The sequence below is a fragment of the Mastigoproctus giganteus genome, chromosome 14, assembly GCF_048544385.1.
Source record: "Mastigoproctus giganteus isolate SK-2022 chromosome 14, ASM4854438v1, whole genome shotgun sequence".
NCBI classification, from domain to species: domain Eukaryota; kingdom Metazoa; phylum Arthropoda; class Arachnida; order Uropygi; family Thelyphonidae; genus Mastigoproctus; species Mastigoproctus giganteus.
The window spans coordinates 99,101,684-99,227,618 of record NC_143588.1 but is presented as its reverse complement, the minus strand read 5'-3'; the positions used below and the strand labels follow the sequence as shown (position 1 = coordinate 99,227,618).

Here is a 125,935-nt window from a genome sequence, read left to right as displayed (position 1 = left end):
GTCATTAAATTTTTTTCAAATGCTTTATTATTTAGAGACCAGAATAAATCTAGCAAATAGTACTGAACTTTAATTTCTCCTAATTATTATAGCCTTGTAATTAAAAATAAAAACAATGCAAAATATTTTGCTGTTAGAAACCATCCTGGAAAAACTAGGTAATAAATGTTTTTGTTTGTTTCATCAATGTATATTCTTTAACAGATGTATATTCTTTAACAGATTTGAGGAGAAAAAATTGCAATTTTATATTACTCTGTAAATACTCAAAAATTGGAATTTGTCAGAACGGAGCTAATTTAATGATGGTTTTAGAATTATGATGTTGGTGGTGTTTCACTTCATTAATAGATTGCAATGGCTTCTTAGAAGTATTAGTTAAGTGCCTTTGGGTGATATTTTGGCAGTGCCAAAATATTGCTGAAACAGGGGTGGGTTGGGGGGAATGATGCCCAGGATAGCCTGCCCCTGTGCTGAAATGCTATATTGCCAGAATGCAGTTTTTGTTTTGATTTTTCCTGTTAAGTTCCAATTAATGTAATAATAATTTTACATATGGGGAGGGTTTTTGTTGTCTTATTATTTATACTTCATAGAATAGCATTAAGTGCAAGTTCTTGATAATGGAATTAAATGTTGCTGTTTCTTTCAATGTAAACGTTGAATTTTTATGTTGTCATTTTTTATGCAGGATTTACTTTAGTTAATTGGTTGTTACTTAATGTATAGCATATCGTGGATTGTTTTTCATTTTAAAAGTGGCATGAATTTCCAGTGGGTTTTTTTTTTTTTTTTTTTTTTTCATTCTGAATTCTCAGCAATTTTTCCAAGTTATGCTGAATACGTGAAACTGCCACATAAATCTTGGTATATAACTCATAATGGCACTGAACAATCAAAGCTTCTCTCATGCAGAGAATATTTTAAAAGATAAGAGGAAATTACTTAGGATCATTAAAAAATTGGAATGGAGGACTGGCATTCAGATAATGTCCTTAGTAGTTAGTGTTGGTCTGATCAAACTGCGACTTTCTGACTTGGTCTCTAAGATTTCTCCCCCCCCCCCTTCTTTGCACAAATAATAGGCTTCAAAAAAACTGCTGACCCAGGCTTTGAATAAACAATACAAATTTAATGAATTGGAAATTGACTCTAATAGCATGCAATCAAATTATGGTAATAAATTTGTTATTGAAAGTGGCAAAAAAACTGAAGGTTAGCAGTGAATTTTAGAATTTAAAATGATTTATTCTCTACACCCCTACAAAGGATGTAGAGAATAAGTGATTAAGTAACCTTAAATGTTTCAAGAGTTACTTAATCATTTAAGTAACTCTTGAAACACTTAAGGTGGTCTGTGAAACCTGAACTACTGGGAGAGGAGAAATGTCTATATATGTAAGTGAAGTATGTATATATATCTTGGAAATAAGGAAGTGAAAAATGTTTTTTTTTTTTTTTTTTAAAGGCAAGATGTGTTTGTCTTAAGAAAACAATTCATGCTGTTATTTATGCAAAAACCCTATATTTTTTCATGCAAGAAAGGTGTGTACAAAGACTGATTTCAGTTCAATATTAAACTACTATTCTATCAGATTTAAATAAAGCTGCTGTGAGGAGCAATCCAGGTGTTACTCTATAGTACTAATGGCATTTTTTCTTAATTTTAATTATTATTTATAGATTTTTATAAAATTTGAGTAGCTTTATTTGGCAACTAATCCGAGTTTTTCTTAGCCTATTTATCCCCCCCCCCATAAGAAATGTACTATCTTACTAGGAAAAAATTGAAATGGTTTTTCTGGAATGTCTTATATTTAAACAGATGAAAAACAAAAATATAGTTTAAACAAATGCAAAAGCTAAAAGAAGAGTCATCATAGGTATCCAGTTATCTTTATAAGATTTGATTAAGTTTACAATGGTGATGGCTTGCGTGCATAAAAATTTCATATTCCTCCAAGACACTGACATCCCATAGTCAAATATTCCATATTTGAGTTTTAGAACTGATTATGGTAAATGTATAGGTTTTAACACTTTTTTTTTTTATTGTATGATTTACTGCATAGCCAAATGGGGCAATATAAGCAACAGTACAGGTTGATATATGTTTAGTGTGTCTTGTAAGCCAGTTCGCATGTTTAGTGGGATGAAAAATCTAGGATACCTCGTGGGAGGAAAGCCTTAAACCTCTGTGTGAGAGTGGCTAATTACAATCCCAAATGAAAAGGCCTTTAAGAATTTCTCCATTGATTGATTGATGGAATTTGAACTCAAATCATTCTCAGTGATAAGTAAACTACTATACTGCCATTGAGGCCAATCTTGCTTTTAACTCATTTTTGGTTTTTATATTTTTAATCACAATGTAATATTTCTTCACATTGTAATTGGGACATGATGGTCCTATTTATATAAATAACATTCAATAAATAAGTGTTGAATAACTGATTTTGTATCTCTTCATAACCTGCAGAATAGCAAGTTTATCATATGAGATAAGTGCCATCATCAGTTTAAAGTAATTTATTTTGAAAGCCTCAATTGTGTAAGGAAAGTAACTGAAATGCCACATATTCAGCTGCTTGGAGTTAGAATGGCATGCTATTTGCTCCTTAATCAATACTCTTGCATACTAGTGATTTCTCTGATGGCAGTCATTTACTTCCAGTTCAAGCACTGGATATACCTATAGGTTTGAAAGTAAAATTTGAGGCTTTTGCTTAGAGCAGTGATTACTGAACTTTCAGGTTCACAGACCAGTAAAATTCAAATGAAAATTAGCATCCTACAAACAGTTAAAACCTATTTTGAAATCTAACAGTATATATTTATTAAAATTTTTGTAGGTTGACAAAAATTGTGGACCAGCAAACAGTCTGTAAACTACTGGTCTAGAATGCAAGCCTGAAACAATCCCTCTAATTGTCAAAATAATTATATATCCACAGATGCTGTTTATTCAGCAGTATACTATAGGTATACAATTACCAGTAAAATATGTACACAGAGTGCCAAAATATTAGGTATTATTTCAACATCAGTTTTTAAACATTTGAAATGATCTCACTTATAAGGAATGTCTATGTAATTTTCAGAATAAAAAATACAGTAACCAGTAATATATTTTTTTTTCTATCCACCATTTATAGTAAATGTAAAATTTATATTCATGCCCAACTGCGGAAGTGAAACATCCCTTCCAGTACATTGAAACTCTACTACTACTGTGTAGTTCTGTAAAAGCTGTTATACCTAAAGTATATTCTAAATGGTTATTACAGAGTGGCTTGTAAAAGATAAGTGGATAGCAAATAATAGTGATAACTTATAAAGTAATTTTGATTACCTGCCATTTTCTGAATTAGATTTAATAAACGAAACTCCTTTCTGTACGTTTGTCTGTGTGTGTATGTGTTTATATTAGCTGTGTGGTTGTCTTTTAGTGTAAATTTTCATTCCTGTCCAAAACTGCAAAAGAAAATAAAAAAAAAACAACTTTTTTTTAAAATTTCAAATGATTTGAATGTTAATTGCTCTTGGCCATAAATAATGCCCATGCATTAAATTGTTGCATCCTTAGAAAAGATTGTATTTTGTATAACTCCTTGAACTTGGATATATTCATAGAGATTATTTTCTTAGGAATTCTTTAAAAATATATAGTGTGCAGATTTTCACACAAATAATGGAAATCTACCAATCTTTTTAAAAATTTTATTTCAATGAAGAGTTGCTTAATAAAAGAAAAATAATGCTTAGAATATCAGTCAAGTTTGTCAAATTTATCAAAATAGCTGTGAATTCAGCTATTTTGTCATTATTGAAATTTCACTGTATTGTTGTTAATGGTCCTTTTTGTTAATTGCTTGCATGCAGTGTTTGATATTCTGACTAAAATTTTTATTTCCTCATGAAATTTTGTTTTAAATTACTGTAAATGTGTTTTCAAATAAATATCAACTGAAGCAGCCATACAGCTTGATCAGTCATTGTGTAAAATACATTCTATATTTATAGATTTGAGCTAGGGAGAAACGTACTTCACAATTAAACACCCTAAAATTTTAACTACAGGGTGATTGAAGCCTCACCACAGTAGCCATTGACACATTTTATATAATACCATTGCTGTTTTTAATTCAGCAATACTTTTGGAGTTTGAGTCATGGTAAACAGCACTACATATACTAAACATAGTATATGTAGTGTTTGTAAATATGTAGAATGTTTGCCAATAAAGAGAATACTGTATGTCTATTATGACTGCAGAGAGACTTTGCTCACCCTGTATGATACTCCAAAATGTCTAAAATCATGATGGGCATTTTTCTAAAAAACTTAATATATTGATCAAAAATACATCCTCCTTTTCACCCCTCTCCCCCAGCTTTTGAGGGTAGTATTACTTAAATTGGGGATGGTTCACAGGCCATGTCATATTTGCTGACCTTTTCTCATATGGCCTCTAATAACTGTGAAAGAGTAACGTTAAGTCCTTATTTCTTATTCTGCAGTAAAATTTTAACCCTTCATGATTTATGTTTTATTCTATTTAATTTAATTATATAATTTTAGTGGAAGTTTTTTTTTCTGGCTGATGCTGCATAAGCTTGCTTTCTTGCATTCATATGCCTATGCTAATGTCATAGACTGGTGTTTTTCTGCCATTGAACTAAACTTAGGAATAAGACTATAACCTCCTATGTAATCTTCCCCATTAACAATCTCTAAAATGCTCTTTATTGGAAATACCTATAAAATGCAAGCAGGCATTTTCCAAAAAATACATTGAAAAAATAACAGACCATAATCTTATAACATAAGGAAAGAGCCTTTTGCCAATCACACTTGGTGAAAACTGTCCCATTCCAAAAATTACATTTAATATAATAATTTATTTCTTTGTTTGTGTTATTGTGTACTAATTTTATATCATGATCGTTATGTCTATTCTTTTTATGTTAAACTGCTTCAATTATAATGCAAGGTGGTTATAATTAAAGTGCATCACTTCAGTTGGCTATAGGTGGGAAACTGTTAAAGGGAGAAAGATAAAATTTAGAATGGACATTATCTAATGCATGCAGAAATATAGTATGTAATGCTTCTCTCTTATTAATCTGACTACTAAAGAAAATTCTCATTCAAAGAACCATTCTTTATAAAACATTAATGAACTGACAAATTAAGTTTATAAAGACTAGTTTAATTTTGAATGTTATTAATATTCCAATTTTCAAAAATATTTTACTCACTTATTTGTCTACTGTGCATTATTCATCTACTAAATATGAAGATTGAGAAGCTCAGTATAGTGACTATTTGTTATATGCTGGAAATGCAATGTGACATGGTCAACTGTTGCCTGACACACACTATGGGGAACATTAATGATATGCCTTATGTGATGCTTCAAACCAACCAGAGACTGGATGTGTCCTTGATAACACCCTATTGTTAAGATACCCCATAACCAAAAGTCAGAAAGGTGTTTTGGATGGCTGACCGTGGTATGTTAAGCTGTTGTGATACTGTCCTCCTAGCACTAGCAGGTGAATGTTAATTTGTGTTGCACCATCAACCACAGTGATCTCTTCATCAGTATCCAACTTTACTGGGCTGTCCTCATCTGTGAGATACAGATGAGTCGCCCATTTGGCCACATCAATCTCCAGACTTTGATCTTTGTGAGGATTGAAGTCTGGATTTTATTGCATTCAAGGTGGTCAAACATTCCTAAAGTGGCAGGAAATTATATGTGGACATCGTTGAATATGTGGAAGGGCTCCATCTTGAAGAAGTTGTTTCTAAACATCTTTCCTGGGAGCAGATTACATTAAAACTTTGGCACGGTACACATCTCCAGACCACAAGCTCTAATCTTCCCAAAGAAAAATGGTCTAAATAAGGAAAAAAAATAATCAAAAGCACACAGGTATAAACTTTTTTAATTTTTACAAAATTCTCTCCACAGAACCAGTGCTATCAAAATTTTGCTTTTAGAACCAATACATGTATGAAGAATATGCTTGTGAAGTACATCGCTTCAGCTGGCTGTAAATGGAAAACCATTAATGATAAAGATGAAAGTTAAAATGAAAAATGCAAAAAATGAAATTCCAAAAAACTTCCACCAGGGGGGACCAATTGGTGCTGTGTGCGCAACAGAATGCAAATCTAACTTCCATGCCATGACAGCTACTTCTGGGAGAATTTAAAAATAGGCAGGGAGAGCACCCAACAAATCCTGAAGTGGTACTCCACTAGGATTATGCTTTTGTTGGTAAAGTTATTTTACAAGAGCAAATCCATATTGCCAGCATTTAAAAGGATTAAGAAGAGGATCACCTTCTCAAAACAGGCTGCAGAGAATAGTGCAAAAATTGGGTGAGTGACTCGTCCACAGTAGAAAATATTTGTCATGGCAATTGTTTAAGAGATTGCTGTGGCTCTTGTTGATGGTCCAGTATAAATCAACACTTGCCCATTAGTGTTAAGGTAGTATCATGACAGCCTTTGTTATTGTAGGGTTTTATCATGTCATTGTATATTATGTTCGTATAAGTGTGTTCATGTCTGAATTTGTGTGTTGTGCAGGCTGAAAAACCCTGAATAACTTGTGGGGGGAACCACAAGTGATTGAGATCAGTTATAGTCTCACTTGAAGAAGACTTTAGAAAATTCCTCCAGTTATGGATGGGAATCAAACTCTCCAGAGTGGCTAAACTACTATAGTCACAGAGGACTTGTGAGAGCTTAGCATTTCATAGTTGATCACCACATTTTCTGATCCACTATTCAGTGATACAAGATTCACATCCATGTTTGAACTTTGCTTTATACTTTCTGGCAAGGATAGTCAACACGAGGCCAGGGAAACAGCAAATTTCATAGTTGGACCATTTTTCTTTTGGGAGATTTGAGCTTGTGGTCTGGATATTTGTACTGTCTCAGCCAAATAATAAAATATTCATAACATAATCATAAATGCTTATTTTTTATTGCAGTAATATCCTCTGTATTTATTCATCATTTAATTCAATTTCAATCTGAATTCCACAGAATTTTTGGCTTTCTTATTGCCTCCATTGAACAACAATGTCATGATTTTCAAGAGTGACCACCATTAGTCAGACTGATTTCCATCAGTCATGATTTTGAAAAGTGTCCGCTATTATTCAAAAACAAATGAGGTGACAGCACATGGAAAGTTTTAAAGTATATATTTGAATTATATATTAAATAACCTTGGAAATTTAAGTCAGACTTAAATTTGCATACTCCTAAAAGAGTTAATTATAACCATCCTTTATATCTAATAAACAGTTTTATTAATTATATTCATTATTTAAAAAATCTGTAAATAATAAATATATAACTAGGGCATTCATCTGCAGAACTAAAATTTTTAGTTCTGCAGAGCCGGGGGCTCACATCTGGTGAGTATGGGCTTGGCACACCCCGGGTCCTAAGCTGGATATCATTATTCTTCTCTTTCTTGGTGATTCTCTTCTACTTTTGACTCTCTCTCTCTCTCTCTCTCTCTCTCTCAGTGTAACTCTGAAATCCCCCCCCCCCCGGTGCAGCATAAGCCTCAGGCTTCCTTGCACCATATGGCTATTAATAATAATAATTTACAAATAAAGGCAATTATACACAATTCTGGAAATTATTTTAAATTATGTTCAAATGAGTTTCTTGTATGAGTTACTATAACTGGCGAGTATTGAGTATAGGATACACCCACTTTAAGATGCTCATATATTATGTGTGTGTGGTTGAGTTTTTTTTTTTTTTTTCCCTTGTAACTGATGCTTTGCCCTATAACATTAAAATATCATAATGACAATTTTTATTACTTCATAAGTGCTAACAACTTTCATGTGCCCACTCTTCAGAAGCTTATACTGCTGCCAGGTGTGATTATTTCAGAATCAATGCTTTTAATGGTTAACATTGACTATTATAAAAATATATAGTTAAAAATTTGATTTTTTTTTTAACTATACACATTCTTTCACTCTTCTAATCAATTTGTAAAACAATTTTCAAATATAATGGACAGGCATAGACATACCATCTTTAATAACAAACGTCAAAAAGAAAATTATATTTTTCTTATAGCAAAGTTTAGTGTTTCACTACTAACAAGATTTCAACAACCTCTATGGTTTTGCTTTCATCGCTGCAAATGACCTATGCCTGTTGACAAAAAAATTATGCACCGAGCACACAGCAGAAGTTAAGCAAAACTTCTTTAGAATCTTTTGAAACGTTTATTATTTCAACATTACAGTGGTTTAATATTTTACAATTAGTTTATAAGTTAATTTCTTCTGCTGTCAAATTAGCTAATTTTCTCTCCTTTGTACTCAATGGAAGTGGCTTCAGTGGTCGCATTGCACGTATAGGTGTTCTATATGCCTTGCAAACTCGGTATTAGTCTTCTGCACGTTGAATTATAAATTTTTTTTTTCTGTCGAAATTTTTTATGAAATATGGTAGAAAATGACAAAAGAATAGTTTGGTTTTTAAATTTTTTTAAAATCAGACTGCTAGATGAGATATAGTGATTTAAAACGTAAATGCAACACGTGAAGTTACACCGTAGCCATGCTGTAGGAGTACTGATTGCATCATCCATTGCTGCTAAGTACAGTGCTGTAGGGGTACTGATTGCATCAAGTGTTGCTGCTATGTACAATGGTGGGGAGCAATGAATTATTTCATGTCGCATTTTCGTGGCAACCTTTGTTGATCCATGGATGCAAGTTACTACAGTGGTCTGAGACAGTATTTAAATTCTATATGGTGGGACCAACAGCAAATTCAAAATGGGAAGCATTCAAAGAATCTTGGAAGCTACTAGGCTTTTCATACAAACTAAGAAATATTGTTTAAGGTTTAGGCCTAAATGGATGTCAGATGAACTAATGAGACATGTGGCAGAGAAGAAAAATGCATGGGATACATATAAATTAACAGGTGACACAGAAGCCTACGATAGATATAAGCTGGTCTGTAACCAAGTCACAAAGGAGGTTAGGCAGGCAAAGGCAGATTACGAGAAATCTTTGGCGAGGGATGCAAAGAAAAACAGCAAAGAGTTCTTTAATAATGTAAACTCTAGAAGGAAGAGGATGAATCAGATCGGTCCACTTGATAACAATCGTTCAACTGTTGATGATCCTGCTCAGGTAGCTAAGAAACTAAATGAATACTTTGCATCTACATTCACACATGAGGAGTTATTCAGGGAGGGGAATATGGCAGAGGTGAATTAAACTTTGGCAGTGAGCTAGATGATTTTGTAATAACCTAGAGCAAAGTGGAGGAGAAATTGTTGAAGATAAACATAAGAAAGGCACCTGGGCTGGATAGGATCTATCCAGTTATATTAAAGGAGGCAGCAAAGGAAGTAAGCAAACCCTTAGCCATAATTAAGAGAGCTTCCTTGGACTCAGGGGATGTACCCATGGACTGGGGATGTGCAAATGTGACCCCAATTTGCAAAGGAGGATCAAAGGGCGACACAAGTAATTACCGACCTGTTAGTTTTTCTGTACTAGGGAAATTAATGGAGAAACTGGTCAAAGAAGTACTGCAGGTTCATCTAGACAAGACTTGAGTTATAGCTCGAACACAGCATGGGTTTGTTAAGGGGAAGCCTTGTCTGACGAATTTGATTGGATACTATGATATGGTCACAAAGGAACTGGATGCAAAGAATAATTTTGTTATCATATATTTGGATCGTAGAAAGGCTTTTGATACTGTTGCACGTGGAAGACTGCTGCACAAATTGGAGCAGTGTGGCACTGGAGGCAAATTGCTGCTATGGATAAAGGGATGGGTGAGTGGGAGAAGACAGAGTGATAACCAATGGACACTGCTCTTCGTGTACTAATATTATTAGTGGGTCCCCCCCCCCCCGGTTCGGTGCTGTTACGAAGGATTGCTCTTATGAAGAAAGGCTTAAGTTTTGCAAATTACAGTGTCTCCAACTAGGCACCTGCGAGGTGATCTGATTTAGGTGTATAAAACCATGAATAGTTTTGAGTGTGCTCAATGCTGATGGGATTCTTCCTCTTTCTCAGAATAATCGCTCGAGAGGGCATTAATTCAAATTAAGGAAAGACAGTTGTAGGATAGATGTGCAGACGTTTGCTTTTAGCCAGTGGAACAAACTTCCATCTGTCATAGAAGTTAATAGCTTAAATCGATTCAAGGCAGAACTAAACAAACATTTGGAGCAAGTGGTTGGGTGAAATGAGAAGGGTTTTTTTTTTTTTTTTTTTTTTTTTTGGCTGATGCTATATAAGCTTGCTTTCTTGTATCATGTGCTTTTACTAATGCTAAAAAAAAAGTTACTACCATGCGAAAACTGCCTGGAGCATGCCTAAAGAAGTTTCACTTCAAAAATAGCATGACGCAATTGGTAGGGGTACGGATTGGGTCATGCATCGCTCGTGCCTATATATACAATGGTGGAGGGGGGTGAATCATTTTGTGTTGCATTTTCTTGGCAGATTTTTGTTAATATGTGGATGCACTGCACTTATATGTACTCTATATGCCTTACAACACTCACTACAGTGGACCCCTCTTTACAATTAGTTCATTGTATGATCAAATCACTTTACAATGGACAGTCCATAACAAATTACCGTTCACTATACAACATGTAATAAGTACTGCATGATCACGTTTACAAATTGAATTTTAATTCTATTAACGGCAATTCTAATACGCAAAAATAGGAGGAATATTATTCACAGGCTGTAAAAGTAAAGATATAAAGCACAGATTTACACTTCATTACCTTACCAATTAAAAAGAAAGGAAAGCAAAAAGTCAACGACACCGGGTATTCCCAGGTGGTCACCCTGCCAATGACTAAGTAGGCCTAACACTGCTTAACTTCGGTGATTGGACGAGAACTGGTGCATTCCACCTAGTATGATAGTTGGCTGTTCAGAGCGCCTGTAATGCATTTATTGATGGATTAGTTTGCTGTGTTGCATTTTCATTGCGATTTTTGTCAATCCATGAAAGCAAGTTACTCCCATGTGAAAATTGCCTGGAGCATACCTAAAGGAGCCTCACTTCAAAAGTTGCACTTCAATTATGAAGTTATCTATCTATAATAGCGAAGCCATGGAGTGTGATAACTACCCGAGGCCATTTCTACTTGTGGCTCTATGCCCAGTTACTGAACTTCAATGGAGGTCAAAAAATGCATCTTTGAAAAGTATTGAAATTTTTATTTATACACAATCGAACCTCTCAAATGCAGCATTCTCAGGAGCTATTCATTGCTGACTTTGGATGGTCATAACGTAGTTTTAAAAAAATATATATATATATAATTTATTATTTTTTAATTATTGTTATTCTTTTTTTTTAAATCTATGATATAACCACCCAAAGTCAGCCTATATATATATAGGGCTTGAAAAAAGTGCTCATCTTTGAAGAGTGAGAATCTTTAGTTGAAAAAATCAGAAGAGGAGTTTTGGTTTAACCATCAGTTTTATTTATGTAATGCCAATTCTATGGCATCTTTATATTTTGTATTTTTACTTTACTTATTGCACCTACTGGGAAATTCCAGTCATTAAAAATGCATGTTTTATCGATTATCTTACTGGTTTTGTCCTAATGGAATACAATCAATAAAAGGATATCATACGCATGCATCATTTTATAGTTAGCACTTGGTGTACCACAGAGTAGCTGCAAATCGCAACATGGCAACCTAAAATAAATGCTTAACTGACAGTGGTAATTGCCTTATTTCATAACCGATGATGAAATATGCAGAACTTAAACCATTAATAGTGGACATTTTAATAGTGCAATTGCAAAGTTTGTTAAAAAGATGGATGAGAAAATATTTGCTAACTTGGAAATATGTTTTACATATCATACTACATTGCCAAAAACAAGACTCAATGACATGAAAATCCTTGTTGAATTAGCAAAGAAACTCAATGTTGAGGTTTTGGATGAATACACAAACAACAATCAGTGTAAAGAATTCATTCACTACACAGACTATTATGTAAAGGAAAATATTGTTGCTGATATCAGAGCATCAGAATTCATTTCTATTTTGTTAGAGGGCTCAACTGGTAGGTCAGAAACAGAATAATGTATAATTTATGTAAGTTACATAAATGATGGCAGTAACAAAGAGCCATTCTTGGCTATTGCTTCTTTGGAAAATAGTACTGCTTCAGGCTACCTAGACAGCATTGACAAAGATCTGAAGAAAGTAAACTTGGATTGGGGAAAAGAAAAATATCTTGTTGGACAAGCAACAGATGTAGCACCTTCCATTATTGGAGGTGTTAATGGTTTGGTAAAGAAAATCAGATTGTGTAGAACATGTCACAGTGGGAAAATTGAACACTGCCTTACTGCAATTTTCAGTTTCTATAACAGATCTAGTAAAAAAAAGCAGTTAGCAGAAACTGAAGAATTATAATCGACAAAACTGCTGAAGTTACACACATGTATGTTGGGTAACCAACAAAGTGGGAACCATTAAAGCTGGCATTCAAAACTGGAGACTTGTAGTATCACATCTCGAAAGCTTGAGTTATGGCAAGGAAAATGACAGCACAAAAGTGAAAAGCATGTTGAAGACACTGAAAAATTACAGATTCCTTAGAAGCTTGCACTTTCTGCATGACTTTTTGTTGCCATTAAAGAAGCTCTCTTTGGTTTTTCAGAAGTCTGAGTTACTAATAAACCAAGTGCAGGTTCAGGTTAATAAGACACTGGCTAGTCTTAAAGAACTCAAAAACAATGTAGTTGCCAACCGGGCTAGCCGAGTGGGTAAAGTACCTGCCCGGCAACCCAAAGGTCGCGGGTTTGATTCCCGCCTCGGGCTTGGATCAAAGTACTGCAAAAACCTTGGGAGGTGCAATATGGCCACAGAAGCCGATGCGCTAACAACTACCAAATCAAAAAAAAAAAAAAAAACAACAATGTAGGGCCCATGGAAGATCAATTTGTAAATTCAACATCTCTGAATGGGTTGTATAATGATATGTAGCTGGCTGAAATTGTAAAAGTACATGATAAATTTAAAACAGATAGAAATAAAATAATGGACAGAGGCCATAAATGAACAATTTTTGAACACAGTCACATATGATATACTGATAGCTATGTCAGTATTTGATACATTCATTGGCCGAAAACTTCCTTAGAAATTTTTGGGAATCATGAAATAACTCTGATATCTCTCTCTGTAAGGCCCTACACAGGTCATTGACAGAGAAGAGATCAACATAAATGAGAAAGTGGCATGAGTTCAAAGTGTGTTCTAAACGTTTGGCTTTGAAGGAATTTTTTGAAGGAAAAAATAAATTCAGGTCATCTCTAGGAAGTGAAAGTTTGGATGATTTTATGATGATCAATCTAAATGGACCACCCCTGTAACAATTTAAACCTCAGAAGGCCACAGACAAGTGGTATTTCAGTGCAAAAACTGTTAGACAAGAACAAACGTTAAGCCATAACATTTGTTCAAGAACAAACATTATGGCTCTGAAAGTGGTGTGATCATATCTAAGAGGAAATGAAAATGGATTTATTTGTGTATTTTTTCTTTATAAAGAGAGTGCTGTACATGGCATAATATTTTGTGTTATTCTGGATTAATTTGCATGAATAGATGTTCATACTTGTACTCTTATGTACTGAAAATAAAACAGTATCTATTCTTAAAATCCTAACGATATGTATTACTGATAAACAAACTAATATATAAGAAATTGGCATATTTGTTTCAGCATTGGTAGTTACACAGGGTAAAAACTAACCAGGTCTGGAACTGAACAAGTACCATGATACTCTCCCTACCCAGGCTGACAAATGACTAGTCTGATATCTGGCTGACTGGTGAGTCAGCACAATTTCAAGCCCTATATATATATATATATATACACACCATTTGTATATTGTAACTTATTATACCTAATACTGTACAAGAGTAGTATTTCCTTCAGAGAGAAAAAGGTGACATTACAGTATGTGGAATATACAGTAAAAATAATTTCACGATAAAGGAAAAGAAAAAAACATGTGAAATTATCAGGATTAACTTATCAGATTTGGATTAACTCCAACTTCAGACTATCTAGACAGCATTGATAAAGAACTGAAGAAGGTACACTTGGATAGCCCACACTATCAGACAGCCTCCACCAAACTTCATGGTTGAGAGGATAATCTGAAAGGAAGTGCTCTTCCTGATCTCCACATCCATATGTCCTCTGTAATGAAACATTAAGATTCAGCACACATAGTATCTTTTGCCACTATTCTAGAGTCAGAGCATCAGGAACAATACTTCAAATGCCAATTTGCATTTGATGACCGGCATTATGCATTGCTACCCTACCATTTTAGTGCAAGGCTATGCAGTTTCCTACAGACAACTATTCCTCTGGCCTTCTGTATCTGCCCTGTGATGTTTTACACAGAAGATGTTCAGTTAGTTTGTGTGTGGCTGTCCAGACTTAATACATAATCTTCCATCCTTGATAGCCTCTATCAATGGATTTTGGGAGACTCAGATTGAGTTAAGAGTTCCGTGCATAGAAAGATTACTGATGTGGCATCCAACCACCATCCCACACTGAGGGTAATTTCTGATCCACAACCCATACTGTCTTAGGTTACATACTATTGCTGCATAATTATATCAGCATGTCTGTGCTGATATGCATATGTGGGGGACTTCTGCCACAATTCACAATTTGTGGAGTAGTGCCTGAATACTCTGGTCACGAAGTGTGTGTTATTTATATATATAATTTTAATTTAATTTTATTTTTTATGCCCAATTTGCTGACAGGTTAAAATGCACTTTGATTCTATTGAAAAAGCTGACATTCATCAGTTATCAATTTAAAGGTGGGATTTAGCCAAATAATTGCATACCGGTGTGTATACAGATAATGTTATTCATTATGTCAGTTTGTTGTACACGAACAGACATTCTAATTTATAAGGGGAGAAAGAATTCTTAAGATATTAAGTATCTTCTTAGATCAGGCAATTTATGAACCTATGAAGAAAATAACCTAATTTTATGCTCTCTGAGTTTCACATATAGTAAATGTTACAAAAATATTTTTTGAAATAGCTAACTAATAATCTTAGCCTGAACATTTCAGACATTAATATAAATATGTTAAGTAGTTATTTACATTAAATGCTCATATACCCTAACTGAAAATAAAATACGTAATTACGTAACATATGTACAGCTAAGTTTGACTAGTCACACCAAGTTGGTAGATCTCGTATCTAATGAGTTCTGTATCTTCATCAATTTACAAATTTAAAATTTTAGGCTTTCTTCCTTCTTGTACCTATTATTCTGTTAAAGCTTAACCTAAATGCACTTTACTGAAAAATCCTACTCATAAAATCTATAGGAGCAAAATTTTTCACAACCAAATAAAAAAAAAAAAAAATAAATGGATCTAATTTCAGTGAATATTAAACCTTTGCATATGCCAATAATAATAATCTAGTGGTCACAAGGGTTCTAAATGCATCTTCACTTCCAGGAGCAGCACTTTTATCAGGATGTAGAAGAACAGCAAGTCGGCGGTATGCACGATTTATTTCCTCCCTGAAAAATATTTTTTACTTACTAAGTTACAATTTATAATATTGTGCTAATAAAAGCTTGTGTGTGGTCGGTAATGACTTATATAATTGCAACTAAGACTAAACCAACTACAAAAGGTTAACTACATTCTTAATATCAGGTTTTCAGTTGTGTCATTAGTTAAAGAGAATATGACACTGAAGCTTTATTAGCTAATTTGAAAATGTTCAGACTGCATTTCTGACTTCATTACTTACCTCGATGCTCCTGCTTTCAATCCCAGTTTTTCATAGTCATTCTTTGCCCAACGTAGCCTTTGAACAGCTTCTAGCTGTTCTCTACTACAGCCTAATTTATTTCTAGTAGCTGGTTTCTCTCCTCCTTCTATCATATCAACTATATTAGAGAACATTGCCTGCATAATTACAAATATAAAATAAGAAATCTCTCAACTTGATAATGCAGCACTCATTTATATATATATATACACACACACAGGTAAAAGTTAACATTCCCCCCCCAATAAAAGAAAACTAGGTGCTTAAATTTTGCAAGACTGAAAAATCAGAAGCCCAGATTGGGATTTCAAATACAGTAAGTGCCGATTATAGTGATCACATTTGCAAATTGAATTTTGATTCTAATAAATGATGATTGTAATAAGTGAAAATGGACAAATATTATCTGTAGGCTATAAAAATAAAGATATAAAGCAGAAATTTACACTTTATAACCAATTAAATGATGCACGAAATTCAGAAGAATATCCACAGGTTAGCAAAATAAAAATAAATTTATACTTACGTACAAAGCTTAATTAATACACATATTAAACATAACACTTTGTAATAAGATTATAATTTTAAATAGTCACTTATTTTAGATTGCTCTAAATTATCATTACGAAGTCTATTTATAGATTTTTCAATATTATATAACAGTCTATATTCACGATCACTTGCACCAGTTTCTTCCAACGCTCTCCTCGGGACGGCTATAGCTTCATGAGTTTGCCATTTTGTAACGGGAATTTGTTCAGATTCATCTTCATTTTTCTTCTCCTTGGTGAAATTATCACTAACAGACTGGGCAATTTCTTCTGCTAAAGCTGTAGCAACTAGCTGTTTATAACAGACTGTACAAACAAAAAAGGCCCAATAAACCAAAAACCATAAATTGTTTTTATTGTTTTAAGAAATGCAACCTCCAGAAATGTGCTTTATAAAAATATCACAGAGGCATTCAAAATTGATTCTTATAACAGAAGATGTGATTCTAATAAATGATGAAAGTGTAGTGCATTTTATTGATTTGAATTGGTTCTTAGAAATTTGATTCTCTAAAGCGGCTGATTCTAATAACCAGTGATCACTCTAACCAGGGCTTACTGTATTTGAGCTTGGCTCCTTAACTAATCAATATATTATTCCTAAACTTAAACTGTGATGGTTATTTTGCCAAAGCAGAATAAAATGACTAAAGGGCAGAAGCTTCCTACTTATGAACAAGATTGTTTCACTAAGATAATTTATTTTAATGTTACTTATCATTATTTAAAATTTGTTGATATTCCATTTAATATGAATAAAGAATGGTAGCATTTAATGTTCTCTTCAGATGTGGAACTGCAATTGGCCACTTCACTATATATAGCTATTTCATTGCAATGTCTTGAACTAGTTAACAAAATTAAATGAAATAATGTATAAACAAACACTACACCATGACAAATAATTAAAAATTTGTCTTAGTAAATCTAATATTGGAGAGACATCATACTACCTGTAACATTATAGGTAGTAAGACACTTAGAATCTCATAAATTTGCTCTAATTTATCAATATTATGGCAACATCAATGATGTATTTATTATTATTACTGCCATATTGAATGATAAAAACATTAAATGATTACAAGTGCTGCTACTGGATTAAAAAAAAAATTTTAATTACTTCCTATTCTTTACAGTAGTACGTCTCAAAACATTGTACAAATAGAAGAATTTTTAAAATAAATCATTAAGAAAAGTAATGCATGATATTTAAACAGAAAAGAAACTTAAAAAAAAAAAAAGTTTCCATAATATCAGTTTATATAAGAGGAAAGCCAACTTACAACTACAATTTAATTAAAGATGTGTATGTGAAAATAAAAGTAGTTAGTTAATGTACGATCTGTTACAATTAAGGCACATTCAATTTTTTTTTTTTTTCTTAAATTAAACATTTTTTCCTCTTTCTGTGATTAATAGAAGTGAAAAGTAAATATAGTTATCTCCTTATCAATTAAGATTATAACTTTATAGAACACATGATAAAACTAATAAGTTTACATGCTTTAAAAGCATGTAATCTTATTAGTTTAAAAGCAACTGGGGCAGGCCATAAATCCAGTGAAATAAGGCAATCATCAGAGAACTTAGCGTAGATTCAACTGAGATGCAAGTGGTGTATATAATAAATCTGTCCTGCTTTATCATTCATCCACTTTAAACATACAAATAAACTACCAAACAATGCCCTGCTACAACAGCTACTGCCTCATTAAAGAAAATTGGCCCTCTAAACCTCTTATGTGAGAAAGCACAACAATCTTTTGTGAGTGCAAAGGTCTTTCTAATTTCGTATTAGGATTTTCCCCATGCACCATACTTGCTTATTTAACTATGAACATGGATATCCAAATGACAACAAGCTTCACTAAGAAAAATAAGTTGCCAAGATTGCATTTATCTCTGGTTAAGCACAATCCCAATTGCTCCATTTAGTTTGAGCTCCTGAAACCTGAACTTTACTTGTGTGCATCTTCTACTTTTTCTTGATTTTATGTGCAATATCAAACAACAACCTACAGTTTAAAACTGTAGGTAACTTTAAAACCTACTCTTCAACATCCACTAATTTCCATTCATGTTTACTATTATTTATGCTACTTGTTTGACAAAAACACTGCACAATGTGATGAATAGTATCTAACGTATAGAGCTATACACATCTACACGAGTAAGAAGACTCCCGTAAACTTACAAGGAGTCACCTTACTCATGTAGGCTTATTTAATACAAACTTGTTTGGATATTTATTAATAAATGTCTCTTGGCAATGAAAAAATTATTTGGATGCAAAGTAAAATTCCAAAATAACATGGTATTCTTTTTCCCTGATATTAATGCATTCACTGTTTAGTGTATTTGATGCAACTGTATGAAAAATATGCTTGTCAATGACACAAATACAGCTCTCAGTGTTTTACTTTATGTTTTTTGATACAAACTTGTTAACGAATGTCTGTCTCTTTTACTACAAAAACGATTTGGATGCAAAGTAATATTTCAGTATTAGGCTGTGACAGCCACTGACTGCCACAGCCTACAAGCTAAAGTCTAGTGCATAGTCCATGTAGACATTGGTCTCACTATTCCTACATTATACTGGGTGGTCAGCTGGGCCACTTTGCTGCATTACTGCTGTGTCATAAGATGAGATACATGATGCTTACCACAAGCATCGACCACATGGCCTTTGGCTGGTTGTCTAACCCCTGTTGAGCCAGTCATGGTAAACTCATGATGTCACACAACAGGAGCACTTAACCATGTTGGCTGCTGTCAAGATACTAGCACTTGCATGTCTTATCTCTACAATAATTCCGTGTTTGAAGTCAAAGATCTTGACACTGACCCATTCTTCCTTGCAGGCACTCAAAAAACTGATTGCCACACGTCCACATTACAATATCAGTCATTCTCAACTTTAAACCTTCACCAGAATCACAGACCAGTCTATTCCTACACAAGGGGTGTTGCTAATACAAAAACAACTCAGCGTAAACACATTTTATGTGAGAAAAATGTTTATTTTGGATGCAAAGTAATATTTCAAAACAAATTCACGTTCTTGGAAAAAACTCGTGTTATACATAGTACTAATAAATGCTATGCTGCCCTTAAAATGCCACTGTTGTCACAAAGAAATGGCCACCTGTCTAAAAATATCTTATTCCATTTCCAGTGATATTAACTGGCCTGCTACCATAGTTACCTCAGTACACACCACTGTTCAATAGGTTGCAAAATAAATGAATAAGCTTTTGTGCAAATGAAAGCGCACAAAGAAAAATACAAAGGTCTTTTCCATAAAAGCATTGCTATTTTATATTGTAATGCTACTGATATGAGTTGCTTCACTACTGCACTGTGCTTTTAAGGGAGTGAATTTTTTTTCTTTCTGATGAGGAAATTAACAAACAAATAATCAGCAATGTAAAAAAAAAAAAAAAAAGAAAAAAAATTAAAGAAAAATAAGTATCCCAAACCTATGCTTATAATGTAACTTTTCTGAAGTAAAAAAAAAAAAAAAACAAACAAACAAAAATGTATCTTCCTCCCCCCCCATCCCACTATGGTTTAGTACTTTACCCTAAAGATTTCAATGTCTTATTCAATTTTAGGGGTTATTCCTGTAACATGATTACTTGATTACTGTTGCCAACTAACACACTAATAGTTTTGGGCTAATTTACTTTCCCTTTTCTGTTACAAGGTCTCTTTTTGTTTCAGGATCTGCTAGTCTTTTTTTGGGGGGGGGAGCAAACTTGAATCTTACCAAGTATCTTTGAATTCATTGAAACAGCTTATGAACTTGCATCAATCAGATATACTATGAATTATTTAGTTAAGATGGGCCTTGCAGGAAGAATAGAACCTAATTCCATATCTAGGAAAGTTGTTAGTTTTATGTTATAGCACATCAGTATCTTAAGCCATATTATGCCAGTATATTGTATATGTGCAGGCATGTACACATTCATGCAGAGGCATAACTAGGTTTTTAGTGCCCTTGTCAAATTCGTGGCTACGCGCCTTTTTTCCGATAATTGGTAAGATCATAATAAATAATAAGTACAGTTGGGCCTCTGTTCAGCGAACTTTTCGAATTCCCCTTGGTAATTACATTTAAAATAGATTTAAAATTGATGCGCTCATCCGTAGAATGAAGGAAAATTTTCATAATAATGAATGGATTACGAGAGACTTAACTGGGTACTCACTGTTCGCACCTCTGGCCTACAAATTGTTAACAGGGTTCCCCAAAGTGTGGTCCGCGAACAACTTATCTGAAATATACCTACATAAAACTATAAGAAAATTTCCTGAAAAAATCAAAATGTAATAATAACATACCAAAACCCCAGTTATACTAAAAATAAATTTAATGCTTTCATAATTTATTAAATTTATATCTATGATCCTCCAGACTCTGCTCTTAACAAAAAAAAAAAACAGTAGTTGATGCACTCATCAATTTTATTATGCCATGTAATTTAGCACACATGTGTACATCTTGCGTCTGAGGTGACGGACTGCCTGTGACATAGAGATAGATGGTTACTGGATGGATAGATGGTAGTAAGATGGTTACTACTCTGTGGCCTGTGCCATCTCTAACTTACAAACCATGCTGCAGCCATCAACAGTCAGTGAGAACACGACAAGTGCCTATTGTTGTGCCATATTCCTTTTCGTCGCTGTCGCCTATGAAGTGATAAATTTAATAATAAAATAAATTTTCTGTTTATACTCCGGGATGACCACACAGTCAGAGGAGTTCACAAGGTAGAAAGAATACAAGAAACAGCACCATATTCAGCAGTCACGGGCTTGAACTTGGGTCACTCAAGGCACGTGTATCTATGCACCCACATGCCTGGCTACTTGGCTGCGGCAGCCTTAATACTATGTATTACACATTTTTTTAAAATAAATATTTATATAAACATCCTGTCATTTTTAATATGGATAAGTGGCTGAAGAAATGTCCACCTAGCAAGTCAAGTGATGTGCAGCCTAGCATAAGTAGAGATAATGGAAATAATATTAATAAACCTCATGGCAATGGGCAGACTGACACCATGGAAAAGAAATCCAAAACCTCTTAGACAAGGCAGTATTATGAAGATTATTTAAAATTTGGTTTTATCTGCAATAACCACATGCGCGTTATTTTTGAAACGTTGTCAAATGAATGCATACAACCGTCAAAACTCAAACAGCACCTAGATCGTGCATTATTTTTGAAACGTGAAAGGCCTTGAATGGGTTGAGCACGCTGAATTCTGATGGGATCCTTCCACTTGTTCAGATTATGAACCTAAGGGAGCATAAATTCAAATTAAGAAAAGACAGATGTAGAATAGATGTGCGGAAATTTGCCTTTAGCCAGCGGGTGGTTAATTGCTGGAACAAACTTCTATCTGTCGTTGTGGAAGCTGACAGGTTAAATAAATTTAAGGAGGAACTGGAAGGCATTTGGAGGGAATGGTGTGATTTTTTTATTTTATTATTTTTTTATTTTATTTTTTTTGGCTGATGCTGCATAAGCTCATACAGTTGCTTTCTTGCATCACATTCCACTACTACTACTACTACTACATTGTCAAATGAATGCATGCAACCGTCGAAACTCAAACGGCACCTAGATCGTGTGTATCCAGAATACTCAAATAAGCCAAAGGAATTTTTCATTAATAAGTAAAATGAATATATTTCATCTAGAAAAAGTTTTGTAAAGACGGGTTCCATGAGATGTTGCAATGACGACTTGGTTATGGCTTCATAAGAAATTTCAAAACTAATAGCCGGGACAGGATACCCTCATACTATTGGTGAAAAGTTAATAATACTTCTGGCACTAAAAGTAATTACATCTCACATTTATAAAAAGAAAGAAAATCAGCTGCATTTACTCTCCTTATCAAATAATATGGTAAAGCATAGAATTGTGGAAATGGCATATAATATTGAAGAAACTCTCATAAAGTGCATTCAAAAATCTTCACTGTCAGTGAAGATTTTTTGTTTTGTAAACCCCTACCAATGAGAACAACGTCTGAGAACAATTTAAATTAAATTAATCAATAATTATATAACTCAAAGTGGAATTGATTGGAACAAATGCGTTGGATTGAGCTGCGATGGTGCCCAGTCAATGGCAGGTTCCTGTATGGGACGTTTTCTGAGGGTCAAAGAGGTGGCTCCAGATTGTGAATGGGTGCACTGTAGGATTCACAGAGTATTAGCTGTAAAAAAAAAAATGCCTTTGGTTTTGAATACAGCTATTCAAGAATGTGTCAAATTTGTTAACTATATAAAAGCCCGTTCCTTGAATTCCAGAATCTTTACTGCTTTATGCAAAGAATTAGGAAGCAATTATGAACATTAAGAGTAGGAGACCGGCGGAATTACTTAGCAAGTACAGGTCACTGTTGAAAAAAAGCCGTGAATTAGGGTTGAACTTGAAAGTGTCTGCAATTCTGCCCAGACACGATAGGAGGGAGTATATGATGAGAGCCTTGTCGATCAATTCGGCCCTGGAGGGATTGTGCAAGGCTCAAGGGGTAGAATTTTTTTCAGCCTGGACTGTACTTGTTAACAGGAGAGATTGCTTCTACAGGGATGGGATACACTTAAATAGAAAGGGTGCAAGAATTTTTGCTGATGCTGTCGAGGCAGTGTTAGGTGGGTCGGAAAACTGCTAGTTGGGGGGGATACAAGGACTAATAGATTAACAGTAGCCACTGGCAGAGGTGGAAGTGATTCTTGCACTGCTTCTATTCAAATGAGCAGAAGTCTGAAAAACAAGATGCAGGATATTTCAGAGACTGCTGGTAGTCATTGCGTTACAAGTAAACACATGGGTTGTGTTAGGGTAGCTAAGAATAGAAACAGGTGCATGTATACCTGCGTGTACACCAATGCTAGGAGTTTGGTAAATAAATTTGATGAATTTGAGGTATTGCTCAAAACATCAAAGGCAGATATTGTTGGGATATCAGAGACGTGGTGTCACACAGATATAAGTAATGCGGAACTGGAATTTGGGGAATACAATGTATATAGAAAGGATAGACAGGACAGGAGGGGAGGAGGGGTTATGCTATTAATTAAGAAACACATAAAGTCAAAGGAAGTGAAGCCAGTTGACATCGATGGACAGGGCAGTGTCGAGTAAGTTTGGTGTGACATAAGCATAGGGAAATCAAAATTGAGAGTAGGAGTGTGCTATAGGCCTAATGACTCTGATGAGTATAATAATATATTGTACAGGGAAATAGAGTGGGCCAGTAAATCAGAGAGTCTTATAATGGGGGATTTTAATTTCCCAGATATTGACTGGAATTTGTGGGTTGGTCACTCGCACACTAGCAAGGCTTTTGTGGATTTATTGGATGATTGTTTTCTATATCAGCATGTTCGTGAGGCAACAAGAGGGAGCAATACTCTTGATCTGATTATCAGTAGTGATTCTTCATGTATTAAGAACCTGCAGATAAATGAACCACTAGGTGGCAGTGATCACAGTGTGTTGAAGTGGGATTTACTCAAGGAGGTAACTACCATCAGAGGTAAAGGGAAGGGTTTTTGTTTTCGTAAAGGCGACTATGATGGTCTGAGACAGTATTTAAATTCTATACAGTGGGACCAACTGATGATGTTACCAACAGCAAACTCAAAATGGGAAGCATTCAAGGAACTAATCTTGGTGGCTACCAGGCTTTACATACCAACTAAGAAATATTGTTCAAGGTTTAGGCCTAAATGGTTGTCAGATGGACTAATGAGACATGTGGCAGAGAAGAAAAATGCATGGGATACATACAAATTAATGGGTGACATGGAAGCCTATGACAGATATAAGTTGGTCTGTAACCAAGTCACAAAGGTGATTAGGCAGGCAAAGGCAGACTACGAAAAATCCTTGGCAAAGGATGCAAAGAAAAACAGAAAGGAGTTCTTTACATACTTGAACTCGAGAAGGAAAGGGATGAATCAGATTGGTCCACTGGATATTGATGGTTCAACAGTTGAGGATCCTGCTCAGGTGGCTAACAATCTAAACGAGTATTTTGCATCTACATTCACGCATGAGGAGTTATTCAGGAAGGAGAATGATGTAGGTAAAGTAAACATTGGCAGTGAGCTGGATGATTTTGTAATAACTGAGAGGAAAGTGGAGGAGAGATTGTTGAGGATAAACATAAAAAAGGCACCTGGGGTGGATGGGATCTATCCAGTTATATTAAAGGAGGCAGCAAAGGAAGTATGCAAACCCCTAGCCATAATTATGAGAGCTTCTTTGGACTCAGGGGAGGTACCCATAGACTGGAGATGTGCAAATGTAACCCCAATTCACAAAGGAGGATCAAAGGCTGACACAAGTAATTATAGACCTGTTAGTTTAACTTCTGTTCCAGGTAAATTAATGGAGGCACTGGTTAAAGAAGCACTGCAGGATCATCTAGACAAGAATTCAGTTATAGCTCAGACGCAGCATGGTTTTGTTAAGGGCAGGTCTTGCCTGACCAATTTGATTGGATACTATGATGTAGTCACAAAAGAACTGGATGCAGGGAATAACTTTGATATTATATATTTGGATCTTAGAAAGGCTTTTGATACTGTTGCACATGGAAGACTGCTGCACAAATTGGAGCAGTGTGGCATTGGAGGCAAATTGCTGCTATGGATAAGGGGATGGTTGAGTGGCAGAAGACAGAGAGTGGTAATCAATGGACACTGCTCAACGTGGACTAATGTTATTAGTGGAGTTCCTCAAGGTTCAGTGTTGGGTCCATTGTTGTTTTCGGTGTTTATGAATGATATTGATGATGGGATATCAAGTTTAATGTCTAAGTTTGCAGATGATACAAAGGTTGGCAGGGTCGTTAAGGACACTACTGATGCTATGCTGCTGCAACAGGATCTGGAAAGGTTGAACAGATGGGCTGAGAGGTGGCAAATGAAGTTTAACATTGACAAATGTAAAGTACTACATATGGGTAACAGTAACCCCAGAGCAATGTATCAACTCTGCGGTACTACACTGACAGTGGTGGAGAATGAAAAGGACCTGGGGGTAATTGTGCAGGCAGATATGAAGTTCTCTGAGCAGTGCAGACGAGCTGCAAGAGTAGCTCATGGTGTCTTGTCAATGATATACAGGAATTTTTCTAGCAGGGATAAGGAGGTGATTATTCCCTTGTATAAGGCAATGGTTAGGCCACATCTTGAGTACTGTATACAGGTCTGGAGGCCTCATTTCAAGAAGGATGTAGAGCTGCTGGAACGGGTACAGAGAAGGGCAACAAGATTAGTAAATGGAACAAAGGGTTGCTCTTACGAAGAAAGGCTTAAGTTTTGCAAATTACAGAGTCTGGAGACTAGGCACCAGCGAGGTGATCTGATAGAGGTGTATAAGGCTTTGAATGGTTTGAGCATGCTCAATGCCAATGGGATTCTTCATCTTTCTCAGAATAATCACCTCAGAGGGCATAAATTCAAATTGAGGAAGGACGGATGTCGGATAGATGTGCGGAAATTTGCCTTTGGCCAGCGGGTGGTTGGTTGGTGGAGCCGACTTCCATCACTTGTTGTTGAAGTTGATAGCCTAAACAAATTTAAAGCTCAACTGGACAGGTATTTCGAACGAACGGAGGGGTGAAATGGGAGAGGGTTTTTTTTTTTTTTTTTGGCTGATGCTGAATAAGCTTGCTTTCTTGCATCATATGCCTCTACTAATGCTAATGCTAATGCTAACATTTTCTATTACACAGTGAAATTCAATGGTTATCAAGAGGGAATGTATTGAATTGACTAATCGAAATGAAGAATGAGTACTTATTGTTTTTGGAGCAATATCCTCCATCAGCAAAGGATGCCATATTCGAATTTAAAGACAGGTTTAATGATTTTAATTGGTTAATTAATGTGCCCTACTTATTTGAGGTGCACTACAGCCAGCGCGTAGGTGTAGTGCACCTCAAATGCGCCATTAAACACCCATAACACACACCCACCCTACTTATTTGACTTATATGAAGGTATCCTACTTATGTGAAATCAAACTTTCAAGAATATTTTCCTCCAATTGACAGCAGTAAAATGTGGATTCAAAACACATTTACTTTTAATGTGGAAGAATTTTGATTATTGATTCTGTTATTGAATTGTCATGTGACACAGCATTAAAAAACTGCTTCAATCAGGTTTCATTGATAAATTTTTGGCTAAGTTGCTGTGAAGAATATAAGCATTTATCAGAAAAAGCACTGAAATTTCTTATACCATTTGTAACAACCTACAAATGTGAAACCAGATTCTCAACATTAATTTTTTTTAAAAAAACGAAATGCCGGAACAGATTGGATGTCGAGCCAGATTTGAGAATCAAGTAGACATCTTTTCCCCCTGATTCAAAATTACTATGTGATGAAAAACAGCATCACCCTACTTATTAAATATTTTCCAAAAAACAGACTCAAAAATACAATTTTATGTAAACTTTTGATAATAAACAAAGAATTAATTACCTATCTTTTATTTATATTTACTGATGTTAATGAACACCTAATTGCATTATTACTGATATGTTAAATGCCCTAATAGTAGTGTCATTATTTCCTGAACCTACGTGTATAATTATTGAAAATACATTAATTTATAGCTATAGGTGGGCCATGAAAAAAAAAAAATCTACAAACACTGGTCCACACTTGAAAAAGTTTGGGAAATCCTAATTTAGGAAATAGTACTGTTGCTTAGCACAAATTAAGAGCTAAAGAGATTACCATCTTAAACTCAGTGGTACCCTTAAAACCTATCCTACCAACTACCTATTCCACATACCAAGAAGTCGAGCTAGTCAACTATCTGTGTATCCTTAGCCAGTGAGCAGAGCAAGATGTATTCAATATTAGGCTTTGGTCAACCTTCTACTGTAAGCACCCTGTCAGAGATTTAGGAAAGAGTGGTTTCCTTTAACCCAACAACTGGTTATCTGTTGTTTTGTGGAAGAGAATTTCCCTATTTCTGTTTACAGTCACAGTAGTTGAATATTTGAGTGACTCTGACGTTTTGGACACTTTCAAAAAAAAATTAAAATTTAAGGACTAGTTTAAAGAACTAGGTACAATATCGATGACAAGAAAAAGAAAATAAGGGCAACGAAGATATTAGACCTTCTAAACATGAAATGTTGGCAATTTCTGAAATTTCGTTGAAGCCTTCAGTATGAAGAAAATGTTCGTGAACATATACATATTTTAGTGTTAAAACAAATATGGACATTTTTTAATGATCGATGTACATTAAAATCCAGTGTACAACAAAAGATAGCTGCCAAATATTTTGCAAAATAATAATTCTTAAGTGTGGTAATATTGTGCGCATCATGTACTATTAAAACAGTTGTTTCTGTATGAAAAAAATCGCTTATCGATATATTAATAAATTGTTTTAAAATGTTAGAAAATTTATTTATTTATTTTATCTTTTTAACAATTATTTTTAATCGTGTGAAAAGGTCGTCATATTTCTTTATATCAAAATTTCTGTTTAATTAATGAATTTTTGTGAACAATCAATGTAGTTATATGGAAATCCAATATTTTTATCATTGTTTTATTGAGTTGAAGCATAAATAATATCATTGGTTATGTGTATACATATATAATGTAAAACAAACAAATTTCTCTTATTTAATAACAAAATAAAAAAAATACAGAAGAAACACTGCTAGAGGAACAATATTAATATATAAAATCAGATTTATATGGATAGGTACATACAGTTATTATATAGGAACGTAAAATTATTAAATTATATCAAAGCTTAAATTTTCTTGTTTTAGTGTTAGCAAAATTTGTGATGATTCCATCGAAGTCTATTTTGCTAGCAAGTACATGTTCAATTGAAAGGAGACATAGGTATGATGTGTGTTCTTGCCCTGATGTCAGTCTCAAATAATTCTTAACAAGTTTTAACTTGCTAAAACACCTTCCGGCAGTGGCTACTGTTGTTGGCATTGTAAGAAATGTTTCTGTAACTCCCATTTACCCAATACATTTAAAATATCTGAGTGACATATTGTGTGAGAATTTTTGTTTTCTAATATTTCAATTAGTTGGTGTTTAAAGCATTTGATTTTAATTTTAAATTGGTCTTGATTAATTTTAGGGCATTTTTCTAACAATAAAATAGCTTTAGTTTCTAAATCTTCACTTGTCATTGAATGGGACACTTTGCCAGTCAAAAAATTAGTCTTCTATTATCTTTTTTAGAGATTCAAATCTTTCATCTAACTGCATTATAATGCAATCAATTATTGAAAAAGAAGAAATTTTTATTCTATCGAAGTTCGACAATTCATCTTCAGCATGCACACCTGGCTTTTTTTTTCCCATTTCACTTTTCTCTTTTCCTTTTTTTTTTTTGCAAGTTTCCTCAATTCCAGTAAAAACAAATTTCGTTATTCCTTAGATGATCTAAGAAATAACGAAACTGGTCCCCTCAAATGTATGCTTTGGACAGCAAATAGAGCTACACTGCAATGCAGTACGTACTCAGATTTAAGGAGGCATGCAAGCTTGAATCGCTCCTTGAAAATTTATTTTTCACCCCACCCTCTGCTCTGATCCTGATTTGACATCATCTTGGGGCATCATTTCGTTAGCTAGCCTCGGGTGTTGAAATAGCTTGGCACGGAACTGATGTGGCCTGTCAGTGGCACTCTTCTGATAGCGGTGCCCTCGGCGCCTGCCCCATTGCCAAGGCATTCCTATACTACTGCATTCATGGGCCAATTTCATATTGTGCAGACTGAAAAAACCCAGAATGACTCTCAGGGAAACTCTGCTCGCTCTTTCTGCCTAAGATCAGCCAACTGCAGTTGGCTAATCTTTATCTTTAAGAATTACTTTTATTTTGGTTGCACTGAAAGATTTTATTATTGGCAATTTGCCTTAAATAGGAATAACATCAAAGTTCACAGATTTTAATTTTTATCAAAATAAAAATATTGAAATACTTTTTTTTTTTAATATATACATATCTTCACTTTACTAACCTGAAACATGTCAATTATTCCCTCTCCTGTCATAGCTGATGTTTCATAATATGAAAAGCCATGAAGTGCTGCCCATAATTTACCATCAGTTTCATCTACTACCCTCCTTTTGTCACACTATTAAGGAAAAAAAATTATATTTCAATACGAAATAAAGTTTCGGTGTAAATAAAATTCCATTTATGAATTCAACTGTTTATGACATCCTTACAGATATTATTACAATGCAAGAATATTTAAAAGGTTGGATTAACAATTAGCTTGAAACTTGCAGTTTTCCATCTTAATAGATGGTTAAACAAGCAGAGCTTTTCTTTTTTTTTTTCCCTAAAATATCAAAAAATGTTTCTTTTAGTTGGCTAATATGGTAATTTCAAGATGACTTCCTCCACATAATTCCAATTAAAAGAAGAAAAAAACAAAGGAAGTTGATATAACACCTAAAACAATAAAAACCTCTATCAAAAATGTTGACAGCTGTGATATTTTTATGCAACAAACGTTAGAGGTTATGACCATTCACAGCAGACAAATCTGATGTCTAGAATTCCGAGTATTAGAAAGGATTTCCCCCCTCCCCCAAAAGAAAGGCAGAACTAGAATTCTATAATGTTTGAATACAGTATTTTGTCCCAGTTATACATAATATATATTTATCATAAGGTCTTGTTCATCTTAATGTGCAAGATTTATAAAAAGGGGCATCATTTCGTTTTTGACAAATTATAAAATTGTACTTTGAATATTTTAGACACCTGATATATATTCAAAGTTGCAAACTGCATAATATAACCAGGCAAGAAATACAACTTATATTGCTTATTTTGTATATAACAAATTCATTATTGAAACTTAAAAATTCCTATTCATACATACAACCATAATTCAGCCATTGCTCTATTAATGTGTAAGTTTTGTGTGGGAAACAGACCATCAAGAATTTCAGCAAGATGTGCTTATTTTGTAAAACAGTTGTAAAAATCTGATTAAATTTAAAAGCTGCTGATTTACTTAGAAAATGTGTAAATTAAGAAAAGCAACAAGGCTAAAATTAGGCTGTAAATATCCACTGAAGCATGAAGTGAGGAAAACAAACTATAAACTAGAGTGCAACCTATAATAAAATTACAGTGTATAAATCCACCATATTATGGGTATTTGGACTTTTACATAGCCAATGCTGTCTTCGTTCTTTCCTCAAGAGATTTATCACATTCTTCCACTTTTGATTTGAAATTGTATTATGTGAACTTGTATCGAAGTGTCTGAATATGAATAATAAAACCTAATAATCGAAATAATTATAAAAAAATTTCTGTTCACACTAATTTACTGTACTCACAATAAATTTATTTCAGTCTATATTGGAACTACTCTATTTGCATAAGCAAGTGCTTCATGCGCCAAGTGGTACTCTTCAAATATTCCATTCTATGACATCATAACATGACCTCACATTTACACTGTGACAGGCCAATGTCAGTGCAAAGTTCCTACTGTTGAAGAAAAACTGAGCCTTGTTGGCACGGTACAAAGCATAATACGCTGTAAAATTTTGGCTTTTGTGGTAATAATGTCATGGCTGAATGTCAGTTAACCACCTAGTTAACTGACATTCAGTATTTGTTATTAATTTTTTAGTTAAAAAAATTAATAGCAGATGAACAGATTAACTATTGATACATGTGGCTGGGATGCATATAAATTATCAGGTGATACAGAAACCTATGGTATATATAAATTAACCTGTAATCGAGTCACAAAGGAGGTTAGGCAAGCTAAGGCAGATTATAAGAAGTCTCCAGCAAAGAATGTCCAGAAAAGTAGCAAAGATGTCTATGCTTATATTCACAGCAGAAGGAAGGGGTTGAATCACCTTGGGCTACTTGATGTCAATGGGTTAACCACTGATGACCCTGCTCATGTTGCTGACAACTTGAACAGATATTCTGCATCTGCATTCACACGTGAGGAATTCTTTAAGGGAGGGAATGTCAGAAGTTTATCAAACTCTGAAGGGGAGCTAAATGACTGTGACAACTGCAAGGAAAATGGAAGAGAAATTGTTGAAGCTGAACGTAAAAATGGCACTTGGGGTGAATGGGATCTATCCAATCATATTAAGGGAGGCAGATAAGGAGGTGAGCAAACCCTTAGCCATAATTATAAGAGCATCCTTAGATTCAGGAGAGGTCCCTATGAGCTGGAGATGTACTATTGTATTCCCAATTCATAAAGGGGGATCAATAGATAACATGAGTAATTACAGACCTGTCAGATTAAAATAACGGCATAACTAATTTAAAAAGTAATGCAGGACAATCTGCACAGGAATGCAATCATACTGCAGTCATGGCATGGATTTGTTAAGGGACAGTCTAGTCTAACCAATCTGATAGGTTACTATGATACAGAGACCAAGGACCTGGATGCAAAACATATTTGATATCTTATACTTGGATTTCAGGAAGGCTTTTGATACTGTTGCACATAAAAGACTGCTATATAAACTGGATTAATGTGACATTAAGGGCAAGCTACTGCTATGGATAAAGGGATGGTTAAGTGGAAGAAGACAGACAGTAGTTATCAAGGCACTACTCTTCGTGGATTAATGTTATCAGTGGAGTTCCCCAGGGTTCAGAGTGCTGAGTCCATCATTGTTTTCTGTATTTATCAATGATATTGATGAAGATATATCAGGCTTAATGTCAAAGTTTTCAGATGATACAAAGGTTGGCAGGGTGATTAATGACAGTAATGACAGTATGCTGCTGCAACACATTTAGAAAAATTAGGTTGATGGGCTGATAAATGGCAGTTGAAGTTTAATATTGACAAATTCAAGGTAATACATATGGGTAGCAGTAATCTAAGAGTAACTTATCAACTGTGTGTAACTACACTCAGGGTAGTAGGAAATGAAAAAGAGATGGGGGTAATTGCACTGTCAGATATGAAATTCTCTGAGCAGTGCAGACATGCTGCCAGGACAGCTCATGGGGTTTTGTCAATGATATACAGGAACTTTGCTAGCAGGGATAAGTAGGTGATTATCCCTTTGTATAAGGCAATGGTCAGGCCACATCGAGTACTGCATACAGGTCTGGAGGCCTCATTTTAGGAAGGAAGTAGATCTGCTGGAATGGGTGCAGAGAAGGGCAACCACATTGGTGAAGGGAACAAAAGGGTCCTCTTACCTAGAAAAGCTTCAGTTCTGCAAACTGCAGCATCTGAACACTAGACACATGCATGGTGATCTGACTGAGGTGTTTAAGGCCTTAAATGGATTGTGTACGCTGAATGTGAATGGCATTCTTCCTCCTGCTGAGACTACACACATGAGGGGGCATAAATTTAAGTTGAGGAAGGATGGTTGTAAGATAGATGTGAAGAAGTTTGCCTTCAGCAAGCAAGTGGTTGATTGTTGGAATAGGCTTCCATCTGTTGTGAAAGTGGATGGTTTGAATAAATTCAAGAAAGAACTAGACAAATTCTTGGAGGGTAAGGAAGTGTGTGTGTGTGTGTGTGGGGTTTTTTTTTGGCTGATACTATATAAGCTTGCTTTCTTGCATCATTTGCTGCTACTACTATTACTACTAATTCCAGGGTATCTTAGCCAGCAGGCACTGGACATCCCAATTAACAACCTCTATAAAGCATTCATGTGGGAGGAGTGGACCAACTGGATGGAGACAGTACAAATCACAATTTTACACCAACAGTATGAATGAAGAGACCAAATGTGCAGCGGGTGAGAAATTCATGGGATTTATGGAAACATGACAGTTGCTAGATTTTAAAGAAAGATGGAATGGCTTAGATGGCCCTGAAGAGTGCACACATACTATTGTGGCAGTAAAATGAGCAAGTGAAATAAACAAAACTATAAGGGTTTTAGGGATGAAGATTGTTAGTAATTTCTAGTGTACAGATATATACAAGTAAATCTCTTTATCCAAAATTGAATAAGTAATTGAGTGACATAAACTGTCACTTGATTACTAATCAAATTAAATCTACAGTGTTTTGAATAACCAGAGATTTGGTGTGATTAGGTGTTCCTTTTATGATATGTAATTAATAAGCACTTCTCAGTTACAAAAACAGCACACTTGGCACTTAATGGTCATTTTGTAGTCTGTAGACTGTAACACAATCTATTTGCATCATCCACTAGTGGTGAAGAATAAAATTTATAGTCAGTCAAAACTTTTTGACTGATTGGATATTTAATTCAGAAGTTTTTTGAAAATATACAAAAGATTCACTCAGATAAAAACAAGACCCACAGTACTGTAGCCACATAAACACAATGGGATAACAAGCATGAATTTATGTAACTCACCAGGAAATTTATTTCATTTTATAATCAGACAAACATGTGACCAGAGTTTTACATTTCATGTAAAGCTCTAGCCACATAAAGAAAACATTGCTCCATAATGTATAAAATGTTAATTTTCAGGCTAGTTTGGCTGTTTACAGTTGGAAAAATCATAAATACCCAATAGTTAACAAAATATGTTCATTCTTACCTTATTACCACAGACAAAACTCACTACGTTGTCTATGCTTGTGTGCCTATATAGTTCTTCTGTTAATTCTTTCAACCAAGTATTTAGAGCTTCAAAACTATTTTTGTCACTGACGTCATAAACTAGGAGAGCTCCATGAGTATCTTTATAAAATTCATTCCTTACCTATAAATTAAAAACATTTATTGAATATTATTTCATGGTATAATTTAATTTATTCCTGTTTTTACAGAAACAATACTTAATAACATTCAAATAACTTACTCATTAGCTAGCTCCACACATGTAAAGGTGTAAGTTGTCATAACAATATTGCAGATTTTTTCCTATTTTCTTTTCTCTCCTTTGAAAACCTATTAAATTCAAAATATTTTTCTTCCATGTTAACAGGTAAACCAATCTTATATGATTATCTTATTAAGATCAATCAATTTTATGCTGACTCCCCCCTTCCCTTTCAACTGTCACACATGAATGATGAATGAGTGAAACAATAAGTAAATAAATTTTATCAAAATAACAATGTTATCTGAACTGGAGCTGATTGTAAACTAAACTCTGAACTTGAATTTGAGAAAAATAGCCATTCCAAGGTTACTCTGTTGAAGTTGATCCATTCTTGTATAAGAAGAGGAATTTTCTGTTCAGTTTTGAGTATATACTAGTGATGCAAGGCTTTGTAGATTTATGCATATTTCTCACCTAAAATGTTATTTTGAAAAAATAAAATTAAAAAAGGTTTTAAAAAAATACTGCTTAAAATATGCATAACAAGAGAAAAAGAATTAGTACTGACAAAATGATGCAAGGAAGCAAAGCCTACACAGTATCAGCCATTAAAAAATAAAAACTTCTAATAATTTTCACAATCCTCAATTAAATTTATTCCAAAAATTACTCTCTGGCTGAGAGTGAATTTCTGCAACCATCAATTTTAGGTATCTTCACAAATATGTACATAAGTGTCTAATGTCTTCACCATGTCTGTTCACCCACTTGCAACAATTTGACTCCTAATGAATAGATTTCTATTAAATTTTATATTTGCTTCTTTTAGAAATATTTGTTGAGCCATCCCAAATTTCATTAAAATTAAACAAAGAGAAAGCTAGCAATTATTATTATTATTTTTCATTACAGTCTATATGGAAAAAAAGAAATTCATAGATTAAATATGGTTTTAATGCAGTATTTATTGTTAGCTTCAGACTGTGTGTGTGTGCGTGCGTGTGTGTGTGTGCGCGCGCGTGCGTGCGTGCATGTGCGTGCGTGCGTGCTTCATGTGTATCATTATGCAAGACTCATGAAAAATTGCATTTAGCAGTCATGTTATGAGAAGAAGAGACTTATAACCATATTTACTTTTCATTTCTGTTAATCACAGAAAAAGAAACTCACTTAATTCAAGAAAATAAAAAAAGGCAAATGCACCTGAAATGTAACATACATAGCAAAACTTAAATTTATGTCCCTCTGTATGTTTGTGTGTATTATCTGAGAAAGAGCAAAGATGCAATCAACATTCACTTTACCTTTTGAAAGCCTTATACACCTTAATTCGGGAACCGCATAGATGCCTAGTTTCCAGATGCTTCCATCCACAAACTATCTTTCTTGCTAAGTCTATCTATCCTTTTGTTCCTCCAACAATTGCACTCCTTCCAGCAGATTTATATCCTTCATAAATGGGATTCTATCAGTATATAGGAATATATAGGAATTTTGCTAGCAGGAACAGAGAAGCGATATCTATCAGTATATAGGAATATATAGGAATTTTGCTAGCAGGAACAGAGAAGCGATATCACCGTATAAAGCAATGGTTAGGCCAAGCCTCGAGTACTTCATGGAGATCTGGGAGCCTCGCTTCAAGAAGGATGCAGATATGCTAGAACAGGTGCAGAGAAGAGAAACAAAAGGGTACTATAAATGTGAAAGACTTGAGTTCTGTAAATTGCACCATCTGGAAACTAGGCATCTGCAAGGTGACCTGACTGAAATAAGATTTTACTCTTACTTGCATGCTTTTTCTTACAAAAGCTTTTACTTCTTGTTTACATAAATTTCCATTGTGAATAAATAAAAACCAAACATAAAAAAAAAAGGTGGTCTGAATTCAAGAGGTTTTACTGTATATTCAAAATTCTGAACTGTCCTTTGAACACTTCAGTAATGACTACGCAAATTATACAAATTTTTTTTATCCCTACTTTTGTAACAAATATCTTATGTCTCTATGCTTAGTGCTAGAGATTAGCAATCTATGACAGGCCAAAGGCAGCACATATGACAATTACATTTAATCATCACCAAAAATGTGGCAAAGGCAGAGATATAGCATGCAACAATTTAATTTCAAAGTCCCCAGCCATACACAAGATGGTTCTAAGAGTGATCCAGTGATCATCTATCGATCTGTAGTTGATCGCTGAATATATTGGTCAACTGCAGACCTGTAAGTCAATAGTAAGTCAGGAAAATATTATGGAATATAGGATGCAGTGCAGGAGTCACTTTGATAGTAATGCTATAAGAGATTTACAACATAAGTTTGTTAAGGGAAGAGCTAATCTATCAATCTGGTAAGGTATAAAAAACTTGGTCTCAATATCCATGGCTAAAATTTAATGACCAGTGCTGACAGCCATGGAGTGTAAAATTTCATTCCAGTAAGCAAGCAGGTTAATACAATTGGCACCTGATCAGTTCTGACACACTTTTACTATGTGCTCCCATTAACTTATGAGTCATTTATGCTGTATATTGCAGCTGATTACTGGAAAGCTGGCAACCTGCCTTCTATGTGTTCATATCCTTACAGAAAAATAAAGCAAATTCTGAACTCCCCGTCCCCAACCCACTACAAGCACAAATGCTGTTGACCCAGGCAGACTGTCTAGGTTAGGGAACACTACATACAACAGTGAAATTGGCATGTTCACTTATGCAGAAAATATGATCCATATAAGCATGCATGCTAATTATACCCGATGTGGCAATATTCAGGGGATGCTGCCTTTTTCATTGCCCACTTTCCAATATCACTGGAATGGGCCACATTCTAAGGAGATGAGAATTTACAGAAGTATGGGCCATTCAGAACAATCCCAGACCAACTCAAGAGTTCCAGGTGAACCAAATCCTCCACTTGAACCTTCATACTGGCAAGACTTATAATGCCGGGTATGTGAAAATACTATGTTTAGTATTCCAAAAGGTGACTACTCAAGAGGGATTGAGTTATGGCATGAAAGCTACACAAAGGAATGGCTGACTTTAGTAACAGCAGACAATACTGTTATACAACTCTCATCACATAGTGCAATACCATCACTCTGCTTAATGGAGTCTTGAAGTCTTTATTAAGTAAAGTCTAGTAACTTCTGTCATGTCTTTTGAGATTATGACAGACATCATGGTGAGATCCAATATTTCTTATATTTCAAGAGTAGATCTAAAACAGTTTTGGCAGGCCAGGTGATAGATAGTACACTGGCCTAAGTAACATTTTAGGAAGTATCCAGATAAGCTGGATTTTGCTGTTTCGACTGGAAGAAAATCCAAGTAGTATGTAAGTGGGAAGGAATTACAAAGACTACAATATGTTAATGATTTCGGTATATCTTGTTTTGTGTACATCATATCTACACACATACATACTAATGGACGAACTTATCTTCAAAAAGAAATAAATCTCCCAAAAACTTAACCACTTATATTTGTGGAATTATTTAGGAAGTTTTTGGGAGATGTATTTTTTTTATGCATAGGTCCACTGTGATATTATTTGTAGCACATTTCCTGATCATCTTGTTGCTCCATTATGTTAGATTGATTCATTGTTTGGGGCTAAATCTCTTCAGAGGAGCACATAACAATGATGATATATGTGATTGATGGCCACTGAATTAATACCATAAAACACATGATATTTGTTCCAATATACTCAGGCTCTTGGGAGGGATTACTCCAAAATGATACTACCACTGTTGTTACCTCCATCATTCTCTCAATTCTACAAATAATTATTTTAACTTTATCCAATCTAATTTGCCTTTTTTAATGAAAACTCCATACACAAAAAGTATTAGATCGTGTAGCACCTTGTGCCTTGCATAAGTTGAAGATTGACAAGCCAGAAGAAGATACTTGTTGGCATTAGACTTGAATTTCTGTGGATTGTACTTTTCAGGAAATTCATGTGAAGAAAGGTTGTACCAGAAAAGGGAAGTTGAAGGGATAAATAAGGAAGAAGAAAAGCTGGTTCTGTTTGAAGTTGAACAGTAAATGGATGTTGATTGGTTGCAGCATGCATTCAGACTGGTTTAAAAGAGAGAGGGAAAATTATAGAAGCCAATTAAGAAGAACAGTGCCCAAGGAAGTATCTACATATAAGAAAAGGCATGCAGCAGCAATAGAACATCTATGAGACAGTGGAGACACTTTGTAAGAGGTGGGTCATTAATTAACCTAACAGCCCTCTTTCAAATGAAGTCTAGGAGCCTGAAAGAAGTTATAGGGGCATTACCCTAGATGTGAGAACAATATTCCATATTAGGGTGGATTTGAAATTTGTATAGAGCGAGTAGCTATTGGGAAGAAAGTAACACTGTGAGTGAAAGAAAAAACCCAGTTTCTTAGATGCAGCAGAAGGCAATATTTGTAATGTGCTTATACCAAGAGAGATCAGAAATCAGAGCCTAATGTTGTTGTTATTTGGTTTTTAGGAGCATTAGCAACTAAGGCCACATTGCTCTGGGATATGCAGTGGTCATTTCCTGACCTTTCCACATCCTCCGTATTTGGTGGTCATGGGCTCGAACCCCGGTCTAATCAAGAAGCGTGTGCTACGCACTGCTGCTCCTGCTCACCTGGCTATGGGGGCACCTCAGAGCCTATGAGAGATATGTGATCTTGTCTAAAAATCTTGAGTGTCATCAAAGATAAGCATAGGAGCAGTAGACTCCTTTGTGTGAGATATAAGACTGGACTGAGTTTTAGGATTGAAATTAACAAAGTTAACTTTGCCCCAATGGAGAATTACCTGGAGATCAGCATTTAGGAATCGGTGGTGGATATTTGAAAAGTTGAAGCTGTTTGTACAAGGCAAGATTTCTCAAATTGGAAAATGAGATGTAATGTGCTATCATCAGCAAAACTACGGATAGGATTTCCAGTTAGTGGAAGAAGGTTACTAATATAAGAGGAAAAGAGTGGGAGAAAAAAACCGAACCTTTGGGAACACCAGCATTAGGGAGAGGCTAGAATACAGAGTACCATCACCTGCAGGGAGTGGACAGAGAGAAAACTGGATACCTAATTGTAAAAAACAGTCAGCAATCCATAAGATGGAAGCTTATTTACAAGACATGATCAAAAGCCTTAGAAATGTCAAGAGAAACTGCTTGAGTTTCTCCAAACTTTTCCACTGAATTTGTGCTCGAGATAGTATTAGTATTAGTAATGGCCGCATGGTGCAAGAAAGCCTATGGCTTATGCTGCACCAGCCAAAAAAATATATATATATCAGAACAAAACAATGATAAAAACAAAAAAAATAATAATAATTAATAATAAAAAAAGGAAATTAAACCTATCATCCTATGCGCTTCCCTTACCCGAAGGTACTATCCAGATGACCTTTGAATTCCCCCAAACTGTCGGCCTCACTGTCGGAGATGGGCAACATAAAACAATATATCAAAAAAAGATCAACACTGACAGAATCCATACCATTGGCAATCATTGGTCAAATTTAAAGTACTTTAGGAGTTGCCAGTTAATGGATTTCTCCATTACTTTGGAAAGATTAGAAGTGCAATGGGACAATAATCGGACTGGAAGGATTTGTCACCCTTTTCAGGAACTGGCTGGATATGAGAAAATTTCCAAGTAGATGGAAAAACATTCGTGAAATACAAGAGTAAAAAAGTGACATGGAACGAGTAAGCTCAGGAACACAAGTTTTGAGAACAAGTGGAGAAATACCGTCAGCACATGGAGCTTTCTTGGCATCAAGACTGCTCTAAATTCTTCTGATATCCTTTTTTTTTGATAGAAGACCACAAGAGGCATTGAGTGAGGTGCACTGGGAATGGTAGGAGGTGATTTACCATTCCTAGTACACTCCATTCAGTTCCATTCTGCATTCTTGTAATGCCAAACAACTTGAGGCTGAGAATGGCCATGAGAAAAAGGTTCCATTGGAGAAGAGACCATCACCAAATTGTGATCTGAGGTGCCTAGAGAACCACTCACTTCAACTGTGTAATTTGAAGAATTGCTTGTGAGAAAAAGAACGAGTGTTGGGCGTGCGTGGTTAGGATTGCCAATTATTCTAGTAGGTAAATGAACAATCTGTGCAAGGTTATTAGTAATCACAAAAGCCTCAGCATTTCAGCCAACTGGGTTCATGTGATTAGAAAACTGGAGTTATGAACATTAAAATCACCAAGGAAAATTACCTCACTGTTAGGAAAGTTGGAGTGGAGAAAGTCAAGTTTCAAAGAAAGGAAGTCAAAGAGTTCCAAGTAATTAGAGCCAGGAAATTGACAAAAAGGCAAAAGATGAATTTGACAGAATGGAGCAGAGAGATTTTAAACCAGAGAAGACAGAAAAGAGGAGACTGCAAAGTGCTAAGTCTCAAACAGGGAATATCAGAGAAGTACTACCTTTGAAGCAAAAGGTATTGTACAGCAAACTATTATGTTGTTGTTGTTATTTGGTTTTTAGGAGCATTAGCAACTAAGGCCATATTGCTCAGGGTATATGTGGTGGTCATTCCCTGACCTTTCCGCATCCTCCGTATTTGGTGGCTCATGGGCTCGAACCCCGGTCTAATCAAGAAGCGTGTGCTACACACTGCTGCTCCTGTCCACCTGGCTATGGAGGCACCGCAAATAATTAGGACAACTGATAATTGGGATTCTGTCAGATTATTAAAATAACTGATAATTGGGATTCTGTCAGAAAAAGTGAGTGGGGCTAGGCAGACTGTAAGTGGAAATGGACATCTTTGCAATTGGAAATGAGACCACTTATATTTGTGAAATGGATGAGGAAGTTTTTAGGAAGTTTAAATCTTTTTGCAGATAAGTTTTTTTCTTAGTTTGACCTATTCATGATGTATTCATTGGTAAAGTAAATGTAGATGGGAGATATGTATAAAGTAATGAAATTTTTAGATATGAATACAAACAGCAACAATATACCCAGCTTCTTGATATAACATGGCCTGAACAATGCTCCCCCCCTGCATACACTACTTGGACTCCCTCTAGTCACTACCTGACAGAGCAGAAGCAGCTATATTATATACTAGCAGATCCAGATGCCTCCTAGAGAGTTATCAATAGGTTCAGTCCAGTGGAACATATAGTGGCCAGTCTGTGAACATTTTAGAGCTGTACCCTCGAAATGTAAGTAAGGAATATTGGATAACATCTATCATAACCTCAAAAGACATCAATCATACTGCCCAGTGGAAGAGATGGGATTGCAAGGGCTTTGCTCTGGGGAACTAAACATAGGTTTCACCACTTCAAGCCTCTAATAAGCAAAGTTGTGGTATTATATCGGTCAATGAGCATCACTTACCACCTAGTATCGCCAGGTAACAGAGGGATAGCATCCCTCTGTGTGTGGTGTGGACACCATACCTTGACCCTTGCTTATGTTGGTCAAAACTGGACAGTCACCTTCAGTACACTAGGTGCAGTTTTTTAGGACTTGCAAACAGGGATTATACACAGGAGATTTTAATGTTCAAAACCTTAGCTGGCTTCAATTTTCTAGCTATATGACCTTTCGACCTATGTCTATTTCGACCTAGATGACATAAATATATTGAGACTTTTGGTATTACTAATGCCCTCACACATTTACCTATGAGAATACGATCTAATCGCAAACCTCACACTCCTGATTGTTTCCTCACCAACAAGCCTTCAAAGTACAAGGTCAATATCAATTGTTTAGGTACCCTAGCTCATTATTTAGTAATGGTTTATTCTTCAATGGAGCCTCTGTCCGATTGCTATTTTCACCCTCATACTGCTGGGTATTAAAGATGTAAAACAATCCCCCAAATTTCTAGACTCTATCTAAATGATGACAGTTGCCTAATTAGTAATTTCTCAAAAACTCGCTCCATTCGTATCACGCAGACATTCAGTTTCTGCTGCATACCTTTTCTACAGATATTTCTGTACCATTCCACCTCTTTTTTTCGCAACCAGTCTAAACACATATCTCAACTGATCAATATTCATTCACAGTTTAACTCCAAACTCACTGAACACATTTTTCTTCTTTCTTAGTTATCTTTTTCTACTTCTGTCCTTTGAAAAAATCTCCTTGAAAATTACAATCTACAGAAATTTAAGTCCAATGTTAAAAACTAGTCTCCATCTTCTCGATACTTTTCACATTTGGGGTCACTATAACTTCAACAGAAACAAGTGGAAAGTGACAATTCCTTTCTCTACCTCCCAGCTTCCAAACCTCCATACACACCATAAGATTCCACAGTCTATTCCACAGACATCATATGGAATAGACAGAAGCAGCTCCTAGAATGGATTAGTCAGTGCCAAATTGGGTTTTAGCAGAGACCAGTGAGACAGGCAACTTCTCACAGCAGGACAGAGCACTGTTCCCATCCCTGTCAGATGACCACAGTCCAACCAACAGTTAGAGCACAACTGTTGCCAGGATACTAACAAGGAGAAAGAATCATTTTTCCCAGGCCTGTAGATCAATTAATCCAAAGTCAAGCATGCAAAGTCTTTGAGGTCCCTGAATGAGGTCAGTGATTTTGTGCTCTTTGTCTATTCAATCCACACAGCTGTAACCAGAGGCATAGCTAGGTTTTCGGTGCCCTTGGCAAATTCATGGCTACGTGCCTTTTTTTCGATAATTGGTAAAAATCATGATAAATAATAAGTACAGTGGGACCTCTATTTAACAAACTTCTTTATAGTGAATTTTTCTATTTAGAGATAAATGTTTTATTTTTACCGAATTTTTTTTAGAATTCACTAAATAGAATTTTATTGTTTACCGAATTTTTTTTTTACCGAATTTTTTTAGAATTTTTTAATTTCTTCGTTTTATGGAAACGAAAATTTTCCATATAACGACTGCATTACGAGACTTAACTGGGTACACATCGTTCGCACCCATGGCCTTCAAGCAAGCAATAGTGCTGTTGTTACACTCGAATTAAAAGATAAAGAGATTACCATCTGCAACTCAGTGGGACCCATAAAACCTATCCGTCTACCTGTCCCACATACCGAGAAGTCGAGCTGATCAACTACTTTCTGTGTATCCATAGCCAGTGGACAGACCAAGGTGTATTAAACATTCGGACATTAGGCTCTGGTCAACCTTCTATTGTAAGTACCCTGTTAGAGATTTAGAAGAGAGTGTTTTTCCTTTATCCCAACAAGCGGTCATCTGTTGTTTCGTGGAAGTGAAACGGCACCGTTTCAAAGCTATTGGCCTATCATCGAGCACAATATGAGATACAGAGGAAATGATGCCTTCCACGCTACTATCTTAGTTTTTTTGAGCTATCTATGGTGTATCCACACCAATATTATATAGATATAAAATTATTCTGAATTTCTAGAGATAAATAATTAGTGTGGTGTTTAATATGCGATTCCAGAGCATTTTTCATACCAACAATAAATTGGCTGACAAATTTTATCAAGTTTAAAAATACGCCACAATTTTTTTCTTCAGTATCGATATTACTAGCATGTCCACGAAATGCCAAATTATTTTCAGCACAGAACAATATACATTTCAATATATGACGCCATTTCGCTTCTTAGTGCTGCTTGTGCAGCGTCGTCAATTAGTCCACCTTTTTGAAGGCCCTTTTCTAATAATTTCCATTTTGTGAAATTGTTTGTGTTGTAATGAATTCTCATGAAAAAGAACGTTTGGATTAAATGTTTCCAATCCTTAAATCCATCTGAGCTGCAAAATGGAACATTATTTGTGCCAGATACAAATAAGAGGCACGGAAAACAAAACAATATATTGCATCTTTGTATTTGCAATAAAATAACTATTTCCTCTTTTTTTTTCTCTCAATACCTTCATTTTTGTATTTCCATGAATTATTGAAACATCGGCCATTAGTGACAGGATACGTATTTAAGACTATATGTTTGGGACCGTGTTGCACCATAAGAGATCTATCTTTGTGGGTATTAAAGTTCCATGTGGTTGGATCATTAAAATTCAGACTGACATGTTCCATGTTAATATTATTGCTGCCATCATTTTCTTCTGCCAACTGTTGGTTATTGTCCACACTTTCTAATTCTTTTAAAATAACTTAAACTGTATGAGCTTTTTCTTGGACTTCCATTTCAGTGGTAACATCACTTGTTTCATCTTCATTCGAATCATGTTCGTTTTCTTTGTCACTTTCAGGTTTGGAGTGGCTTATTGTAAGCCAGTTTTGTAAACTAGCAGAATGTTTTTTCTAATTTCCTCTTTATGCAGTCTTTCCACTTTTTTTCTTTGGTGGCATATCTAAAATTAATTTGGTCTTTATTGTTTTATTTAAATTATAAATTGCAATATTCACAATTACCTGTTTATATAGCAATCACAAAAACACTATAACTTATAACTTATTGAGTTTGTACACAATGTGCGAATTGTGAACTACTGTGCATTCGAGCATGCGCTGATAAAGCGATCGCCTGATTGATCCCTTCAAAGTTACATTCTGGACATCAAATAGAACTATGATACTATGCAGTATGTACTCAGATGTAAGAATGCATGCAGGCTTGAATCACCATGTGAAAATTAATTTTCACTCTCCTTGTGCTGTCGTCTTCATTCGACATCATCGAGGGGCGCCATTTCGTCAGCTAGCCTCGGGTGTCGAAATAGCTTGGCACTGTACTGGTGTGACCTGTCAGTGGCGCCCTTGGCACCTGCCCCAATGCCAAGGCGTTCCTACGCCACTGGCTGTAACTCTCAATACCTTTCAATGAAAGTGTTTGCTTTGATTTCACCATTGAAAATTTCAGAAATATTTATTAATTATCACTCAAACAGTAAAATGCAAGACTAAGTCAATTGTGTTCTCAATAATTATATGTATATACTGAAAACAAGAATTTAAATTCAGCAGCATCTCTTGTACAATTATTGAGGCATGTGCTCTTTATACTTTCTGGCTTTGCATCATGAAAGAGTCTGACTGGCATCTAATTTTTGAAGTGTGCAAGTTTTTCAAATTACATTTAGCCGTCAGCCAATATAAGGGAGATAATAATCAAATTTTCCACATAAGAGGGGATAAAAAAATGTCTTAAAGTGATGCAAGGTGTTTTATTTTCAAAAAATAATTAAAAATATGTTTTTAATATAAAACAATAGACTTTTCATAGTTTGTGTTCATAACAGATTGAAAATAAAAGTGGCACTAAAAAAGTGAAAAATTCTGAATTATTTCTTGCCAATTTTTTAAGGTTATAAATGGGGTAACTCTACTCCATTAACTAGGTATATGTGTAAGAAACAGAAAAATTGAATGGTGAATTGAAATATTAACACCTGAATGTTCACATTCAATTGTTAACAGCTGGTAGCCATAGTTTTCCTTCTTTGTTTTTAGTGTTCACTGTGTATTTACTCTTTGCCAGAAACAAGTGTTTATTTGTGACATTAACATCTCGAAAAGGCCTTTCTGATGAAGAAATTGATTTACTTTTATCCAATAGTGAGAATGTTATTTTTATTAATAATAATATAAAGGGTGTTTCAATTAAAAGGCCTTACAAATTAGATCCCAACGATATCTTGTAGCACTGATGAAGAAATTGATGACGACCTGTCAACCAATGCTGGTGTGCAAGATTGGAGACCAAGCAAGGTAAATGATGTTTCATTTGATTGTTTTGAAAACAAACCTCCATATTTTCAGTTTTTTTTTTTTTTTTTTTTTACTGATTCTTTGAAGAAATTTTGAATAAAACAAATAATTATGCCAATAAAAATAAGTAATAAGGAGGTCTGTTTTTGGAATATCTGATTGTTCAATATGGTGTGACTGGGTTTCAGTTTCAATAAATTAATTATACAATTTTTTTCCTTTTTTTTGGATGATTATTAACATGGGACTAAATGAAAAAACTTCTATAATTGAAGAAAATAGAAGCAGTGGAAGAAAACAACAGTTTTTAGTATTGTGAGACATGCTACAGTAAAGTAGAATTGCATCCTGGTGAATGTTTCAAGAAATACTACACACTAAAATCATATAAATAATAAATATTTAAAATGTCTGAAATGTTTTTTTTTTTTAATGTTTTATCAATCACTTTTTATATAACAGTAAAACTCAAAAACTCAAAATGTAAACTCAAAAATAAATAGTTTGAAGAGCTCATATTCAGTATTCATTTTTTTTTTTTTTTGGTTTTCGTGCAGGACTGAAACAGGAAGAGAGCAGAAACAACGCTGAACCCCAAAAAGGTTAAACTTATATTCATAATAATAATATAAAGGGTGTTTCAATTAAAAGGCGCCAGGGTTTATTTGCTTATTTTTAGGTTTAGACTATGTGTAACCTGAACCTTTTTTGTCATATCTGGGCTGAAATTTTTGAATATGATGTTAAAATTGGATCAAGTGTTAACTGTTTAGATTTTACATTTTATAAATTTAAATTTTGCATAAGAAACTACTTTTTTCTCAAAGGGAAAGTTGTTCCCTATCCTTTGTTAATCCAAAGACATCATCAGTGTACTTCTTATACAAGCATACACCATTTTACTAGGAAGAAGTTAAAATATATAATAATATTAACAACACAACAGTCAGAACCGGCCCCAGGTCTATCAGCACCCGGTGCAAGATTTTTTTGTGCGCCCTCTCCAACTTCCTATTAAGTTTATGCATTATATTTTTACTATTAACTGAAAAATTAACTGAAAGCCATTGGCCTGCATGGCTACAGGCCCCGTGGGAAACACCAGTGTCCCGAGGGGCCCATTTCTCGTGAGTTGAGTGGCACTTTTATTCATTTGAATGCACGATAACTGAAATGCAAACTTTTCCGAATTGCTTGAATCGGAATGTAAGATTGACTTCATATTGCGACTTTTGGAAGATTGCGACTTGAGATTTACAACAAATCAGTTAATTGGGGGGGAGGCATTTTGTACCCCCTAAATTTTGGCACCCTGTGCACTCACATTGCTCGATCTCCCCTGAAGCTGACAACAGTTGTAGTGTGGTGACACAACACAACCTGCAAAATACATATGTACCAAAATGCAAATCAGATACAATCAGTGTAGTTTTTTTTTTTTTTTTTTATGTTCATTTCAGAAGTACAGTGATGAAGTTTTTAGGCTAAACTGAGGACAGGAAACACCTTTCTCCATTGATGAAAACTAGATGATTAGTCAAAATTTTAATTTAGAGATTGTAGAATCTAAACAGTAATACTTTGTCTGATTTTAAGTGGGTCCAAATCACTTATATAAGTGAGTTGGACCCAGTTATATTTAGGTTAAGTGAAATGGACAAATTTAATATTTAATCATATGAAACTATTTGTAGAAGAATAAGAAAAATTTACCTCAATATGAAAAGTAGAACACTTTCACTTCTACAAATATTGATATCAATGTAGAACTTATTGAGCATCATAGCTCTGTTATATTCTATCAAATTACATATTTTAAATTCTTGTTGAATATTTCATTCACTTCCTTTCTCTCCAGGCAAAAAAAAAAAAAAAAACAGAAGTGTTCTACATACCATACTGTGGGAAATTTTTCTTATTCTTTACAAATACTGATATCAACATAGAACATATTATCATATCATATGAAACAAAAGCTTATCACATGAATATAATAAAATCATGATTCCATTTATATAAAATATAAAATATAAATAAAATTTACTTTCTAAAGTAAATAGAGTAAATTTCCTCTATATAGTCACTTAGATTTTAAAGTTTTGAATATCAGAAGGACATGAGAAGGTATGTGAAATTACATAGTTTGTTTCTAAAGGCCATGCTAAATGAGCTTTCTAAATGATGTGTGAAACATGCAGCATCTTACATGCTGGAATATATTTCTATGCAGCATTCTAAAACAAATGCTATTAAGTTTGATTTGATTTGATTTGGATTTTATTGGCGCATTAGCAACTAAGGCTATAATGCGCCAAGCTATTAAGTTGGACAGCATTTCTTTTGGTGTGCACGAGAGAACACTGCATGTGATGTTCTAACTGCACGTGCTAATACAATTTTTGAAACTAGATGGGTTGTCAGCACACTTTCTCAACTGAGTAGTAAAGTGCTATTGTATTAACTAGTTACAAATCCCTCCCATCCAAGTATCATCCCATTGCACTTACTTCTACTCTTTCTAAAGTAATGGAGTAATCAATTAACCACCAACTCTCAAACTATCTAGAAACCTTCCATATGATCAACGATCGCTAGTATGGATTCTGTCAGTGTCGATCCACTAGTGATATTCTGGTTTATGTTACCATCTATCGAAAAATTCAATGGAAAAGTTTGGTGAAACTCAAGCAGTTGCATTTAGGCTTTTGATCGTGCTTGGCATAAAAGACTTCTAAATAAGCTTCCATCTTATGGTTTGCCAACTGTTTTTTTGTAATTGGGTATCAAATTTTCTCTGGCTTCTAACTTCTCCACTAATGCTGGTGTTCCCCAAGGTTCTGTTCTTTCTCCCACTCTTTTCCTCTTGTATATTAATGACCTTCTTCTAATGACCAAAAATTCTATCCATAGTTTTTCTAATGATAGCACATTGTATTCCACCTTCCTTGTTTGACGGTTTGAGAAACCTTGCCTTGCACAAACAGCTTCAACTTCTCAACTATCCACTACCAATTCCTTAAATGCTAATCTCCATATAATTTTCTAGTGGGGTAAAGATAACTTAGTTGATTTCAATCCTTTTAAAACTCAGACCTGTCTTATATCTCGCAAAAAAAAAAAAAAAAGAAAAAAAAAGATTTTTCTGCTCCTATGCTTATCTTTGATGACATTCTGATCTCTAGGCAAGATCATATATCTCCATTGGGTATTACCCTGACTTCTAATCTCTTTCGGCATAAGCACATTACAAACTTCCTCGGCATCTAAAAAAATTAGGTTTTCTCTTTTGTTCTTGGTGTTACTTTTCTTCCAAACAGCTGTTCACTCTGCCTTACCATGGAATATTGTTCCCACATCTGGGGCCGTGCCCCCAAAACTTCTCTCAGGCTTCTAGATTCTACTCAAAAGAGGGCAGTGAAGTTAATTAATGTCTGTTAATTAATAAATGTTCTGTTTCTGCTGCATGCTTTTTCTATAGATACCTCCATGGGAATTTTTCTTCTGAATTGGCTTCTATAATTCCAGCTCTTTCTTCCAAACCAATCAACCAGTCAACATCCTTTTACTGTCCAATTACAAACTCAGGGAACCAACTTTTCTTCTTCCTCATTTATTCATTCAACTTCCATTTTCTGGAATAACCTTCCTTCAAAATTACAATCTACAGAATTCCAAGTCTAATGTCAACAAATATCTTCTTTCACCTTTTCAACTTTCAACCCATGCATGGTACTAAGTAATATAGGTTCTAATACCTCTCATGTTTAGGGTTTTCATAAAAAAAAAAAGAAAAAAAAAACGTTTGATGCTGAAAAATTTAAAAATTTTTGGCATTTACTTTTCTGTATGCTATTTATTTAGTATTTCATTAATTATTATTTTATACAATAAAATAAAAATAGATAAAACTATTAGGTAGAGAGTCATGATTCTTTAAATTAACTATACAAAGTTCCAGAGCTCCAAAATTATACAATAGCTACTATATTACCAGTTTTATTTATTTTTAAGGCTGATAATTGATTTTTTATTTTTTATTGACTTAAATTGGTATATTAATTTATTTTATAGAAGTGCTTTATATTCCTAGTAATGATACTTAGTTTAGTTTGAACTTAGATAGAGATTTTGCAGGTTATTACTTAGTATTGGTAAGGGTATCTAATTCACATGTTGGGCAAGTTTTGCAGCTCCTGAGAATGCTAAGTTTTTAATTATATTAGCCATTCTATTGACTTAACTGTCATATTAAATTATTTTATATACATAGCTTATAGACCTAGTCAAGCTCGTGGTTTATTTTGAATTTAGATAGCGCAATTTTGAGAGTAATTAATACCTAGTGTCCGTAGATTTACTATTCGTAACTTGATGCCATTGTTATATGATACGACGTATACCCCAAACTAGATAGCATAAGGTTTAACATAAAACTAGATAGTGAGTATAGTAGTATCAATTAATCAGTAAAATTTACTAACTTATTAAATTTCATTGTCAATTAAATTGTACTTTTTTAAGTAAATACTTGTTCTTGTTGTTATTTGGTTTTTAGGAGCATTAGCAACTAAGGCCATATTGCTCCGGGAATATGCAGTGGTCATTCCCTGACCTTTCCGCATCCTCCGTATTTGGTGGTGACGGGCTCAAACCCCAGTCTAATCAAGAAGCGTGTGCTACGCACTGCTGCTCCTTCCCACCTGGCTATGGAGGCACCCCTAACTAAATACATATAACGACCTAGTTTTTACAAACGTAACATTATAAATTAATACATATAACTTGACAGGAGATAAGAAAGTCATATAACGTAACTCGGAGATAATATTTGATATCGAAATACATATATATAGCGTTATAACTGCATTGGGATATAAGTTTAGGGTTATATTTTGTATTGGAATTTTATTTGAAATTGAATAGAAATCATGATTAACTCCAGAGCAGCAAAGCAAAGGCTCAAACTAATGGGAGTGCTGTGGCTCACGGGAAAACTGAGGAAGCGGTTGTCCTCTGAATCACAGCCTTTTGAAATGCACTGCTTGTTTGATGTTTGTGTAGCAATCAGGAACGGGACATGATATTGCCAAGGGGAATGTCTCTGTGTGTGCACGATGTAAGGAGCGTGAGGAAATTAAGCGCCAACTCAGCGTTTTTATAGGCCTATGTGAGAGCTTGAAGGACAGGGTTTTTTTTTTTTTTTGTTAGTTATTGGCGTATTGGCTTCTGTGGCCATAATGCACCTCCTAAGTTTTTGCATTTTACTGTGATCCAAGCCCGAGGCGGGATTCGAACCCGTGACCTTTGGGTTGCCAGGCAGGCACTTTACCCACCTAGCTAACCCGGCGGCTGAGGGGCCCATCAAGCTCTCAGCTGCCCACATCAATGTCAGAGCTTGCACTTGAACATCATGCAAACAGCGGCAACCCCCAAGGCAGAATGCACTGGTCCCAAAGGAACTAGTAAGGGGAAGTCTTGTCTGACCAATTTGATTGGATACTATGATGTGGTAACAAAGGAACTGGATGCAAAGAATAATTTTGATATCATATATATGGATCTTAGAAAGGCTTTTGATCCTGTTGCACACGGAAGACTGCTGCACAAATTGGAGCAGAGTGGCACTGGGAGCAAATTGCTGATATGGATAAAGGAATGGTTGAGTGGGAGAAGACAGAGTGGTAATCAATCGACACTGCTCTTTGGGGACTAATGTTATTAGCGGAGTCCCCCAGGGTTCAGTATTGGGTCCATTGTTTTCTGTATTTATTAATGACATTGATGATAGTATATCAGGCTTAATGTCCAAGTTTGCAGACGACACGAAGATCAGCAGGGTTGTTAATAACAGTACGCTGATGTAACAGAAAAGTTGAGCAGGGCTGAGAGGTGGTAAATGAACTTTAACATTGATAAATGTAAAGTACTGCACATGGGAAGCAGTAACCCGAGAGTAATGTATCAACTGTGGCAACTATGTGGTACTACGCTGACAGTGTTAGAGAGGAAAAAGGAGCTGGGAGTAATTGTGCAGGCAGATATGAAGTTTTCTGAGCAGTGCAGATGGTCTGCAAGAGTAGCTCATGGTGTCTTGTCAATGATATACAGGAATTTTTCTAGCAGGGAGGTGATTATCCCCTTATATAAGGCAATGGTCAGGCCACACCTTAAGTACTGTATACAAGTCTGGAGGCCTCATTTTAAGAAGGATGCAGAGCTGTTGAAACAAGTACAGAGAAGGGCAACAAGATTAGTGAATGTAACAAAGGGTTGCTCTTACGAAGTTTTGCAAATTACAGTGTCTGGAGACTAGGCACCTGGAATGGTTTGAGCATGCTCAATGCTGATGGGATTCATTCTCTTCCTCAGAATAATCACCTGAGAGAGCATAAATTGAAATTGAGGAAAGACGGTTGTAGGATAGATGTTCAGAAGTTTGCCTTTATGGAAGTTTGCTGGAACAAACTTCCATCTGTCGTTGCAGAAATTAATAGCTTAAACAGATTCAAGGCAGAACTTGACAAACATTTGGAGCGAGTGGATAGGTGAAATGAGAATGGTGTGTGGTTTTTTTTTTTTTTTTTGGCTGATAAGCTTGCTTTCTTGCATCATGTGCCTTTGCTAATGATAATGCTAATAAACCGACCCTTCTGAAACATGTTAAATAGTTAAGAATGAACAAACTGCCTTCTTAAAGACCACAAAGCAGTATATACGAGTGATGCACTTTCTTTGAACGCCAGTATAAACTGGCGTTCAAAGAAAGTGCATCACCCCTTAAAATTGTAAATGTCGTCCGAATAACGTAAGTATATGGCAATATTTCTTACAGATTGCATCAGATAAGATTGATATTCATAGTTGATGATGTAATATTGCATCAGCTGTTACTTTCAGCTGTATAAGGACACTCTGCAAGAGTTGCAGTCATTCCTTGCTTGTGTCAAGATGGCAAATTATATGCAGTTGATGCCACGAAGAAAGAATGCTACTGTTGCTTTACACAAGGAAGGATGTTCTTCCCATCATATTGCTTATAGAGTGTCTTGTAATCAGTTGACAGTGAGTAATTTGTTTCCAAACTCAAGAATACTGGTTCTGCTGATAGGAAAAAAGGAACCGGATGCAAACAAGTGTCTATGCCAAAACAGGACAGTGATTTGAGGCGCTTATGCTTTAAAAACTGTAAAGCTTCTGTCTGAGCTGAAAAGAGAATGGGAAGAACATACAGGAGTGGTAGCAAGTGCAGTAACAGTCAGAAGACACCTCTTCAAAAATGGACTTGTAGCCTATTGTCCTAAGAAGCCCCTCCTCACACAAAAAATGAAAGAGGCCCAATTAATTTGGTGTAAGGAGCATGTCAAATGGTTCCCTGAGCAGCAGAAGTAAGTTATTTTCTTGGATGAGAAGAAATTCAACCTGCATGGCTCTGATGAGAGACAAATGATTTGCAGTAGACGTGGTGAAGAATACCATCCAGATTGTATGGTGTCTGCAGTGAAATTCCCTACCAGCCAAATGATATTGGGGTGCATCCCATATCGCGGAGTAGGTCACCTGCAGTTTATAAAAGGTCCCGTAAATGCAAATAGATACCTGGCTATACTGGAAGGCAAACTGCTGCCGACCATTTCAACCAGCCAAGTAACTGATAATTTTGATATCATATATTTGGATTTCAGGAAAGCTTTTGACACTGTTGCGCATGGAAGACTATTATACAAATTGGAGCAAAATGGTATTAAGGGTAAGTTGCTACAATGGATAAAAGGATGGTTAAGTGCGAGAAGACAGAGGGTGGTAATCAATGGGTGCTGCTCTTCTTGGACTAATGTTATTAGTGGAGTCCCACAGGGTTCGGTGTTAGGTCCACTGTTGTTTGTATATTTATCAATGATATTGATGAAGGTATATCAGGCTTAGTGTCGAAGTTTGCAGGTGATACAAGGGTTGGCAGGGTTGTTAATGACAGTAATGGCAGTGTGCTACTGCAACAGGATCTAGATAATTTGGGCAGATGGGCTAAGAAGTGGCAACTGAAGTTTAACCTTGACAAATGCAAAGTACTGCATATGGGTAGAAGTAACCCCAGAGAAACGTACCAACTGTGTGGTCCTACACTTAAGGTGGTAGAAAATGAAAAAGACCTGGGAGTAATTGTGCAGTCAGATATGAAGTTCTCTGAGCAATGCAGACAGGCTGCCAGGGCAGGTCATGGGGTTTTGTCAATGATATATAGGAATTTTGCTAGCAGGGAAAAGGAGGCGATTATCCCTCTGTATAAGGCAATGGTCAGGCCACGCCTTGAGTACTGCGTACAGGTCTGGAGGCCTCATTTTAGGAAGGATGTAGATTTACTTGAGCATGTACAGAGAAGGGCAACAAGATTGGTGAGGGGAATGAAGATATCCTCTTACCAAGAGAGGTTTAAGTTCTGCAAATTGCAGTGGCTGGAGACTAGGCACCTGTGCAGTGATCTGATTGAGGTATATAAGGCCTTGAATGGGTTGAGCACGCTGAATTCTGATGGGATCCTTCCACTTGTTCAGATTACGAACCTAAGGGGGCATAAATTCAAATTAAGAAAAGACAGATGTAGAATAGATGTGCGGAAATTTGCCTTTAGCCAGTGGGTGGTTAATTGCTGGAACAAACTTCCATCTGTTGTTGTGGAAGTTGATAGGTTGAATAAATTTAAGGAGGAACTGGACAGGCATTTGGAGAGAATGGTGTGATTTTTTTTTTTTTTTTTTTTTTTTTTGGCTGATGCTGCATAAGCTCATACATTTGCTTTCTTGCATCACATGCCACTACTACTACTACTGCATCTTTCAGGATGACTCTGCTCCTTGTCATCGGGTGAAAAGTGTAAGTAGACACTTCTGTAGTTACTTTAGCTTTATTTCTGCATTAGAGGTTCAACAGTAATGTGTTTACATTTGTTACAGGTGAAAAAATGGTTGAAAGAATGGTCCATTACAACTGTTAGCTGGCCAGGAAACAGCCCAGACCTGAATCCTATAGAGAACTATTGGCATCGTGTGGAATCTGCAGTTGCCAGAAAGAAACCAAAGAACTCTTCGTGAACTTCAGTTGATTGAAACTATCAGTTGATTATCTTCAGAAATTGATTTTGTCAATGCCTCAACAGTGTACTGCTGTCATCAGGGCCAGAGGCAGTTCAACTGAATATTAATTTGCACCTGGTGAACTTTTCATTTTGTTTTCCATTTAAAATGATAAATTGAAGCAAACTGAGGGCTTCTGATAACATTTCAGCCATAATTGTTGTGTTTACCAAAACTGTTGTATAAAGGTTGCAAATGCTCATTTTGGAATAATTTGAGAGCACCTATCAAATATTACTTAGCTTTGCCTTAACAATTAATAAATATATTTTGTTTATATTTTTATTTGTGATGCTAGTCATTAAAGTAACATACCACTGCGAAAAATTGCCAGAAATGTGAAATTTCTAGGTAATGCACTTTCTTTGAACACCAGTGTATTTGTTGAATTTACATCAGGTAGTCACATAAAGTCTGAGTCTAAGGTCTGAGTTTGAATCATCTCACATACTGGGAGGGGGGGCTTTCAAATAGCCTCTTCAATCGGGGATGTTGTTGTTGTTGGACGATTTCAGCCAGAGGAGGTGGGGTTTTCCCACTGCAAAACCCCACCACCGCCGTGACGGGACTAATTGTATGTCTATCATTGCTGCAATTAAAGATTCTATTCTAAAATGTCCCATTTTTTGGCCTAAACAACATGCATATTGGCCAGTGAATGCATAGTTTCACAGAAGTAGTACATAATGGCACAAATACAATCTAAATTGCTAATGCACCTAAAAACCAAAACGACTTTATGAGTTTTCTTGATGTTGCACTACTTTCAAACAAATGGCTAATCTACCATTTATTTAAATGATGGGGGACTATTATGATAACCTCTTTCAGGACTTGCTGATCCTTTGTCAGACAGCAGGTGATTTCTTAAAAAAAAAAAAAAACCATAACAAAAAAAAAGTCATTTGTTTTACACTGGTAGAATGACAGGGTAACTCACTGTGAAAGCAAAAGTTTCTTCTGCTGTAAGCAATGTATTAACTAGGTGATTTAAATTGCATTAGCAGAGCAAAAATGATTTATGCTTACAAGAAACAGTAAACAAATCAATGTTATACCTGTTTGCAAAATACTCTCACATACTGATATACAATAATATAAAAAGAATTTTTCGGGTTACTTTTCATTCATTAAAGTTTATATAAGAAAAAAAATAAAAAGAGCACACAGAATGCTGCTAAGCATGGTCCTTTCGATATGATTTCTCTTTTATGATTTTATTAACATTAGCCGTGGCAAATAATGCAAGGAAGCAAGTTTATACATCAGCTAAAAAAAAAAAAACCCTCCCATTTCGCCTATTTATTCCCTCCAATAGTTTGCCTACTTCTTCCTTGAATTTATTTAAGCTATAAAAATTTCCACAACAATAGATGAAAGTTTGTTCCAGCAATCAACCACCAGCTGGCTAAAGGCAACTTGTGTACATCTATTCTGCAACCATCCTTCATCCTTCATCCTGAATTTGAATTTGTGCTCCCTCATGTGTGTGGTCCGAGCAAGAGGAAGAATCCCATTAGCACTGAGCCTGCTCAATCAGATTACCTCACACTTGCCTAGTCTCCAGATGCTGCTTTGTTGGTTATTAGGAGCATTAGCAACTAAGGCCATATTGCTCCGGGATATGCGGTGGTCATTCCTTGACCTTTCCGCATCCTCCGTATTTGGTGGTGACGGGCTCGAACCCCGGTCTAATCAAGAAGCGTGTGCTGCGCACTGCTGCTCCTTCCCACCTGGCTACGGAGGCGCCCCAGATGCTGCAATTTGCATAACTGAAGCCTTTCTTGGTATGAGCACACTATTGTTCCCCCCTCACCAATCTCATTGCCCTTCTCTGTACTCGTTCCAGCAGCTCCATATCCTTCCTAAAATGAGGCCTCCAGACCTGTATACAGTAGATGTAGCCTGACAACTGCTTTATACAGTGGGTTAATCATTATCCCTGCTAGCAAAATTCCTGTATATCATTGACAAAACCCCATAAGCTGTCCTGGCAGCCTGTCTGCATTGCTAGATCTTCATATCTGACTGACCAATTATCCCCAGGTATTTTCATTTTCCACTACTCTGAGTGCAGTACCACACAGTTGATACATGACTTTGGGGTTGGTGCTACCTATATGCAATACTTGCATTTATCAATGTTAAACTTCAATTACCATTTCTCAGCTCATCTACCTAACTTTTCTAGATTCTGTTGCAGTAGCATACTGTCATTAACCACCCTTCCAACCTTTGTATCATCTGCAAACTTGAGCATTAAGCCTGATATGCCTTCATCAATATCCTTGATGCAATTATTGTTGTAAATAAATGCAAGGTGCTGACACAACTGAAATCCATTTAGAGACTCACAAAAATGCCCGTGCAGTTTGGATGGTGTGTTTCCGTTACACCCACCTATTTTCACATAATTTCCATACAGAACGCATGCTACACACAATGTTTTGAATGTTCATGTAGCATTATCCTAAGTGTTTGGGATAGACGTGAAACAAAGGCAGACAGCATTAATATATAATGACAATTACTGGCTTAACCAATCAGTCCTGTTTTTTTTTTTTTTTAAACCTCTGATGGCAGCTTGCATGCCAGGTATTTTTCAAAATTAAGATAATCATTTAAACAAAAAAATTTCAGAGATTTTATTTATGAAATAATAATACTTTTTTTTTTTGTAAAGGTTAAGTGAGTAAGGATTTAAATTATATACAAAAGGACAGTATTTTACTGAAAACAAAAATATAAAAAGTATGAGATTCAACTTCATGTTGAATTCTGATTCATTTTGCACAGATTATAACACGACTTGACATTATATTCAAAATGTCTGAAACCTTTTCTAATGAAGAACTACCAAAGTCTACTTTTTCACTAAAAGTCTGATTCATTCCTTGACTGCATGCAAAATGTAACTAAATCTTTCACCAGTCTGCTTGCTATTCTGAAATGCAACCTCCACTCACAACTTGTTTATAAATTTTAAACACAAATGCATGTATCAATTTTTCCAAGGCCTGCTTTTGAGAGTAGAATTCCTTCCCTTCAAAATATATAATCATTTTTGCTCAGCAGTTAGAACAAGTAATGCCAGTGTTCCTCGGATATGAATACTAGAGTGTACTATCGTAGAAACAAGTTCATAGGTATCTTTTTAAAAATTATGGATTTCAATTCATCATTTTAATACACTGTTTAAATGCAAGTTTTCTTTATTAAGTTGAAACAACTGTTCCACAAACTGATTACTTATGTAACAGAGTATTTGTTCAAAATTGTTTATACTTATTTTTATTATTAAAATGAAACTTTAACTACAGAATGTAATTAGAATACAGCAAATGAAAAGAAAACTTTACATTTTTAATTAACCATTCTTACCTCATAGAAGACTGGATTTCCAGCCATATCAAAAATATTGACTCTGACCTCTTGGTCTTTAACATTTACCCTGAAATAAACAACATTTATTCATTATATGATTAAAAAAAAAATAGCTGATTAAAGTTCTTTAACTCTTTTGCAAGTGAGTTTCTGCACAGTGTGTACGTAGAATTAAATTTTTTTGAGAAATTTGTAAATGTTGAAAAACTAAGCTTATAAATACTTAAGTATTTTTTCCTATTGTAATTTTATAGTTGAATGCTACAATGAGATTACTGTCAAAAATACAATCAAAATCTCATTTTAAAAATTTTTTTAAAAATTGCAAAAAATGTATTAAATAATTGTATTTTATAATATTTTAATGCTGATATGATCACCATTCTAGTTTGAGGCATCATGCAGTTTGGTTGTGCATAATGTTTACTTCAAAGTAATTCAGACTTTAGCTGTGTGCCTGTGTCTGCCAGTCACATTATGTTTGAATGTCATATTTGTTTTGTTCTATGCATTATTTTGTGACCCCCCCCCATCACAAATGGTGCAATCCCTGTCATTTTTTTCTGGATCTGCCACTGCATATATACATATTTGATTCAATTTCATCAACTTCTGGATCTGTCATTGAATGAAATTTTCTGGAATTTCATCAATTTCAGCTTGTGTAAGCTCACATCATCTCAAATCTTGTTGAAACGGCATCAAAGCCAATTTTTAAACAACTGTAAATATAAAAACAGCTATTATTACTTGCAAACACAGTTGATAGATAGCAGCATATCTCTGCAGAGCTTCAAAAATAATTTGTTGATTCTACATTGATTTCATAATTCATTGATGCTACACCGAAAGAACCTTCAAAATGCACATATATATATGCATAATCCTTTGGGCCCTCACATGAAAAAAATTATGTTTGCATGTACTGTGTGTGTGCATACCAACAAAATGATTAAATTATTTTTAATGAAAATTAAAAGCATACAAAAATTAGCTTAAAATATAATAAATTAATTTAGTAAATTAATATAGCATTTGGCTTTTCCTATTCCTAAAGATCATATACCTTGTACTGCAGATTTAACACAGATTTCCATTGCCTCTTTGCATTAAAGGAACTAAGCAAACCATTAGCCATAATTATGAGAGCATCCTTGGACTCAAGGTAAATCCCCACACACTGGAGATGTGAAAAAATATCCCCAATTCACAAAGGAGGATCAAAGGGTGACATGAGTAATTACAGACCAATTAATAGAGACAGGGGTGTACGCTTACATCCCCTCTTTGAAACCGTTGTTCTTGAGCGAGATGAATGGTTTCAGCTAACATGCTCCCAAGCCGGTTCCGGTGTATAATTGGGAAATTCCAGCCATATTCCCAAGGAACCATGTGACGAGTGCCATGGATCTACTATTTAAGGATGCGCCACACAGCAGAAATATGCTGTTGAGAAAGGAGACCACTGTCTCCGAAAGCTACAGTTGTTACATTATTTTATTATATTTTATTTACTGTTTTTATCGCTTTTATCATCATATTTTATTTTACATATATTTTTTTATTTTATTGTAAATTAAATCACATCAGTTTTAGACTACTATATATTTTATTTTATTTTATTTCATTTCATTTCATTTATACGCTTGTAATTTTATTGTATTTTATTGTAAATAAAGTGTTTTAGTTGCAGATTGAAATTTGTTTATTTGAATACCGGCTGGTGTAAAGTCTAATTGCTCAATATTCACTAGTGTTATTTGTATTTCATACAAGTGAAGATAAGGATGACGGTACCTCAATTATCAGTTGAGAACTACTCATCTCACTTGTCCTAATTATTCACTCTATGATTCCCTCTGCTAAAGTTGGCACATGTCTGCTTTCATATTCCTTATCGGTGACTTCTTAATCTGGATTTTGTTGCTTTGATATCCACTGGCTTAAAATCTCTTTGTCCATTCTGTAAAACTCATTTATTACTTCTACTGTTCTTCTAACTCTCCCAATCACTCAGAACTTTGACACTTAAATGTTTTCCAATTTAACTTTCTTACCAGTAAAGTAATTTTTTCAGGCGATTTTAATATTTACAACTCCAACTAGTTCCAGTTTTATAGTTACACAGAGCTAGCTAGTAAAGATATCAAGACTTTTACCATTACTAATGACTCCAGTAATGATAATTTGTTCATTTACCTAGTAGGATACCAGATAAGCACACATCCGACACTCGATCTTTTCTCACCAACAATCCTTCAAGGTACACAGTTGTTTGTTATCCTCAGGTCAGTGGTTCCCAAACTACTGAGATCTACGGACCGGACCCCCTTCAAATATCAAAAAAAAGTTTACGGACACCCTATATATATATACATATATATGTATACATATATATAAATACATATATTTCTGTGTGTGTATATATGTATGAACACTGGGTTTTCTGAAAAGAAAATTCAGTTTTATATTTAAAAAAAACTCAACTTTATTCTTATTTTTACATAAATATATACAGTCAGTCCTCGTATAGCACGACAGTTGTGTTCCTAGAAACCCTTGTGCAATGCAAAATCATGCAATATAAATAACAGGCCCAATGGGAAAAATAGGGTTAGGTGCCAACCACCCAGGATTGAACACACATTTGTAACCAAATCATTACCAAACACAATAAATAATCGTAATAAAATATGTAAGTATTTTATTACGATTTAGTGGATTTTATTACACTTTGAGTTGTTCCTGCTATGAAAGTTGTTTTTATTTTCTCTGCATTCTTTCTAATTCTGGGCGTTGTCTCATTTAGGCCTGTAACATGTGCAATATCACATGTTCTTTCATTTCACTCAAAGTGTTTCACAATTTCATATTTTTTTCTCTAACAGAGGTGGACTGGCCATAAGTCTTACCGGAGAAACCCCAGTGGGCCAGAGTCCAGAAGTGTGATTTTGGCCATAAACGCTAGTATGAGGCCGCTACAAATTTTCCCAGGTAAGAATTTTTGACCCAGTCCGCCTTTGTCTATCGATATTGCTTTTCTTTTTCTCTCTAAATCTGTAGTGTCTTCACCAGGATGCTTCCTTTTCATACCTTTTAAGTATTTTACTCATTTTTAGGGAATGAGCACAATTACAAAATGAAGAGGCACGCTTGATACACAAACAAAGCTGTGCAACTGAATAAACAACAACGTAAATGCAGAGACACATTAACACCTCACTAGCTCACATTTTACTAAAGCACATTTCTGGAGATCACTACCATAAAACGATAAAAACAATTTCCAGTTGCGTTTCTGCTAGTGGAATCTGTTATAAACTGGTAGTAAACTCGATCTAATTGCATTTGTGATAATACCGATAGCTGGAATTGTGTGGGTTTTTACGTTATTATGATGAAATGTTTCCCCTTCACTGATATAAAAAACAAAATACTTTTTCAGAATCTTCTCTTCATTGCTATCATGTTGCGTTCAGTTGGGGTGATCCCGCGTTTGACTGCCATTTCTTGTAAACACAAAGGAGAATCGTGCATAAGCGAATTCGGTTCATGTTATACACAATATTGTTCCCCTATTTATAAATCGTGTATGATCGAATTCATGTAGTATAAATACATGTTATACGAGTACTGACTGTACTAATAACTTTATTTATCATCAATTTGCTATACATAGAACAAATAATTTTACTCCAGTTTCAGAGAGTGTGTTTTGTGGAGCACCTGGAACTGGTCCATGGACCCCAGTTTTGGAAACGCTGCTCTAGTTAACTCAGATCATAACTGGCTTCTGTAATTCCGCCTCTTTCTCTAAACCAGCCCCAATATGTGCATCAAGTAATCAACAACCAATCACAGTGCCACTCCAAATTCACCAACCTCTTCCATATTTATCCCTTCTATTTCTTTTCTTTGGACAAACTCCTTCCTTCCTTCCTTTGTAGAATGAAATTTTACTGAAAATTATAGATTATAATTTTCAGGAAATATCAATCTATAGAAATTTCTAGTCAATGTCAATATGTACCTTCTGTTTTCTCGATCTTCAACCCATACATAGCAGTAGTTTACCGCTCGCATTTTGGATCACCAATTAAAAAAAAAAAAAAAAGTCTACTTTACGGGTACATAAATAGCTGAAGTTTGGCAGCAACAAAATATCCTTATGCACAGTTATGATGCATATAAATGTGACCAAAAGTTGCAGTTGTGCTTTTAGAGCTTCTAGTGACTAATTTTCTCTCTCACAGAAGTATTAATTTTGCTTTAACAGAGGCTTAATCATTCAGTGAAAGTCATTTTCACATTCATTATTATTCTAAACTCCTATTCACAATTCCTTAGGCAAAGTTGACTTGATGTTTTTTAGTTGTTTCATTCCTTCGTAAAAATGTATTTTGTAGGAACACGAAATGCTTTGATGACACTCGTCAATTACATCTATTTGAAGGTACAGTAAGAGTTCAACTGTAGTTTCTAAAGTTTTAAGATTGCAGCAACTTTTATTCCTGTGTACATTATACTCTGGACCAACTCCTTAGAGAGGAATCAGAGTTATGAAATGTTTGGCTTATCTATATTGTAATGTCTATTCAATTCAAGTTTTATAAATTATGTTCTTACAAGTAGTGCAATGTGTTTTTTTTACACAAAGCATTGTCCAAGTTTTTTTTTTTTTTTTTACACACTACATATAGGATGTATGGTAAATAGCATATGAAACCTAACCAGCCAATTTCTTGAAGAAAAATTAGGCAAAAATACTCTGGAAAATTTTTGGATTAAGCACAACAAGCAAAAGTTTTTTGATATCACTTCCCATTGTTGGAAAATGTATATGATATTATTTCTACCCAATAACATCAATCAGTGGGAGAGCAAATTTAAGGAGATAAGCAATTCTACGATCTCTTTAGTTAGATAATAGATTAACAGTAGCCACTGGCAGAGGTGGAAGTGATTCTTGCACTGCTTCTATTGAAATGAGCAGAAGTCTGAAAAACAAGATGCAGGATATTTCAGAGACTGCTGGTAGTCATTGCGGTACAAGTAAACACATGGGTTGTGTTAGGGTAGCTAAGAATAGAAACAGGTGCATGTATACCTGCGTGTACACCAATGCTAGGAGTTTGGTAAATAAATTTGATGAATTTGAGGTATTGCTCAAAACATCAAAGGCAGATATTGTTGGGATATCAGAGACGTGGTGTCACACAGATATAAGTAATGCGGAACTGGAATTTGGGGAATACAATGTGTATAGAAAGGATAGACAGGACAGGAGGGGAGGAGGGGTTATGCTATTAATTAAGAAACACATAAAGTCCAAGGAAGTGAAGCCAGTAGACATCGATGGACAGGGCAGTGTCGAGTCAGTTTGGTGTGACATAAGCATAGGGAAATCAAAATTGAGAGTAGGAGTGTGCTATAGGCCTAATGACTCTGATGAGTATAATAAGATATTGTACAGGGAAATAGAGTGGGCCAGTAAATCAGAGAGTCTTATAATGGGGGATTTTAATTTCCCAGATATTGACTGGAATTTGTGGGTTGGTCACTCGCACACTAGCAAGGCTTTTGTGGATTTATTGGATGATTGTTTTCTACATCAGCATGTTCATGAGGCAACAAGAGGGAGCAATACTCTTGATCTGATTATCAGTAGTGATTCTTCATGCATTAAGAACCTGCAGATAAATGAACCACTAGGTGGCAGTGATCACAGTGTGTTGAAGTGGGATTTACTCAAGGAGGTAACTACCATCAGAGGTAAAGGGAAGGGTTTTTGTTTTCGTAAAGGAGACTATGATGGTCTGAGACAGTATTTAAATTCTGTACAGTGGGACCAACTGATGATGTTACCAACAGCAAACTCAAAATGGGAAGCAATCAAGGAACTAATCTTGGAGGCTACCAGGCTTTACATACCAACTAAGAAATATTGTTCAAGGTTTAGGCCTAAATGGTTGTGAGATAAACTAATGAGACATGTGGCAGAGAAGAAAAATGCATGGGATACATACAAATTAATGGGTGACATGGAAGCCTATGATAGATATAAGTTGGTCTGTAACCAAGTCACAAAGGAGATTAGGCAGGCAAAGGCAGACTACGAAAAATCCTTGGCAAAGGATGCAAAGAAAAACAGAAAAGAGTTCTTTACATACTTGAACTTGAGAAGGAAAGGGATGAATCAGATTGGTCCACTGGATATTGATGGTTCAACAGTTGAGGATCCTGCTCAGGTGGCTAACAATCTAAACGAGTATTTTGCATCTACATTCACGCATGAGGAGTTATTCAGGAAGGAGAATGATGTAGGTAAAGTAAACATTGGCAATGAGCTGGATGATTTTGTAATAACTGAGAGGAAAGTGGAGGAGAGATTGTTGAGGATAAACATAAAAAAGGCACCTGGGGTGGATGGGATCTATCCAGTTATATTAAAGGAGGCAGCAAAGGAAGTATGCAAACCCCTAGCCATAATTATGAGAGCTTCTTTGGACTCAGGGGAGGTACCCATAGACTGGAGATGTGCAAATGTAACCCCAATTCACAAAGGAGGATCAAAGGCTGACACAAGTAATTATAGACCTGTTAGTTTAACTTCTGTTCCAGGTAAATTAATGGAGGCACTGGTTAAAGAAGCACTGCAGGATCATCTAGACAAGAATTCCGTTATAGCTCAGACGCAGCATGGTTTTGTTAAGGGCAGGTCTTGCCTGACCAATTTGATTGGATACTATGATGTAGTCACAAAAGAACTGGATGCAGGGAATAACTTTGATATTATATATTTGGATCTTAGAAAGGCTTTCGATACTGTTGCACATGGAAGACTGCTGCACAAATTGGAGCAGTGTGGCATTGGAGGCAAATTGCTGCTATGGATAAGGGGATGGTTGAGTGGCAGAAGACAGAGAGTGGTAATCAATGGACACTGCTCAACGTGGACTAATGTTATTAGTGGAGTTCCTCAAGGTTCAGTGTTGGGTCCGTTGTTGTTTTCGGTGTTTATGAATGATATTGATGATGGGATATCAAGTTTAATGTCCAAGTTTGCAGATGATACAAAGGTTGGCAGGGTCGTTAAGGACACTACTGACGCTATGCTGCTGCAACAGGATCTGGAAAGGTTGAACAGATGGGCTGAGAGGTGGCAAATGAAGTTTAACATTGACAAATGTAAAGTACTACATATGGGAAACAGTAACCCCAGAGCAACGTATCAACTCTGCGGTACTACACTGACAGTGGTGGAGAATGAAAAGGACCTGGGGGTAATTGTGCAGGCAGATATGAAGTTCTCTGAGCAGTGCAGACGAGCTGCAAGAGTAGCTCATGGTGTCTTGTCAATGATATACAGGAATTTTTCTAGCAGGGATAAGGAGGTGATTATTCCCTTGTATAAGGCAATGGTTAGGCCACATCTTAAGTACTGTATACAGGTCTGGAGGCCTCATTTCAAGAAGGATGTAGAGCTGCTGGAACGGGTACAGAGAAGGGCAACAAGATTAGTAAATGGAACAAAGGGTTGCTCTTACAAAGAAAGGCTTAAGTTTTGCAAATTGCAGAGTCTGGAGACTAGGCACCGACGAGGTGATCTGATAGAGGTGTATAAGGCTTTGAATGGTTTGAGCATGCTCAATGCCAATGGGATTCTTCATCTTGCTCAGAATAATCACCTCAGAGGGCATAAATTCAAATTGAGGAAGGACGGATGTCGGATAGATGTGCGGAAATTTGCCTTTGGCCAGCGGGTGGTTGGTTGGTGGAACCGACTTCCATCACTTGTTGTTGAAGTTGATAGCCTAAACAAATTTAAAGCTCAACTGGACAGGTATTTCGAACGAACGGAGGGGTGAAATGGGAGTGGTTTTTTTTTTTTTTTTTTTTTGGCTGATGCTGAATAAGCTTGCTTTCTTGCATCATATGCCTCTACTAATGCTAATGCTAATGCTAGATCAAGACTCTTGGGAAGAGTGAATGCATGAGAACCAGTGGAGTAACTTGGGTACGGATGGTTTCAACCTCCCCATCATGCCTTTACCATATGATGTACTTTTTTTTCATTCATATTCATATTCATTTGTTATTCTGACACATTTGTTTAAATGCCACAGTCTTTTTTATGTAGAAAAATGTTTTTATAAGTGCACATAAATATTTAATTTTTCTCTTAAGAGATTAATGCTATCAATTTTTAATAATTTAATTCAGACTTTAAATAAAAAATTATGTTAGTTAGCCATTATGTACATTTAATATTCATGTTAATATTTGCAAATATTGGTACATCAATTTAAAGTGAAAAGGTTGGTTATAGGATTGATGTGGAAATATTTGCTTTCAGCCAGAGTAATCAATCATTAGAACACACTTCTGTTTGGTGATTTCGAAGTGGGTATAGTGTAAAAGTATCAATATATCTGGGGGGAAAATTTTAATCCCCACCATGCTGAGATTCCAGTATGCATATGGTGAGAATAATGACCTACTTATCAGAGGAGTACTGTGATATACTTGATGGTAGGTACTCATAATGTGTGCTAAGCAGCACTAAGGCAACAGTACTGTGTCCCTAAAAATAGTATGTTCTTCAGTCAGTTTACCTACTGGATGAATTACTGGAAGAAAAAAATCATACAACTCTCTCCCAAGACTGATGAACTTGGCAATAAGAAAAAGACTTTGAAGGCAACACCACTGCAGCTACTCATCTAACTCCCTTCTCCCTCTCAATCTGCATGGTCTGCAGATTGAGAGGGAGAAGGGGTCATATTGACTATCAGTAGTGATTCTTCATGCATTAAGAATCTGCAGGTAAATGAACCACTAGGTGGCAGTGATCACAGTGTGCTGAAGTGGGATTTACTCAAAGAGGTAACTACCATTAGGGGTAAAGGGAAGGGTTATTGCTTTCGTAAAGGCGACTACGATGGACTGAGACAGTATTTAAATTCTATACAGTGGGACCAACTGATGATGTTACCAACAGCAAATTCAAAATGGGAAGCATTCAAAAAACTTATCTTGGAAGCTACTAGGCTTTACATACCAACTAAGAAATATTGTTCAAGGTTTAGGCCTAAGTGGATGTCAGATGAACTAATGAGACATATGGCAGAGAAGAAAAATGCATGGGATACATACAAATTAACACGTGACACAGAAGCCTATGATAGATACAAGTTGATCTGTTGTAACCAAGTTACAAAGGAGGTTAGGCAGGCGAAGGCAGATTACGAGAAATCTTTGGCAAGGGATGCAAAGAAAAACAGCAAAGAGTTCTTTACTTATGTAAACTCTAGAAGGAAGGAGATGAATCAGATTGGTCCACTTGATATCGATAGGTTAACTGTTGATCATCCTGCTCAGGTAGCTAAGAAACTAAATGAATATTTTGCATCGACATTCACACATGAGGAGTTATTCAGCGAGGGGAATGCCAGAGGTCTATTCAACTCTGGCAGTAAGCTAGAGAATCTTGTAATAACTGAGAGTAAAGAGGAGGAGAAATTGTTGAAGATAAATACAAGAAAGGCACCTGGGGTGGATGGGATCTATCCAGTTATATTAAAGGAGGCAGCAAAGGACGTAAGCAAACCCTTAGCCATAATTATGAGAGCTTCCTTGGACTCAGGGGAAGTACCCATGGACTGGAGATGTGCAAATGTGACCCCAATTCACAAAGGAGGATCAAAGGGCAACACAAGTAATTATAGACCTGTTAGTTTTAACTTCTGTTCCTGGAAAATTAATGGAGGCACTGGTTAAAGAAGCACTGCAGGATCATCTAGACAAGACTTCAGTTATAGCTCAGACACAGCATGGTTTTGTTAAGGGGAAGTCTTGCCTGAACAATTTGATTGGATACTATGATGCAGTCACAAAAGAACGGGATGCAGGGAATAACTTTGATATTATATACTTGGATCTTAGAAAGGCTTTTGATACTGTTGCACATGGAAGACTGCTGCACAAATTGGAGCAGCATGGCATTGGAGGCAAATTGCTGCTATGGATAAAGGGGTGGTTGAGGGGGGAGAAGACAGAGAGTGGTAATCAATGGACACTGTTCATCGTGGACTAATGTTATTAGTGGAGTCCCTCAGGGTTCAGTATTGGGTCCATTATTGTTTTCTGTATTTATAAATGATATTGATGATGGTATATCAAGCTTAATGTCCAAGTTTGCAGACGATACGAAGGTTGGCAGGGTTGTCAAGGACACTACTGACACTATGCTACTGCAACAGGATCTGGAAAGGTTGAGCAGATGGGCTGAGAGGTGGCAAATGAAGTTTAACATTGACAAATGTAAAGTACTACATATGGGAAACAGCAACCCCAGAGCAACGTATCAACTCTGTGGTACTACACTGACAGTGGTAGGGAATGAAAGGGACCTGGGGATGGTTGTGCAGGCAGATATGAAGTTTTCTGAGCAGTGCAGACGGGCTGCAAGAGTAGCTCGTGGTGTATTGTCGATGATATATAGGAATTTTTCTAGCAGGGATAAGGAGGTGATTATTCCCTTGTATAAGGCAATGGTCAGACCACACCTAGAGTACTGTATACAGGTCTGGAGGCCTCATTTCAAGGCGAATGTAGAGATGCTGGAACGAGTACAGAGAAGGGCAACAAGATTAGTGAATGGAACAAAGGGGTGCTCTTACGAAGAAAGGCTTAAGTTTTGCAAATTACAGTGTCTGGAATTCAAATTGAGAAAAGACAGATGTAGGATAGACGTGAGGAAATTTGCCTTTAGCCAGCGGGTGGTTGTTTGATGGATAGACTTCCATCCCTTGTCGTGGAAGTTGATAGCCTAAATAAGTTTAAGGCTCAGCTAGACAGGTATTTCGAACGAACAGAGGGGTGAAGTGGAAGTGGTTAATTTTTATTTATTTGGTTTTTTTTTTTTTGGCTGATGCTGCATAAGCTTGCTTTCTTGCATCAAATGCCTCTACTAATATGGAGTTGAATTCACACAGAGCAGATGGGGATAACCATATTCCACAGATATACAGTCGAGAAGGTAAATGCTACATTTGAAGAAACCCCTACAAGCAGTTTATGGACAGAAGGATGACAATTTTAGCTGCATCCAAACACATGATTATAGGTATAAGGATTGAGACCTGTGGCCTGCCCTTGTCATGTGAAATTTTGATTGGTTGCCAAAACAGGACAAGACAAACCTAAGCTACATCTTTGTTCTGATGAAATACAGTTCATGATAAATGGTATCTTTAATAGTCAAACAACTGAATGTAATCTGAAAACAATCCCCACGCCATCTGACACAGCACCATATGATTTTGTGTTCAATTAGCAAATGTCAGTGGGAATATATCATTGGGCTGTATTTCCTATATTCCTATCTGATGTCTAATAAGACTACAGACCATTCCTGAATGAATTGTTACCAATGATGATGATTCCGTTAACGGTTCATTGAGATCTCTGGTTTCAAAATGGTGCACCTGCGCATTTCAGTGCAGGTTCACCATTTGAAATCATAAATGATTCCTGGATACAACATTCCCAAGTAAAAGAATGAGATAATGTACATTTCAGTCAAAACAGATAATGTACATTTCAGGGGCCCCCATAACACAGTTACTTCCTCCATATTTGGAGGAAGTAACTGCATGATTACATCTTAACCATTGATAGAAATATATTGCAACATGTTCAAGTTAATATTTGTCTAACAGGAAGTAACATAATACTTTTGCATGTTATATCTTGGAAATGATACCCTTAATTCAAAATACTCCAGAGGATTTTTGCCTTATATTTTACTCAAAAATTTAGACCATTAGGTTTTCATACACCATTATACACCATGTATAATAATAATATGAGACAAATGGTTTCATACTTGGTTGCTCCATAGTCAATGCCAATAGTAGTTGCATATTTGGAAATGAATCTTTTTTCACAAAATCTCTTGATTATACAGCTCTAGAAAAAATAAAAATAATAAAAATAAAAAAAATAATAAAATTAAAAAAATCCTATATATAAAAATAATGTCACATTTGGGTAAAAAACATTAACCAGGTAGAGTTTTTTTTTTTATTACTATTATGTTTTAGTTCAGTAATCGCATTCCAATTTATCAATCAGATGTACTATCTGATTGATACGATACCCGGCAGATGATACTATACAATTTAAAGCCTCATTATTGAAATCAAACAAGGTAAAGCATATGCATTTTATTTGAACTCAACTACTGCACTGAAATATCCTACTGCAATTCTATAGCAGTGTCCAACTCTATTAGTTTTCAGGCAAAATTGTTTGTAAAACTGCCTAATTCAATGTATAACAGTATCTGTCATTACAAATAGACAACAGGGACAAACTCTTCTGGCACATGAAGGACTTCACAGATATAAAAAAAAAATGCTGCAGGTGCCGAGCACGCACAGTGGATGGTTTTATGTGAAACATCCTTGGCTTGGAAGAGTTTAGCGAAATCCAAGCCAATAGCCTAATCACCCATTTGATTGTTGCCACTTGAATGGCTACAATCAAATGGCAACTGCAGGAAGTATGATTGTGATGTCACAATCATACTTCCTGCAGTTGAATCATACAATCATTCTGCATGGCATTTTTCATCACCGATCAGAATTACATGGTTGAGATTACCCCAACGATGCATACTTCCTGTAGCTGAATCATACAGTCATACTTCCACATTACATTTTTTGTGACCGATCAGATTTACTCGGTTGAGGTGTCCCCAAGGATGTTTCATATCAAAAAGAAATTTTTAAATAAGGCAGCTTTTAAATTACTTTATATGTTAATTCAATTGCTCATGACACACTATAACCTAGAATCAGTTAACAATGGCCTACACATTTTTTGTGGCAGTATACAGATTTTATTGAAAATTACTGATCATGCATGTTACAGCAAATGTCTTATTTGAAAAATATCAGAATACACTTTTATACATAAATTCAAAAGTGAGAAAAACAATGGGCACAGACTGGGAAATCTTACAGTATCGGGGTTCAGAAACTTTTTATGTAATGTAGAAATGGTCAACATCGTGGTGCATGAAGAAAAATTATTTATCCACGTTTTGTAACAAAATCACCATGAATATCTAAGCTGCTTCTTTTCCAAACCTAGACGTTACATTTAAAGTGTTTTATTATTATATGTCCATATTAAAAATGCTGAAATGATCAGAGTCATACTCAGAATGGTGTAGAAAGAGAACCTTTGCATTAAAGTGAGTTGTGAAGTCAACCAAGTACAACTGTTAACGGTAAGTGTTAATATTTAACTAATTTAACATTTTTATTAACCAAGTATGTTGAGGCAAGCAAAGGTTCACTCTAATTACTGGAACTTACTTTACCAGCACCTGAACTACCTAAAGCAATAATTTTTATACGGCATTTCATGACTGTATTTTTAAAAATTAGGTTCGATCCTTGTTACATCATTTGTTTATCCTGAATCACCTTCATTCGCCAATACCACGAACATTACATTTTCATGATCATAAAATAAATAGCGCCATCTAGCTAACCCAGGTTTGTAGGTTAACTTAACAACAGTCGATTCCATTTGTTTTTTTATAAACAAATGCATTGCGAAAAAAACAAGTCGTTAAGTGGAGAACAATGAATAAAATGGTAAAAACAAGTGATCAAATAAAATTTCTACGCACTGTTTAAAGTAAACAGAGATTTCACATGATTTACTATTTATATTCTTTCATTTAGGTCGGTGTTTGAGAGTTTTGCTGATAGTAATAGTACTACTACTACTACTACTATCAGCAAAACTCTCCAAACACCGACCTAAATGACACCTTAGAGATACAAAGAGATACAAAGAGATCTCTTTTAGGGCCACCAATAAGAAATTATTGGTGGCCCTAATATAATAATTTGAATTTGAATTTGATACCGATGTGGCGGAGAATTGCGTCACCCGACATACTCTTGTCCACATTCGGCCATTCAAGGAACAGTAGAGTGGTACACAACAGGTTTTCGAAGTCAAGGCATTTTACAAAACAGCAAGTTATGAGGTTGCTCGACTGATGACTGATGTTTATTTTCCTTTCACTTTAAGCTTAAGCATCAAGATCTTTTAGCGTCTGCTCATGCCATTGAAACATTGTTAAGAAATTTCGAATAAACTGGTTCTGCTCTCAAAATGAAGCCTCCGGGTGGAATAAGTAGCATCCGTGCACCAAAAAATCAAGAAAGCTATTAGGACCGCTCTCGTGTGGAGTCCAAAGCATTCTGCACGTCGGCATGCACTGTCGAACTTATCCAAGAAGAGTGAATGTACAGAAAATTGCACCAAGATTCCAATTTCCATCCTTACAAGGTGCCATCCTGCCTACATCAGGTGGAAAAGACCTCAGTGCGAATACCGTCAATGACGCGAGGAATATTTATTGGGCATTTTTCACAACATGGCTCAGTTAGTCGGTCTCAGGCGAAGATAGTATCGTCATTTCGCTCGGAAACTAGAGTTTTTCGTCCAGCAAATAGCAAATCGACCACAGAACGAGCAATATTTAGAGATACAATACATACGGCGCAATATGGCCTAAGTTGCTGATGCGCCTAAAACAACCAAGCAGTCAACGATACAAGGTGCAAGTAGTGCGGAAAAATTTAAACCTCACAATCTCCTTACCCGTGAAAATTTTTGTCAAGAAATGCTCGAGTGCTAAGTCACGTTGAACACTATTTCACTTTCAAAGCCTATGAAGAAGTGAACTTCTGATGCATATTTGTAATTTGGCAAATATGAATATTTATTTAGTTTTTAAATCGCCCGCTTCTGTCCTTAAACTTGTATTTTCACACGTTGAGCTACATGCCTTAATTTTCATGGAAAAGCTGCAGCTCACAAGCCACTGATAACGAAAACAAATGCGGCACAAAGAACAACGGAACAGGATCCTGTAGAGCAGTGTTTCTCAATCTTTTTACTCTCGTGACACATTTTCCAAAGAAGAAAAATTTCGCGGCACACCTACGTAGTCATAGAAGAAGAAATTTCTAAATTTCGCGGCATACTTGGAAAATTTTGCGGCACACTAATATGACGCGGCACACCCTTTGAGAAACACTGCTGTAGAGCATGATGTCACATTGGGTGTTACATTGGATATTACTTGGGTGTCTAGTTCCAACTGTGAATTTGGGAAGTGGGTTAGGGGCGAATTTCGCCAACAGGACACTGGGGCAGTTTCCTGGTGGGCCCAAAGAAACAAAACCGATTGAACATATATTCACACAAATTTAAATTTTGTGTCATATGTTATTCTTAAATTTAACAAAAAATGCTGGTAAAAAGATATAAATTTATTACGATTGTTCTTGTTTTAAGAATTTGTGGTGCGTTCTTTTCGCAGTCCACTGCTTCATATGGTTTACTGCGTATGGTACAAAGTGCGTTTCAGAAATATTTACAAGGTGTGAAGGCTGAAATCTGAAGCGCTTGTCTTACGTTATTAAATATTATGTTGCATTACTCTCTAAAGAAATTAAAAGAAATATAAGTATATTTCGGTTGCACAATGCTTGAAGTCAATTTATACTTGCATCAAGCTCCTTACAATTACGTCCTCTAATTTTTATTCCATATATAAAAAAAAAAATTCATTTTCCATATTCTAGCGGTTCAAATTCGAAACAGGGGAATTTTTGTAATAGTAAGTTATAAACATATTTTTATATATATAAATTACATTAATAATTTTTCCTATTATGAAATAGGAAAAATTACACAATCTGACAAAACATTTTTTCATCATACCTCTAGAACGAAAGTTGGTTATTCTGAACAAAATGAATGTCCTGATTATGAAAATATCAATCTTTTACTTCTGTCACGTCTACGTCAAAAGATATACGCATTTTTTAAATTTCTTGTTTTTATACAATATTAGCATACATGGTTTTAATTATTACACACAATATACAGTATGTTACTTAGACATGTTTCCCACTCAATGATTTCCTTTTATACTCCAGATTGCTTTCCCGTTTAAGGAACCAACAGTAATTTCCCATCATGGCAGAGCCCCAGCGACTTTGGTATCGTTTTTCCATTGCAGATACGTCCTGGTGGAAGTGCTCTCTCCTTGTTCATCATTGACATCTGCTAAGTTTTCAAGAAAGAAATCCAGATGGGAATGAAATAAATGTATTTTCAATGACATTCGGCACCCAAATGATCTTGTAACATTTCAGCAAGTTTGTCACCAGTTGCTCGTAGTTCTCTTATTTTCTCTTTTCGAGGAATCCGTGTACCACAGCCTTGAAAGATCTCCATGCAGCCAGTTCGACATCATTCCGGTTTCTTTGAAATCTTCATCTTTTTGGAGCTTTCTTATTTGAGGACCTATGAAAATTCCATCCTTCAGCTTTGCATGAGAGAAAGTTGGAAACATTTTCAGTAAATATCCGAATCCTCTGCTTTCTTTATCCAGTGCCTTAGTGAAATTCTTAATCAGTCCAAGCTTGATGTGTAAAGGGGGAAGAAAAACCTTTTGTGGATCAACCAATCGAACATACTTTACATTGCTTTTGCTGGGAATATATTCATCACTCTTGTCCCAGTGTTGTACAACGTAGTGTTTGGCTGTTGCACGACTATCCCACAAACACAGGAAACAACAGTATTTAGTGAAACCACCTTGCAACTCAACAAACAGTCCAATCACTTTGAGATCACCACAAATATTCCAACTATAGTCATTGTAACGTATAGGAGCAAGAATCTGGGACATACTATCGTACGTTTCTTTCAGGCCAACAGCATGAACAAGAGGAATTGATGGTAAAGTATTTCCATTGTGAAGCAATACTGCTTTCAAACTTAGCTTTGACATATCAATGAACAAACGCCATTCAGAGGTATTGTGATCAATGTTCAGTTCGTGCATAAGATCAACTACGTCTTTGTAGATAAACATGTTGTTTTCTATTGCAAAATATCTTGAAAACTCTTCATTTCGTTTACGGTATATTGTAATGTTTGTACCTTTGGCGAGTAAGTTCCACTGTTGTAGTCTGGATCCGAGCAATTCAGCCTTCTCTTTCGGTAAGCCCAAGTCTCTGATCAAGTCGGTTAATTCTTCTTGTTCAATGTAGCGTGGGACCTTTTCTTTTTCTGGCTCGTAGTTCAAATCATATGAAGTACATGGTTCCGTGACATCTGGTATAGCCAGGTGGGTAGGAGCAGCAGTGCATAGCACACGCTTCTTGATTAGACCGGGGCTCAAGCCCGTGCCCACAAAATATGGAGGATGCGGAAAGGTCAGGGAATGACCACCGCATATCCCTGGAGCAATATGGCCTTAGTTGCTAATGCTCCTAAAAACCAAATAACAAACAAACAAACAAACAGACATCTGGTAAAACGATTTCTTCTGTACTTTCATACCCCAAGATTTTGATGGAACAGGTACTGGCACCTGTTCTTTACCGTGTGGCACTGGCCTAATTGCTGATGGGATATTTGAATATTTGATGCAGTACTTGCTCTTTTTGGAAATAACTTTTATTTGTCATGCAGAAATAGTAGTCGTCGAAACGATTCTTGGGCTCGCGCCACACCATAGGGTCGGCAAAAGGTAATGCTCTCAGCTTGCCATATAAACACAGCCTTAAGTTCGTTGTACAAGTAATACAACAGATATATGGAGTCAAATTTTTTTCTTGGTCACCGATTTTGCAGCCGAAGTACAATGAATATGCAATTTTTGTGACATTGTATATTTTCTTCCTCTGAGTTTTTGAGGTTAAGTGTCCACAAACATAGCAGAAGTTGTCTGGGTAATTGACGCAAGTTCTGTGCTTTGTTTTTTCCATTTTAACAATGCATTAAACTGAAAACAGTAAAAGCAATTGGTAAATTTGAACAGGTGAATTCTTGTATCGTAGTTTATCATACACTATACATATATTGAACAGTTGAATGGTGTAATAAAATTAATAAAAATGCATGAAAAGTGCATGAAAATATTACAAGAACAGTAATGATGTACTTGCTTAATTTTTAGCCCAATAAACAAAACCAACCAAAAGTTAATAAGTTTAAAAATTGTATTTCAAACAGTAATAATATATTTATACAGAATCCAGTTATCTATCTACATATCTTAATCTATCTGTATATCTTAAAACTGAGACGTGATAGGAAATTTTTTATGATTGATTTTAAATTCTATTCATAAAACTTGACCAAAAACAACCATTGATATTTTGGAGGTAAAAATTATTTAATTATTTAATGTGATTGATAGCACTCTCGTGCTATCAATCACAGGCCATGATGCAAATCCGATTGGCTTTGCACAATCTCTCCAGGGCCGATTTGATTGCCAAGGCTCTCACCTTGTAATCCCTTCTGTCATGCCTGGACAAAAGTAGTAGCAACATCCGTACCCTTGGAAGCAGCAATTCGCATCACGGAACATGCATACACTTGCACAACTCCTCACTGGGCGAATTGATACTACCAGTCTTGAACATCGTCTCAAGTCAGAAAATAGTTGGGGGAAATCAAATTAACCAAAATCTGCCTCTCCAGTATGTGCTAAACAACCTGGCCAGTCTACAGTATATGAATCAGGTAAGGAAATCGTCAATATACTGGGTTCAGATCCAGGAAAATTCTGGAACAGGAAATCATCACACTCTTTCTCAATGTTTCCCTACACCTGTTAAGAAAATCCTCAGATCTCCTTAATATTGTTAGTACAAAAATGCATAACAATATCATCTTTTGTGCCCTTAAAAAATAACTGTTTTTAATATCATTCATTTTAGCCCATGGCAGATATACTCCGATTCTATTGCACCAATCTTTTTAGCAATATATGTTCCGGTTTCCCTGACAATAAAGTCACCGACAATTACTACTTTCAGTGTTTGGGATTCTGCTATGTTGACTGATGAATGAGTGCTGTGTGGATAGCCTTCAGTGTTGCACCATTGCTGTGGAGGTAATGCGGTATTATGTGCCACTTCAATAGTGGTTTGTGACTCTCCACAAAGTTCTATTCAGCCTCTGCTTCAGTATCACGTGAGTCTTTGTGGGGTCCATTCCTTCGAATTCTGTTAGGGCCTTCTTCCACTCGTCCTCTATTCTGGATATCATGACCTCGTCTGTTTCCACTTCAGCTGCTGTCGGTTGTATTTCTTCTTGCTCTTCCTCCTCTGGTTCGGTGGTGGTGTTCTTCCTCCTCTGGTTCCGTATTCTTTATCCTTTGTAGTTGATCGCTGACGTCTTGTTTGATTTTTTCCAAGTTGGCTGCTATCAGGTTCTTCGTGACAATGTTCCTTCTCTGATCCGCTATTCGGTGACCTGAATATCAGGGAATCATTCCAGCCACTTGGTATGTAACCTCGCCCTGTAAGTTGTCATATCGGTCTCCAGCTTCGTTATTTCGTAGTATGCTTGGATGATGTACGTATTCATCATGCAAGCATACTATTCATTGGAGCATATTCATATTGAGTGGAGCATATTCATATTGATGCTCCACTTCATGCGTTGGCGTTTTCTCCCTTCCTAGGTGGTCACTTCCCTTCTGGTAGCCATATGGGGTACAGCGGCACTTGCTCCACTGTCTTCCTCAGGAGACCGTCTCTGATTTTTCCAACCGACCCCTTTCCTTAAGGCCTGAACGCGAGTGACTTTATCCTGCGTCACACTCGATGCAGTATGATTAATATTTCTCTGCGATATCTGTCTATGGAGGTGGACCTGTTTAGCTTTGGCTAATGTCCAGTGGTAGTTCTCGGGAGTGACGCCAGACGGCGCCACAATCTGCCTTAGCCGCCACTCCGACCTTGGGTAGGTAGGTCCCTTGGAGCAACTTTCACGATGTTTATTTATTACTATTATTATTCTAATTTATTACTATTATTATATCGGTCTCCCAGCGTGATGGAGCCGCGTTCGCTTCGCCAAGGCGATACTCGAACCCGGGTACATCAGGCTGGTAGTCCAGTATCGTATTGTTGTTATTTGGTTTTTCTTTTAGGAGCATTAGCAACTAAGGCCATATTGTTCCAGGAATATGTGGTGGTCATTCCCTTGACCTTTCCGCATCCTCTGTATTTAGTGGTGACGGACTCGAACCCCGGTCTAATCAAGAAGCGTGTGCTACGCACTGCTGCTCCTTCCCACCTAGCTACGGAGGCGCCTCCAGTATCGTAACCACAGGGCCATCGCGTCCCTTTTATTATTATTATTATTAGAAGAAGAAGAAGAAGAAGAAGAAGACGACGACGACGACGACAGGATGTCTCCTTAACTAGCTGAAAGTTATCACAATTATAAATATTTTGAGAAAATACAAGTAATAAATTTCTAGGGAGAAGAAAGTAACGCATGAAAATTCGCGCAAATAAAGTTTCTTACACTAGACAAAAGCGCGGAAAGGGGCAAAAACTAAAATACTTCAGGGCGGTATCGAGTGCTAATTCGAACACTGCAAGAACTGAATTAGAAAGAAAATACAGTGATATCGGATGTGGTGAAATCAAAGTGAATATTACAGAAAATGACTTGTAAACTACGACACATGATATCGGGTAAACTACGACACATGATATCGGGTATAAAGGATGAAGAACATTAAATTTGCAGATTAAGTCAAAATCGCATAAAATAGAGAACAGGAAGTGTTACCACAAACCAGAGGAAATTACAGTACGGTTACAAATAAACAGATCTGTAACTGACCATTCTGGTGCCCTGTGCAAGATTTTTTTTGAGCCCCATTTTCGAAAAAATAAGACAACATATCAGATTTTTTTTTTTTTAGGAGCATCAGCGACTAAGGTAATATTGCTCCGTGTATACTATCTGTAAATTGCTGGACAAAACACCCGAGTTTCCGGGAGACAAAAAAAAATAAAAAAAACCATGCTACCCTCGCTTGAGACCGACTAACTCGGCCACGTTGAGAGGCCATAAAAATTAATCCTGTCATTGATGAGACTCGAACTGTGGTCTCTTCCACCTGATGTGGGAAGGACAGCGATCCTACCAGCTGTGCTACCCTGGGTCCGGACAAACTCCCCCAGGACAACTCCCCTCAATTAAAGTGCAAAGTAGGACAAAACCCCCTGGCATAAATAATAATACGAATTTTTTAAACCATAATTTTTATTCTTATTATTTGTAGTTCTTTAAGAATGAACACTTAAAGTACCCTTCTCTGAGATGTAAAATATTACATTCATTATATCATAAGCCTGCAATCCTGAATCCATTATATCATAAGCCAAAGGAAGGCATTATAAGTATTGTACTGTAGCATACATTAACACTTGCATAATAAATTTATAGCTCACTGTTTTACAGGAGAACAAAATTATTTACACAATCATAAAAATTAACATAATAAAAGGAACATCACGCTGTACCTATGAAAAATCAAACAAATAAAGCACAATACTGAACATCTCATTAAGCATTTAGGTTCATTTTACGTTCATTAAGGTTAATTTATAAGTTTCATATTATAATAAGGTAAATTTAATTTTACTCCCACCTGATGCTATGGCCTACGGCATTCAGAAATTCCTTCAAGGTCTTCTTCTCATTCACATAGTCCAGACATAGGTTCTGTAAACGCTGTTAATACTCCTTTGTCGCACGTGTGACTCGTTTTCTTGGAGGCTTACCACGGAATCCTTAATCAGGGCTGTTGATACAAGAGCCTGACCCTTTCTAATTCTTTCAATGGCCTTCCAGATGGTCAGGTGGTCATGCCCCACAAGCCCATGGAAAGCAAGATTTCAACTCTCGCATAGGTTGTTGGTGCGATCCTCCTCATCAATAGTTGCCTGATGGACAGTCCATAACTGTGGTGGAAACAGGGGAGGAATCATTCTCATACGTTCCGGAGGAAGTATTCCGTCAGGAAGAGCTGGTGGCTAGATGAGACCACAAGTGCCGAACACTTAGATGCTGCTGAAATAGTCCATTAGGTCTTCTAGTCCTTTAAGAAACTTGGAGGAATTTCTGAATGCCGTAGGTCATAGCATCGGATGAAAGTAAAAGGAACTTTACCTTATTATAATATGAAACTTATTAATTAACCTTAATGAACGTAAAATGAACCTTAACGAACGTAAAATGAACCTTAACGCTTAATGGGATTTTCAATATTGTGCTTTATATGTTTGATTTTTCATAGATACGGTATGATGTTTCTTTTTATGATTGCGTAAATAATTTTGTTCTCCTGTAAAACAGTGAGCTATAAATTCATAAGGCAATTATTAATGTATGCTTCAGTACAATACTTATAATGCCTTCTTTATTGCAGGCTTATGATATAATGAATGTAATATTTTACATCTCAGAGTTTTTAAAGAACTATAAATAATAAGAATAAAAATTATGGTTTAAAAATTTCGTATTGCTTTTTGTCCCAGGGTTTTTTTTTATCTACTTTGCACTTTAATTTAGGGGGTTTTGTCCTACACCCTGCTACCCACGAGGGTACAATGGATCAGCTATCAAACCACTATCAAACTAGTGGATCAGCTATCAAACTAGTGGTTTGATAGCTGATCCATTAAGTAATATTACAAATAGAAAAATATCATGTACATGTAAAAACTAAAAAATCTAATTAATTATAATGATAATTAATCATAGTAATTTAATAATGATATTTCGCTTCCCTATTGAGTATATTAAATAATTTGAAGTATTATTTAAGTCACAAATACGGACATTATATATATGTATATATGGAAGTATATTTCTCTGCATTTTGAAATGCTACCATTGATTTTAATGATATTTGGCATGATTTGGCAAATATTTCCAAAAAGACACAAATATAAAATTTCATGGACATGTCTACTAGGAGCAGAGTTGTCACATGCAGTCGGACAAACAGACAGACCGATATGATGGAAAAGAAGAGGCATTTTACGTACAGTACAAGGGAATACGTCTAATAAAATAATATTTTTTCTTAATTTTTTTGATTCGTCAGAAATGACATCACTGATGGAACTGATCAGGGAAAAGCGTTTCATACTCCATTTTTAATTAATTTCACCTTTATTTTTAATTAATTTCAATTTTAATTAATTTTTTTATATATTTCAGCTACCAAACAGTAGACGCATATTAAACCTTAAAATACAGCTACATAAAATAATAACACAATTCCAAAGCAAATCAATATAGAAACTTATTAATATATTTATATTACCATAACTGTGTAAGTTATCCATTTTATATGGGGAACTGCAAGTAAGATTAGCTGCTATGATAAGGGGAATCTTAAAGTCATGTAAGTGCCGGATATTAAATGAAATATATATATATCTTTTTTAAACCGGTAACTTGCGTTATTTCTTCAGGTGTAAGTCAATTCTTCAAAACAGTGAGCTTTACAGCTCTTCTGACCTTCAAAACGGCAGACTTTCACTTCAAGGTTAACGCATATTATGGGTGGCCGAAGGACACATCACTATCAGAAAGTTGCAATTTATCCGTGTGTCGCAATCTCGGCAAATACTAAGAAAAACTGAATTTTTTCTTATTTCGCTTTTTACGATTTCTTCACTATTTCCAATTTATCACAATCTTCACTTTATGACGTAGTTGAGATAAGCGCCGCATGCCAATTCCTCATTTTCAATTTAACTGTATCATTCCGGTTAATGAAAGAAATTCGTGATTTTTATCTGATTTTGAAACTTGCATTTAGACAACTTATGTAATGTATTTTCCTTTAATCGTGTTCAGACTGCACAATTTTTTTTTTTTTTTTTTTTTTCCCCCGTAGGATATACCGATAGAGTATACTGGCTTGGTTAAAATTACACTCCTTGAAGAATAAAGTCCTTGTGGGCAGCACAGTTTGCAGAATCACCGGATGGAAAAGACCTTGGTTTCAAGTCCCGTCGATGACGAGAGCAATTTTTATAGGCCTTTTTCACAAAGTGGCTAAGTTAGTCGATCTCAGAAAAGGGTAGTATGGTTTTTTTCTCCAGGAAACTCGGGTTTTTTGTCCAGCAAACAGCAAATCGACCACAGAACTCATGCAATTTATAAATAGTATATACGGAGCAATACGGCCTTAGTAATTCTCCTAAAAACCCAATTAACAACAACAACAACCTTGAAGACTAAAGTTTGGGTAATGTGAACTACCTATAGCCCAGAAAGAAATCTTGAGAAATCATAATGCCATAGTTGTAGGTTGTTGTCGTTGCAGGGTTTACACGCATCAGTGACTTAGGCCAAAATGCCCCGTACATAATCGGTCAGTAAATTTAATGTGGTCTGTGGAAGGGTTTGCTGTTTGTTATTTGGTTTTTAGGAGCATTAGCAACTAAGGCCATATTGCTGCGGGGATATGCGGTGGTCATTCCCTGACCTTTCCGCATCCCCCGTATTTGGTGGTCACGGGCTCGAACCCCGGTCTAATCAAGAAGCGTTGCTACGCACTGCTGCTCCTGCCCACCTGGGGCTGTTTGTAGGAAGAAAACTCGAGTTTAAAAAACTATTTCTCTTGCCTGAGACCCACTAACTCAACCACGTTATGGAAAAGGCCCATAAAATTCCTCACTTCGTCGACGGAATTCAAACTCAGGTCTTTTCCACCTAGAGTGGGGAGAACGGTGATTCTACCAACCGTGCTACCTATGATGGTCACAGCTATAGGAGTGTGTGTGTGTGTGTGTGTGTGTGTGTGTGTGTGTGTGTGTGTGTGTGTGTGTGTGTGTGTGTGTGTGTGTGTGTGTACATAACTTCCAGTAAATGGCAAGAGAGTGCATATCAAAGAACATGCTGACACTGTCACAAGCTATTACATGTCTGATAATTGCAAAGTGGCCTAAAGTTTCGTGCTGTGTAAACCGCCATCTATCAGCAACCTACCAAAACTTGAATGGTTGTATGGTGGCACTGCCATTCCACAAATTACACCGATGAGCTAAAACATTATGACAACCTACCTAATATGATGTTGGTCCTCCACGTGCAGCCAAAACAGCTCGTACCCGGCGAATCATAGATGCTACAAAATTTCTAAATGTGGAATCTGGAATCTGTGTCTTGTGGAATCTGGTACCAACACGTAACCAGCAGATCCATTAATTCCTGTAAGGTCCGTGGTTGAGACGCCGCTGATCGAAGTTGCTGTTCCAAAAAAAAAACCCCACAGATGCTCGACGGGATTGTGTAAAGTGTAAAGTGTGTTTAGGGTCTAACGGCACCAGGGGTTACCCCCATCTCCGTGTAGTCTACATTGTCGCGTGTTACAGAACACTGTAAAGGCCAGAGATTTAAAAGTGTATGGATATTGTTGGATGTAGTGTCGTGTACCGTTGTTCATCTGGCTATTTAGCCGCTGGACCCCTACTGAGGCCCAACGTTGCCCACACTTAGCCCCGTGGAGGCAAGCCAGGTACACCAGTATTTTTAAATAAGTACTCTGGCAGGTCCTGCCACCTAATTTCCTGGGATTTCAGTGGCTAGGACCAAAAAAAAAAAAAAAAAAAAAAAAATTGGGGGGTGCGCTAGAGGTTGGGTCAGGCCAAGGAGTTTTAAGTTATACAGTGTGGAATTAAGAATTTTGGGTGTAGGGCTAGGATAATTTTGACATGGGATGAACGCTAGTTGGAAAGCTAGAGGGGGGAGGGGAGACTAAAGGCTGGGGGGTGAGAGACAGAAGTATAGGGTCGATAGAGTAGATGACCCCAAAATCAGTGAGGCAGGCCCATGCCACACCAGAAGGAAAGGGGGGGTGGCGGGGAGGAGACAAGGGGACCTTCACCTCCTCCCCGCCAGGACAGGGGAGAAACAGGGCCGCGCAAGGGAGCACGGGTTCAGGATCGCCACGTGGCATTGGCAGCAATGCTGCGTGAAGTCATAGTTGGCAGAGTCCACTCCGAGAAGGTAAGATTCGAGTAGTGCAGTCCTGGGACAGACAGGTCCCGGCCAGGTGGTGAAGTCATTTCAGTAGTGAGCTGCATGAAGATGTATTTGGTAGAGTCAATCAGAGAGGATCAAATCCGAGTAGTGTCAATCCTGGGACAAAGAAGTCCCATCCAGATAGTAGAGTCATTTCAGTGGTGAGTCAACTTGGTGGGAGGCGAAGCCGGAGCGGCAGTCATGGTAGATGAAGGTGATGTTGAGACTACATTGTAAAGGCACAATTATTGTGCAGGTTGAAAGTCTTCACGGGGATTGCAGTGTGCTGAAGCAAGTAGTGGTCTTAACACATGGCTGTTTAGGCCGTTTCATTGTCTGGTTGGGTCTGATTCTGTGGTTGTGGTAGGGTTTTCCGCCTCGTGAAGAGGCCCTGAGCAAAGTTCGAAAATGCTGTATAGGTATGGTGGTCTTCCAGGAGATGTTGCTCCTGATCTCTCGGGATGAAATGAATTTGTGTGATGAGAGAAGATCTGAGGTCATCATATAGTAGGCAGTCATGCATCAAGTGGTCCCAGGTTTCCTGGGCACCACAGGTGCAAAGGGGGCTGTCGGAAAGTCCAAGAAGGTTCAGTTTGCTGCGAAAGGCACCATGCCCTGTTAGGAGGTACGTGGTTAGAAGGCCTGGGGAGAACCAGGATGGTGATTTGGGATATACTTTGCATATGTCTGGTATAAATTTGCGGGTGATGGCCCCTTTGGTGGATTCAGACCATCTGGCTTGCCAGGTCTGTTGTAAGTAGGTTAGGAGTCTGCTTTTTTCGCTGGAATAGGTGTTAGCAGGATCCGTGGTAAAATCAATAAAGGTGGTAGACTTTCCTCTGCTGAGTTTATACATCATCCCCACATGGGCCACCTCAAGGTCTAGGGGCAGTACACCGGCGAGGACTTGTAGGGCGTGCGTGCTGGAGGTGCAACATGCTCTGGTTATCGTAAGGAGAATTGGCCGTTGAATGATGTTCAGCTTTCTTCGTCCTACCACAGTGGAGGCTTTGGTGAACCATATGCCAGAACCGTAGGTGATAGCTGGTATGAATATGGCTTTATACAGTAAGGCTAGAGTGCGTTTTTTGAGCCCCCAATCTCGGCGGGTAACCCTGGCAACCAGTGCAATGTAATTTCTAATTTTCTTTTGTAGATAGTTGAGATGTGGGAGAAATGTTAGTTTGCTGTCGATGATAATGCCAAGGAGTTTCAGCTGAGTAACAAGCTTGATGGTTGTGCCATGTATCTTGATTTGAGGCGGCCTCTGCGGATCAAGATAGCCCTTCAGGAGAATGGATTGAGTTTTTGTGGATGAGATGGTCAGATGGTTTTTCCGGACCCACGCTTGAAGGGTGGTAAGAGCTCTGTTGGCAGATACTTCAAGCTGAGCCCTGGAGTCCCCTGCCAGGATGAGGGAGAGATCATCAGCATATGCCAAGGTCTGGACATCGCCTAAGTCAGTACTGAGAAGCTCGTCGAGTACAGAGTTCCAGAAAAGGGGACCCAGGACAGAGCCCTGAGGGCAACCTCGGTGGACACGACGTTCCACGCTGGAGAAGGGAGCCTGAACCACAATGCTCCTGTCACTGAGATAGTTGGCAATGCAGTTGTAGAGATTTCCTGGGAGCTCAGCGCGTCTCAGCCGTCCGAGGACGCTAGGCCACCATAAGGTGTCGAACGCCCCAGCAAAGTCGATCGAGATGACAAGGAGGTACTTCTGGGTGCAGTTCCTGGCAGCATTTGTAATAGCCTCCAGCGCATCGACCGTAGGCATGCCCGGTTTGAATCCAAATTGATTTTGTGCTGGTAGCTGTGCAGTATTGTAATGGTTTTCCAGTCTCCGTCTAAGGAGCTGCTCAAAAACCTTACTCAGCACAGGAAGGAGAGCAATAGGCCTGTACGAGTCAGGGCGATCATACGGTTTAGTTGGATTTTTGAGTATGAGCCGAATGGACGCAGTTTTCCAATCAGTTGGGAACCATCCCTTTAGCAGGCAATGGTTGAAGAGGTTTAGCAGGGTTTCTGGAGCGAATTCAGCAACTTTTTTAATTATTTCGGGCTCGAGCATGTCCAGGCCTGGTGACTTGTTATTTCTCAGTCTCCCAATGGCCATAGAGAGATCCTCGACGTTGAAAGGCTCTTCCACGAGTGTTGAGTTATAGTTGTTATTGTCAAGGCAAAGCTGCTGTTGTTCTGGTGAGTTGTCATCTGGTGGCTGTTTGAAAGAGTAATCAAGTATGTTTGAAATTGAATGCTGCCAGGTGGAGGTCATGTGGCCTTGTGGGGTGATTGTGGAGCGAATAACTTCTCCCCTTGGCAGTTTGTTTGTTGTTACCTTGAACACGACACCCCAGGGGTCAGAGTTACCAACTGTTGATACCAGGTGCTCCCAGGACAGTCTTTTACGCTGCCTGATCATCGCGTTGTAGGCGTTTCGAGTTTCTCTGTACTCCTGCCGGAGGTATTCAATTTCTGCAGGGGGCCAGGATCGCCTGGCTCGTTGGAATGCACGCCTCTTTTGGTTTACTTCACGTCTGAGGGCCTGAAGCTCTCCTGACCACCAGGGGACTGCTCCAGGGATGGGATTTTTCCGTTTTATTGCTGTGTTTGCAGCGTTCGTAATCATGTCCGTGACCTTGCGCTGATGGGAGTCTGGATGCTGAACTTGCACATTCTCGGTTTGTAAGTGCAATATCCCATTGATGAGTGTTTCTTTAAACAGGTTCCAGTCAGCTTTGTTCAAAGCGTATCTGTGTTGCTTCTGTCTGATAATTGTGGACTGAGTAATCGATCTGTACATGTTGAAAGTTATGGCCCGATGGTCTGAGGTGGACCAGCCCTCCCGTACGGTCCAATCCGACAGAAATCTAGCAAAGGACCTAGTGGAGAGAGTCACGTCAATTGTAGATTCCCAAAGTGAGCTGGAAAACGTCGGCAGGCTGTTGGGCCTATTTATGACTTCCAGACCACTATTGGCCAGGAACTCCTCCAACCGCTGTCCATTTGCAGCACTTCTACGCCCTGGGGTCTCACTGTGCCAGAGGGCAGAGCGGCAATTTACGTCAGCACAAATGACAATCTTTGCACCCGCCAGTTCTGTTAAGACATGTTGTAGGTACTGGACTGCAGGTAGAATGTCCTCTCCCGGCCTGCAGTACAGAGAAACGGCATAGAAGTCGCCCAGAGAGGAGATGATGTGGGCACAGGCGGCCCATGGAGAACAGAGATGAGATATCTGCATCACAGTCAAGTGAGGATTCCTCACAGCGATCGCCGCCCAGGGTGTCACACCAGGAGCCTGGACAATTTTGTAGGACAAAGGGTATCCCCTTATTTTGTTTGAATGAGTGTAGGGTTCTTGTATTAAGAGAATATCGATGTTTTCCTCATCTGCCTTCTGTCGGAGTTGTGCCACAACGGCCTTTGCCCGCTGCGCGTTTATTTGCAGGAATTTTATCTTGTTGCTGTTATACTGTTTATGCAGTGTCCCCATAATTTATTCGTTGTTGGAGCGTGCTCTTGGCCTTGATGTAGACAGGGCATTTATTATCCCGAAGTGAGTGGGCATGAGGTAGTTTCTGGCTTTTACAGTTAGCACAGATTGGTTCATTGGCCTTGTTCGGGCAGGTTTCATAGCTGTGGCCTTTATCGGCACAGTGACCACAGGTCTGTTCTGTCTGGGTGCACGTGTGGGTCGTGTGACCGAAACGACAGCATCTGAAGCATTTTGGGACAGCTACATGCTCCTTGTAGCGGTGAGAGCCCCAATTTATGTACACTCGATTGTGGTGGGTCAGTATGTGCCAGGCTGTTGGTGCCAGTTCTACAACCCAGTTGAAGGAAGTGCCACTTCTAGACTTTGTTTGGTACTTTGGCTTTATTAGGTTAGCTGGGTTCTCTTTTGGGAGTGCATGTTGGAGGTTGCGCCTGTACAATTCATCTCGTATGTTGTTGGGGTCCAGGCCCTTGTCGATGTCATAAATTACTATTGAGGGTGCCTTTTTCCTTGGGGGCTCAGCTAGAAGGCCCAGGGTAGGTATCTTAGCATTTGTTAATATCATATCAGCGTCGTCCTTCGAGTCAGTTTCTATGATGATGCCAGTATTTCGGGTCTTTCGAATGGATTTTATTTTAGTGTTTCTCAGGTCATCAGTAAGGGAAGCGATTACAGTCTTCTTAATCTCCTCGCTTGTTTTTGGTGCATTGGCTGTGGCCGGCTTGAGAACTACCAGGTGTGGTGTTGGTAGTAATGTCTTTCTTTTTGGTGGCGGGTCCGTTCTCGTATTTGGCTTTGTGTTCCTCAGCGCATCAGCAAAAGTTGGGGCGCGCTGTAGCATTTGTGTGCCCCTACATTCGAGGTATGCCTCGAGTTTGGCCTCATTCCTCTCAGAAGCAAGGTGAACGTTGCGCAGGATGGTTTCAAGCTTTGCCCAGATACCAACAATCTCGCCCCGAAGGGTTGAGGTAATGCGGCTGGAAGACTCTTTTAGTTTATTTTCTAGTTCAACTCGCAGGGCCAATACCTGCTCATTAACGGTGCCCTCTGGAAGAGTTGGGTCGATGTTAGTCGACTCTTGCTGTTTTGTCGTCTTTTCGCGGTTGTCTTGTATGGGGCCCTGGGATCCCTGGGGCTCTTGAGGCTCACTTTGCGAGCGGGTTTCCCTGTCCGATTGGGGAACTACCCGTTTTCTATGTTTCTTTTTGGATACCGGTGTCAGCCGGACATCCTCAAAATTATCCGTGATTTCAATGTCAGGTTGGTCACTTTTTGTATTATCAGTGGTTTGTTGAGCGCTCGATGAACAAATCAATTCAGTGGGATTTGTACTGGGTGTATCCATATTCTCAGATTAGTTGGAAATATCGGTTTATCGGGAATATTCGGATAACAGATTATTGCTGCACAGTTTGATAGAGGTTGAGGAATGACGAAGTTTGGTGCCAACCACAGGTTTGTGGCTAAATTTGAAGCCAGATAGTGCACGGATGTCGATTTGGGCTATCCCCCACTGTAACGTGAGGGGGGGACGCACAGCCGTAAGATAGCCTTGGAGAACCTGTGCTACTTTCTTCTAGCGTTTTCGCAGCCGCAGAAGCTTATGGTAAAGTCTGTTTTTCCACTATACAAGCAGGAACGAAAGTAAAAGCTGTCCATGGTAAGTCTATTGCAGCGGGGGGGGGGGGTCACTGAAATCATGATTTCACCGAAAATTGTTCCCTAACATAGTTTGAAGATATTGGACGTTATCACAGTTCAAGGTTTCACAGGTGGAATTGCCGTCCCCAATCAAGGTCACAGCTGAAGGGGTAGATAATTCACTAATCCCTGCGCCGGAGGGGAGTGCTACACATTCCTCCCAAGTCTAGTGCAGGGTATTTGCGTGGCAACCACAGTATAATTGGTGCCTCTCTATAGCCCTGCTGTCAGCCGCATGGTGACCAGTACGGTCTGGCAACAAAGGATATAGATAAAAAACGCAAATAATCTGCAAAGTTCCCGTTAAATAATCAAAAGTTTCTCACCCTGAGATCCACTGTAGTAGTTATACTAAGGAGTAAACTTTTCAAAAACTAGTAGACACTGTTACCACATATTAGTGAACAAGATCCAGGAGCGCGGAGAACGTGCGTCCACACTAGACGGCGGCCATACTCGCTCGACGGGATTGATGTCTGGGGAATTTGCAGGCCCGGGCAATACCTAGAAATCCGGGTGGGTGGCATGGCGCATTATCCTGCTGAAAGATGGCACCGCCAGAGGGGGAGACCGTTGCCATGAAAGGGTTTACCTAGTCAGCAATGATGTTTATGTGTCTGTGTGTGTTTGGTAGCCTGAGCGGAGCTCGGAGTTTCGCCCCATTAGCCGCTTCATGGCCGACAAGTCATCACTTGACTTGTCGGCCAAAGAAATCATCGATTTCTTTCGCCGACAAGTGAAGAAAATCATCAAACGTTGGGAAAGAGTCAACTCTTGGCGATCCAGTCATTTAACGCAGTTTGGTCTGGCGAAGAAATCCTGATATTTTTATTCTATACACAAATCGTAATACTTGGATGACAAGTGACATGTTCAGGCTGTTCAAGGTATTGAATATTTCGCTGGAATATGCCACTTGATATCATGTAAAGGGTCATTTCTGGCATCACCAGTGTTCGCAGAAATGTTTTATCTCATCCCTCATATCAAAAACTCTCGTGAGCGCCTGTCCCCTCGACAGCCAGCGTACTTCAGTATTGAGTCTGCACATAAGTGGTTTCGTCCGATTGTAGAGCGAAAACTTTGCTAGCACGCACACGCGACAGTAATTTCTCCTCTACAGTGTATGCCATCGATTCTATGATATATCACAGTGTCATTTAACAAAGGAACTTTGTCAATAGCTAGTTTTGCCTTCTTTTCGAGAATAATATTTGCCATTAACTTTGTTGTCACCTTTAATTAAGGCTACTTGGCAATAGTGTGACCTCTACGTGTTTTTGCTACGATGATTTCAATTTTGAATGATGCGTCTGTGGTTTTTGGTGCCCTCGCCACCAAAAACACAACTTTATTTACATAACTACGTTTCAACGAATTTTTGAGTCATTTATCGATTTTTGACAATGGAACACGATAGTAATAATGACAACTATAAATTTGAGGAATAGCACGCAAATAGCATCAAAAAATAAGAAGAAAAATGCGCTACCCGAGAAGAACTGAACAAAATCGCAGCCGAACAGAAACAAATTAACCGCTTTGCGCAAGGGCAACCTTGAAAGCAGAAGGCGTGTGGAAAATTGAGATCCCACTACGAAAGACAACAGCGGTTTTAGCAGGAGACAGCTATTGGCACATTTTCATTCTTTCATTGTCTGATAAAAGTTATTTCAATATTTTTACTCCTAAAAATAACCGCAGGGGCTCACATCTGGTAAGTATGGGCTTGGTACACCCAGGGTCCTGAGCTGGATATCACCATTCTTCTCTTTCTTGGTGATTCCTTTTTTCTTGTATTCGCATCGGTTACACTTAAGCATCAGTTAATGAACATCCTAGACCAGGGACGATCCCAGTTAAGGGCCGAAGATTCTATATCTCCCATTTTATACTAAAAAAAAATATCTGTACCAGGTACATAATGTGTCCTGCCGCTAGCATATTAACGCGTTTTACACTTAAGAGTAAAGTGACCAGATCCTTAATATTTCAATGCGGAACATCTAAGGGGGATTTTTCAACCTCCCCTATAAACCATATACACATTTTTTTTAAATTTTTATATATAAAAAATATTCACATACAAAATAAAAATTAAATACATTGATATATATATATATATATATATATATATTTATTTTTTTATTATTTTTTTTTTACTGAAAGGCTAAAATTCAGTATATGGTATCCCTCGTATTACGCTACGTAACGAACAGAAGGTTGCGTGAAGGATGTGAACTGAGAAAAATAATTGTAATTAGAAGGAAAAAAAAACACTTATTAGAGGGGTCATGATTTTAATCGATTTTCATTTTTGTTTAGTGAAAAAAAGTTAGGTTTTTTCTGTGAAATAAAAAAAAAAAAGAGAGATTAAATAATATTATTTAATATTTTTTTCCGTTGAGTAAATTTTTCTTAATAATTCTTCGTTATTTGCTATTTCTTCGTAAAATTCTTCACAAGAATTCAGCAAAATTGCACTTAACTTGCGGTATTGCTTTCAGTGCTTCTACGGTCAGCTGTGTTTTAGTTGATGTCCACAGCTTATTTACTACCGAAAAAAAAACTCTTTCCGTTGTACTATTGGTTCCCAGCAAATTTGGTCCAGTAGAAGATAAACTATTGTTGCCATCGTACAAGTATGATTGCAACAATACAAGTTACAGTTACAATAATTCGCTTCTGGCGGAAGCTAAATACGACGTCACTTCCGTAACGCTTTTCGCATGACGGTTTTATGTTAAAAACGTTTTTACTGGCGTTATTCCAAAAATTTTGTAACGAAAAACCGTCATGTGAAAAGCGTTACAGAAGTGACGTCATCTTCAGCTTCCGCCAGAAGCGAATTATTGTAACTGTAACTTGTATTGTTGCAATCATATAACTGTAACTTGTATTGTTGCAATCATATTTTGTTGCAATCATACAAGTATGATTGCAACAAAATATCATTATATTATTGTTGCAATCATACTTGTATGATGGCAACAATAATTTTTCTTCTACTTGCCCAAATTTAATGATATTTTGTACGGAGCTTCATCTTAGCTCTATACTAGAGGAAAAACTTTCAACCATCTGAAAATTGCAGTAGTTTTTTCAGGATAGTGGAAAATATGAACATGTGATCAAGGAAATTTTCTCACGTAATAAACGGGATAATGTGAACGTATAGAAAGCTAAGGAATTCGTTGGAAAGCTAAGGAATTTAGAAACAGAAATATTAAGGTTTAAAGATACAAAAAACTTTCGGAAACAGGGAAATGCGTTAATTCGAAAACGCATCTGGTTTTAAATCACCTGGTGTTTTCAGATTGAATGTAATTTTTTTCTTTACATTTAAACTCTGAGGCTGGAAGAGAGTTCTGCACATTTATGAAAACATTCTTCAACTTGGACATGTCATCAGATCTTTCGATAAATACTACACGTAATGGAACAACTATAGATGGTGTATTTAGTTGTGAACTAAAATCTCTTCAATGTAAAAATTATATATCTTACTTTAGTCATCACAGACCAATACTTTCAGTAACCGATATGTAATTATTATTAATAAAATAAAAACATTGTTATATTATTATCCATGAATTTTATTAGTATCTGAAAATTAAAACGTTTTTAACGCCTGCCGATGACCCTTAAATGTAAAACATGTTAAATATGCCAGCGGCAGGACACATTATGTACCTGGTACAGAACTTTTTTTTTTACTGTTACATGATTAAAGCTTGATGATTTCCCGAACACTCTTTTAGTCTCCCTTAACTGTTTTACCCCCTCTTGACCTGGATGGCCCCAAACAGAATAGTCTAAGGCTGTATAGTCAAGGCGGTAATGGGGCCTATCCTCCTATCCTTAGAAGTGGGAAAATGCATCTGGGCCCGGGACCGAAAAAAGCCCCAAATTCCAACAAAGAGAGAGGGAAGGTCTCAATCCAGGCAAGGTGAATTCTTCCTTGTACTTTGCCTTAACATTAATTCTAGCAGCTCACGCAGGCAGCACAGTTGATGTAATCACCGTCCTCCCCGCGCCGGGTGAAAAAGATGTGCTCTTTTCACAATGTGGCTTTGTTAGTCGGTTCAGGCGATGATACAAGTTTTTTTTTTGTAACAGAAACTCGATTTTTTCGTCCGGCAACACCAAATCAACCACAGAACACACGCAATTTACAGACATTTATATATGGTGCAATATGGTCTAAGTCGTTTAAAACTGAAATCAAGATCTGACCCCAAAGATAATGATAGTGGATTTTCTGCGACTTTTATGACATTTTCGACAGGCGTACAGCATGGATACCCAAAAGATTAATGATTTGGGTGGGAACTTATTCATCTTCCCTACTGCTTTTACCTAGCTCCTAGCAATTTCCATTTGCATTGTCCATTTTAAACAACTTGCTGGCAAACAATTTTCTGACAATCCCGAAATTGAAAATGGCATACGTTACTCGTTTATGACAGCAACCGACGTTTTTTTTTTTGTTTTTTTTTTATGCAGCTGTTTTTTTCAAAGTTAGATAAAGAGATGGGAAAAATCTACATGTTGATGGCGATTATGTTGAAAAATGAATTCCAAACATGGAATTCATTTTTCAACATTAAAAAAGACGACTGATGAGAATCATGTTGTTGAGGGTTTTAGGAGATATCGTTATTGGGTTTTAGAAGAACCGGCAACTATGGTATGTTGCTCCGTGTATATTGTCTGTAAATTGCGTGTTCTGAGGTCGATTTTCTGTTTACTGGACGAAAAACCAGAATTTACGGGAGAAAAAACCATGCTGCCCTCGCCTGAGAAACTCAGCCATGTTATGAAAAATACCCATAAAAATTCCTCGCGTCATCGAGGGGATTCGAACTCACGTCTTTTCTACCCGGTGTGAGGAGAACGGAGATTCTACAAACTGTGCTACCCACGAGGTCATTTAAGTATGTAAGTAAATGCATATTATATAAAGTAATTATTATTTTTATTTCAGTGAACTTATACTTTGTATTTAGGAAAGGAACTTTAGCCCTGTCATAGTGCGCATGCTATAAAAGCCAAAAATCCTGTTTTAAACTATTCTCTGTGAGCCTATGAGAAATAATTTCAAAGCATCTGCTGTTTTTAGATATCACATATTGGATACATAATATAATGCAATATGATTAATCCTAGACATGAGCACTCTCCCACCTAGACGCCCAGCATAGTTTCAACCCGGCATAATTAATGCAATGCCCAGGTGGTTTCTAATAAATTATTTCCTGTGAAGCTAATCAAACACCTACGCAAAAATACCGTTCAGTAAGTGCGCATGGATGTGTCATGGGTAAACTTCACGTTTGCCACTGAGGTAATATTTTTCATATTGTTTCTTGTCAATGGCCTTGCCATCCTAGAAGTAGACGTAAGGTAACTAAAATGGATTAAGAAGACTGTGAATATATTATGTAAATAAGTTGCATTGTGAATAACTGATAAATTAATATGTAATCTTGTCAATGAATTGTGCTTTAGAATAGTAAGGGCTAGTTCAGTCAGGCTGTCTAATTTCTGAGAAAAATCTTTCACAATATTCTAGACATCTGTAGAGTTCAAAAATTTGTTTTCGAACCAAAAGTGACTATTTTCTTTAGTTTTTCTCTGATTTTCACTATAGAAAAACAGCGCGTGCAGCACAGTTTTTATAATCAACGTTCTTCCTGCACAGAGTGGAAAAGGCTCCAGTTTGAATCCCATCAATGAGGTGAGGAACTTTAGTACGTTTAGTAGGAAGTATAGTAGGTTTGTAAAAGGCGAAAGAATGTTAATATTCTAAAAGTTATGATGAATTAAGAAAATTATGGGCTAAATTTCAAAGCCAATTAGAGGTGAGGGAGCTGTAAAGTAAAATGATTAATACCAAATGATTAAACAAAATAAAATTAAATTAAAAGTGGTAGAGCTGTCATCAGATATGGGTGGGCAAATTTAGTTAAGTTGAAAACAGGGATAGCAAAAATGCAAAATCTGATGTCAGCTGAAGTAAATATTGATACATGGTCGGGTACTACACCTGATAGGGGACTAATACATCAAATATGAGATAAATTATATAAATATTGATACATCAGGGGACTACACCTGACCATGTATTTCACCTGACTGCGTTTCTATACTTGTCCATAACAGTGGAGGAGAGGTGAAATAAAGCCAAAAAGCAAAAAGAATAAAATTAGCACATTCTCTTACAGTATAGATAAGGTAGTCCTAACCCAGTGTCAATGATAAGAAAATTATTAACGTAAAAATCAGTAAAAGCAAAAATAAAATATAATAAAGAGTTTCAGAGTAGGAAAAAAGGTTTTTGAATTATATATGTAGATTTTTAAGTAAATTTGGAAAATTTACTTAAATTTTTGAATTTTTACTTGAATCAAAATTCCAATAGCAATATATTTTTCCAAATTTACTTAAAAATTTACGAATAATTCAAAAACCTTTTATCCCACTTTGAAAACACTTTATTATATTTTATTTTTGCTTTATCCTTATTGTTACGTTAATAATTTTCATATCATTGACACTGTGTTGACTACCTTGTTCATACTGTAAGAGAATGTGCTAATTTTATTCTTTTTCCTTTTTTTGGCTTTATTTCACCTCTCTTCCACTGTTATGGACAAGTATAGAAACGCAGTTCCTGATACACGGTCGGGGGACTACACCTGATACATCAGGTGTACACAAAAGAACATTTTCTACAACTGTAATCCGCTGCCTCAACCTCGAAAAAAATTACTTTTTTTAAAAAAAACCCTATTGTTCTTTAGTTAATTGCTTGCTGCTCAAATATTTCACAAAGGCAAGTGGGTAAGTTTAACAGATTAAAGGAGGCCACGGCCGAACGTAATGTCAGAAACGATAATGTGACCTATAACTTTATATGTAATTTGAGCAGCAAGCAATTAACTAACGAACAAGAGGGGGTTTTAAAACTAGGTGCGAAGTTTGCGGTGATCCCTCCAAATCCGCCAATAGCGGAAGTGGCTATGTGCATCGAAAGAGCTGTGAGTAAATTACCAGTGGTCGTGGCTAATGAGATCCGTATAAGAACCTCAACGATTTTGAGTCAGGCTCGGCCAGCTCCCTCCAATCTTAGCATCAGTCAGAGGAAGGCACTTAAGGAACTTAGACAAGACGATAGCATCGTGGTTTTGCCCGCGGATAAAGGAAGGTCAGCGGTGATCCTTGACAAAGAAGAGTATTGTAACAAAGCCTTGGAACTTTTGAATGATAGAACGACATACAGGATTACTCGTAGGAATCCGTTGGTGGGATGGCAGATAAACAAGACTTTATAAGGTTGGTTGAAGGCTGAAAAGATTTCTAAAGATGTTTATTGGACACTGCATGCAACGGGATGCCAACTACCTAGGTTCTACGACCTAACAAAGATTCATAAGGCGGGGGTTCAGCTTAGGTCGATTGTGTCGTTTATAGGCAGCCATACACATGCTTTGTCCAGGTTCTTAGCCAGACTAATTTCTCCTATTGTTGGACGTTTCGATTTTACCATCAGGGATGATGGAAACTTTGTACGATTTGTAAGGGATCAGGTTATAGAAGAGGGCGAAACCATAGTGTCATTTGATGTGGTATCCTTGTTTACGTGAATTCCTATCGACCAAGAGGTGAAATGTGCACGTGTGGCATTGGAGAAAGATGACACCCTAAGGAATAGAACTCCGTTAAGTGTGGAGGTTATTCGTAGTGAAGTGGAGCTGTATCTCTCGCGTACCACCATGGCATTTCAAACCACAATGTATAAGCAGGTTCACGGCGCAGCAATGGGCTCCCCTATTAGTACTGTCATAGCAAATTTAGCTATGGAGGAGCTCGAGTCCAGGATTTTTGATGGGTCGGTTCTCTCCATGCGCGAAACATTGACGTTACAGCGGCGACTCCAGATATTGCTGTCAAGCTCGCCAGATGGACTGTTCAAGAATCCTGGACTACGTCGGACCACAGAGCAATTTCATTCTCCCTGGTTCGCTCTCTGGAACGTACCCCTCCAGTCCCCAGAGATGTGATACGTTATAACGTCAAGAAGGCTGACTGGGAGCGCTTTCGAACAGAACTGTCAACGAGACTCCCTGAAGATATTCCACTCTTTGACACGCTAACTCCGGATGACTGTGTAAAAAGCATTACCGCTACTATCAGAAGCGTCTGCGACCTTTCCATCCCACGCAGAAGGCCCTACAGGTATGCTGTCCCTTGGTGGAACCACCAGCTAGACGATCTAAGAAGAAGGGTCCACCATGCTAGGAAAATGTTCCAGCGGGCAAGGGCGACGATGTCCTCCCAAGAGATTACGGCAGCCAGGGAAGCTTACCGCACAGTCAGAAATGAATATACTAAAGAAATTCGCAAAAACAAAAAGCAATCGTGGCAAACTCTTGTGTCTATCTCCGGAAATGAGAACCCATGGGGCATCGTTTTCAAAATTGTAACTAATAAATTACCACGTGGTGAGGTGCTTGATACAACACTGAAAATAGACGGTACTTCCACCTATACCTGGGAGGATACTATAAATAACATTCTTGATACCATTTACCCTGTTGAAGAGGCACCTTTGACGCAACAGCAACAAGAAATTATCAACCAGAATTTAGAATACCACACAGCAACGGTGGAGCCCCCGTTCACCAGCTTTGAGATGGACGTGGCAATTAACAAGATGAAAGATGGAAAAACACCAGGTGCAGATCTGCTGGAAGTAGAAGTTCTCAAAAAATTCGCTGAGGCCTGCCCAGCTATACTTCTAAGCCTACAGAATAAGTGCCTGGCAGAGGGCACCTTCCCAGCTTCATGGAAGACTGCAACCTTAAAACTAATTCTGAAAAACTCGGACAAGTCACCACAGAACCCAGCCTCATATCGCCCGATTGCCTTACTCTCCGTGATGGCCAAACTACTGGAGCGTCTACTCTTGTTTAGACTTTCTGCCTGCTATGAGGAACACCAACTCTCCTCAGAAAAACAATATGGCTTTAAAAAAGGCTGCAGCACTGAAGACGCTGTCAACAATCTAATCACCCAAGCAACGCACTCAGCTTTCAAGTACTCTCTTGCTATATTGGTGGACTTTGCTGGAGCTTTCGACCGCCTGTGGTGGCCCAGCGTTCTTCGGAGACTTCGGCACTCAAATGTTTCTAAAAATCTATATAACAGTTTGAAGTCTTATCTAACCAACAGAAAAGTACGAGTTACTAACAAATATCAGACAGTTACCAGATTCATCCACCGGGGATGTCCGCAGGGCTCTGTGCTTGGCCCGTTCCTCTGGTCTATTGTCTTGGACGAGTTCCTGGGCTTGGACCTTGGGGGGGCTGAGCCCTTGGCCTTTGCGGACGACCTTGTCCTGTTGGTGCGTGCGGACACTAGGTCGTCCTTGGAAATTATTGCAAATGCGGCGCTTGTGAAGCTCCAGAACTGGGCAGCCTTGCACAACCTTACCATCTCGGCAGAAAAAACAAAATCCATTCTCCTAAAGGGCAGACTACAAATTAGAAGACCACCTACGATGAAATTAAACTTCACCCCCATCCGACTGTATACAGAGGTTAAATACTTAGGTATTTACATTGACTCAGGTCTTAATTTCCATAACCACCTGAAATATCTAGCCACCAAAATCCGGAAGTATGCCGCCATGATCAGGAGGGTGAGCAGAGCCGACTGGGGCCTGAAGCACAAAGCTCTGACCCTCATATACAAAGCAGTATATGTCCCGATTGTCTGCTATGGTGCCTCCACCTGGTATAGACAAGCTACACTATCAAAAAACAAACAGAAGCTGGATACAATTCAAAGGTTCATGCTGCTATCAATTAGTAGGGCGTGCCGCACTGTTAGCACCCCTGCCTTGCAAGTTCTAACAGGTTGTCAGCCACTCTACCTAGAAGTAGTCAGGCGAGGCCTATATTACCACCTTAGGAAAGGAACACCAGCTGAAATAGTAAATCTCCAGCTGGATCTTGCAAATGACCCCAAGATAGAGAAGAGGAGAATCACCCAACACCTACAAGCGATATGGCAACAGAGCTGGGAAACCACACAGAAAGGAGACATCACGAGGCGATTCCTCCCAACTATAAACCATACTCACCCAGAGCCCCCTCCATGGTTCTCACCTGGTCTGCACATGACGTTTATCATCACTGGACACGGCCCCTTCCGTCAGAAACTCACAGCTATGGGGATTGAAAGAGACCCGCGGTGCCATTGTGGAGAAGAAGAGTCCTGGGGGCATCTCATGTATGAGTGCCCTGCCTATGACAACAGTAGAATCAAGTTTGCTACCGCAATTCAAAGGAATCCACGAAACCAAGAGTCCTCGCTGCTGCTCGATGAAAACACATACAGGGCACTAACTGTGTATGCGCAGGAAATCTTCGCACTGAGGCTAGCCAAGATTGCTGAAATGAAAACAACATTGGATCATGCTGCCCAAGGCCTGAATCAGACTGGCGTGGGTTAGCTCCTCCTCCGCTAGAGGACACTGCCTTGACAACTTGCAAATCCTTTAAGGGTATTAACACTGCTGGTACCATTCTGGTGCGGGACTGCTGGCACTCATCGAGTGCGGGATACTGCTGCAAACCCCTTATAGGGTAGGATCAGCCGGCACCGTTCTGGTGCGGGATTGGTGGCACTCTGGAGAACTCCTGAGTGCGGGATACAGAGTCCATTGGCCTCTGGTGATCATGCAGGGGCACCTGTCCCCTGCTACTTTAACTCCCACCCCCAGATCCCTATTTTCACCTCACAAAGAGCGGACTGCTCCTTAACTTCAGTCCGTCCTCCTTTCCCTCTTTCTGTTCCTTCTAACTCGTACTCCTGCTCTGTTTTCCTCCCCCCCCCACTTTTTTATTTTTTATTATTATTTTTTTTTTATTTATTTATTTATTTTTTTTTTTAAATTTTTATTATTATTTTTATTTATTTATTATTTTTTATTTTTATTTTTTATTTATTTATTTATTTAATTATTTATTTATTATTTTTATTTTATTTTATTATTATTATTTTATTATTTATTTATTATTTTTTTTATTTTATTATTATTATTTTTATTTTATTTTATTTATTTATTTATTTTTTTTTCACTTGACCTTTGTCAGGAAGCTTAGGCAACCCTGGCAAAGGCCAGCCAGAGTATAATGGGCAGCCTGGCTCACCTCCCAGTGGTGGTGGCGGGCAACGTGGGGTCCCACTAGGGGCTCTGCGGCCAAGCAGCCAGAGACACAACAACAAAACATAACACTACTCTGACAGAAACCAGACATTACACTTTTTCTGGCTTTTACAGAGATTCTGTATTTCTTCACAAAGTACCATGGTGCAGATGTGGGAAACCACAGGTGGCGCCTTTCACAAAACACTATGCCACTATGCCACTATGCCACTATCTCCATGCGCGCACGATACGTCGCCGATACGTTTGCAATTATTCGGAGAGGGAAAGAGGATGAGATGCGTGGTTTCCTCAATAGCTTCTCCCCGTTTATTCTGTTCACTTCGGAGGTAGAAGTAGAGGGTACCCTCCCTTTTCTTGATGCGTTGGTACATAGTGAGGGCCCTTGAGAGAAAACAGGTGTGTATAGGAAACCCATGTGCTGGGACATAGAGAGGTCCCTAGAGAGAAAACAGGTGTATATAGGAAACCCATGTGCTGGGGCCAATACACACATTACAATACAGCACAAGCCAACCATCACAAGAACAGCATCATTAGGACATTATTGGATTGGGCTGGGTTCCATTGCAGCACCTCCGAGGATAGAAAAGAAGAAACTAAATGTGTCACAGTAGATCTCAGAAAATGTGGCTACCCCCAGAGAATCATAGATAAATGTATCCGAGAAGCGGGGCATGGACGTAGAGAGCCGTTTACACCCATTGCCACCACATACATTCCCTACTATCCGGGCCTAATTGAGCGTATAACTCGGGTGATGCACGATTGCCAGACACGCGTGTGCAGCTACCAGGGCGGAGGTTGCACACAGTTGTGTCACAGGTTAAGGACCCCATACCGATGGAATGTGTAAGTGGGGTCGTATATGAGATAAAATGCTCGGATTGCGGGGAATGTTATGTTGGTGAAACAAAGCGTCGGTTTAAAGGTCGCATGAGGGAGCATATCAGCGCAATAAAGACCGCGGATTACGGGAGGTCTGCTGTGGCGCAGCATTTTTGGGAGGAGAACCATCAAATCTCTCCTGACGAAGCTGTTATCGTCGACCGAGCACACAGATTTTGGGACCGCAAGTGGCTGGAAAGCTTGCGAATTTGCTCCTCTGACAATAACACTATTAACCCCAGAGTCTCACATCTGGTGAGTATGGGCTTGGCATATCCAGGGTCCTGAGCTGGATATGCCAAGTGTCTCTCTCAGGGTAACTCAATTTTTTTTTTTTTTTTTTTTTTTGGCTGGTGCAGCATACGCCACAGGCTTCCTTACACCATATGGCAAATAATAATAATAATAGACACAGGGGAATTCGCATTCATCCCCTTTTCGAAGATGAGGTTATTGGATGGGATGAACGGTTCCGCCTGGCACGCTCCCGAGCCATTTCCGGTTACAGTGAGCATGGGGAGAATACTGCCCATGCTCCTGTAGAAACACGTGCTGTGAACCGTGAGCCTGCTGATATTTAAGGATGTACTGTGCAATAAGCTTCACTGTTGAAAAAGGAGGCGGACGCCCCTGAAAGCTTCGGTATTTTATCGCTTTTTATCATTTTTTTTTTTTGCTTTTATCCGGTGTTTTATCTACATTGTTTTTATTTTATTTTATATTTTTATTGTACAGACAGGTACCTTATTTTATCAGTTTTATCCGGTGTGATTTTACTATTCATTTTATTTATTTTATTTCATTATTATTATTATTATCTTAATACAATACAACTTTAATTTATTTTATTTAATAAAAGTTTATAACGGTTGGTGTAGGATCGTGCAGTTATTGTGAACATAGTAATTATCTGCCTTTTGGATATATCTCAACATAAAAGTGGCAATTACAAAGGCCACAATATGTGGTAGAAGTATTTTCCTTACTGAATAAACAGAAATACAGACGGTGGTACGCATTTGGAAATCCGGTGGAGAAATTTGCAAAAATCCATTACGGATATTTTTCTACAAGAGATCCATTTTTTATTTATTAATTTTTAAACATAGGTATAACAGTAAATTATACTATATTTTCAATAATTTAGCAGCTTAGTACAGTATATACTGTACTAGTAGCCAGACATGGACTGCTTATGGAAACAAAATACATTTAGACAAATTAATACAAAATATCTATACAGTACAGTATATATACAAATCGGAGCCAACCATATTCTATTCACAAAGTGGTAACGTTATATGCTAATGTTAAAATTAGGGGAAATAAGCGATAAAAATAGGGTCCCGATCCTTTAATCTGATCTGTTACGCTACTTTACAAATGCAATTTACTACGCAAATAGAATATTTTACACACAAAAAAGCAGAAAAAAGTTCTGATTGAAGGCAAACATACATAATATATATGAGGAAGTTATTTCTTGATTTTTATTACATACATATTAACAGATTATTCCATACATATTAACAAGTTTATTACCTTTGTCATTTTGCAAGGATTATTTCCTTTTCCGGGTCTGATTATCATCCAAAGTCGCTAAAACTTACGAAATATAATTACTGCGACCAAACTTCAAAATTTGATTAACCACAGAATTATTCATGATCATATAAATACTAAAGCTGCTTGCAAAACACCTGTAAGGTAAACCAACTGCCTAATCTTAGAACTCATGTACATAAGGATCCTGCGATTTTTTTTTAATTACCCCTAAAACCCCCGAGTTACTAGGAGTATTTGGTTAAAAGGACGCAGTCTATTGAGAAAAACTGATTTATTGCCTTCATAATTCATATCAAGCTTGTTGATTGTAAAGAGATTTGAATAATCCCTCATAAATATTCTGTTTTTATTATCCATCAAACAGTATTTCATACTCGTTTGCATTGACACACATACTGATACACGAGTATGGAATTTTAATACATGTTTACCTCATTTCAACAGAATTTTTAAAAATTATACATGAGTTACAGTGAAACTTAGAATTTTTTTTTGTGTTAAAACTTTTGTTCTGAAAGGAACCAGTAAAAGTATTTGGGGAAAGCACCAGTAGTTACGATCACTCTATTCTTCGAAAAATTGCAAAATAAGACTGAATGTGATCAATAAGTTCGTCTAAGTCACTTTGATCAATAAGTTCGTCTACAACACTTTGATCAATAAATTTGTCTATCAGTCACTTGAGCTCAAAATTTTGGTTCGAGCAAAATTGTATTGTAGTAATAAAGCATATACAGTGCACCGATTATTGTAATCAGGGATAATGTTATCACTTTTATGAAATCCCGGACGTATACGAATAATAGAAAAAAAACGACGTTTATTATAATTAGCGCTTTGGTTTATGTTTTTTTTTTTTTTTTTGTGTGCAGTAGAAGTGATTACGTAACATTCCGATTTGTTCTGGAATTTAGACACGTTGTGTGTCCAGTTACTGCTGTTGTTTCTTACAGTCATATGGTTGTTGGTTTCGTTACTCCATGAAAGAAGGCGTTGTCTGACTCCTACCAAGCTGGCCGTTTTACATTAACCCATTTCTAATTCTTAATATCTTTATTTTTTCTAATGGTTTGTATGAATTCCAAGAAACATTATGACAGTTCTACTTTTATTAATAACTGATAACTTTCTCGAAGAATTTCAGCTAAGGGTCAACACCAGTTAAAATAACCTATTAAATTTTATTATTATTATTATTTTATTTTTTTTTTAATAAGGGATTCGGATAATCCGAGAAAGCCATAATCTTCCCTCCACTGGGAAGATCATGGCCATTATTTTTTTAGACATGGTAGGAATTCTTTTGAGAGACTACAAGCCACATAAGAAAACAACCATGGGAGTTTCCTAAAATTTTTCTCAAAAATTTAAGAGGAGACCATAAAGGAACAGCGAAGAGAAAATTTTACAAGAGGTACCTTGTTTCTTCAAGACAATACTGATGTACACAAGTCCCAGAAACAATTGCTATTCTGAGAGAGTGAAGGTTAAAAAAAAAAAAAAAAAAAAAAAAAACAAGGGTTTTTTTTTTTTTTTTTTTTCAAGTATTTCCTATTTGCCTTCAAAAATGGAGGACATGTATTTAATTCAAGGGACCCTCGGGAGTGCAACCAATCCTGGTCCCGGTTACAAAGGGCCCAAAATCCCGAGAAAGAGTGATCCTCTCAGTCCCATCAAGTGGTCCTGGTGGGCCAAACTCCCTGAACTCTGGGACCAACCATAGTTTCAATCAACTCTAACCGACTACCGTTAATTAAATGGTGCAGTTGTCTATTGGTTAAGTTGGTTAAAATTAGTTAAGACATTGGCTGTTAGAAGTTAACCAAAATAAAGCGCACAGTTACACGACGTGAGAATTTTCACCTGATATAACAGTTGAGAATATGTACATTTTACTTTCATTTAACTTCTAATAATGCAAAATCACGTATAGTCTCCATTCCAGATAGTTACAAGCTATGTCAGTGTAGTGAAATTTTTAAATGATGAAATGATTAAAAATTCATAAAATCCATTTTTAATAAATTTTATACGAAATGATTAAAAATAGAGATATCGTAAAACGCCAAATTCATACTGAATATATTTGTGTTAAAAGATGAGTTGGTAAAGCGGCGAACAAAATTTTTATACTTCGTGTGCCTGTCGTAAAATATTCAAATTTTACTAGCCAGTATACCAATACACAGAAGTTAATATTAGTAGAATGATGATTAGAAGCCAATGATAAAGTGATAAAACGAAACAAGCTTGTACAACATCAGTCAAAAAAAAAAAAAAAAAAACTCTACCTTCATCTGCAACCACCCCCTTGTAATAATTTGTCCAATCCTCGAAGCGAAAGACTACGAAGGAGCAGTACTGATGACAACATGAAGCGAGTACGGAAGAGCATCGAAGAAGCGGATATTATCTTTTAAGGGCACAAAAGGTGATATAGTTGTACACGTTGGCACTAATGATATTAAGAGCAGGAGACCGGCAGAATTACTTAACAAGTACAGGTCACTGTTGAAAAAAAGCCGTGAAATAGGGTTGAATTTGAAAGTGTCTGCAATTCTGCCCAGACACGATAGGAGGGAGTATATGATGAGAGCCCTGTCGATCAATTCGGCCCTTAAAGATTGTGCAAGGCTCAAGGGGTAGAATTTTTTTTAGCCTGGTCTGTACTTATTAACAGGAGCGACTGCTTCTACAGGGAGACGATACACTTAAATAGAAAGGGTGCAAGGATATTTGCTGATGCTATCGCAATAGTGTTAGGTGGCTCGGAAAACTGCTAGCTTGGGGAGGATACACGGACTACTAGATTAACAGTAGCCACTGGCAGAGATGAAAGTGATTCTTGCACTGCTTCTATTGGAATGAGCAGCAGCCTGGAAACAAGATGCAGGATATTTCAGAGACTGCTGGGAGTCACTGCGGTACAAGGAAACACATGGGTTGTGTTAGGGTAGCTAAGAATAGGAACAGGTGCAAGTGGTAGATGACTTTCATCAAACGGTGAAATACCACCACTTTGCTTATTGGAGGCTTGAAGTGGTGAAACCCATGTTTAGTCTCTAGAGCAAAGTTTCCGGCAACCCCCTCCTCCCATACTTCACCTTCAACCCATGCATGGTACTAAGTACTATAGGTTTTGATACCTTTCGTGTTTAGGGTTTTCATAAAAAAAAAAAAAAAAATACTTGCGTGTACACCAATGCTAGGAGTTTAGTAAATAAATTTGATGAATTTGAGGTATTGCTCAAAACATCAAAGGCAGATATTGTGGGGATTTCAGAGACGTGGTGTCACACAGATATAAGGAATGCAGAACTGGAATTGGGGAAGTACAATGTGTACAGAAAGGATAGACAGAATAGGAAGGGAGGAGGGGTTATGCTATTAGTTAAGAAACACATAAAATCCAAGGAAGTGAAGCCAGTCGCCATCGCTGGACAGTGCAGTGTCGAGTCAGTTTGGTGTGACATAAGCATTGGGAGATCAAAATTGAGGGTAGGAGTGTACTATAGGCCTAATGATTCTGAGGAGTATAATAAGAAACTGTACAGGGAAATAGAGTGGGCCAGTAAATCACAGAGTATTATAATGGGGGATTTTAATTTCCCTGTACACACTAGCAAGGCTTTTGTGGATTTATTGGGTTATTGTTTTCTACATCAGCATGTTCGGGAGGCAACTAGAGGAAGTAATACTCTTGATTTAATTATCAGTAGTTATTCTTCATGCATTAAGAATCTGCAGATAAAGGAACCACTAGGTGGCAGTGATCACAGTGTGCTGAAGTGGGATTTACTCAAAGAGGTAACTACCATCAGGGGTAAAGAGAAGGGTTTTTGCTTTCGTAAAGGCGACTATAGTAGTCTGAGACAGTATTTAAATTCTATACGGTGGGACCAACTGATGATGTTACCAACAGCAAATTCAAAATGGGAAGCATTCAAAGAATTAATCTTGGAAGCTATTAGGCTTTACATACCAACTAAAAAATATTGTTCAAGGTTTAGGCCTAAATGGATGTCAGATGAACTAATGAGACATTTGGCAGAGAAGAAAAATGCATGGGATACATATAAATTAATGGGTGACATGGAAGCTTATGATAGATATCAGCTGGTCTGTAACCAAGTCACAAAGAAGATTAGGCATTATTTCTTTGCATCCTTGGCAAAGGATGCAAAGAAGAACAACAAAGAGTTCTTTACCTATGTAAACTCTAGAAGGAAAGGGATGAATCAGATTTGTCCACTGGATATTGATGGTTCAACTGTTGATGATCCTGATCAGGTGGCTAACAAACTAAATGAATATTTTGCATCTACATTCACCCATGAGGAAGTATTCAGGTAGAGAAATGCCAGAGGTGAGTTAAACTCTGGCAGTGAGCTAGATGATTTTGTAATAACTGAGAGGAAAGTGGATGAGAAATTGTTGAAGATAAACATAAAAAAGGCACCCGTGGTGGATGGGATCTATCCAGTTATAATAAAGGAGGCAGCAAAGGAAGTAAGCAAACCCTTAGTCATAATTATGAGAGCCTCTTTGGACTCAGGGGTGGTATCCATGGACTGGAGATGTGCAAATGTGACCCCAATTCACAAAGGAGGATCAAAGGGCGACACAAGTAATTATAGACCTGTTAGTTTAACGTCTGTTCCAGGAAAATTAATGGAGGCACTGGTTAAAGAAGCACTGCAGGATCATCTAGACAAGACTTCGGTTAAAGCTTGGTTTTGTTAAGGGAAAGTCCTGCCTGATCAATTTTATTGGATACAATGATGTGGTCACAAAAGAACTGGATGCAGGGAATAACTTTGATATCATATATTTGGATCTTCGAAAGGCTTTTGATACTGTTGCACATGGAAGACTGCTGCACAGATTGGAGCAGTGTGGCATTGGAGGAAAATTGCTGCTATGGATAAAGGGATGGTTGAGTGGGAGAAGACAAAAAGTGGTAATCAATGGACACTGCTCATCGTGGACTGTTATTAGTGGAGTCTTTCAGGGTCCTGTGTTGGGTCAATTTTTGTTTTCTGTATTTATAAATGATATTGATAATGGTATATCAAGATTAATGTCCAAGTTTGCAGACGATACGAAGTTTGGCAAGGTTGTTAAGGACACTAATGACAGTACACTGCTGCAACAGGATCTAGAAAAGTTGAGCAGATGGGCTGAGAGGTGGCAAATGAAGTTTAAAATTGACAAATGTAAAGTACTATATATGGGAAGCAGTAACCCCAGTGTGACGTATCAACTCTGTGGTACTACACTGAGAGTGGTAGAGAACGAAAAGGACCTGGGGGTAATTGTGCAGGTAGATATGAAGTTTTCAGAGCAGTGCAGACGGTCTGCAAGAGTAGCTCATAGTGTCTTGTCACTGATATACAGAAATTTTTCTAGCAGGGTAAGGAGGTGATTATCCCCTTGTATAAGGCAATGGTCAGGCCACACCTTGAGTACTGTATACAGGTATGGAGGCCTCATTTTAAGAAGGATGTAAAGCTGTTGGATCGAGTACAGAGAAGGGCAACAAGATTAGTGAACGGAACAAAGGGTTGCTCTTACGAAGAATGGCTTAAATTTTGCAAATGACAGTGTCTGGAGACTAGGTATCTGCGAGGTGATCTGATTGAGATGTATAAAGCCTTGAATAGTTTGAGCATGCTCAATGGTAATGGGATTCTTCCTCTTGCTCAGAATAATCACCTGAGAGGGCATAAATTCAAATTGAGGAAAGACAGTTGTAGGATAGATGTACGGAAGGTTGCCTTTACCCAGCGGGTAGTTGGTTGGTGGAACAGACTTCCATCCTTTGTTGTGGAAGTTGATAGCCTAAATAAATTTAAGGCTGAGCTGGACAGGTATTTGGAACGAATGGAGAGGTGAAGTGGGAGCGGTTTTTTTTTTTTTTTTTTTGGCTGATGCTGCATAAGCTTGCTTTCTTGCATCCTATCACCTCTACTAATGCTAATGCTAAAACGAAGAATCCACAAGAAAACGAACACCGCAGTTGAGATTACTGAGAATATCACTGAGGCACATTTTGAGAAGCCGTTTACACTTGTTTCTATATAAACTGCAATTGGTGCATGAATTGAAACCTGCAGATTGGGTTCAGCGATTACAATATACAGTTGCTTTTCAACATTGGCTAGAGAAAATGACGAATTCACTCACAAACTGATAAGGCAACGAAGCTCATTTTGATTTAAATAGTTTCGTCAATAAGCAAAACTACAGATTCTTGGGTATCAGTAATCCAAGAACAGTTCATCAGCGCCAAGTGCACCCACTGCGCTGTACAGTTTGGTGTAGTACTTCTTCGAGGATTGAAGGTGATGCTGCTGGCAACGTAAATGGCGACCGATATCGAAAAGTCCGCTGGTGGTAGATCGGGGGAGAATAGGGTGAATGGTTGATCTGTACGATACCATGTTTCATCAGAAATATCTTCAAAACGAGTACGGAATGGGCAGGGGCATTGTCGTGCAACAAGAACCAGCTACCTTTCTATCGAAATTGCGGCCTCACACGGGAAATGCGCTTCAATAATCTTTTAAGCGCCTGTACGTAAGAACGCAGCAATCACTCTCCCCTTCAGGTACCATTTCCTTGGGCGCCTCCGTAGCCAGGTGGGAAGGAGCAGCAGTGCGTAGCACACGCTTCTTGATTTGACCGGGGTTCGAGCCCGTCACCACCAAATACGGAGGATGCGGAAAGGTCAGGGAATGACCACCGCATATTCTAGGAGCAATATGGCCTTAGTTGCTAATGCTCCTAAAAACCAAATAACATAACCATTTCCTTGTGAATTGCACCCCATTGGCCAAAAACATGATCAGCATGATCTTGATCCTGGACTTCTGTAAACGAAACTTTTTGGGCTTTGGTGATGATTTTGAAGTCTAGTGCATACTTTGACGCTTCGTGTCGTCTGGGTCGTACTGAAACATCCAACACTCATCTCCAGTGACAATGCAGTCGAGGAAAGTAGTAGATGACTTTCATCAACCGGTGAAATACCACCACTTTGCTTATTGAAGGCTTGAAGTGGTGAAACCCATGTTTAGTCTCTAGAGCAAAGTGTCCGGCATCCCCCTCCCCCCATACTTCTCCTTCAACCCACGCACGATACTAAGTACTATAGGTTTTGATACCTTTCGTGTTTGGGGTTTTTCATATAAAAAAAAAAAAAAAAAAATTAGGATTATCTCGACTAGTCTGGACGAAGTAATCACATGATGACACTCTTCATTTTTTCTGCTCATCTGAAAGGCTGGGTTTCACAAATTTTGTACAGACCTCCCTTTTCCCTAAATCTTCATACAGAATTTGACGAATCTTCTGGTTATTCATATCCAAGTTATTAGCCACCATTCTGCGGGTCAAACGACGATCTCTTGTCACAATTTCCCGAACTTTTGCAACTTTGTCCTCATTTCGAGAAGTTGACGGACGCCCACTTTTTGGGTCATCCCAAACATCCTCACGTTCATCTTTGAACAGCTTATACCACCATTGAAACACACTAGTACGACTTAACGTTTCATCACCATAAACAATTTTTAACATTTCATTCGTTTCTGCTGCAGGTTCTCCCAGTTTAAAGCCAAATTTGATATTCGTTCGTTGGTCCATTGCAAAATCGTGACAAGGAACGTTAACTCTACTAACGAAACTGGTTTTACTTGCAACCAGTCAGCCTACTGGATAATCTTTCTACCACCATCTGTTGGGGGAAGTCTGAACTACAACATACCGCTGCCGTTATATTCAAACTCATCGGAAATACCGCAACAGCACCATTCCGAGAAATTTATTGCCACACCTCGTATATATTTTATTTAACAGCTGTATATACTAAAATGACAAAAAAAGGCTTATTTAAATCTAAAAGAAAGAAAAAGAGAGAAACGGGAGCAAGTTTTGATGGACTTTTCCCTCCGTCGTGGCTGGAGTTGCTACCTTTCCAAAATCTTGAACCGAAGATAATTTCGAGGGAGGGAAGGTTGTAAAGGTAATCCTGAAAATTTTTCATTTAAAATACACATTTTTTATTACGTTTTAGCTAAAAAAAATTTATTTGTTAAATGTTATTTATCAAACAAAAAATTACTACCAGGACTTCATTTGTGATAACACCTATACAGATTTCTATTATTCACTTCAAGACTTTATCAACTCTCATAGTTTAAAGCAATGCGGTACAAAATACAAGAATTTGTTTGTAAATTACAATCTAAAAATGCATATCATAATAGCTAAGTACAATAATATCAACATTCTCTTCAAAATGCCATGAGATTATTTTTTTCTCTACCACTCTATGACCCAGAGATATGAAAACAAAACAAGGAATTCATAGTATGTTTAAACTTAACTACTTCAGTTCAAACCCGAAGAGGTAGCAACTTTAGTCGTAACCAAGTTAGCCAGCTAGGGAAGGGATGCATGTTTCCACTCCCAGAAACTCGAGTGTTTCATCAAGAAAACAGCCAACCGGAATACACAGTTTCTAATAGCCAAACCAGAATACAGTTTACAACAACCACACTTCGTGGCCTTAGCGTAAATTCTTAACTCAAACTAAAAAGATTCAGTACTTCCAGAATACAGTTTACAACAACCACACTTCGTGGCCTTAGCGTAAATTCTTAACTCAAACTAAAAAGATTCAGTACTTCCAAAATAATGACTTTTCAAAAGAGTAATGTATCCATCATTATAAACGTAATATGAATCAAAATTATTATATATATAATCAAGGATAAAATTACAGCATATTAAGTATAAAATCTGAATATTTATAACTCATTAATTATTTATAGCACCTTACAAAACGTGTAATAACCATTAATTAATGTACAATAACGTTACTAATGTGAATTATAGTTTTATTACAATTAATCGTTGCAGTAAAAGGTAATGCTTTTTTTTTTTTTTTGATTGATATGAAAGGACATCGAAGTTATTTCCTGATTATTTTCAGCAGTCTTTAATATATACTTACCTTTTTGATGACTTCTTTTCTGTAGTCTGAAGAAAACAAATATTGAGAAACTCATAACATTGAGAATCACGCTAGATGTCGTGAGATACAGGCAGACGACAGTCAGAGCGCTATGCATTTTGGATTAGTCAAGAAGATAGCTAAAAGCAATGAGTTGGCACTATTTCGGGGATCGGTGTACCTAGTTTTACAACACAAAAAAAAAAAAATAAATAAATAAGTAGGGCGTTTTTTATTTCACTTCTCTCAACCTTGGTGACCATCATTAAGTCTGAGTGGCACCTTTAGGTTACTGATAAATACATTAATACGGATTTATCACACGCGTTTGTAGCTTCCTTTCATTAAGCGTCATACACAATGCAATAACATACTGGACTTTTTTGTTTAAAGTACATTAAAATACTTTCAATGTTTAAACATGATCTTATGAAAAATTAATAAATTGGAATTAGTGAAACTTAATTGAATGACACTCTGCTAAAAATCATCTCACAAAAGTTAAACAAAAAAATTGTCTCTAGTACCTTTTTTCTTTTTTTAAATATTTCATTACGATGTTCATATTACTATATTTCATATGAACACGAGACTTTTTTATTGAACCAGCAAGGTCGCAAAAGGTGTTAAATCGTTTTTAACTGGTTCTTATTGCGTGTTATTAGATACCAGTGATTTAATATACTGCCCGGTCAAAATATTAGAAACTGAATAACATATTTGGGGTGGCATTATTATTACGTTTATTTTGGCATTATTATTTGTTTTCTTTATTTAGCATTGTTTTGCATTAATATCATGTTTTGTAGTAATATTATGTTTAGTTTTAGTATTAATACTAGTATTAGTAGTGGAAAAATGAAGCAAGAAAGCTAATTTACTCAATCAGTCGAATATGTCCCCTTATGTGGGTCATCGGAGAAAGAATAAGGATGCCATTAGCATTTAGTAAATTAAATGCTGATGGTATCCTTAAATCTGATGGCCTTAAAGTCTCCTCGCGATGTCTAGTTTCCAGACGCTGTGATTTACAGTACGCAAGACTTTCTTGGTATCCTTTTGTGCTCCTGACTAATCTTGTTGCTCTGCTCTATGTCCATTCCAACAGCTCTATATATCCTCTCTAAAAATTGCTTCAAAACTTGTTTGCAGTACTTAAGATGCGGCCTAACCACTGCCTTATATAACAGAATAATCACCTCTTTGTCCTGCTGGCAAAATTCCTGTATATCTTTGACAGAACCACATGAGCTGTTCTAGTACTGCCCAGCCAACTTCCTCTCTGACTGCACATTACCCCTTAAGTCTTTTTCATTTTCCACCTTGAGTTTGGTACCACCCAAATAGTATGTTATTCTGAGATTATTGCTACCCAAATGTAGAACCATGCATTTATAATTGCTACTTTATGGAATTATTCATTCAAAGAATTAACTATACTTTATAGTTATAGAAGCTACTAGGCTTTTTGTACCAATACTTTATAGAAGCTACTAGGCTTTTTGTACTAACTAAAATACTCTTCAAGTTATAGGCCTAAATGGATGTCAGATGAACTAATGAGACTCGTGGCAGAGAAGAAAAATGCATGGGATGCATATAAATTATCGATGATGCATAAGCCGATATAAACTGGCCTGTAATCAAGTCACAAAGGAAGTTAGGCAAGCGAAGGCAGATTACGAGAAATCTTTGGCAAAGAATGCAATGAAAAACAGAAAAAAACTCTTTTCTTATGTAAACACTAGAAGGAAGGGGATGAATCAAACCGGTCCACTTGATATCGATAGTTCGACTGTTGATGATCCTGCTCAAGATGCTGACATACTGAATGAGTATTTTGCATCTACGAGGAATTCTTTAGGGAAGTGGATGCCAGAAGTTCATCAAACTCTAACAGGAGTTTGATGAAAAATGGCTCTTCGCTTTTTTGAGCGAAGGGCCATTTTTGATCTAATTAAAAAAAAAAAAAAAAAAAAAGAGAGAGAGAAACCGAAGAGCTGCACCTCAGCTCAAGCTGGGAGGAGGAGGAGGAGGGGTGAGGGAGGTTTTCAAGAAATGGTTTCAAGGGAAGCGTTTTATTAAAAAAAAAAACGTATATTTTTAAATATTATTTATTAATACTGAAAAAACGTAACAAACATCCAATTAGGTACAAATTAACGTGACTTTTGCTGCTGAAATTCTTGAGCGAGTCTCTCAACATCAGGCGAGTATATGCTGAGAGACTCGCATTGTTCAGACGGTTTCTTGATATATTTTTAATATAGTTCATGTTCGAAAATATTTTGCCGCAGAAATTCGTCGAACCAAAAACCGAGAGAAGTCCAAACGCAAATATTTTCAAATTTATATACGTCTCCGGTAAGCTACTCCGCGCATGGAACACAATTTGGTCTTGCTTTTTCAACTCATTTAACGCCGTCCATTTGTGTAGAATTGCAAGGGCAGCCTTTTGCCTCTCCAAATCCTCAATTTCAGTTTTAAAGCATTTTAGTCTTGCACTCCACATGTCCTTGATTTTTAAGTCCTCTAACTCCATTTCAAATTGTGCTTCATGTGGGCTAAAAGTTAAATAACCGCAGTTACATGCTCAAACAGTCGCAGGTTGCCTACCCCTGCCGTATTGTTAGCAAGGGTAAGTTAGCTAGCAATATGGCTTACACCGATTAGTCAAAACATTATGACCACCTACCTAATATGATGTTGATCCTCCAGGTGTAGCCAAAACAGCTCGTACCCGGCGAGGCACGGACCCTACAAGATTTCTAAATGTGTCTTGTATCTGGTACCAACACGTAACTAGCAGATACTTTAAGTCCTGTAAAGTCCATGGTTGAGACGTCGGAGATCCGAGTTGCTGTTCCAACAAAAACCACAGATGCTCGATAGGAATAGTGTCTGGGGAATTTGGAGACTAGGGATTACCCTAGCCTCCAAACATCTCGAACAATCTCGAACAATGGCGAATTATCCTGCTTGAAAGATGGCACCGCCAGAGGTGAAGACCGTTGCCATGAAAGGGTATACCTGGTCAGCAATGATGTTTAGGTATATGTATATATGTGTGTCCGTGTAACGGGTGGCTCCTTGGATCTCGCCTAACTTCACCAGTACATACTGTATTTGGATCAAACCTCCAAAAAAAAAGAAAAAAGAAACGTCCTGAAAGTGTATCTCACCCGAAGGATACCCAACATGGGAGTCCACATAAAAAAATAAAAATAATAATAAATAAAATCAAATAATAAAAAATAATAATAAAAAATAATAAATAAAAAATAATAATAAAAAATAAATAAGTGAAAATAATTTTAAAAAAATAAATAAATAAAAAAAATGATGTTTAGGTAGGTGGTAGACATTAGAATGCCTGGCACATGGATGACTGGACCCAGGGTATCCCAGCAGAACATCACCCAAAGCTTGACACCACTGCCACTGGCTTGTTTTAGTCCCACAGTGCATCCAGGCGGCATCACTTCCCCCAGGTAAACGACGCACACGTACCCGGTCGTCCACACGGTGCAATAAAAACGAATTATGATATTAGGGTCCCCTGTAAATGATTACATCTACCCATATTTTATTTTGTCTGTAAATTCCATGTGTTCTCTGGTCGATTTGCCTGTTTTGCTGGACGAAAAAACCCCATTTTGTAGGCAAAAAAACCTTGCTATCTACGCCTGAGACCGACTAACTCAGTCACGGAGTGAAAAAAGCCCACTAAAGTTCCTCGCGTTATCGACGGGATTCGAATCCGGGCCTTTTCCACCCGGTGTGGGTAGGACAGTGACGATACCATTGTGCTACCGCGCAGACTAGTCTACATGTTGCAACAGGAAACGTGATTCATCGGACCAGACGACCTTCTTCCAATCACTCAAGGTCCAATTTCGATGCTCGCGTGCTCATTGTAGGCGCTGTCGCCGGTGAACCGGCGACTGGTTAGCATGGGCACTCGGAGCAGCCTGTGGCTACGCAGCCCCATTTTCAGCAGGATTCGATGAACCTGTGTATTGTGACACATTACTCCCATCACCGGCATTCCAATTACCGGCGAGTTGCGCCACAGTCACCCTTCTGTTGCCACGTACCATCTGGGAGAGCCTTCGTCTACCTCGAGCATTGATGAGCCGTGGTCGTCCAACACCTCGCCGGCGGCGTAGTTCACCTCCTCGGACCACTTTCGGTAGGTACTAACCACGGCTGACCGTAAGAATCCCACCAGCCGTGCCGTTTCGGATATGCCCTGACCGTCTGCGCGGTCAGGGTATATCCGAAAAAACATGGTATCTTCACCGTCTTCCCCACACCGGGTGGAAAAGGCCTGGGTTAGGATCCCGTCGATGACGCAAAGAACTTTAGTGGGCTTTTTTCACTCCGTGGCTGAGTTAGTCGGACTCAGGCGTAGAAAGCAAGGTTTTTACCACCCAGAAACTGGGTTTTTTTCCGTCCAACAAACAGGCAAATCGACCAGAGAACACGCGCAATTTACAGACAAATAAATATATGGATAGATGTAATCATTTACGGGGGACCATAATGTCATAATTTTTGGGTTTTTTTTTTTTTTGGATATGCTCTGACTCAGTCGTCTAGCCTTTACAATTTGGCCTTTGTCAAACTCGCTTAAGTCCGCTGCCTTTCCCATCTGAAGATCAAGAGTAACACTGATTAACGGAGCTCAGTATCAGGTGTTTTTTATACCGTGTCCCGACCTGCGCACGCGCCGTAGTTCACCTACAATTGCTTCGATTTGTATAACGACTCGCTGGCCATAATGTTTTGGCTCATCGGTGTAGTCGCTGTAAACTGAGTGTGATCTGTGGCCGATTTTCTGTTTGCTCGACGGTCTGCGTGTGTAGCATAGTGATATCGTCACCGGCCTCCCACGCCGGGTGGAAGAGGCCAGGGTTGGAATCCAGTCGATGATGCGAAGAACTTTAATGGGCTTTTTTTAATTCCGTGGTGAGTTACTCAGGCTTAGATAGCAAGGTTTCTTTCCCCGAAACTGGTTTTTTTTTCGTCCAGCAAAACAGGAAAATCGACCAGAGAACACAAGCAGTTTACAGACACAGATACGGGTATTTGTGTCTGTATAGCAAGAAATTACCGGGTGACCCTAATATAATAGTTTTGGGTTTTTTTTTTTTTTTTGTTGTTTGTTTGTTTGCTAGAAAAAACCCACGCTACCCTCGCCTGAGACCGACTTACTCAGCCAGGTTGTGAAAGAAGCCCATAAAAATTCGTCACATCATCGACGGGACTCGAACTCAGGTCGTTTTATCCACTAGGGCGCACTGTATCAATTAAAATTAGGTAAAGTTTCGAATATTTTTTCTGGGCAGTGTGTAAGTGCAGAATGTTAGCATCCAGAATATCTTCATGGCTAAAACATTCAAATCTCTACACCATCTGCATCTGACACCCAAATAAGTTTCTTTATCAGAACGAGAAATAAAAAATCCCACATAATCTTTCCACTAAAGACAGAAAAGACTTAATTCAAGAAATGCAAAGAACACTGGTGTTAATTCCTCACACATTTTAGTCACCTATGCTGAATAGATTACTTTAATGCTACCAATTTGAAAAAGTACCGATTCGAAACCTCTTACCTTTGTGAGTAGCACACGGTATAATCGCCATCCTCACAACGCACGAATGTGGAAAAAACCTGAGTTCGAATCCCGTCAATGACACATGAGGAATTCTATACAGAAGTGGGGGACAGAAGCTTATTAAACTCTAATAAGGAACTAAATGATTTTGTAATAACTGAGTTGCTAGAACGAGTACAGAGTCGGGGAACAAGAATGGTGAGGGGAACAAAGGGGTACTCTTACCAAGAAATGCTTAAGTTCTGCAAATTGCAACGTCTCGACACTAGGCACTTGCGAGGTGATCTGATTGAGGTGTATAAGGCCTTGAATGGTTTGATCAGGCTTAATGCTGATGGAATTCTTCCTCAGATTACGAACCTGAGGGGCATAAACTCAAATCGAGGAAAGACAGTTGTAGAATAGTTGTGCGGAATTTGCCTTTAGCCTGCGGATAGTTCACTGCCAGAACTCACTTCCATCTGTTGTTGTAGAAGTTGATAGTTTAAATAAATTCAAAGAAGAACTGGACAAACGTTTGGAACGAATGGATGGTAAAATGGAAAGGTTTTTTTTTTTTTTGTTTTTTTGGCTGATGCTGCATAAGCTTGCTTTCTTGCATCATGTGCCTCTACTAATGATAATGTTAACGCTAATGGCGCGAGGAATTTTTATGGGATTTTTCACAACGTGACTGAGTTAGTTGGTCTCAGAAGAGGATTGCGTGGTTTTTTTATTCCTGGAGAATCGGGTTTCTTGTCAAGCAATCAGCAAATCGACCAAAGAATACAAATACACGCAATTTACAGACATTAGCAATATGGCCTAAGTTTGTGATACTCTTAAAATCCTACAACAAACAAACAAAACATCGAATCCTGTCCATGGCATGATAATCTTGAGGACTTTTAAAGCGGAGGTGGGTTAGTTCATCCCAAGAAGAGGAACAGGAATTTTTTCAAATTTCTACATATTTTATTTAGTTTCATTTCGGCCAACAGCCAAACCAGGTTTAGAATACCCTTAGTTTAAGAAACACAATAGCTTGAATTTTCAAACTGTTTAATGCAGTTCTAAATTAATGACTTTTTAAATCAAAATCTCTGAAAAGGGGTTCATTTGTAGCAATATAGCAATACCCATTTTGTCAAAAAGAGAATCGAAACCCATTTTCCATCGCTCAGATTTCCAATTAGCAGCGACGATATTTGAAACGGTGCCAGTTTTTTTTTTTTTTTTTTTAATCACGTTCCATTAATGTTGTCTTTTTTTGTAGTTATTATTTAGAGCAGTGTTTCCCAACGTGGGTCCCACGCCCCACATGGGGGCAATTTGATTGTTCAGGGGGGCAATTCAAAAATTGCTCGTCTAGAGTTTAAAACAACCGCCTACTATGATTTAACTTGTACAAAAGAAGAATTGTTGGTATCTCAATTTTAAATAAGCATTCGTTAAATGTTGTACTTTCTATAGAGCTGCACTTGAAAGTTTGGAGTAATATCAACTACAGTTTGCTCGGAGAGTATTGCTTACTATGCCTAGTGAAGGAATAGTACGTACTGTATTGGACGATTGCTTATGGCATATGCAATGTGCAAGCAAAGTGGTTGTCTACTGTAGCCTACCGCAAACTCAGCATGTTATATGAAATAGGTAATTCCTTTCATACAAACGCTCGTTTGGGCATCGTGACTGTACATTTGGATAGGTTTGACGATCTCAGATTAAAATAAAAATTACTTTGTCCACGCACAGAATTATTATTAATGAAGAACCGTGATATACAATGGTATGTATTTGTCATATATGTATTTCTGTGGTCTCAGTAAATAAGCAAATAAGTCCAAAAACTCGAATTTGCAGGAGAGGAAAAATAAACTTCACACTCTCATATAAACACGCATATATTCGAATATACAAATATTTATTACTCACGCTAAAACTACAATAACGAAGATAGCTGCGTGTCACATAATAGTAAATAATAAATACTTTATTATAGTGCACTTATCTCATTTTTGACAAATTAGACTTATCTGCTTGTTCACAGAGACCACAGATTTAATAGCCCGAATTCAGTAATTCGTGTGATTTATTCATTCAAAAAGCGTACTAATAATTAATTTTGATATATTAAAATTAAATTAAATTAACTTTAATGCATAGTTTATTTTTAGTTTTTGATTTATCTTATATTTATTTCTTTCAGTTGCACAGTAAAATGAGTAGTGCAAGTAAAAAAAAAGTTCGTCAGTATTCAGAGGAATACTTAAAATTTGGTTTCATACCCGCTATCCACGATCAAAGGTCACCTTTTTGTCTTTTATGCCAACAATGCTTGACCAACGAATCAATGAAGCGAGGTCGTCTTGAGGCGCATTTCAAGGCGAAACATAATGCCCTTGTAAATTCAGATTTAAATTACTTTCAAACTTTAAAGAAGAATTATGAAAAAAGAGCAACATGAAAGTCTCTGTTTATTGCTCATACTGCAACTATCAATCGTACTCTTGAAGCTAGTTATGAAATTTCTTTACTCATTGCTAAATCTGGGAAAAATCGTACTATAGGAGAGAATTTAATCAAACCATCAATATCAGCATTTCTTAAACAGTTCTGGAAAAAGATGACAAAGACGTGAAAGCTATGCCACTCAATAACAATACTGTTAGCAGAAGAATAGATGAAATGAGTGAAGATATTGAAATACAACTTGTTGGAAAGCTGAAAACAAGAAAATTCTCAGTGCAAATGGATGAATCAACTTTGAGAGACAGTGAAGCCGTACTGATAACTTATGTAAGATATATTGATAAAGGTAATTTTGCTGAAGAAATGTTATTCTGTAAATCATTAGAGAGCACCACTACCTCCAAAGGTATATATAATAAGCTAAAAAATTACTTGGATGACAATAATATACCAATGAAAAATATAACATCTTGTGCTGCAGATGGTGCTCCTAATATGATGGGCAAGAAAAATGGCTGCTTAAAATTGATGAAAGATGAGAATCCAGAAATGCTTCATGTGCATTGTGTTATTCATAGGGAAAACTTGGTAGCTAAAAATATTTCGCCTGTTCTTAATGAAGTATTAAATCAGTTATAAAGTGTGTCAATGCTATTAAAGCTAATGCCAAATGTGAGCGTCTCTTCAAGCTTTTTTGTGAAGAACAAAATGCAGACCATGTGAGACTTTTACTTCACACTGAAAGGGAACTGCTTGAAAAGATTTATGGAACTATTTCATACTATTAGTGACTTTTTAAGTGACAAACCTGAAATGAAGCATCTGTTAATGGTCGATGGTAAAGAATTTGTGAGTTATTTAGCCGATATCTTTGAAAAACTAAATATATTAAATAAACAACTTCAAGGAACAAATAAAACTCTCGTCAATGCAAAAGCGAAGATATTTGGTTTCATTACATTCATTGAATTATGTCAAAAATATATTTGTAACAAAAATTTTGTTACAAAATTTTTGTTAAAATTTTTGTTACTGATACTGCTGTACTTGTTATTGTCGATCATCTGAAAATTCTGTCCACTGATTTAAAAGAAAGTTTTCTGATTTAAAACAAATTGATTTTCCAACCTGGATGATGCAACCAATGTTAATAGATTTGTTTGATGTATCAATGCAGTACCAAGAAGAACTGTCAGAAATGCAAAATGATGAGTCAGTTAAAACTTTATTCAATATAAAAGGAGCGATGGCATGGCTTTGTGATGAAACAGAAATTAAATACCCAAATTCAACCAACTTTGCAAGAGAGCTATTATTACCGTTTCCATCTTCATATTTAGCTGAATGTGGATTTAATGCCATAAATGATTTGTTACTAAAGAAAAGAAATCGACTGGATATCACAAAACTGGGAGATTTGAGACTGAAGCTGACTAAATTGGAGCCCAATATAAAATCTCTCTGCATCAAGCACAAGGGTCTCACTAAATTTAGGGGCGCCTCCGTAGCCAGGTGGAAAGGAGCAGTAGTGCGTAGCACACGCTTCTTGATTATACCGGGGTTCGAGCCCGTCACCACCAAATACGGAGAATGCGGAAATGTCAGGGAATGACCCCCGCATATCCCGGAACAATATGGCCTTAGTTGCTAATGCTCCTAAAAACCAAATAACAAACAACAAATAAACACTAAATTTAGTGCACTCATCTAGAAGTGACTTCACATGGAATGTTGAAATTATTAAACAATTAAATAATAATTACTAAAAATTAAAATATTATAGAAAAATCTTTCATATAAATTATTTTGTACTTGAATTTTAGTTGTCTATTATATGTTTTGAAAATTTACTTACTATTTTTTTCTTAATAATTTCCTAATGATTTCTTCCTAAAACCTAAGTCTTGTGTCCTGAACAAGTTGTAATTAGGCTTCATTTAGGGAATAATCCAATTTTTGAATATAAAAAATATGTATATCGGTGTTTCCCAACATTACATAGGGGGGGGGGCATCAGAATTTTAGAAAGACTTAGGTGGGGCATGGTAAAAAAAAGGTTGGGAAACACTGATTTAGAGTGTCTTTAGAGATACACAAGTTTTCTAGATATGTATTTGTTAGAGGAAATCGTTGCCATGGCAGCAATGGCTACAATAATGGAATAATGTACAATTCCATTGCAACTGTATTTTAGACTTCTATGATATATGATATACCATATCTAGGAGGAATGTGTTTTTTTTTTCTTCTTCTCAGATATGTTATTGCCACGTGTTTAGGAGTAAAGACCTAACACGTGCAGAAAAACCATATCAAGAAGCAGCAGTAATGTGTATATATAGCGTATAATCAGACCATTATCTGTTCTTAAAAAAGATAAAGAAAAAAAAGGGAGAAACGAGAAAAAAATAAATTGAGAATGGAGATTATGCATGTCAACATCTGACTTTCCAGTACTTTTCAATTCAAATTTAATGCAAAGTGAAGCTTTGCTTTTCTTTTTTTAGTCACCCAAATACGAAAAAAATTCGAGGGTTTAGTCGTTAACTACAAAATCATTTTGTAGTTGATGTTTTTATAATTAACCAAAATAAAGTCATTTGACATTTTCCTGGTTTACCGGAAATGTATTTACAGCCTAAGCTTACTTGTAAAAGTACTATAGAGATACAGTTACATGACATGATATGCATTGTTATTTGTATAAAGTAAAACTCAAGTTATCGCAAAAAGAAAATGCAATTTTGTAGTTAACGTTGTTTGACCCTAAACATTTGAATTGAAGTCTACCGTAATTGAGCACACGGTGAATGTTTCTTCATTTTGATTGAGATCATGAACTCAATTCCTCCTCCAGACCATTCGAATGATATAAGATTTGTCTATCTAAAAGGAAATTCTCTCGGGTGAAACCGTAGACAAACATACTAGATATTCGAGAACGGTTTTGATAATGTATAATAGACAAGCGGATCACAGATTTCTGGGTATTCTGCTGGGGAGGTTAATTATTATACTGCAATCAAACATAAACTGAGTCAAGAATTTTTGCATAAATTGCTCACATAATGTTCACAAATTGTTCACGTATGGTGCTCTTTCAATCATAAAGCAGAAGCTTGTGGGACGATCTTTTGTCGAGTACATCCAGAGGTGCCTTAATAGCGATCCCACTTTATGCCTCAGACATCTGGTACTCAGGCTTCCACTCCCCCCAAAACAAACATTTTTAATTTTCGGATTGAATACTGGATTCATCGCTGGATAAGTTGGATGCAGTCAAACCTTTCATTATTTCACTTGCCATTCTCAATGCGTACTTGAATATGATACTATGGAAGAAACAGGTGTTTACTGAAAACCTTCTTATTGCACAGCTCATCACAGAGGACAGACTGCTCAGATATCTTTCACTTTTTTTGCTTTCCTGTGTCATGGAGGCAGACAGAATAAGAATAATCTTCTTCTGACATGTAGCCTCCATCATCTTGCATCACTTTGGTTGTTGTAATATGGTTTTAGGAGCGACTAAGGCCATATTGCTCCGTGTAAATTGTCTGTAAATTGCGTGTGTTCTGTGGGCGATCTTCTGTTTGCTGAACAAAAAACCCGAGTTTCAGGGAGAACAACAATGCTACCCTCGCCTGAGATCAACTAACTCAGACACGTTATGCAAAAAGACCCATAAAATTCCTCATGTCGTCGACGGAATCGAACTCAGGTCTTTTCCACCCCCGGTGTGGAGAGGACGGCGATCCTGTCTTTCGGAATTCATAAGGGATAACAAAAGCGCTGCATAGTTGTGTGTGAAGTTGCCTTGCACTCTCCTAATGTTTCTGCTTTTTGAATGGAATGTGACCACCTCTGACACCACTTTGAAAATTTGTGTAAACTGATGCATGAACAATTTCTGTATTGTAAAATCCACTTGAATTTACCTTAAGCAGAACAAAATAAATAAATTTTCGTTTATACTCTGGACGGTAGAGGCCAGGATGGTTTACAACCTCATTGTAACCGTTTTATTGCAGCTGACATAACAGCACAGCAGCTAACGATGGGCTGCGTACTTTTTGTGGCAGCGTATGCTCGATCTTGCAATGTGCGATCAGCACACGTTACCCCAGGACCATAGTCAACCCTTTCATGTTCCACTATTTATAAATGCCAATCTGTATTGTGCAATTTATCTGAAAATATTGTTCCCATATCTGAGGTGGTTCCCCCAAAACTTCTCTTAAGTTTCTGGACTCCATTCAAACGAAGGTGGTCAGGTTAATTAAGGACTCTTACAAAGTCTATTCACGCTCTGTTTCACAGAGATTTTATTTCTGTTGCATGCATTTTCTATACATGCTTCCATGGCACTATTCTTCAAAAGTGTCATGTGTAATTCCTCCACTGTCTTCCTAACCAGTCCGAACACATGTCGCAACCTTTCGGCATCCATTCACTATCCGATTCCAAACTCACAGAACCAACTTTTTTTCTTCTTTCTGGAACAACCTTCCTTCGAATGTATTTCCCAAAAAAAAAAATTATGGTTTTCAGAAATTCAAGTCTAATGGCAACAAGTATTTCCTGCCTTCTCAGCTTCAACCCATACAGTCCTAAGTATTGTAGATTCTAATACCTTTCGTGTTTGGAGTTTCATAAAAAATTTTTTTTAAAAAATGGAGCGACATTAAGCAAGAATCCCAGGGACTCACATCTGGTGAGTGTGGGCTTGGCACACCCAGGGTCCTTAGCTGGATATCATCGTTCTTCTCTTTCTTGGTGATTCTTCCTTTCTCTCTCTCTCTCAGGGTAACTCGGGGATTTTTTTTGGCTGGTGCAGCATAAGCCTCAGGCTTCCTTGCGCCATATGGCTAATAATAATAATAACAATAATAAGAATCTCTCAGTACTTCAATGAACAACTGCCGTTACATTATCTCCTCGTGACAAACTTTTTCTATGAAGCAATGACAAAATGGCTTCAACCTAAAGAATATGGAAAATAAACACACACCATTCTGTTTTAACCGGGCAAAACTAAATAAAAACAATAAAATAAATGAAACTGTGAATTCGTTAACAACTTTCATGAACAATAACATTAATTTAATTAAAAAATAAAATAATTATTAAACTATCGGAAATCTGTCTTCTTGTCCTCCCCCCCACAGTCAGCAGGATTAATTTAAACGGCTTAGTTAATGCAATGGTCTTAATACTTAATACTCATCGCAGAACAAACTTTGCCTTCATAACGGGTTCCCTCAATTGCCCTACTTTCAATCAAACGCCAAAAGGTTAATCTGCCAATTGCATTACTTCTAAGCAAATGCATATGAAAGTGATGCAATACGATGACCAATCGTTGAGAAGGCAAAATCTGTGATACTGTAAGCATTAAGACTATTCCATTAACTAGGAAGATTAAATGCTACCAGCTCAAAAACCCTCTTAACTCCATATAATTTCAAT

The 125,935-nt window shown here is 37.1% G+C and overlaps 1 protein-coding gene across 1 annotated transcript; it reads right to left on the bottom strand.

Annotated features, from left to right (window-relative positions):
• Positions 1 to 15,528: 15,528 nt before the first annotated feature.
• Positions 15,529 to 72,006, bottom strand: LOC150075429 (dnaJ homolog subfamily C member 27-like). The gene is made up of 7 exons (XM_090388485.1): positions 71,894 to 72,006; positions 70,396 to 70,478; positions 58,503 to 58,572; positions 34,083 to 34,247; positions 29,545 to 29,661; positions 15,901 to 16,058; positions 15,529 to 15,664 (listed from the first exon to the last, which is right to left on the bottom strand). Exons 1-7 carry the CDS (start codon positions 71,942 to 71,944, stop codon positions 15,529 to 15,531), a joined length of 780 nt encoding a protein of 259 aa, XP_090244611.1. The 5' UTR covers positions 71,945 to 72,006.
• Positions 72,007 to 125,935: the final 53,929 nt, after the last annotated feature.

Bases quoted from the DNA above. Each gene is read 5' to 3' on its own strand.
- LOC150075429 (XM_090388485.1), bottom strand. From the start codon at position 71,944: ATGAAATGCCGTATAAAAATTATTGCTTTAGGTAGTTCAGGTGCTGGT. The intron at 58,573-70,395 runs GTATGAAACCAT...TGTTTATTTCAG, and splicing joins ATTGACTATGGAGCAACCAA to GGTAAATGTTAAAGACCAAG. The intron at 16,059-29,544 runs GTTAGTAAAGTG...GTAATTATGCAG, and splicing joins GAATAATTGACATGTTTCAG to GCAATGTTCTCTAATATAGT.